Source organism: Cygnus olor, chromosome 2, assembly GCF_009769625.2.
Source record: "Cygnus olor isolate bCygOlo1 chromosome 2, bCygOlo1.pri.v2, whole genome shotgun sequence".
Taxonomy (NCBI): domain Eukaryota; kingdom Metazoa; phylum Chordata; class Aves; order Anseriformes; family Anatidae; genus Cygnus; species Cygnus olor.
Genome location: NC_049170.1, coordinates 48,100,019 through 48,244,197, shown reverse-complemented (window position 1 = coordinate 48,244,197; position 144,179 = coordinate 48,100,019). Strand labels below are relative to the sequence as shown.

The window sequence follows — 144,179 nt, the reverse complement described above, 5'->3', positions numbered from 1 at the left end:
GGTAATTTCAAAAACTCCACTTAATGTTAAATCAACAATGAACCACAGAGTTTGGCTCTGATTATTCCCTCATAAATTACTCTGCAGTTTTGATTAATATCAGCCATTCTATGTTTTGTTTGATCTTATCTCCCACGAAATGCCCAGCACACCATGCTAAGCTGAGATGGGGTACACATCCTGAAATGCTGCTTTTCCTTAAAGAGTATACCCTATCCCGATCCAGTCACTATTGTGTCTATATAAATACATGCAAACACAATCTGTTCTAAGAATTTACTAAATATTATTTCTGAACAAAGAAAAATACTTGAAATCTTTGCATAGGGTATGTGTACACACTTTAAATAGAAGCTTGTATATACTGGCTTATAGCTGTCTCTCTAATAACTGTTTGATGGAAACACTGTCTTTAGTGGAACATAGCAGAAAAGCTGAGTAGGTTAGCAAGAATCTGCATATATAAACACTTATTTATCACACAAATTACATGTGCATGTGGGATAATATTAAGCACTATAGAAAACTTACTTGCTGATAAAACTTAAACAAGGAGAAAACAATACTGGTTCATTCTTTATATTATATTCTCCAGTTTAGTTAGTTCAAAGGAGAGTAGAAATGTTAAAATTCTAATAGGCTTTATTAGCCTTATTAGTATCACACATTATGAACTGAATATGTTCTCCTAAAGAAAGTGGTATTTAGTGTTGATCCCTTTGATGTTGGTAGAAACAATTCCATGTACTTTCAGGATTACATTGCAAAATTTGGACCAAACTTGAAGGAAACGGGATGGCTGGTTAAAAAGGCAGTGACTGGAAAGATATAATACATTGCTATAACTGTTTTTTTTTTTTTTAATTCTATTTCCTCTTTGAATAATAGTGAATATGTGAAGAATAAAATATCAGAATTGTGTGTGCTAACACACAATTTAAAATTACTAAGAGTAATTTTAAATGTATATCTGTAGATAAAACCACATTGATAATTATTGTTTACTTTAATAAATAAGATGATTTTACTTCAGCTGATAATTAATATTGCAATATATAAATATTTTTTTCTTCTGGAAACCTTTACAGTATGCTCATATAGAAAAATATTTGTATAGAAACTGAGGAGAGGTAATTTCATTAAGTATCCAAACTAATACAATTCTTTTACGGATAAATATCAAGCACAAGTTAACCTTACCTAGATATTGTACTTTGACATATGCCTATGATGTTTTGTTAAAATTACCTAATGAGGACTGAGGTTAGAGATTGGCACATGCCTCTTCTTTTGTTACTAATGTATCTAACTTCAGCACAGAAATGAAAATCCATTGTGCAATTTCCAAATTAGAGTTTGAGTTTTAAAGAATTCTCAGAAAAGTCACATGCCCTCTAGCTATGACAGCTGCTTGCAGCAAAGAGTGGAAACTCAAAGAGTTGGGATTTGTTACAGTAAATGACACAACAGCTTCCTGAGAAGGAGCTTCTCTACCATTGCTGTTGTTGTTGTTGTTTGTTTATACAATGGTAGTCAATTTTTTCAACTCTGTCATCCTTTTCACTTCTCCAGCACTCACTTGGCAGTGTGAATTAAGCTGTGAAAGCAACCAGATTTTTTGAATATGGTTACTTTTTGCATAACTTGTTTGTGTTCCATTTTGCTTTACCGTTTCTTTGTGTTTTGCTTCTTGGCTTCATTTTCTTTTCCCAGAGCTATCGCTCTTTCATTCTTAATAAGAACTTGCTTCTTTGTCTACTGCATTCAGTAATAGTCTTTCTAGACTTCAGTGGAATCTTGGGTCATTTTAAGGAAATAGGCTCTATCAGCATCACCCAACCGTGAGCACAGTAGATATTCTGCTATTTTCACTGGATTTAAGTGAAAAACTGCACTTCAGCCCTTAATACGTAGTTGTGTTTGAATTGAAGAATCCAGGAGTTGTGACTGTAGGGTATTGTTGCTTAGGAAGTACAGACTAGAGAATGAAGGGAGCAATGCGGGGATGACAGTGGGAGAACGGTGCTTGGACCCTTTGGAAGCTCTTCCCGAACCATCTAGGTCAGTTCCAGTTTGGGATCATACTCCAGGACCTAGAAGGCAGCTATAGAACTTAATTCTTCTGTCTTTACTATAGATAGTGATGATTCCCTTCTGCCAACACAGCTGTTGGCTGTACTCCTTCAGGTAGGTGCTCTTTGCTCCCGTTATTCTGTTTGAGTAGAACTAATGTGAAAGAGCTGAAGTTGTGGATCTTGCCTTCAAGAAGAAGACAGGACTAAAGTGCTCAGAAGTCACTGCAAACTGCCAAAGCACTTGCTTGCTGTTGTCCCTTCCTCCAGACCTGAACTGTCACATAGGATAAGCAAAAATGTTACTTGATATGTTACTGTTAAATGTTAATTAAAATGCTACTAAAAGGGTGCAATTAGCTGAACAAATACTTAAGTCTGGTATGAGAGCAAAGTTACTTGTAAATAAAATACAATCCACCAATTTCTTATGTCCATAGAAAATGCCTTGGAGAACTATTTGTCTTGAAATACATTTCAATGTCTAATCCCATTGTATTTAGTTGCTCAAAGCTATTACTTTTATCTAAGAGGAAATAACTCATCTTTTTACTTTTTCCTCTTCTCTACATTGTGTGTTTTTGACTTCTCTTTTAACTCTACTGTTGTCCTCAGAACCACTTATTTTTATTTTTTTATATAAATATTTTTTATATTTTGACATTGTTGTTGATTTGTGGGAAAAATACATGGCTCCTCCGTTTTATCCCTATCCATTTTTATTCTTCTATGTCATCCTCGTATTTTAATTCTGCATGTTGCTATCCCGTTTGTCTTCTGTAACTGGAGGAATTTGAAGTCTACCCACAAGTTTCACTTTAGAAAGTCTTAAGCACATGCTGGAAGCTATTAGACCTGTTTTCAATGTGTATAATTAAGTGCTGGTCCTGCAATGTGAAAATGTAACCTCCCGTTCCAAGTAAATGAGCAATAACTCAAATTAATTCAAATAGGAGCTGAATTTATTGAGCACACTGCAGGATTTGACAGCTGGAGATAAGTACATAACAGATTTACAACTTAAATTACCATGTAGGTAGATTAATTTATGCATTTTATAAAGTACCTCCCATTTTTACTACAGTGCTAGAAAACGGGCTGATTTCCAAAGTTGTCTGCAGATGGTACTCGGCAACCAAATCTAGACAGCGCTTCTTGAGCAGTGGAGTTGGACCAGATAACCTCCAGAGGTCCCTTCCAACCTCAACCATTCAGTGATTCTGCAAAAGTTAAGAGGTTCCCGTTTTGCAGTTTGGCGGTGGAAGGCTCCTTTCACAACCTTTTTCTCTATTTAAGTTAATCTTTTTAACACATCCGCTGTTTAAAACACTCCGTAATTATTTGGTGATGCTTTGTTGCAACAGAAATTTAATGTTGTTGATTATATGGGAGCCACTGGGTATTTCCATTTTGGCAGTGCCATATTTCATTATTTATGAATTATTAGATAGCAACATATTAAAAAGAAGCTAACAACTTTATTAAAAAATGTTATGTTTTAATTTACTGTGTCAAATTGTAACTCCTGGCACTAGTAACTTTTTATAATATTGTGACTGTGTATCTACTATGAATAATTTATCCTTCTTAAATGGCTGCCATTTTTTTTGGCATTAAATTTTCTGAGTCTTGACTTGCCTACACCATTATTGACTATACAATTGTGCCGAAAATACTTCACTAATGAATTTGTATTTTATCATTTTTTAATATAGCAAAGGTATTGTACAAAACATTCTACAAGTAACATTTCAATATAATTATTGGAACGTTGAATACAAAGATGAATGTTTTTTGTGGTCATTACTGTAAAAAAAACCAAACCCAACAAGCAGGATAATTGCCTGTCAAGGTGAAAATTTTATTAGTATTGTTTTTTGGGATGATTCCAGTCAGTCTACTGCTGTGGCCTTCACAGCCTTTGATGGGAAGTGGCCAACACATTGACCTGCATTTAATCTATATTTACACATACGGTGAAATTTATGGCTAGGCAAATGGCAAAATTTTCTTTCACTTCCATGGAATGAGCGTTTCATTCACAGTGAAGTCTTCAGTTTGAGAACACTTTGGAGATGCGCCCAAGAGAGGCTGAGCGAAGCCAGAACAACCTTGCAGAGAGAAGTGACACTGGAAGCCACCCCATGAAGGCGGTAGAGATGGTGGGACGCGTGTTGTGGCGTGCCCAGAATGGGATCCAGCATGGCGCCACGCACTCCTACTGCAACGCAGCTCTTGCCATGACCTGCATCCCACCTCTACCAGCCGCAAAGCCACACCAGGTGCCTCTGCCGTGGAGAGGCACCCACGCCAGCGGTGTGTCTGGCGGGTTTGGTTGCGGTAGGGTTGGTTGATGTGGTCATGTCACAGAGGACATCCCATGGACACAACCCAAAGGACCAGCCCATGGAGGTGAACCCTTGGATGCTCACCCATGGAGGTGAGCTCCATCAATGCTGCTTGGCCCCGCCCCTCCCAGGATGACGTCACGGCCCCAGATCTCGCGAGACCTGCCAGTGGAGCTCCTCGGGGGGGCACGGCCAGGAGGGGCAGGTGCAAAGGCTCAGGTGCGCCCTGGGGGCGCGGCGCCCACCCTCCCACCTGAGGCCCCGCCCACCTCCTCGGGGGAGCCAATGGGAGCCTTGTCCAAGCCCTCTCCCCATTGGCCGCCTGCCTGGCATGCAAATGACCCGCGACGTCACTTCCTGCGGTAAATCGAGCGCCATTTTCTCTTTCTGGCCGCGGATGAGGAGCGGGCGGAGGCCGGGGGCCAGCCGCGGGGACCGGGCTGTGCGCGGGGCCGGGCTCGGGCCGTGCTAGTGCGGCCGCCGGCCTCGTGGGGCGCGGGGCGAGCGCGGCGGGCAGCAGGCGGCGGAGGACCAGGAGGAGGAGGAGGAGGAGCCGCGGGGCGGGGCGGGGCGGCGGGCGCAGCGCGGCGGGGGCGCGGAGGCGGCGGTGGCGGCGGGGCCGGCGCTGCGCCGAGCGGGAGGCGGAGGCTGCGGAGCGGGCCCTCGACCCGGCAGGCGGCGGAGGCGGCGGGAGTAGCAGCAGCGGCGGCGGCGGCGGCGGCGAGGCGGCGTAGCGGTGGCGGGCGCCCCCTGCAGCCCGGCCGGGTAGGTGCAGCGCGGCTCAGCCCGAGCAGCCCGGGGGCGGCCCGCCCCGAGGGGGGCGCGGGGAGCTGGGGGCGGCGCTGGCGGCGGGGGCGTGCCGGCATCCCGGCCCGCTGGCGGCTGGATGGGGATGCCGGGTGTAACGGGGCTGCCTGGCTCGCTTCTCGGCTCGCTTCCCAAGGGGTATGGGGATGGGGGAGCACGGCAGGGGACCGGCTGCGCAGAGGTTGTGCCGGGCAGCGAGAAGGTCGGCGCTGATGTCGGTGAGCCGGGGCGCTGCTGTGAGGTTCCCAAGTCGTACATCCCGGCGAAGCACCTCGAGGTGCAGGAGGGTGTTGTGCCAAAGCCTCTCCAGCCATCCCATGGGGCACGGGCAGGAGCTGTCAGAGGGGCTGTGGCCCTTCGGCAGCCACACTTTCCATCAGGCCCAAGGTTGGCTCCTGTTGGCTACCAGCACCCCAAAGCCCACCCAGTCCTCCAGGCAGATGCTTTCAAAACAATGCCAGCATGCTGGCGTGGTGTAAATCATTAATTGACATGCTTCTAGGGATGTAGCTAGCTGCAGAAGACTAAAGCAGGAGGTAGGCAAGGCACGACTCCAGGGTCCTTGGCTTCCTGGTATGGCTGCTGGATGCCTCTGTCCCTTGGGGAGACTGCTGCCATAGTTCACTAAATTAGTGATGTCCACCTGTTTCTTCTTGCAGACAGCCTTCTGTCTCAGAAGATTGTATCCGAATAATCTCCCTTTCCTGCGTTTGCATTGCACATGGCTGAAGGAGGGAATTCTGGGTTTGCTTGTGATTGAGAACTAGAAATCAGTGGAATGAGGTTTTTTAGCATAGAGTTTTAATGCCTTATGATTAGTGTTTCCTGAACATCTTCTTACAACCACATTTTGTTCCAGTTTCTGTCTACGCTGAGTGATGGAATACCTAAGGAACTGATTTTAAGTGTCTCAAAGTCTGTGGATGGTAACTCTTAATTACTTCTAGACAAAATGGATATTTGAAATAGTTTTCTTTTTGGAAAGCTGTAGTGTCCACATGACTAGTATGCGTGCAAAATTACGAATGAAAGGCTAAGGAGTGTTAATGGGATAAAAATTATAGCAAATATTCAGAAACAACGAAAAAGGATATAAAAACAGTTCTAATGTCTTATGTTTTAGCACTGGAAATCCCTTGACTGGGGTTAGTCTTGCTGAACACTGGTAGAACTGGTTTGTGTTTGAATGATTTAATCCTTCAATGGAAACCTGTAGCACAGTCTTAAATAATTTTCAGTTCTGTCTGCTTGCTGAATTACTCAGGTTGTGGGTTATCGATGCTATGGAATCTGTATATGCATCTGCGTGAGATGTCTTTGAGTCATGCCATACCAATGATTGAAGTACGAACACAGTTGAGCTTCTTCCTGGAGTAGCTGGGCTTTGTGTGTGACTCTTCTCCTCACATGCATAGGGCTAATGAGCCCTGCTGGATTTGAGTAATCTAGAAATAGATGCTCCAGGCCTCCAGAAGAAGTTTGTGTCCTGCTGGTTTTGATCTTTGGCTAATGCTGAATTGCTGACTTTGGAAAGGAGTCAAGTTCTGTGTGATACTACAGCGCTCTAGGAAGGCTTCTTGCTCTTGAGGGATGTAGTCCCTTTCTCATAGTAATTGCAGTATTTATTTAAGCCAAAGTAGCTAAAGTTAGTGATCCAAATTTGTTTTGGTTTGACTTTGGATATTGTTATCTGTATAATCACGTATCTCAGTGCTTTTTACTTTGTTAGCAAATACTGAATTGATGGCCATCTTTTTGTTGGATTAGATGACTATTTCAAGTGGTATGTGACTTATAGCTAAGAAAAGAGCAATGTTACTGTCACTAGAAGAGATGTATACTTCCAGACCCCTAAAAATTTCTGATTTAGTTGCAGAAAAAAAAAAAAGTTTTACCTGAGATTTTTATCAAGTTGTGCTTGGATAAAAATTGAAATTTGAGAAGATACAGTGCATTACCTTGTTTGAGAATTACTCTTAGTAAGTTTTATTAATCTGTGTTTTTTCCCTGTAGTCAATTTAATATTAATTTACAACAAACGAAATAGTAAAGAAAAAAAATACCCATTCTAATCAGTTGACTGTTTTTCTATTTTCAGGAGTCAAATCTTTCAAAGCTCTTAAGACACCTACAGATGTTGATAGAAAGCTATATATATTTCTTCTCTCCCTCCAAAGGCTTTGGTACCAATGTACTATTAAATTTGGTTAGGGGTATGTCAGAAGCACAGATAAGAGTCCGGGGAATGGAGCCATCCGTGTAACACACGGTTGAGAAGATATCCAGGTATGCCTTTCAGAATGGTCCTTGACTGAAACAAAATTGATGAAAGTACAATTTGGCATGACCAAGCTGACCTTGGATTCCATGAGGCAGTTTCGTAGTGTGCGTACCCTCCTATCTGTTGTTTTTGTCATTCAGAATTTTTGTTTAGATTTTGAGAATTAGTAGATTGCTTGCTCTCGTTTCATTTTCAGGAATGGAATTGGTTTTATTGTTTTCTCAACTAAAATTGACTTAGCAACTTCAAATGAGTTTATTAAAATGAGAATAAAGAATTCTTTAGTATTTGTCAACTCTGGGTATCACGGAAATATAACCTAACAAAGAAACCTTTTAAAATGCTTCTGACTGAAATACCTCAAAGCTGTCTTCCTAAAACCAATCTTTACAACTCTCCTTCCAGAGTTACTCATTAAGCAGTTTCCTAGTTGAGAAGGTGTAAAAACTAAAAATGATTAAATTTCCAAAGCAGATAATATGAAAGGATGAAATTCTGTAAACATTTCATAATTTTGCTATTGTAAACAGTTCTATGAGCAATGGGCTAGTGAATGTTGGCTTCCTAAGAACATGTCTGCAGATTTAGCTTCTGTGTAGATTATCTGATGTCTAAAAAGGGCCACACTGCGGCCTTTTCTTCTAATAGGGTTTTTCTAATAGGATTTCTATCTATCTAGCTGCCCATTTGCATGAATTTTCTGGAAACATCTTGCATGCGCGAGGACAGCCTGCTTGTATGTCTTTGGTCCAGCTCCTTATCAGCCTCATATCTAATTGGATTGCAGATACCTAGTTTCCTTAGGGACACAAATTAAAATGGTGCTGATTGATACAAGGAAAAAAAATATTTCATTGTGAGGACAGTCCATCAGTGGAACAGGTTTCACAGAGCGTCTGTGAAATTCCTCTGTGGAGGTTTTCAAGACCTGAATGGACAAGACGCTGAGTACTATGGTTGCGATTTGTTGTTGTGCCTGCTTTGTGTAGCAGGCCGGGCTGGGTCACCTCCTGGGTGAATGAGAATTGTTCTAAAAAATACGTCTAAAAGGAAGGCAAGCAGGAACTTTCATGTTGTGACTTCTCACTTTCAAGAGGTGAAATGTTAATATTTTTACTTTTTTTTTTTTAATGCAGAGAAGTTATACTCAAACAGAGTTACTTGGTGAACAAGTAGTATTTACCTTTGGCTAGGATGACACTGTCCTGTATGTTACCTTGTTGTTTTGTGTTGAAATACTTGTTATTACTGAAAGGGGTAGAGCTGCAGTAGTGGTCTTTGTTGAAAAGCTGAATGTGATTGTACATTGTAGCATGTGATCACAGAATCACCTAGGTTGGAAGAGACCTCCAAGATCACCTAGGCCAACCTCTGACCTAACACTAACAAGTCCTCCACTAAACCATATCACTAAGCTCTACATCTAGATGTCTTTTAAAGACCTCCAGGGATGGTGACTCAACCTCTTCCCTGGGCAGCCCATTCCAATGCCTAACAACCCTTTCAGTAAAGAAGTTTTTCCTAATATCCAACCTAAACCTCCCCTGGCACAACTTTAGCCCATTCCCCCTTGTCCTGTCACCAGGCACGTGGGAGAATAGACCAACCCCCACCTCTCTACAGCCTCCTTTAAGGTACCTATAGAGAGCGATAAGGTTGCCCCTGAGCCTCCTCTTCTCCAGGCTGAACAACCCCAGCTCCCTCAGCCCCTCCTCATAAGACTTGTTCTCCAGACCCCTCACCAGCTTTGTTGCCCTTCTCTGGACTTGCTTGAGCACTTCCATGTCCTTCTTGTAGTGAGGGGCCCAAAATGTTGTAGATGTTGTAGAAAGGGAAGGGAACCTTCAGTGTTATGTAAAACTTCCAGTGAAGTGTATCGTTACAGTTGTATTATCTACTTGAACACTAGATGCAGGAATAGATCAATAGATAAAATGCCCAGGAAATGGTTGAATGACCTGTTCAGAACTGTTGACGTTAACTGAGTTTGGTTTGGGACATAAGCTGCTGTAATGATTATTTTATCATGCCCTTATCTTGTTTCCTTTATAAAATGTGCTGTCTCTGAAAACTTAGTGGACTAGTAGTTTTTCGTAACAATGGTTGGGTACAATTTAAAATAAATTTACCTTCAACAACAGAGGAAACGGATCAAGACTCCTTCGCTAGAGTAGCTCAGGTTTAATTTTACTGTAGTGCTTTTATGTTCAATTTGCTGGTTAAGAATGGGATGCATACTGACAAAAGGTTGACGACGTTACAGATGGAAACAGTGTAGAAGCTAAGGCTTGAAGAATGTCCAAAATAAGAGAAATAAATCCACAGAAAATGAGTATGGGTAATAAACTGTATAGTAATCCAGGTATTAACTGAGAGCTTGAAGGGATAACTTAAAGTTGAAATTTCATGACCTTTATGGTAGGACATCACTGTATCTAATGGATACGAGTACACTAGGTGAATAACTTAAAATCTTACTCACAAGCAGCTTGTTTAAAGACCAACTGAATAACCTTGTACATGGTACAGAAACACATCTGTTTGGATTGAAGACCAACTACTTGAAAACTGGAAAATAATTCACCTGTATTCAAGATTCTCTTTTGCTATTGTTTTTACTTGTCTTTCTCCTGGATTAATGGCTGGAAGTCACTTTTCAGAAAGTTTGCTGGTTAAGAAAATTAAGATGTGTGGATGTGATGTACTATATAACCTTTATATACTAATATTTCTGTTTTGTGATATAGACTTGGCTCAAGAGATGTCTACTTCTTCAGTAGTGTCGGTGTATAAAATAAAGGACTGAGATGAAGGAACTGTTTCCAGTGGAATCTAATGTATTGAACCCCATCTCCCTCTTGCTGATCTGAGCATGGTGCTCAGATCATCTGAGCATCCTGTCAGCTGTCATTATCTGCAGTGGACCATGGGGTTTGTGCACATACTCTGCTATCATAGAGTGACTGATAATAAAGCTTTAACCAGAGAATACAAGTACCCAGTTGACTTTAGTTTAAAAAGAGGATTTCAAATCTTTATTTTACTGCTTGGATTTTGATAGTAGAATGTCAGACTAGTCACTGTGATTTATTCCATTCTGTATAGGTTCACCCCCACCCATGGTGGTATCAAAATGTCTTCCAGACTTCTTGCCAATGAAGATTAGAAAACAAGACTAGCATCTGTCAAATGGGGCTCCCTCTCCATTTCTCTCTACATACCTTTCCTTTGGGGGGAGAAGAAGAGGAGAATAGCATGTGAGTTCTTTGACTTTTTTTTTTTCAGATTAAACCATTTCAATTGTATATTGTCCACAAATTAAGATTTTCATACAAATGATGCCCCCCCTAGCCCAGATGTTGGGGAAGTACTAGACCATTGCTGGTGGTATGTTTTAGACAGATGGACAAACACATTTGGCAACAACCCTTCAAATAGGTGACCACCAGCAGATTAAATTATCTTTCTGCAATCTGACTGCAGTCATCTTCCTCCTCTATATATTGACCTCCAGCTATCCCACCTGTCTGGAGGGATTTGGATAGGGTGTAAATCCAAATTCTGGAGAAGGGCAAGGCAATAAAGCTGTGTACACTTCAGAGGAGGGCACTGAAAGCATATATGCGTTTCAAAAATTTGCCCTGCTTTAGCATATTTAGCCATCAATGCCATACAGTTGTAGTTTTTAATGACATTTTTTTTTTGCTACTACGTTAATCTTGGAGTAGCCTGTTCTATGTCAGAGCCCATACAGCAGCAGATTTCTTTAAGGAGAGGAGAAAAAAGGAAATTCGAGGTTCTGCTAGCAGTCGTATTTAAGACATGTATACATGTGTCAACATACCAGATTATTAGAGTATCTCATCTAGGCACTGTAACATTCAAGGTGAAAAAGTGTTGATATTCTTCTTTCCTAAAAGAACTGATGGCAATTTTTTTTGAAGACGGCTTAGTAAAATCCTTATGTTCACGTTCTCCAGCAAAAAAAAAAAAAAAAGCATTATAGCTTGCATGTAGACATGAAGAGATTTGAAAGAAGGAACTTGAAATTTTGTTTAGATAGCAGAGAAGAAACCAAGGCATTCCATCCTACTACACCTTCACTTCCTACCCTGAAGAAGGAATTGATCTACTGGCTACTATTAATGAGACCACTTCTTTGTTTTAAAGCTTTTGCTCTTACATTTTGAGGAATATATTTTTGAGATTTTAATGTTTTAATACTTTTACTGTTAAATGTTAATACTTTTATTGTTAAAACATAATATTGTTAAATGCAAGTGCCTGTGTTCAAATATGACTTCAAATATCACTTTTTAAATATTTCTTTTTCAGGAAAAGTGCAAAATGTTTCAAATTCCTGTTCAAAATCTTGATAATATCAGGAAGGCTCGAAAAAAGGTGAAGGGCATTCTTGTGGATCTTGGGCTTGACAGCTGCAGGGAGTTGTTGAAGGTAAAGCATTTGAAATAATGTAAAACAATCTTGGAAAAAAAAAAACTTAAAATGTTTCAGTGTTTAGTGTATATATCATGTTCTCTGCCGTAGATCTTTATGATGGGGTAAAGAAAAGAAAATTGTGTATTGACTTGAAGGATCACTTAAGTATGAATACTTACTTGCTAGGTGTGGAACTTAGTTTTTTAGTACATCGGGTTGAAAGAAGCTTGATTTCTCAACAAGATATGTTATACGTGGTACTGCGTATTCTCTACTAGTAATAGTTCAACAAAAGGAAACAGTACAACTTGAAGAAAAACACGACAGACTAATGAAATGTCACTTGTGTATTAAACAAACTTTTTTATGGTTGTTTTAAAATCACAAGCACATGAAGACTTGAATCAAATCTCTGAAGAATATACAAATTACTGGAGTTTTTAAAACCAACAAGCATTTGGATCCAAGTAATCTTGCTGCAGGCCTCTAAAACTTGTTTTCAGGGAGAAATACCAAACTTGGCTTATTGAGTTGTAGTTCAGTTCTGTATCTCCAAAAGCGTATGTAAGTGTACTGAGGTGATCAAAATGAATTTAGTGCCATTGTCACCACTTACTTCTTGCACAGTACCTTCCCCTGTATGAAGAATTTATGCCATCAGATTGGCAAGCCTAGTACCAGAAAAAGTGCAAGTATTAGTAATGCAACTCAGTGACTAAACAGTAGTGTATTTCAAACAGCTGATCAGTGGGCTTTTTTGGCTGTTTGATATGTTCATAACTTCACATTGACTGTAGGCAAGCGTTTGGGTTAATTCTCTGTGATGGGACTAAAATAATTTAACTCTGTGTAGGGGTGCTGTTGTGTCTTTTGTGGTATGTTTTTTTTAAATGAAAATGCATAAGCGTTTTTTCAAATCATTTACCTAAGATCTACATGCATATCTAATTCTGGAACATTCTTGGTTATTGTGGTTGACAACGTTAGCTCTAAATAAATGTAAGAGCTCAGAAAGTGTATTTGTCTAGTAATTGTTGTGCACTGTTTTCATTGTTATATATTGTTTTGAAATTAACATTCGGAAGCTGTTCTATTTTGATCCTTTGAAGTAAACATGTTTTGATTATGTTAGTTTTTGTTATGGAATTGGTTACAGTCTTAAGTTTTTGAAGGCTCTTTGAGGTTTAATGGTGAATAAGGAATACATTTTTCTGTTTTATCTTAAAAAAATGGTGGCAGGGAACCCAGTGACCATTTTGATTCTGGAAATGATGTGAAATGCAGGCCCCCAAAATAGCATTTTAGTATATTTTGCAAATAATTCTCAACCAAGCTTATAACTTAACTTTGTTTTTCCAGACAATCTGGGGCTGTTCATGACTTAACCAGCAACAAGGATTGTTTTTAGGATTGATTTGTACTTGGCTTGTATGATGACAGGCTGTCTTTTTAGTAGAAGAGGGTGTCTGATATTTTAGTAGGAGAGAAGTAGCTTAAGGTTTTTTGGTTTTTTTCTTCAAATATTAAGGTGGATTTCTGGACATCGTGCTTTTGAGGAGGCAGGACAATTGAGGAAACGGTATGAAGTGATATGATGCAGGCTTCTTATCTGGGCTTAAGATTGGTTTTAAACCATTCTAATAAGGCATGACAATGCACAGTAGCTTGAGGAAAGTGAAGGAACTTCATGTACAGCTCACTATCTCTTTGTAGCTCAGACCAGCAGGATTAGGTGTTAGGCTCAAAGTTCTTAATTGCTCTCTGCTAGGAAGATAACCTTTTGTGCTAAAGTACATTTGTTTCTCAAAGTAACACTAGTAAGTATGATTACTCTGTAATGTCAGAGTTTTTCAGCTTCTCGGAGGGTTTTATTCTCCCGTTGTTACCTTTCACTTCTTCGGTTTTCCTCCCCTTCTGGTTCCTTCCCTTTCTGGTTGTTTCTGGGACATCAAGCAAGAATTCAGAATAAGCCATTTGCATCACTTACCAGTTGTAGTGATAAGAATGGTTCTTTATCAGTGAATATTTCTCTGTACAAAATAGACATTTCAGCAAAATGATCTAGACCTATTAGCACACGCCTGGGTTGTAGGAATCTGGTGTTCAAGTCTAGGAGCCTCTCTTGGTGGAGGGTACTCAAACAAGAAGCAAAACATTTCAGGTAGGCCATAAACTTCAGGAAGCTCACTCTGGTGTGTTCAACTAAACAATTGTTAGTAAATCTTGAGTCTTTTTCTCTATCAAGACTTAAAATAAAATCACTGTATGCTATAAGGGTGTGGAACTTAACTTCTCTTGCTCAGGGTAAGGGTTCTCTGTAAGTTCATGAGCTTTCAGGAGTGTTTGGCTTAAGTAAACTTAGGTAGTACCAATACCTTAATTAGAATGGAAAAAGTTGGTTCATTGTTGTTTTGAGCTTTTCAGGATTCTCTTTGGGGCAACTGACAGGTTGAAAAACCTAGAAGGCTTATTGCAGACTTGATTACACTTCTCTAAATCCTGGAAAAAGATCGTTTAAATCAAATTATCACTAGCATGCCTTTCTGTTGTACAGATAGTGATGCTTACATTAGCACCATGCAGGCAGGAACCTAGTGCAAACAAAGCCTGCATTAAGTAGTATTGACTGCTACAGGATTTTTTTTTTGTTGCTACTTATATTCTGCGTTGCTTGTAAGTATTGCATCATGCTTTTGACCACAAACTATGAGGATGCATAAATTCCACTTCTCTTGTAGGTGAGCTAATCTTAGCTAGTCTTAATTACCTGCTTCTGCTGTTCCAGGGGGTTTTGGTGCATAAATGAAAACTTTGTACCCTCTTCAAGCATCTTGCAGAAATTTCAAGTGAAAAATGGTTTGTGGAAGGGAAGGGGAATGTGAGGGGAGAAACTGTGTGAGGTTCTGTGGGTTAAGCCTGGTTTTATAGCCTGTGTTTCACCTAAGACACTCTAGTGTATTGTTGGAGTTGGCCAAGGATGTTTAGAAATGCATAGTAAACAGGAATCTTTTTTATTTCTATTTTTTTCATGAAGTTTGTACTTGGAGGTATGTGGGCCTCAGAAAATTGGAGAGGAACTTTATAGTAGTAGTTGACTTAAGATTGGGGAACTTATTGTTCTAAAATAATTGCATAAAAGAATGCTTTAAGTAAAGTTGTTTACTCTGATATGGTTGTTCCAGATATAATAATAATAATGCCACCCTTACAGATTTAGGAAAAATACTGCTACTCTATGGGAAAAGGTTCTGGGAATGCCTTTGTCTTTGCAAGTTAAAAGTATAGTAATGCTATGGAAGCTTAATACTAAAACCTGTTGCAAAGTAAACCATAGTGATAAGTTAATAAATGGAAGTAAATGCTGAAATACTACAGTTTTAGAAGGAGAAGGTAGGGGGAGAAAAGGTCTTTCATTGTTCACTGTGAACTTGGCTAGGAGCAAGGGAATTAAAGTATAAATATTTTTGCTCCCATATTATTTTCAGTAACCATGAAGTTCTCAGAATTCCCACTATCACAGGAGGCAGTCATTTGAGCTAGTAATTGAGGTAAAATAAATCAAAGTTGAGTTAGAGAAGTAACTCTGAACTGAGTTTTGAAACCTGTATCTGAATACTGTATGAACTTTGCATTCATCCTGTTTACTTGCTTTGTATTGAGACTGTTTTTGTGTTGAGAACAGACCTACAAAAGCAGATTATTTTTCATTTTTTTTCTTTAGAATCTTAAAAGTTTTGACCCAGGTGAAAAGTACTTTTGCAACACTTCATGGAGTGATGTCTCTCCTTGGGAGTCTGTGGGCAAAAGGAAGGTATGTTTTTGTATTAGAAATTCCGAATAGATGTACATGTGGAATTGCTGTATCTTACTAATTTCAGAAGTCCTACTAAAGCTAAAATACATTTTTATGGGTAAAAATAAATAGCTTTGTTTCCTAAATACTGTTGGGTAATAATCTGTCATTGCCTATGTTCTTTTCGGTAATTCATCAGGTTATAAAGACTATTCTGTTTGCTGTTTGGCATCTTGAAGTATACAACCATGAACATCAATATGTCATGTATCATGCCTTTTTAGCCTCATCTGATACGTAGTCTTAACATGGTTTTGTACACAACGTGCTTCTTTTTTCATCAGAAGGATGAAAATGGGATTACGTAGGTAGAAGTGGATTAAGCTGAAATTCTCGTTAGCAGCTTGGGATAGGGTTGCAGTGGAAAACACATTCCAGTTAGATTTGTGTATGTGAAACAGCTTTTACTTTTTATATAGAATCTTGTGTGAAGCTAGAATCTCCAAGAAAGGCAGGGTTGAGATGGACGAAACGAAGTATCTTAACCCATTGGAGTATAAAATTATCAAAATCCTGTATAAAGCATAGGAGCATATCCAGAGAAAAGGTAGTCTTTTCTGAGTCTTGCTGAAGAGTCTTGAGACTCTTTTCCATGAGGAAGGCCTTTACAACTTGTAAACAGTAGTAGGTCTCCTCTTTTCATCCTAGTAAAAAGGTAATGGTTTAGAATTGTATGGCGGTGGTTTGCCAGGTTTTTTTTGTCTGCATTTACTGCATTTAAAATGAGAACTAAGGCTATCAAGTACAGTAGTTGCCTTTAATAACAAAGCCTTCAACATCCAGGCTTACCAAATCAATCAGACTTTGCCAAGCTCATTTAGTAGGAAGTGATTTCCCCCTCTCCCATGACCTTTGTCTTCTAGTTCTTCTTAGTTCTCCTTTTCTGAACTTGGATTCACAGGTTTGGGACCAGATGTTGATCCGATTTGCCAAGCTATGTCTTTTGAATGCTAAGCTTGTCTTTCTTTTCAGACAACCTTGGTTCTTTGACCTATGTCATTCACTTGTTTGGTTTCATGCTGCCTAGATTTGGGAGAAAAGAAGATGGTCCTTCAAGGTGTCGTATTCCAAGTTGCTGCAATAAGGGAGAAAAAGTTGTCAAATCTGTGTTCTTAAAAATGGCTTCATAATTAGTTTGTATGACTTGGAGTAGAAATGAGTCCACTTAAGGCGTAATAAATTACAAGGGAAGAAGGTGGGCACAAATGTTTCTCCCTTTAAGTATGCAATTTTTAAGTCTGCTTTCCAACAAAAACAGATCTCCATGAAACTGAGAAGATACATGCTATACATACAGTGAAGGCATTTTTGACAGGTGATAGAGCAGACTTACTTTAAAACAGATAACAGGGATTTAGGAAATGACGGATTCTAAGTGGATTTTGTTTGTTTTTTGTTTGTTTGCAGAGATACAGAACAAAGCCGTACTGCTGTAGTTTATGCAAGTTCTCGTCAAAATTGCTTACTTCATTCAAGAATCACTTGCACCGTTGCCATGAGGATGAAATGGACCAAGAGCTTGTGGTTCCTTGCCCAAAATGTGCATTTGCTTCTGAGCCAAAAATAGTGGGAAAACATATCCGGATGTTTCATTCATCTAATAAGAGAATACAGAACTATACAGTCAGCATTTTGGATGGCATGAAACAATTCAGGAGTGATATCATAAACTTCACGTGTCTAAAATGTAATTTTACAGACACATTGTATTATAATATGAAGAAACATGTTCTGATGAACCACTTTCAAAACTTAATAAGTATATATTTTGGCCAGAGATCTGATGAAAGTGAAGAGAATTTGGTTGAGCACTACTGTAAAAAATGTAATGCTTCTGCAAACAGCCAAGATTCTTTAATGTATCATGTCTTGACAGCTGAAACACACAGGGACCTGGAGAACAAACTTCGGTCTGTGATTTCAGAACATATTAAGAAACCTGGACTTGTGAAACAAATGCATATTGCTCCAAAGCCTCCCCAAAGTGTGGCTGCGCCTGCTCCATCTTCAGGGCCTCCTGCAGCCCCAGCAGGTTCCATTACAGCTCCAGCTTGCATCCAACTTGCATTTCCACAGAATAATCAAAACCAGACTGTGGTGCAGTCAAAACCAATTCAGAACACAGTCAGATCTCTGACTGTTCCAAGTGCCTCTGGTAGTATTCCACATACAACTTCTGCTCCGATTGTTACCCCATCACATGTTACTCTTGTATCCAGTCATCTTCCTGTAGGTCAGAATAGTGTTAATATTCAGCCATCACCTTCTCAGCCTATAATTGTTTCTCATAGGCTTCCTCTTAATCAGCCTGTCAGGACTGCGGCTGTTCCTCTTCATCATTCTGTTGGGACCCTAAGCAGAACCGTGGCCCCTGCAGTTCTTCCTCTTAATCAACCTGTCGGGCCTGGACTCTTTCCTATTAGTCAGTCTCTTGGTACTATAAATAGTCCAGTTGCAGCTGCGACATTACCTGTTACTCAGCCTGTCAGCCCTGTGAATCATCTGGTTGCGCCGGGAGTGCTCCCTGTGAATCAGCCAGTTGCACCAGGAGTTCTCTCTGTCAACCATGCGGTTGGGAATGTGAATAGACCCACTGGTCCTGGAGTCCTTCCTATGGCTCAGACGGTTGCATCAGGGGTTCTCCAGCTTAATCAGCCTGTCGCACCTGGAGTTGTTCCTGTCAGACAGCCTGTTGGACCTGGGTTTCTTCAGCTTAATCAACCTGTTGCCCCAGCAGTTATCCCTGTAAATCAGCCAGTTAGACCCGCAGTTTCCCAAAATGCAGCTTTTTTGACTGCAGGTTCTATACTTCGGCAGTTGATTCCAACTGGGAAGCAGGTTAATGGGATACCTACATACACGCTTGCCCCAGTTTCAGTGACTTTGCCTGTACCTCCTGGTGGTGGAGTAGCAACAGTTACTCCACCACAAATGCCTATCCAACTAATGCAGTCTGGAGCAGTAACTCAATTGTCTCAGTCACCAGCTAGTGCACCCTCTCCACCTGTGCTTTTAACATCTCAGAATATATCATTACAAGCTCCCCCACCTGGTCCTGAAACAAGTCAGGCTGTCAGACAGGCTAAGCAATGGAAGACTTGCCCTGTTTGCAATGAGCTCTTCCCATCAAATGTGTATGAGGTACACATGGAAGTGGCCCACAAACATGGTGAAGTAAAAATGGAGGATATGCAGCAACCTGACAAACTTGCAGCTTGTGCACCCTTTTTAAGGTGGATGACGGAGAAGACTGTTCGGTGTTTTTCTTGTAAGTGTTTTCTCTGTGAGGAAGAGCTCATGAAACATCTCTTGATGCATGGCTTAGCTTGCTTGTTTTGCACAGTTACTTTCCATGACTTAAAAAGCCTTGTGGAGCACAATAAAACTACTCATAACGGGAAAAAGCAGTTACATGCAGATTATAGCAACAGAGGATTTCAGTTAGGTAATGAGGCTCAGGGTGACCTTGTATTTCCTCACTTTGATTTCAGTACAGTGTTACCAAAAGAAGACATCGGTGAAAGAGAAGTACATTTGGCAGTGCTTGCTGGAGTAAATTCGAGGACGCTAGTCCCCGTTTACATCAAAGTGAAACCTCAGGCAGCAGAAGTGAACAACAGGTGCAGCAAAAAAGTGTTAACCTGTCCCTTTTGTTTTGGAACATTTGTTAGTCAAAGAACCTATGAAATGCATTTGAAAGAAAGGCATCATATTATGCCAACTGTGCATACAATTTTAAAGTCTCCTGCTTTCAAGTGCATCCACTGTTGTGGCGTGTACACTGGAAATATGACTCTAACAGCTATTGCTGTGCATTTGCTCCGTTGTAGAAGTGCTCCCAAAGACAGCAACTCAAGCGTGAAAATGCAGCTTGAACGTACTGAGAAGAAAGAGTTACTGTTTGTGAATGGTGAAAAGCATGATTCCGTGATACTTAAAAGAAAGCTATCTGATTCCTGTTTCATTGCAGAAGACCAAAGGAATAAGGAACAGCAGCCTCTAAGCTTGTGTACTGGCATAGCTCTATCTCCTGAAGAAGAACTGTATTCAGGGCTAGTGCCTTTCAAACGACAGAAGATTAATAGGACTGAGATAAAGAAAATTCCTTCCAGTGAGGATCTGCATATTCTAGCAGTAGATCCTAAACAATATGATCACAATTCATATGATGCTCAGAAACAGTTTTTGACAGACTACTTTCATGAGAGGCCCTATCCTTCAAAAAAAGAGTTGGAATTGCTATCCTCGCTGCTGTATGCTTGGAAAATTGATGTTGCGTCATTTTTTGGGAAAAGGAGGAATACGTGCTTAAAGGCAATAAATAATCACAAACCATCTGTGCTGCTGGGTTTCAGTATGTCTGAACTAAAAAACATTAAGCACCGTTTGAATATAAAAGATGAAGCGTTAGATATGTAAACAAGCTTTTTATAACAACTAAAAGCAATCCATAATTGCGTACTTAACAATTTTGCAATTTATTATAATGAAATATTTGTTTTAACTTGCAGACTGGCCTGTTGAAGGGTTGCAGTAGTACAGAAAGTCTCATTCAGTTGTGACTGTTATTGTGAAAGGCACACATAGTTGTGTATTTGAAACAGCTAAAACCTTCAGATTTACACTTCTGGAATTTGTTTTAGCTTTTTACTTTTTTTTGGAGTGTTTTTTTTTGTTTCCCTTTTTCCTCCTCCAGGCTCCCATTAGACTTTTTATACCACCATGTAAAACTTTTTGTGCTGTTAAATACAAATTTTATTTTATTTTTCTGCAATGTCATCATCTTTTCTAAACAATAAAATGTATAATGTTTAAAATACTGAGGTAAACTAGATGAAATACATCTATTTGATTATTTGTATTTTTTAGTCCTTGTAATTTTTAAACTTTTTTTTTTAATCTGCTGAAGAACTGCTTATAGCCTTTACATCCATTGGTCCCTTCAAATTCTGAATGTGCTGGTAGCAATAAAGTCCCTGGCATTCTCTTTTCTCAATCGTAATAACACCTGTGCCAGTGAAGTCTAGTGACTCATAATACCTAACTAGTATTAATGTGGTGGGGATTTGAGGGGCTGGAGGTGCTTACTGAAGTGTTACAGTTAACTGACTTGAAATGGTTGTGTTTATTATCTGTTAAATAGATCTTGCTAACCAGAACTGTTTACTCTTTTTTTGTTGGTGTTGAAACCTGGTTGTTTAAATGCTGTTCAAAGCTTGGTACCAGCATTTAGTTTTTCCTTTTTCAAAAAGCAAAACTGCTTTGGATTGTGTCACGTTGCTCTGATAGTGTGGAATATGACTTCCATGCACATAACTGATCTCTAGAAGCCCTATCCAAGTATCACTGAAGTTTGGTGAAAAATCTGATTTTTACTTCCATTTTAAATGGGTGTTGCATGAGGTAGTAACTGAGCAGTGCTTCTTCCCCAGCAAATTAAGTATATCTTTAAGTGCTTGAGGTGAGGAATAATACAATCACAAACTGGTTGAATAGGCGGCATTAAGACTCTGAATTGCCTGTTTTCTGAAACAGAGCTATATATATATAGTGATTATTTTTATTACAGAGAGCATAAGAATGGTATAAAACGCCAATAGATTATCTTGTTCAGTATGATTTAATATCCCTACTACAGGAAAGTTGGTTATAACAAATTGTATGTTGAATTATTGGTGGTTACATTGAGGTCTTTAGTTTTGTTCCTTTTATCTGGATATGCTTGGTTTCAGCTGGCTTGTAAGACAGTGCTTCCAAAATTCATTAATAGCCAGTCATGTAATAACCTATAATTTTTATTATTTTCCTTCCTCCCCCTCGTCTTTCCTAGAAGACAAAAAAAAAAAAAAAAAGGAAACTGTTCTACCGGTTAATTTGTGCCAGTGTTATAAGGAAAAGGTAATGTCCCCAAGCTATTTTCTATTTTTTTTAAATTAATAAGCATATGTTTATCGTATGCAATATTTTTTAAAGCAGATGCAGGATTGTTTTTGTGCTGTTTCTAAAAGGATGTGACATTTTAACATAATTTTGTAGCAGCCTACCTGAGGTTCTATAAGCAATTAAAAATTCTATTTTTGATACAATCTTGATATTTTCATATTGACCCCTTCCAAGAATTTTAATGTATATGTAACATGCAGTTACCTAAACAGTCTATTTACAAAAATCTATTCGTTTAATACCAAAAAAACTTAGTTGAACAAATTTAATCACCTTCGACGGGTTTCCCCACACCTGCCACCCTGCTACAACAAGTAGTAGTGCATTCTTAGAGTTTAATATTAGCTCGTTAAAAAGTCAGTGAATAAACGGTCAAAACTGAGATTTAGGCATAGCGCAGTTTATAAAGCAGTTTGAAAGACTCTTAAGTGAGAAAGAGGGATGCTGTAAAAGTCCTGAAATCTTAAGCACTCATTTTCAGTCTCAAATGTTGATACTTTGTGCTGTGTCATCTTTGGGGTAGTTCTGCTGATATCGGCGAGACTCCGGCAGGAAGGAATTTGCCAGTGTGCATCTGGGGAAGGCATATGATAAATGGTCGAGGGTTCACCTTTGAGATGAGAGTGCTGCTTGGAGTGGGTAGCTGGGAAGTCATATCAGAGTTCATCTATGCTTGGGGCATCAAGGAAACAGTCCAGTCTTACCAGTTTTCCTACATAGCATCTAGTGGTGATGTTAAGCATTTTATATATTGGATTTCAGAGTTTTAAATAAACCAGCTTTCTAACCTTCTCTTAGGTGTGTGCGCAAATAATTGTGTGGCGCCCCCCTCTGCCCCCCCCATTTATTTATTTATGAAATAAAATATTCAGGGAACTTGGTGTTGAAAGAGACACAAAAGTAAAGTAGGACCTAGATCCAGATGCTTTAGGTAGATATTAAAATGAAATAGTGCCTTGTAGTAATACTGTGCATTAAATACTGACTGTTTTCCAGGAAACTGAAGTCTTGGTACTAATTTGCTATTGCTAAATACTCCTTTCTTCATTAAATTAGGACTCCAAAAATGAGCAACAAACATACATTTTGAAATGTGAAACAAGTAACTGAAATATCAAAGTGCAGGTTACAGTATGGTTGTGGTGATCAGAAAAGCTGAAGACCCTGTTTTTTTAAAAAAAAAAAAAAAAAAAAAAAAGGAGAGACATTAAACTTGTCTTTTTACCTAAATTAAGCTTAAGCTTTGTTATAGGCTTCTCAAGTGTGAAGTCACTTGGTGAGAAATTGTTATTCTGGGAAGATGCTGCACCTGTCTAGGAGTACATGGTGTGGGTAGTCTGGTAAGTGCGCGTCTCTCTCTCTTCGTAAGGAAAGAGCTTAACGCTCCTGGTATCTGCTGTTGGGCAAGATGGATCTAACCAAATGCTCTGTCTGCATAGGCTTTCCAAATTCCTTAAAGCATGCAGGTAAATCTCTGATCCACTGTAAAAGAAATACATTTGAAAGGAACGCCTGGTTCGTTCACAGGAAGATTGTGGCAAGTATTTGTTCTTCATGGAAATAAAGCAAACAAAACTGTATTTATTCTTCTGTAATCTATTGGTTTCATAGAAGCATTTGTGTTTGAGAAATACTTTGTTGTGGTCTCAAGTTTTTGAGCAGGAAAATCATGTTTGTGAAATACTGTGATGGCTTATTATTTGGATGTGTAATAGGAAGGATTGTTACTCTAATGGGATTTGGTTGCACCTATTCTGCATGCGTTCTAGAGGTTAAGTTCTTAGTGTTTGGTAAACTGACTTTTTCTTGAGGGACAAAAAAACACCAGTGTGATTAGTTTTCAAATCACAATAGTTCACCGCAGAATCAAATGCTTTTTGTTCTTCACTGCTTTAAATTGTTCAGCAAAAATGAGGGGCTTATTGAAGTAGCTGCTATATACAATTTCGGGTCTGCAATTCCTAACAGATACCTCTATAAATCTAGTTCTGCTGCACCTGGCTATGCAGTTTTCAAACATACAATTGTCAAACTTAACTGTGGGCACTTTGCGGGGGGAAAGATGCTTGAAGTCAAGTAGCAAAGTACAGATACATGGAAAGAAAAAAGCAGCAGTCTAATAAATAGCAACGGGAAAATACAAAAAAAAAATTCCAAAAATATGCATGGCTTATCCTAAAGTTCATATGAATTTTCACTCCTTCCTTTGCACAATGTATTTGAAAATGGCAAATCGAGGGTATTAATGAATGAAGCAGAACTTGGTGGTGCTGCATTTAGTCTGACCTAACGGCATGCTTTAGTGCCATCACTGTTTCTGCTGCTCTGACTTGAGGGGCAAGTTGCAACTGTGACCATAAGTATTTCTTTTTTTACTTAAGTACAGCATCCCCAAACATTTATGACGTAGTCTTTATCTCTTTCCTTTGAATTTTAGTTTAACGTTCTGAGTTATACAGGGCATATGCAGCATGTGCTTACAGTACTGCCCTATGTGTTCGAGAAGAATGTGGTTCTGCAGATACCTGGAACATTAACATGGACTGGACGCCTATCTTCTCATTCTGCATAAAGTGTTATTCATTAGTGGTATGTTAAAATGCACTTCATAATGAAATCAATTTAGGCTTTGGGTGTCTTTGAAAGTACTGTTCTTTATTTTGGCTGTCTGTCAAAGAAATAGCGGTTCTTGCCATCAGTAGCATAAAGTCGTAAAGACTGAAACTGGTAGGTATTTTATGCACTGACCTTCACCAAGAAAGCAAAGTGTTGAACAACTGACAGTACAAGCGTATAACTGAAAGCCATCAGGCATGGACGTTTTTGGAGAAGGATCTGATGAATTGCATTATCTGAGTCAGTGCGACATTTTAGCTTACAACCCATTTGGAAGTGAAAAAAAATACTCAATTTTGAATGAAGTGAAAAGTCTTTAAGGAAGTGTTGCTCTTCATTTGCTGGATGGGTATGTGACAGGCTTGCTAAGGAAGACATTGATGACTTTTAGATAGCTGTCCTCAGTATGCTGTATTGCATAGATCTATGGTGAATGAAAGGACAACAGTAAGATTTGGGTTTTGGCAGTCTTCCTGGTATAATTGCTGTAGTTTTTGCTGCTCCGTGTTTCTTGACTGGCCCACATTGGGAGTGGGACACGTGGTTTTAGAGCAGCTGTTGTATAATCGAAGAACACACAGTTTAGGATTGATGAACTGCTTCAGAAAAATACCGAGGCAGCAACTCGAGCACAGTCAGTATTAATAAGTGAGTAGCAGAAGAGAGATTACAGAGTAAACACTGCAGATTTTATTTATTTTCAGAAGAACAGTGAAAGGGGTGAGAAGTTCATCTGGCACATTCCAGTCTCCACTGAGAGATGCGGAAGATTGTCACTTGTGGATTGGCCTTGTTAGCCGTGCTGTCATGCACATGGTATACCAGAAGGTCACTTTTTAGAAAAGGTAGTGAAGGAAGGATGCTATTGGAGACTCTGTAAGATACTATCTTTGGCATATCACATAGAAACCTAGTTCCAGAACATGGGATGTGAGGTATAGTTTCTACATCATGAAGGACAAGTCTCCTTAACAAACTCCCCTTCATTCATCTTGTGTGGCAAAACCATACACCATCATCCATCTACCTGAGAACTGGCATCACATGCTAAGATAGAGGTTGAGGACTGATTTACGTGCTTGGAGCTTTCAGGATGATTTCCTCTCCTGATCTGGGTAGAGGATTAGGGTTGCCAGGGTATTACTTATGCCAAAAGAGGTAGTTACCTTTGCAAGTTCTGCCAGTCAGCTGTATGTGTGACCATGCATGTGATAAACTTCTGTCTGATTAATGCCACAGTGACTGCACTTCATCTTCCAGTGATCAGTAGAGCTAAAGGTAAAGTGTGCTGGTCAACAACGACCCTACATGTGGCAGGGCTGTACGTTAGCAGAGATGGAAGGTAGAGCATGGATGCCATGGACAGTGCAGCTGAATCTACTGTATCTTGGCTTGCTTATTCTAGAATAGAACGCTTAAGGTACTTTTTAGGACAGATCTTACTAATGTTAATAATGTGAAAAATGCAGTTGTGTTAACCAAACTTGTTAATGGAAGAAAAGCTGTGAGCATCTATATAGAGCAGAGCCAGTATCATATTTGAAGAACAGGAGTGCTGAGATCTAATACAGCATCATGTTCAGGGACTTCTCTAATGAGTATGTTAGCTGTTTCAGTTATCCTGCTGTCATTGTGACACAGCTGTGACAATGGTATGATGTACTTCCAGGGATGAGAAAAATGGCTGCTGGAAGTGAAGGAGCTGCTGTAATGTGAAACCTGATCTGAAACACGGTCTAGTGATCATTCTACCACCATTATAGTCATCTATGCTAGAAAAGATTAATTCAACCTAGTAGAGATTCAGTGAGGGCTACAACCTCAGTGCAGTTAGGGCAAAAAGCCCGTTTTCTGATTAGGGCACAAGACTTTTCAGCTCTGAAGAGCGAGGTGTGTGTGATAGTTCCGCGCAGTAGGAAGGGGTTGGCTGTACAGGTTTAGGACCTTGCTTCTGGCACTTCTGTGAGGGTTTCTAGCAGCAGAACCTGTAGGGATGAGTTTAGTTCTTTGTGGGAGAACACAAGGGCCTCTCCTGAAGATGGAGCTGCTAGAGAAACTAGCTGTGTGGTCACCTCAGTGGAGCAGTGGTGCCACCTAACAACAGGCCTTTAAAGGCCTTACTTTGTGCACTTCAGGTGCTGGTATGCAACTTGGGAAATCTAAGGAGAATACGAGCCCTAGCACCAAAAAGTAATGAAAGAAATGAGCTGATAGTAAACACTGCTTGGCAATCTCAGTAGAAATAATTATCCACCATCTCCTGTAAAATGATGGTCAATTTATGTACTTTTGGACAGCAGATTATACACATCTCCAGGTGGTTGCATATCAAACAATTCAACGTTGTCAGAATTAGAAGATGGGCACTCTGCCCTGATGACCATCAGCAGGGGTGGGATGTTAGCTTTGTGAAATGGAACTGGATCGCAAGCACCAAACTGTGTCCTTGACTCTACAGCAGTCTTCCCAGTACTGCCCTTACAGAGGTCCCTAATATCAGAGAAGAAAATGGTGCTGGTGCCTAGAGTTTATTATTCAGATTTTAAAATACTAGTTAGGAACACATGATGTCCTTTTTGAATGATAGATAAATGGTCCAGCAACTTGAGATGTTGCCAAATACATTGTAGACGGTTTAACGTCTCTTGTTCTTGTCTTCTCCACTGGCATCTCCAGCTATAACTTGGTTTCCTCCTTTGCTATTTTTTTTTTCGTGTTACAGCATGAATGAAGAGCAGGGCTATGAAATGACACTGTGGCTCTAAGAGCAGATTTCATGCCCTCCAGCTCCACAGAAAACTGCTTCTTACAGAACTGAACTACTACCATGCTGAAAATTCAGAGATCCTGGCTCCTGCTGGGCTCAAAGCTCAATAGAAACTGTAAGCCAGAAATCGCTTACTCTGATATTTGTTCCCTTGGCTGGTCCACTCCTGGGGGGGGGGGGTGAGGTGCGTATGAACATGCACTGCTGGCATCTCAGCCTTACTACCACTCTGTTGAGAAGAGTCAAACTAAACAAGCAGAAACAGGACTGAAGCATCTCTCTAGAGCCAATTGATGTTAACTCTGGTTTTCAGGAGACAAGAAAATAATGTTTCATATGTTTCAGCCATATCCTGTAGAGAAACAACAACCAGCCTTATGCTGCTTTGAATTGCTCTCTGTCCCTTCTTAAGAAAACCCCGATTTCCATTCAGATATTGACAGAACTTCATTAATGTTAAATGGAACATCATCTGAAAACTCTATCAAATGTCTCCGCAGTAAGCTCAAATTTCACAACTTGCAAGTAAAATTGTGCTTGGTTTGCTCTGTCTCTTCGGGTTCTTTTGAATTCAAAACCCGTAAGTACATAAGTTTCTTCATGCCTTTGAGGGAGCCAGAGATCCTGAGAATACCTAGAAAATATTCAAGTAATTTTGTTAATTTAGCAAAAAGAACCTAAGCCCTGTATGCTTTGGATGCTGGATTTATATTCAGGATTATGCTAAACTTCATTGGTTCTGCCTGTATTTAACATAACCATTCAAGATTGTCACTGTTTTCCATGAAGTACTAGACGTTCACATATGACTGCAAAAATCCCTGGATTTAAATTCTGCTTTTTCCAGATTGTTAATTCATTGTACAAACTGAGAACTATTTTTATATTATCTTTCATCAAATAAAATCTTTACAGGTGTACAAAAAAAAAGTCACAATATATGCTTATGCGGTTCCACTAGAGAGATGCTTTTAAGAGCTTTCTTACTTTTTCCGGTGTGGCGTAGATTTAATTTCAGTAGCTCAGTGCTTAGCTGAAGCAATCTGATGGCAAGGCAATAGGATAGTTGTTAAAGAGGTACTTACTAATGATTTGGAAAATAGAAGGAATTCAATAAATCTGAGTTGCTTGCAGTTTCTGGTGCGATCATCTCAGCCACTCCAGTTAGGAAAAAAAAAATCTGTTCAAATGTATTCATTACACTTGTGTCCATTTTTTTTCATACACAAAAGAATCTTAGAAGCACGTGAAGATACCAGACAAGTTCTTTCTGTCAGGACTGATGATTATGTGCATCAGTCTTCCTGGAGATACCTGGTGAGAACAGTTCCCAAGAATAGCTGCATTTGTACTAACCTATTGTAAGAATTCAAAAACTATAGAGAGAGCCCAGCAGCACTTAAAGTATAAAACTACTGTCCACTTATTCACAGACCACAACAATAACAGATAATATATAGAAAAGCAGCTGATGGAGGTTTCAAATAAATTCTCTCTGTGGACTTGCAAGAATTCGCATCTAGTTACCAGACTAGTTTGCTTTGGAGGAGGTTGAGCCTTAAAGTTTAGGTACAAATAAGGTATTAATTATGTCCTTAATATTTGTGCAGATTTCCAGCTGCACAGGGTGAGGAAAGTGTCTTCCAAATCAAAACTGGATGACAATAACTGTACAAAGAGGGTCCCATAAACATATTTATATGTCTTCTGTCATCAGTCAAGTCTGACACTCATTGCATTGATTTGCATGCATGTGACATTACAAAGAAATTTGGTAAAAAAAAAAAACAAACACAAGAAACAAAGACTTGAAATTTACTTCCTTTGGAAAGATTAAGCTATATAAGACAAATGTATGTAATTGCAGTTAGTTCTAAGCATTGATTTGAGAAAGAAAGAAGAAAAGAAAGCAGCACTGTAATGCAGACTTCTATAAAATTACATACTTTCACATATAAGGACACACGACAGTTTTATTAAAATAAAAAAGCTTTAATACTTTTGTGTTTAAAAGATTTAGCAGAAAATAATTGCTACAGACATGCTACAGTAACATACATGTTTGAAAAGTTTTCAGTGCTTTCTTTCGACGTTCAGCATTTTGGCAAAAATAAGTTTTTCTGTATATACTTCAAAAGTTGGTTATCATAATACTGATATAAAATACTTCATGTAGACTAAGGTCATGTGCATAAAATAAAATAAGTAATAAAACATACTGTTTGTATAATCATTTAAACATATTTAAAGTATAAATTTCATTAGATAACATGCAAATACTGCAATATTTTAAATGGCACTTAAATATAGATACTGAGATTCTTTATAATTTTGCATCCAATATGAGATTCTGAAATGTACAAAATTATAAAAAGAACATATTTCTTCATTGAAGTCAGGTACTAGTATAGAGCTTGATTGTCATTTCACAAGCATTGAGCCCAATGTCCTGCAAATCTTCACTAGTCCAAGTAAAGATGTCTGTTGAAATAGGCCCAGGGCTAGTTTTCTTCATAATAAAATATGAAAGTGTATTTACATGAGAATAAACTCTCATATTTTTGGTAAGGTAATTAAGTAGCAGCATTTTTTTTTCTTCCAAAAATGATGTTTAGAATAGGTGCATACTTTTTGTTGTCACTGGTATTCATCTGAATAATATAAAATTAAAATTTTTCAATAAACTCAAAACACTATTTGTTCATTTCTGAAAAAAACACCTGTAAGATCCCTTCTTTCAAAAATCATAAATCTATAATGTCAGAACCTTCCAGAGTACTTTTATGATTGCAAGATCAGTGGAAAATGATCTAATTGTGCTGAAACAAACATCTGACTAGTAACGAATAAAAGAATCATGTTTCACATTATTCCAAATATTCTTCATTCTTCAGTGAAAAATATTAGTACACCAAGTGTTCTGGAATTTTTGTTTTCTGGTTCAGTGATCAACAATTCTCAACGTCCTTCACAATACAAAACACCCTCAATACTCATGCATATTTTCTAAGCAGCTATATATAACACGTTAATGTTAACAAAGTAAATAAAAGGCTTACGAACAGGGAGTGCAGAACAGACAACACTTTAACAGAAGTAGAAGAAATGCTAAACGAAACTTGTACTTGGGATGCAATTAGAGCTGACAGCGGCACATGTGATGCTAATGTTGGACTGTCTGAATTTATCAGTGATTCTATCTTTTCTGCTTCTTTATTGCAGGCTTCAATCTAGGAAGAAAAGTGTTATTATTTCTCTTCTTGTCACGTAAAATGCCAATGCAAAACTATTTCTAGATAGCAAAATTTAGAGAGAAAAATCTGAATTATTCCAATCGACATGTAAAATTTACATTGATGATTTGGAGTAGTCATTAAACAACATATTGGAGCTCATAGACTTTGGTACTAGGAAAACTTCTGCAGAAGCCCTGAGTAGCAGCAACGGAGAAATAAGGAAGCTCGATACAATGGATGATGTTTCTGAATGTTGACTCCAAAAAGCTCACAGTAAATTATTAGTTAATACCTCTAAATTGAGGAGTTCCTTTCTGATCGACCAAGATATAGTGCCTTGAAGTCTGCAACAGTGGAAAATTGGGATTTTCTAGTTACTGGGCTTTTTCTTCCCGATCAGGGAAATCTGATTTCTTTTATGGCAAAGGAATAGAAGAATGGAAATAATAGGAAAACCTGAGAAAATCAAGATAACGTCATTCACTTTTCATTCTCCCACTGACATAATGATAATCATAAATTTATTTATAAAATCCATTTTTTCCACCTTAGCTTCTAATGTATCCCAGGAATAAATTTAGTATTAAGCCTCTTTAGCAGCTTCGGAAGCTGTTGCTGATAAAGTTCTAACTTGACAAACTTAACATCTGAGGTCCCAAAGCTTTGAAAGTTGAGGAACTTCTAGCTCAGTAACAGGTGTCAGCAGTGAGCAGAGCAGCTATTCCCTGGTTTCAGACTGCCCTCCTCTCCCTGAGGGTCTGACAGCATCTGCTGCAGACTGGGTGAGAGCTGATCAGATTGGTTAAGGCTCAAGACCTTGTTTTCTAAGTTCTGGTAAAATTCTGAGCTATTTCTGTTCAAGGAATAATATTTCTGTTAAAAGTTGAGTGGACTTGGACATAACAGGTTTGCTCCAGTAGCAAAGTAACAACTGCCCTATTTGATACTGCAGCTTGCAAAATTTTTGCCAGCAAATCTACCCACTCACACTATACCTGAACTTTAGCCCATCCCAGAAGCAATACCGAAAATGGAAAATTAGACCATAGAAATAAAAGGGAAATGGAAGCAGACATGGATATAAAACAAACAGCAAAGAAGCGAACCCGCCTAAACTGTAAAAGATGAGATTGTTTTCTCCTCTCTTTTTTGTTCTCAAAGCTAAATCTTCCATTTTAAAGTAGTGCACATCAATGTATAAGGTGACAGAATGAACCAGTCAGAGCACCCCAAAGGGACTTCATTATAACGTGCTGTCAGCAGGGCCAAGCAAGACTATTAGAAACAACTATAAAAAGGCATTAAAAATGGCATTAAAATGTTGCTTTTAATAGGAAGAAGATATCCTCACTGGTCTTGCACAGGTTAATGATCAGAAAGTAAAAATGAAGCGAGAGCTCCAAGATAATAAAAATGCAATACATAGCCAAAGCCCTACTTCTACTGTTCTAAAGCATTCCTAAGAAAATATCGTAAGAATGTCGACCTGCATTTGTTGGTTTACATTTAGAGTTTAGTACTGTGAGCTTTTGGTGCTTATTTGCTAGCATGAATTAGCTATGACACGGCATGCTGGACAACTTATTGGACTCGCATTTCCCTTTTAAGATCGTAACAGGATTTTGGGATCTCCCTGAACTTTTTACCTTGAGTTGGAAAGGATCATCAAAACCGGGCTGGCCTCAGAATATAGTATCAGCAGATTCCCTTTGGAATGAACTGCTGCTTAACATCAAGACAAGCACAATGTAGCAATATGTATGATGTGCTTCAGTCTAATATCCCATGTACTTCAACCTACTTGTAAGCCTAATACTAGAGACAGAAGAGCACCATTTCATACACAAGTATCCATTTATTTTACAATTAATATAATTTAAGATATTCAGTAATAAATATATTTTCATCAGTTTATATTTTCTGCTATTTTAGCTGTAAAATGTTGGAGGTTCTGCATGTATTCATTTTAAAACAAAAAATATGTAACTCCATCATTCACCTTGCCCCTTTAATTACCTGTACTCAAAAGCCTCTTAGCAAGACAGCAGGATTCTCAAGACACATTTTACCATTAATAATACTTACTATTTAGATTCAAGTAATTAGAAAAATCTCCATGTATTCAGCACACAAGAAAATGAACAACTTTAAAACTGCTATATTGAAAGTAATAAAGTGTATACATTAAAAAAAAAAAAAAAGTAAATCCATACTGGGTAAACAAAATAAGAATATAGCCTACCTGCAATGGTTTGGGGTTCTGATCCACAGGAATGATGAGAATCACAATTTCAGATTCTATGCTTAAGTATCCAAACACATCACACTGTGGCACAGAGACATGCAGGCGGATTTTTTCAAGTATGTCAAGTACAGTTATAGGCTTTTTATTTGTTACCTGGAAGAAAACAAAGAACTTCCTGGATGATGTGATATTATGCAAAATTACATTTCTACTTTTCAGTTTTAAAAAACTTGATATCATGCTAGAAAATCTTTTAGCCATTAAACTACTCAGCGCTAATCTATAGCAAAAAGAAAAGGGTAAGAAAGGTGGTTGGGAATAAATGACTTCTTAAATTAACCATGGTTTTGATATATGTTGTCCTCCACCTTCATAGTTGGTATGTCTGTGTATCACATCCCTCAAAACAACATAAACAGTCACCTGTCACAGTTGCTTGTACGCAAAACAACAGGCAGAGAAGACCTATCAACTGGCACTCCTTTACCCATCACAGAATCTAGGTGTTCCAAGAGCCACCAGAAATGAGGAGAATGATGATGGGAATTTCTCTGCAAGATGGAATAGATTGCTTTGGGAGATCTAAACAGACTAATACCAAGGTGTCACAAGAGGGATGTGATCTGTTTGTCCAAGCTGCATTTGCAATCATCTGGAAATAAAAACTGACTTTGCTTCTGAAAGGCTGAGTGGGACTGGCAAGGATGAATAGAATCATAGAATATCCCGAGTTGGAAGGGACCCATAAGGATCATCGAGTCCAACTCCTGGCACCACACAGGTCTACCCAAAAATTCAGACCATGTGACTAAGAGCACAGTCCAAACACTTCTTAAACTCCGACAGGCTTGGTGCAGTGACTACTTACTTCCCTGGGGAGCCTGTTCCAGTGTGCGACAACCCTCTTGGTGAAGAACCTCTTCCTGATATCTAGCCTGAACCTCCCCTGCTGCAGCTTGACTCCATTCCCGCAGGTCCTATTGCTGGTCACTAAAAAGAATAGATTAGTGCCTGCCCCTCTGCTCCCCCTCATGAGGAAGCTGTAGGTTGCGATGAGGTCTCCCCTCAGCCTTCTCTCTTCCAGGCTGAACAGGCCAAGTGACCTCAGCCGCTCCTCGTATGTCTTCCCCTCTAGGCCCTTCACCATCTTAGTAGCCCTTCTCTGGACACTCTCCAATAGTTTCATGTCCTTTTTGTACTGTGGTGCCCAGAACTGCACACAGTACTCGAGGTGAGGCCACACCAGCGCAGAGTAGAGCGGGACAATCACTTCCCTCGACCGACTAGCAATGCCGTGCTTGATGCACCCCAGGATATGGTTGGCCTTCCTGGCTGCCAGGGCACACTGCTGGCTCATATTCAGCTTGCTGTCAGCCACAACCCCCAGATCCCTCTCTGTGGGGCTGCTCTCCAGCGTCTCATCCCCTGGTCTGTACATATAGCCATGGTTGTCCTGTCCCAGGTGCAGGACCTGGCACTTGCTCTTGTTAAACTTCATGTGGTTGGTGATCGCCCAGCTCTCCAGTCTGTCCGGATCTCTTTGCAAGGCCTTTCCACCCTCAACAGAGTCAACAACTCCTCCAAGTTTAGTGTCATCAGCAAATTTGCTCAAAACACCTTCTAGTCCTACATCCAAATTGTTTATGAAAACATTAAAGAGCACTGGCCCTAAAATGGATCCTTGGGGGACCCCACTGGTGACTGGCCGCCAGCCAGATGTGGCCCCATTTACCACAAAGCTTTGAACCCTGCCTCTCAGCCAATTGCTCACCCATCGTATGATGTTTTTGTCCATCTGTACACTGGACATTTTGTCCAGTAGGATCCTATGGGAAACTGTGTCAAAAGCTTTACTGAAATCCAGAAAGATCACATCAGCTGGTTTCCCTTGATCAACTAGATGGGTGATCTTATCATAAAAGGAAATCAAATTTGTTAGGCAGGACCTACCCCTCATGAACCCATGTTGGCTGGGACCAATGACTGCATTGTCCCCCAGGTGCGCTTCAATAACTTCAAGGATCATCCTCTCCATAATTTTACCAGGCACTGACGTGAGATTGACAGGCCTGTAGTTATCAGAGTTTTCTTTCCTGCCCTTCTTGAAAATTGGTACAACATTTGCCAGCTGCCAGTCTACTAGGACCTCTCCAGATTCCCAGGACCATTGAAAAATAATTGAGAGAGGTCCTGCGATGATGACAGCCAGCTCTCTGAGCACCCGGGGATAAACCCCCATCCGGTTCCATCAAATTGTATGGATCCAGGTGGAGCAGCAAATCCCGCACATGTTCAGGGTCGGTTGGGAGTTTATCATTCCCACCATCACAGTCCCCCAGCTCAGGGCACCCAGGATCCCGAAGCCCATCAGCAGCGTTGAAGACAGGCAAAGTAGGCATTAAACGTCTCTGCTTTACCTATGTCCCTGTTTGTGAGGTGACCATCCCCATCAAGTAGTGGACCTATGTTTTCTCTGGTTCTCCATTTTCTATTCACATATATAAAAAAGCCCTTTTTATTGTCTGCCACAGACCTGGCCAGCTTCAACTCTAATTGGGCTTTGGCCACACGAATTTTCTCCCTACAAAAGCGAACAGCACCCTTGTAGTCCTTCCACATTGCCTGACCCTGCTTCCAGCAGCCATACACTTTCTTTTTATGCTTAAACTCCAGAAGAAGATCCCTGGTCAGCCCTGCCCTGCCTGCTTGAGTTCCAATATTTTGGAATTGCCTGATCCTGTGCTTTTAGGAGGCAGTGCTTAAAGACTGACAAGCACTGATGGACGCCAATGCCTTCAAAAGCAGTTTCCCAGAGGACCTTGCTAACTAGTTCCCTGAGCAGCCTGAAGTCTGCTCTCCCCATACTCAGGGCTGAAGTTTTGGTGGCAGTTTTCCTCCTGTCACCAAAAATTTTAAACTCAACTGCTTCATGGTCACTATGACCAAGACAGCTGCCAATTGCCACGTCCCCCACAAGACCCTCTCTGTTTTCCAGTAACAGATCTAGGAGGGCACCTTTCCTTGTTGGCTACCTTAGCACCTGCACCAAGAGGTTATCATTAAGGTACTTTAGGAACCTTCTAAGAAAGAAAAAAGCAACTAATATATACCTTAAATCCAGGTATTCTTTAAATGAGAGGAGATTAGTTATCACCAGCTACTTGAATAACTACTTAGTAAGTCCAATAACTTTCTCTAACTAAAAAGACAGTAATTCTTTTTCATATCCACATCATAAGGTAGGAACAAAGAAGCTGCAGTGGTCACCATGTTCCCACTAGTGTTAAGACAACTACAAGGCATTCCAGAATGCAGTCATGACCTAACGGACACTGTTAACAAAAACACCCAACATGCAAGCACACAAACATAACCTTAGAGAAAATCATTAGTACAACATGAATTGGCAGCGCACCCTTGAGATGAAGGCCAACCACATAACTGGGCTGCAAACGCAAGAACAGAGCCAGCGGGAAAGGATCACCTCCCCATACTTAAATCCTCCAAGGCCATTCTGATGAACTGGAGAGAGTCCAGTGGAGTTCAGCTTGTGGAATCTCCATTCCTGTACGTTTTCAAAACTCAACTGGCCAAACTAATCTAGCTGGAGTTAACTTTCCATTGAGAAGGAGGTTGGACTAGACAATCTCCAGAGGTCCTGTTCAATCTAAATTTTTTCCCGTGTTTTTATAATAGCTAACTATCTCTACATCTAAGTGTTTAAATAGTCTAATGAACTTTTGTAATGTTTGAGGAAATTCTTTCTTCGTGATTTTTTAAATGAAAGTCACATGTAGATGCAAACATTAATTATTTTGCTTCAATATGCATGATTGTCATAAACTCTATTTTGTTGCAACGTAGTGCTGAAAATCAAGTGTTGTGCTCTGTTCCATTTACCAAAGCATGAAAGCAAGGACCAACAGAGAAGTGTAATCCTTTTATACACCCCACAGTGGGGTTGGGCGTAGAATGTTTTGTTCAGTAATGAACAATCAACATCATAAGATTCAGACTAAACTGGAGGTTTTCAAATAGCAGCAATGAAGAACGTGAGTATCTACCTTGCAGAGATGTTAAATTAAAAACCAACATTGTAGCTGAAGAGCAGCAAAATCAGTGATAACTATCTAGATGATCCTGAAGAATGTAAAAACAATCCAATATAAACATCAGACAATGTCAGAACTAAGTTACTTATATTAGTAAATAGTGAGCCAGCAGAATAATCTTAACGAAAAGGCCATAAATAACAAATATACACTGTATTGCTACCATGAAATAGATGCAGTTCCCTTAGCATGTCTTTACTGTAACAAATCACTTATACGGCAAGGTTAAAAGGCTTGTTTGTGTCTACACTGATTTTATTTTGCTTTGCATTGTCATTCAATTTCTGTATCTGAATGTTAAGAAATAAAGGGAAGTATAAACAGTGTAAAGAAAACAACAAATCATATACTATCTACTGAAAGGTAATTGATTGTATAATGCATTATACAGAAAAGTATAAAGTAACTTGACTTTTCCGTGTACCATTTAACATAAGGAATGATTGAACTTTACCCTTGCAAAATTGTCCAGCTTGTCTTTGTCATATAATATTCTCAGCATTCCAGCACACAGTGGACAGCAGGCTCCTGTGTGATAAAAAACAAATGAACTACAAAACAAAACAAAACCCCCACACCATAAAATCCCAGAAATAAAAGCAAACTGTCTTTTCACTTTACAGTGGGTAGAGCTCAAAAATTGAATACTGACAATAAAAATATCAAAACTACCAAAGCAAAGCAAGTCTTTCAACTTGATAGCAAAATTGCACACATTTTTTTTTAATGTTGAAAACATTTGCAATGCAAAACCAGTCACTTTTCAACACAGACACTTACTACTACTAAAGTGAAGCAGCAAGATTAACTTTTATTTGTTTAAATACGATATTGTATGCTAAAAACACAGGTACATTAAGTATTGCAAGCCAAGGTTCTGTATGGATACATGCATGCATATGCAACTATAGTAGTGATGAATTTCAAAAGCTGAAATAGCTAGGATATAACAGAAGCGAAACTGCACATTGCAAACATCAATTTATGTGGTTGTACCATATTAGTACTTAGAATCTTCATATAGCAAGGGGGAAAGAAAACCCAGCTTTTCTATCAGATCTGTGTTGAACATGCATGTCATATTTCCCTTACTACTTTCCCTCACTATCTTAGAAACAAAAGGGCTAATACTTCAGCTTTCCACCTACCCATAGTTTTATGTTTAATTCATACCCTCGACTACATAATTCACATTCCTAGAATGACTTTCACAATATTAGAATAATACTAAAAGCACATAGGCCCTTTTTCAAGCAACTGATTGAGAAAAAAACACATGAAACTTTTTGAAAACTGACCTTTCCTTGCTGTGTGATTAGTTACTGACTGTTTTGTTGAGAAGTATTTGTAAAGACAATGAAAAAAACATTTCAAAATAGCAAAACTGCGAAAACTATTCCTACTGTCTTCCTTTTTCACAGTACTGTAAATACAACTATATCTTACTCTGTCTTCTCATTAAATAAAAGTTTTGTTATTCTGGGAACTTTACTTTGAAGACAATTTGGCTTTCCAATGTGGTATCTGCACTGCCAATTCTGAAAAATTACTCATCCAATTCCCACTGACATTCTACCCTAGACACCACAGACCTCATTCATTTCACCAAAACAGGTCCTATGAGGACAGCTGCACACATTTCTAAAGACTGAAGGAGAGTGATTCCTAAAACCAAAAGCCTTTCCACTTTGGAATTACTCTGCTGAGTCCTGACACTGTCTTGTTCTAGCCTTAACTAAAGACCTCCACTTCATCCTTTCTCTTAGATGTCTCAAGGACGTAATGGAATACAGTATTTTACAGCATAAGTTTAGTTCCAAATATACACCTATTAATACATGAAGCCTGGAGACTCTCTCCTATCTGCAGTAAACTTCAACAATGAATTAACATACCTGGTGCAATGACTGGTTTGCAGGCAGTAGCAGAAAGCTGGGGACACTTCACGAAGGCACACTCTGTATGAAAACTATAGTCTGAGAGCACACCTACAGCCTGACAATGTCCATGGTAGTCAACAGCCACACGGTCAGAATAGGCAGCACAGACACTACTGTAGGTTTCCCCATTATGTCCACATACAGGTTCTACCAATTTGCAAAATGGCTGAAACACACAGAAATGTTTTAAAGATCAGTTTGTTCATGCTACAAGCTACAAGTAAAAATAAGGAGCATTTTATAACATTAGGAAGAACAACGTTCATGGCAAAGTTCATTTGCTGATAATACTGTTAGTAAATCTGGAGTAAATTAACTGCCAGTTTATGTACAAGTAATAAATACAGAGAATAAATACTTAAAGAATAATCTAAGCTGGAATCTGAGAAATGTACAGTAAGACATGTTTTGGGGAAGACAAATTGTAGGTCTGTTCTAATGCTTAAATAATACAACTAATTTCATTTAACTTATTAAACTATTTATTCATCTCAATGTGTTCTTGGAATTTAGTGTGTGCGCATGCATTTCTTACACATTATTTGAGAAGCTACGTCTACATTTATTTCAAAAGAATATAATCTATTACTAGATACCTCTAGCAAAAGTATTTATTATTGAGACCTTTACAACTATAAAAATACATTTATTTATTGTATCCATTTTCTTTCCCAAAAGCATATCTAGTATGTCATTTCATTTGATTCAAATACACATAAAAATCATAGAAAAATGTAATTTTCTTCCTATCTTGCCTATGCAGATATATTTGTCCAACACATTCAACAAGTCAAATGCCAACAAACTTATGCTTCTGAACACAGACAGAAATAAATGAAACTGATGATTCTTCACAGACAAGGTATGAATATGCTTTTGTCCAATTCTTGTGAAATTACACAGTTCATTCCATAATTTCTTGCTAATATCTAAATATTTTATTAAACTAACGTTTCAAGCAAATCACCATACCTCTATCATCACTGTGCATGCTCTAAAGTAGCAAGACAATTACAGTTTCTATGTTACACACTGAAGTTAATAACAGAAATAATAGAAGACAAGTAAATGTGAGCACTACAAGCAGTTTCATGTCTTGCAGTCTACTTCCCCATTAATTAAAGGAAAATTGTAAGAGTAAAAACTTAAAGCTACCAGTGTTAAAGACTTTCTGAGCACAGATGCAACTAGACATGTAAGTGCTGTAGAAAAAAAACAGCTGTGCAATATCCTTCAGTTCTTACTGTTCAAGAGCAGTATCTCGTGAGGTATCTGATATGCTATGAGAAGAATTATATGTACGTAATGAGGTTGCTGAAAAAGGGCAAAAAAAAAAAAAGATGACAGACAGAAAGGCAGAAACCTGAAGTGGATAAAAAGTGCATTTATTACACAGAAAAACCCTCAACAAGGGTTCTGTATTTCTATGAACATTCATCAGTTGAGACCAAGAGAATGTCTCAAATTCATCTTCATCACTTGAGAACAATCTGGAAATGACCAGCCTATCAATGGTAAAGCCAGTGACTTCGAAAACAGTAGCTCCTAGTTTGTCTGTAGAGTGACAGAAACAGCCTGTCTACCAATACTGTAGGGAATGGTGGGATGGAAGAACTAACCTAATCCTAATACTTCTGAGGGATTAATATGAAGACCAATTCAATCCAGACTATCTAAAGAAAATACTACAGTCTGCTTAGTCTCAAAAAAGCTTTGGAGTATTGTGAACAATGAAATTGCTAAAGGAAGAACGAAAACAAAATGCTAAAGACTTGCTAGAGGAAGCCTGTTGCTGCCAAGACAGCAGTGACTCTGAGCCTCTAACTCCACTATTTAAGCAGATAAAAGGGGAATTGAACATGCAAGTCAAATTGTCCTGACATTTTCTGAATAAATTAGATTTACTGTAATGGAGAAATAAACAAGCATTAATTTTCATTTACAGAAAGTTCAAATTGGTGAAAATTGGTGTTACTAGCCAAGGAACTGCTTTAATTAAAGCTTGCATTGAGGTATGCTTGCAGTAGTAGTGAAAAATATAGGAAGACTTAATACAAATATCAGAGTATTTCCCCCAAGAAAGCAGAAGCAAAGGTTTTGTTTGGTTTTGAGACATTTGTTAACTAAAGGAAAGAAACAGTTGACAAAATCCTGAATATCATTTTGTGCAGAGTATTTTTTATTCTAGTTGAAATTACAGTTCTAAAGGACTACAATCTATGAACATTTTTGATAAACTATAAAAACAGAATATTGCAAAGTGGAACACTGAAGAACAAAGAAGATTTAATATTGCTAGAACCACTTCCTACCTGGCACGGTCCTCGATATGCTAAATTTTTTCCTTTTTGGTACAAAGTACACAAGTTACTGTATTCCACGTTGTCTGTGTCGCAAACAGGATCCCGTGTCTGGTCACAATTTAATTGCCTTGGCACACATTCATGCTGGCTACATTTGAACTTTCCAAAACTAGTCAAGCAAACTTGTTTCTTTGGTATGCACCTGCATAAAGTCATAATAATTTCATGTCATTGTAAAAAAAACACAACAACCAACCAACCAACCAACAAACCCTCTCAAAATAGTCAGAAAAAAAAACAACAGTGAAATATTTTCAAGTGCTTTATAGAGCACTGGTTCAGCAGAACTGAAGGAAATGCATGTGACAAAACATTCTGATTAGACAATTTAGACAATTACAAGTTCATTACAAACCTAGAACTTGTTCACACCACATTTAGTCAATGTATGTGCACACAGCTATAGGTTCCATAAAAATTAATCTTTTACCAAGTATTTTACTGAGTATGGATTTCTCAGAAAGTCTTGAATAAACTTCTTACCTACTCCCAAGCTTCGCTTTTAAAATGTGTATTTAAGGAAAACTAGATAAAACACCAAAACCTGCAATGAATTGCAAGTGAAAATGATTACATTATAGAGGTATAGCCCAACCCCCTCTTGAGAGAGTAATGAAAACAAGACTTAAAAGATTATGAGGATTCAATTACAAATATCTAATTGTATTTTAGCTTTGTAGGTTCAGTACATTATATCACATCTGATCTTGGGGATGACTTAAAAGAAACAGAAAAATCCACTACTAATATAGTTTCCTTTTTGGCCTGTCACCCCTCTCAAGCATTCATAGAAGTGAAGATCAAAAACCACCAGAAGTACTTTCCCCTTTATATCAAATGCGTACTTCCCACGGTCTTATCTCCAAAATGTTTGCCGTATGTCCTGCAAGACATCCCTCTACTAAAGAGATGACAGCCAACAGAATTTGAAAAATAGACTGATGAAAGGTCAAATGACTTTCTAACAATCTCCTTTTTCCTACAAATTACAATAATCATGTAAAATATGTCCTTAATCTGAGTGTTGCTGTTTTATGCATTACACATTTTCATTTTATGTGAGGAAAGACTCAGAAATTCTGAGATTTAAATGCTTTAAAAATAGAAGTGGAATGTAAGATTTTAAACATATTCTAAGCACTTCAATTTTAAAATGAGCTTTTACACATTTAGTTTATGCTACAATATCAAACTGACCCAGAATACATGTACGGTCTTTAATGAAACAACAAGTTGAAGTTCTAAGCATAACAATTATTCCGTAAATCTGGAAAACCTTTCAATACTTTCAAAATTAAAAATAGAGAAGTCAAAGAATGTATACCAACAACGCAGCTTTAAAATTGATAGTTTTCAATGCCTCAGCTACAATTACAGCTGCAGAACTATTTTGTTTTCTCTGCAGTTTTCTGTATGAAGGCATTTAAATGGGCAGGAAAAAAAATAAAAAAATACTGTAATTAGTTTTCATGAAAGCACAGTATTACACAACTTCTTATGGTGGCTTTCTTTCCAAACAGAACATGTACAAATTCAAAGAGACTGAAGGATTACACAACACTAAGAAAACTGAAAACAGAGACCAATATTAAAAGCCGCAGACATTGATTTCTGTAAGAAAGGTCTGACTTTCTTGTGTCAGTAGTATAAACCAAAGTTTTGTTTTAATGTTTCACTGTACAGACATGGCTTTAACAAGATATCAATATAATTACGTAAGAGAAACTTAAGTCTTCCAGAGTGCTAAAAATTTTCCCATTTCAGAAATAAAAAGCACAGATTACTGACGGAATAAGCAAGACTGAATCTAAATATTCAATTCAAGTGATTTTGGTTTTTTGGTAAATACTGGAAGAAAAATATGAAACAAAGTAGTAAAATGTCCAATTATTTATTGCTTTTTCAACAAAATTTGATTCTCCCATTTTTGAAATTATACATCAGTTCTGTTTTCTTGCTAGAACTGAGATCTGCATAATGAACTTAAATGATATAGTGCTACATAAACAGAATCAAAAATTGGCAGTTATTACAGTCCATTACTATGATAAATAAAAAGTAGCTACTTCAAACAGATGTTCTTATTGGAGTATTCAAAAGTACAATGGACTATACAATACATTCACCAAGGAAAAAGGTATATTTGCTTTATGAGTAGATGTCAAAGAAAAGCTTAAAAACATTCTGCTTTTACCTTTGATTTTTATTACAAGGATTAGGGTTACAAGGATCCTTGGAAATACATGATCCAAATTCAAATTGATTGTCTTGGAGACCAACGCATCGAGCTATACATGCACTTGGATATGTGCGCCCATTTTGACCACATACTGGTACAAACTGATCTACACAGTTACACGGTAAACCTGCAAAAGTAACACATAAAACAGGAATTTGGTGCACGCGTATTTTCTCTGACAGAAGATAAAAGGTCACTAAGCCATTTTAGTCATCCAGCAAATGTGAAGATATACCATATCTTGAACCTGATACCTCCCTCCTGTAAACAAGCAATACTGTAGCACGTATACATTTATAGGTAGTAGGAAAGGAAGTCTGTGCCCTGCCTCCTTGCTGATTCTACTCAGCTTTCTGTTTTTTTTTTTTTTCCCCCAAACTCCTTGTCTCTCATTCCCAGTGGCATTACCTTTTCTGTACTTATTTCCATGGATTACCTGAGGTTTAATTTTCCAGTACTGATTTTTTTCAAAGTCATGCATTTTTTCTTAAGTGCAGGATGAACATTAGAAAAGAACATCTTCACAACAAATTATTTCCATGAATACTGTAGAAAGAATTTAGAAGCTAAACTTCACTCTAAGAATAATAACCTTACAGTTTCTGTAGTTTGGAAAGTTACCTGTAAACTTCCGACGTTCATCTTCTGAACTATGCTCAGTTAGGCACTGACGAGTAGAACATATCAGGTTTCCAGCAAAACATGAACAGACATTACAATCTATATTAAAGGATGTTCCATGACCTTAAAATAAATAAGTAAACATGTACAATTACTACAAATATACCAGAAGACTACATAGTCTTCTGTATAATACATACTCAGATGTATTATACAAATACTACCATTTTCATTATTGTTCCCTTAATTTCCCTTATTCAGTTTCTTTTACAACTGCAAATTCTATCTTTTGTGTGTACTTCTATCCTTGGTGTGTACTTTCTGTCAAGAAGTAGAAAGTGTTAATGCTTCATTATTTTTGTCATTCATTATGTCTTTGTTGTTTTGCAAACGTCCATTACAGCCTTAATTTCAGTCTCAGCAAACAGTTTAAGTTTTAGTTTAGTTCAAGTTTAAGCTTTGTCCAAATCATGGAACAAGAAAGGTTCTAGCAAAGCCAAACAGAAACCCAGCAGAAGCATTCGGTACAAGAATACAAAAATACAGAGGTGTATGCTGACCCACTGGCTTTCAGAAAGGAGCCTTTAACAATGCAACTAACACCATCACAGCTGCTTTTCAAGGATAGAGCACTCTGCCTGATTTCTGCATCTTTAAAAAAAATAAGTGCATCTTTTAAGTCACTAACTTTCTAACATCTGAATCTGAGAATCAAACACTAAATGTAGGGATTTTTTCTTCAGTTTAGAAATTCCAGTTTGGTTTTGTGAACTGTTCATATGACTGCCCTTCACTGTGTCGTGTGTCTTATACAAAATCAACTCATATTAATGACTGCCAGTTTATCCATAACTAGGTCAGTTATTAAAGACTACTAGCAAACACACGGCTCTTCAGGAAAGCACAAAAGTAACTGTGCCCTACAAAATAAGACATTTTGCTCTAATCTCTACACTGAAGGTACAGTTGAAGGATTATATATGGCAATCTGTATATATGTATCTGGTGGATGATATGCGGTTAATTATGAAATCACTTGCTGTGACCTCTTTGTGAAGCTGGGAAACTCCAAACATTTGTTTCAATAAATAATCTTTTCAGAAGTTCCAAAGAAGCAATTCAGTTGACTTACTAGCAAAATTTACCTGCTACTTTGGTTTAGTAGGGTGATGGTTGGACCAGATGATCTTGAAGGTCTTTTCCAACCTTAATGTTTCTATGATTCTATGATTAGAATTTTTGTAAAATACTAAAGAGGCACAAGTAAAATCCTCAGCATTGAGCAATGTGGAAGAGGTACTCCCAGACAAATGGCAGCTGACCAAATGAGGATGGAAGAGGAAAGCCTCTGTAGCACAAAAAGCTGTTTAAACCACAGAACTACCCAAGAAATAAGGAATTTGTCAGCAGTTTGCAAAAAAAGTTTCCAAGATATTTTTCAGTTGATTTACACACAAAATATCACTGATTTTGCAACTGATGAGTGACTTACACTGTGCTTAAATCTCAGAAATACAGCACATTTAGAACAAATACTGTTGTTTCACTGTTCTTGCTTCATCCCTGATGCCTACTGGCTCCCCTCAAACCTTTGTCTTCCTCAGTCCCCAGAGCTCTCAAAAGTTAACTTCTGCTCTCAAAAAAGAAGCTAGGTATTATCAAATACCATAAAACACAGGGCATGTGAGGCAAGTCAGTGACCTTTTTGTTGAAAAATGGCATACTAAGAACAAGCTTTGCACAGGACTTTCATTGGTTTAGACAGTTGTTGTTAGGTATTGATTTAAATAATGCAACCCTCCAGCATATAAAAGAATTAAGCCAGTATTATAGGGATGCAGACATTAACTTTTGTATTTTCTGATAAACTCTGCATTCAGATTCTCTGGATCATCATATGCACCCCAGATTTCACTGCTTAAAGAACAAGACCTGTATAGATATAATAATTGTTCTGAAACTTACTTTTTCTTTGTCCTCCAACAATGCATGATTTTTGGAGGTCAACACAATGCATTTCCATGCAGTTTTCTAGCAATCCACTGTGTCCACAGGTGCAAATCTTGTAACAACCAGCATCACCAGCTGATGATGGAACCTGAATAAGTGTACCTTGGCGGACAATAAAATCCGAGGCTTCTCCGAGTTTGCAGCCTACGTACAAAGAGAAATTTAAGTTCATATTTAGTAAATATTTCGTCAACTGCCACTTGAAAAAAGGAGAGGCAGATATAAATTATATGCCATGTCACTTGCTTCTCAAACCCTGAGCCTGGGCATTCCGAATCCAGTGAAGTAAGAGGTTGTAGTAACAGTGAAGAGCTGGTAATAGAAAGTTTGGGTGTTAATTTACTTAGTTACTGAACTGGTTACTTGTGAACTACCAGACAGAGTTTGAGAAGTTGTTCTGGCCTATGAAGAGGGATTTGGAACAACTGCACCTAAGAAACTGTATCTTGAACTTTTAATACAATACCAGAATTGCTGCCAATGCAAACACATATCCTTGATCTCCCTGCGTTTCATCAGACTCTCAGAGCTCTCAGAATGTCCTCCCAAGACTGATATCCTAATTTTCATTAATTTCAAGGCAGGCAATTCAGGGAGATTGTGTCCATTCATTTCACCAATAAGGAAAATTATGCAGATATGGCTAATAAGATGTGGAAATACAGGGCAATACACGCCACTGTGCCCTGAGATGCAGCAAGCTGCACTGTGTTTTCAGTACTTCATGCTTGTAATTTTAAATAGCAGGCAGGATACTTAGAGACCATGTCTGGACATTTATTTCTTCTGAAGTAAAATAAGTAATATATCTTCCAATGAGACATTATGTTTCAGTCAACAATAAAAATAAGAACATATGAATAAATGAAAGGAGCTACAAGGCAGGCTACAGGTTTTGAAAAGACAAGATAATGTTGATAATAGTTTTTTGGGAATATCGGCAATTTATTCTACAGCTTTCATCAAAATTTCAGTAACATTTTTATTACCAAAATTCAGGCAAACAGAAATTCAAATCCCTTACCTGGTACACACAGATATGGAAGACACAATTCTCCAGACTGACATCCTTTCCTATTTACTTCACATAACTGATTAGCTGCACATGGATTTGGATTACATGGATGTGTAACATCTTCTACAACGTTTCCTAAGGAACTTGGGCCTGAAAACAGAATATATAATATATATGATTTAAATGATGTTTATTTCTCCTCAGGAAAGCAAGGCATTTCTTATGTTCAGTAAAATCCTATTTTTGAAAACTCTGTGAAATCTTTTTTATTTTTAATTATACTTTTAAAAACTTGACATGACAAGTTAGTTTGTAGACTTACTTTAAAAGCTTAGTACTCAATCCTGGAAACACTGATCCAAAGTGTTTCTTCGTAAGAAAAAATTATTTCCCTATCTTGTTTTCCCAAGAATTTTTTATACATGACAAAAATACAAACTGACAATGACCAGTAATCTAATCAAGAAAAGTGTTACAGTCAATAATCAAGAAATTGTAGGTCTGAAGTAGACTTGATGTTTAACCAACTTTGGTATCATTGACAGAATTTGGTTCTGTTTTCCCTTGAGTAACTCAGTAGCAATATTGTCCTGTTACAAGATTAAAGAAAGGAAAGACAACATGGAAATGAAGCAGCTAAATGGAAAGAACCACCCAAAGCTTTAATACGTTGTCTCTCTGGGAACAATATGCACATGTTGAGACACATTTTCAGTTGAAGCTTTAAACAAAATTTTATTATTTTCAAAGTTTGTGGGATTCTAAGACGGAAATAACAAAATTTAATTTGGAAGGTCTAAAACTGATAGATCCTGTAACAATAAAAAAGTTTAAGTCCTACAGATATAAGTATGTAATATGAATCAGTAAAAGGGAAGAGCAGATTTGGAAAAGAATGTAAAAAAGATGCATTTAATAAAATCTAGAACTAAGATAAAATTTTACTAATACATTTGTATTCCACATTGAGGGCTAACATGCCTACTAAGCTCATGTTCTATTACCCCAGTAGCTAATGTATTTTTTGGTTATTCTAATTGCACAGTTAAAGAACATTAACACAGTTTATATATCAGAAAAAAAGGCATAATTTTGTACATCAACAATTTATGTTCAAAATTATGCTATTGTTTAAGTGATATTTATTTGATATCAGCCCTCCCAAGCATTGTCCACCTTTTCTTCTGTAAATAAATTGTGCTGGTGGTTTTATTATTGCTCAGTACCTTTTTGTCGGGTGAGATCATAGAATGGCTTGGATTGGACAGGACCTTAAATATCATCCAGTTCCAACTCCCTCGCCATAGGCAGAGATGCCACCCACTAGATCAGGTTGCCCTGGGCCCCATCCAACCTGGTCTTGAACACCTCCAGGGGTGGAGCATCCACAGCTTCTCTGGGCAGCCTGTGCCAGTGCCTCACCACCCTCTGAGTGAAGAATTTCCTCTTAGCATCTAACCTAAATCTCCCCTCTTTTAGTTTAAGCTTTGTTTTGCGCCAGCTGTGGACAGAGCAGTCCCTGACTTCCTCCCATGCAGCCCTTGCAGCCTCCACTGCTACTAAAAACCTCGCCGCATATATCCAGTACAAGAAGGAATAAATGTAATGAGCTATAGCAATTTGAACAACACAATTTTCTCTAATATACTAAATAAACAATGTTTCACATTTAATACAGTTTCATTTGAAATATAACAAAAATTATTAAAACTAACAATAAGTGTTCAACGTATCTTGGTTTCTAGTTTTGTTGCCTACGTATGTTGATACTTACTCAGGTATGTATCCAAAGGGATACAGTTCTCCAAGTCATCTGTTGGAGATAAGAGCTCACAAATACTTTCAGCTGAGTGGCCTTCAGGGAATTTATTATGATCTCCACATTTCTTCAGTATTTCCACGCAATCTGATCTTCAGATAAATAAACAAACAGAACTTCATGAACATCACTTGAAAAAAAAAAAGGTCTTATATTAATATTCTTCCCTTTCTCAAATCCATATCTTTCCTCTACTGCCTCAAAAGAGATGGATATATATATATATATGCACGTATATGTATATATATAAAAATCACACACATATCCCTGCATATAAAGAGTAGCAGAGGTAGGAACAAAATTGCAGTACAAAGACAGGAACTATTTATTACACTAAACTTTACTTACTTTGGGTTTGGTGATTTTTGTTTCTATGGCTTCTTATGCATGTATCTTTCAAGCATTTCCCTGATTTAACATTTAATACAGATTAAACGCGTATCTCTCTACCCGTACCTATTAACTGGTCTCTTTTCTACCCAATCATCTATTTCAAAATTTATTTTTTCTTTAAAGCAAACTTTGTGATTTTCAGAGCCTTCTGTCAGTTAAAATCACCAATGGGTCCAAAAGCCAAAAAAGAAGAGAGAGTTTTATAGACAACACAGAGTCAAAAAAAATAAAAATAAACTTCACAATGGAAGCGCATACATCCATGTCATTAGCAGGCAAGCATCTTCCCTTTACAGTGATGGAAATTCAAGCAACAGCAACTATGCAAGCTCACGTTCTTCCCACGTTTGCTGTGCCATGTCTTCCTAATATAAGTCATACACAGTCCTACAGCAGCTTTTCAGTTCTCATTAAAATCCTTAGCAGAACCTCTCATCTGCTTTCTTCCATGGTACTTACTTGCATATAATACTTCCTCTAGATTTGCTGTGGCAAGGTTTAATCTGAAGTGAGCAGGCAATTGCCTTCCACATTTCTGGTTGGCATTTTTTAATATCAAGAACAGGAATATTTATAAATGGCATCTTAATACTCCCTTTTTCCCAAAGCTTCATGTCATTCATGGCTCCCTGGTCTGACTGTGTATTGCAGCTCCTAAAAAGTTCTGTTGGTCTTAAAACAAGAAGTTAAAATATAGCATGTATATAAGAGGAAGAAAAAAACAAACACCACATATTTTAGCTTTCACCATATGAATTCTACAACCTTGATATGGCTTCCCTTTTGTGTCAAAAAAGACATGAATCCCTTCCACAGTTAAGCATGACCAAAATCAGTTTCAATTTTATCTTTAAGGAAAGTAAGCTCTTTAAGGCTCAAGGCTGAAATACCATTTTCAACTCTCTCTTAGATCAAATATCATTTAAGCTTTTCATACCTGAAAGAAGTTGACTTAAAAGCAAGTATTTTGAACATTCTGAAAATCTGTATGAATGTTTCTTGGTGAATCACTAATGCAAGTTGATTTATCATTTATTTTTGCCCAGGCTGCATCTATCACATATATACTTTACTACTGAGAATACAGTGGCATGTCTGTTAGGTATTTCAAAGAAATCCAGAGATCCCTAAAAGCTAACTGATAAAATATTAAATGTACTTTTGAAACTCAAACACTATTTAGCTCGTAACCTTGCAATTACAAATTCAGACAACACTTTTAAATTACGCATTTTCCCCCACAGAGTATAAGGAAACAAAAGGAAGACATATGAACCCTCTTAGGAAAATGTTAGCAAGTAACAAGTAAATTCAACAAGCATTTTTACCTTATTTATAATATATAATATTGCAGCAATTATGACCTATTAATATGTTAAGACAGAGGAATATACTAGTAATATGAGACATTTTACAATTTCATGAGTTAGCTTTTATTCTAATAAGTTCTGTAATGTTGGTTAACTATAATTCCAAAAGTTTATTCTAAAGAAAAATGATTTTTTAAATTATCTGAAAAAATATCAGAAAGACAGCTATATACAATCTCAAAACAAGACTGAATTTTTTTTTTTAATCAAAGCACAGAAATTCCTTTTATAAAATATTCAGTCTCTCTCTCTTACCTGTTATTAAAATTGGTGCAGTAAGTAAGATTTCTACATCCCAGCTGGCAAGGTTCACGTACATCTGCTAAACAGGTCAGCATGGAAACTTCAACTGCATTATACTCGCAAAAGCGATCAAATTCTTGCCAACTCTGTGAATTGCCCCAACTTGTGCTATAAAGTTTTGTGCAGAGCTCTCTGAAAAAAATATATAAGAAAAAAGATCAAATGAAAAAAGCAGTTGTTGTTCAGCTATAGCAGAGACTATAGTCTCTGTCAGATCCCAACAGTCTACACTCACTGTAGAAACATGTTAGCGCCCACACAGTCTGCAGGAGTATACAAATGTTGTGCTCAAAGTAAGGAACTACTCTCCACTGTTTTCTAAATTTTCCAGTTTTGCTTAAGAATGCTAGCAAATCTTTAAACTAGTAAGACTGAAAGACTTCTGAATATAAAACTGTAATACCCAACATAAATATGCTGCTGGAGTTTTCAGAAAACCTGAACTAATGCCATATAATAAATCACGTTGACACAACAATGAACGGCTAATCCCATCCTTCAACTTCAGATTACACCTACTCCTGCTACAGAAAAGACTGACAAACAAAACACTTCTTCCTTTGCCCTGATATTTGAAAAAGGCGTACTGTTTGTTTGAGATGTTTTCTGGTGTCAACAATACCCAGGTCCACTTTGTTCACAGCAATATCCCACAAACTACAATTGTCCCCAACCCAACTGAAGTTGTGGAACCTCATTGTATTATTAAAATTAATTGTATATTGAAAACGTGAGGGAAGGAACAATTAAAAAAAGATGATCAATATAAGCAAAAGATACTGTATCAACTGTCTGATGCTACAGTGTTCTATGTAATATAATTCTAGAGCTCTAAAATGAAGCTGACTGTAAGATCCTGTTGCAGTCAGGTCTGCTGCTTTGTTAATGAAAACTTCAATATAAACAGTAGTAACTGCTCAAAAAAATCAATGTTAAATTGATGAATTTAAAATGTGATAATCATCTTTTTAAAGCAGACAGATGACCACTAAACTAAAAAGGCCCCAATAACACTTATTTTTACTGTTTTGTTTTTTTTTATGTAGGAATAGTTACCTTCATTATTTAATTAACGGATACCCTCAGTTATTTTTTATTGATAAAAATCTAAACAGTATATAGTACAGAATACTGCTAGGGTTATAACATGCTGCAAACAGAAGACAGTTTGTACTGTTCATTGTACCCTTGGCTCTCATTAGCATCTGGTTAAGGCTTCTTCAGCTTGTTGCAATATTGGATATTACCAGGAGTAAGATAAGGTACAGGTTTTATTAAACTTAGTGTGTCTGCTAAATTAAACCAGTTCTAAAAACGAGAAAAGTGCGATTCCTCTGATAGAACAGTATTTTTTTTTAGATAAGTAGTAAGTATTGGACATAATGTTACACCCATTGGATTACCTAAACCTGCTTCCTTTCTAAGAATTCACATAACTCATTTCACACATACTCACACAGTAGGATCTGGGTAAAGGACTGACATGAAACAACTTCAGAAGCATTTTCACAATTGGAAAGACAGGTAGAGAGATACTGACCTACATGTGGAAGAGTTTGCTTTAGAACAGCAATGGAGCTTAGCTCCATCAAGACCTGTTGAAGGTGGAGGGTGCACAGTGACTCCTGGGTGAACAGATCTTGAACTCTCAAGAAAACATTGCCAAAGTGGATCCTGAGGAAGAGGCATTGTTTTGCAGCCTTCTATAAGTCCATCAACAATTTCAAGCTCTGTTTTCATTGACATTAGAATTCTTTTACAAGCAGTCTGACAAGCATAGTCTTCTGCTCTATCACAGCAATACAAACCTGTTGAAGAATTAAAAACTGTTATTTCTCGAGCATATAACAACCACCAGGATACGCTACATAATAGCCTTCAAAGAAAAATGTTATAGGAGTTTTTTTCCTTTCTTTTTAAATAATTAAGTTTTTGGTGAAATAAGAAAAATGGTCAGCAGAGGTCTTAGCCCAGATTTTAAGAGAGCAAACTTCAAACCACTCAGAAAGTTAGGTAGCAGGGTCCCCTGGGAACCTGCTTCTGAGGGCTTAGGGGAGAGAGCATGAGAGCTGGTCACTTTCTAAGAACCACCTTCTAAAAACGCAGGAGCAGGCAATTTCAGTGCATTGCAAGTGAAGCAAGTGGGGCATTTGACAAGCTGAACAGGGAACTCATAGAACTTGAGCAGAAAAAGAATATGATCTTTCTAAGCAAGGTCAGGCCACACAGGAAGGTTACAAAGCTGCAGTTCACACTTGCAGGAAGAAAACACAAACAACCAAAGCTCAACTAGAGTTAAAATTGGCCAGTGGTATTTCAGATAACAAAAAAGGCTGTTTAAGTATGCAAGAGGTTGTCTATGGAAAACATTGGACCATTACTCGATGAAGATACTCACTTGACAAATAGGGATGATGAAAAAGCAGGGACATTTAATGCCTTCTTTGCTTCAGTCTAATATTAATGATAGGCCCTTGGGTTGACCAGTCCTCTGAGTTGGAAGACTGTAACTGAGGGAGTATAAACTTTCCATTTGTGGACACCAAAATTGTAAGGAACCAGTTGTACCAGCTGAATATTTTTAAGTCCACTGGGCCTAATGGGATTCATCCTGTAGTACTGAGGAAGTTAGTGGATGTTATAGCTGGACCCCTCTCAACAATTTACCAAAGGTCTTGGGATTCTGAGGAAGTCCTCACTGACTGGAAAATAGCCAACCTTATCCCAGTTTACAAGAAGGGCTTGAGAAAAGATCTTGGAAATTATAGACCTGTTAGTTTAACTTCAGTACCTGGAAAAGTTATGGAGAAGATTATCCTGGGTGTCACTGAAAAGTACTTAAAGAATAGATAATGGAATCAGCAGGCCCAGTCAACATGAACAGAAAGTTCTGCCTCACTAATTTGTTATTCTTCAATGATAAGATCATCCACACAGTAGACAAAGGTAAGATGGTAGATAATAATTTTAGTAGGGCTTTTGATATTGTCCCTCACCGTATCCTTCTGGAAGAATTGTCCAATTGTGAGATCAACAGGCTCATGCTACACTGGGTGATGAACTGGCTGAATGGTAGAGCTCAGATTGAATGGGGCTATATCTGGTTGGCAGCCAGTCACTAGTGGTGTTCCCCAAGGGTCAGTCTTGGGGCCAGTTCTGTTCAGTGCTTTCTATCAATCATATAGATGCAGGAGTTGAATCTTTGCTGGTGATGCTAAACTGGGAGGTGCTGTTGAAACTCTTGAGGGAGGAGAGGCTTTGCAAAGGCACCTAGATAGATTGGAGCAATGTCATGAAATTTATAAGAACAAATGTCAGATTCCACTGCTGGGACAGAGTAATGCCAGACACGGGTACAGACTGGGAGATGAGTGGCTGGATAGCAGCCACGTACAAATGGATCATGGAGTGCTGGTTGACAGTAAGCTCGAAATGAGTCAGCAGTGTGTTCTGGCAGCCAAGAGGGCAAACTGCATTTTGGGGTGCATTAAACACAGCACAGCCAGCTGGTCAAAACAGGTGATCTGTATTTAGCATTGGTGTGGCTTCACCCTGTATACTGTGTGCAGTTCTGAGCTCCACAATATAAAAGGATATCAAGATATTTTAAAGTGGCCAGAGAAGGGCAAAAAGCTGGTAAAAGAGCTGGAAGGCACGTCCTATGAAGAGCGTCTGAGGACACTGGGTTTAAGCTTGGAGAAAAGTATGTTGGGGGTGACCTCATTGCTCTCTACACCTTCCTGAAGAGGGGAAATAGAAAGGGAGGTGCTTATCTCTTCTCCCTGGTATCGAGTGACAAAATCTGTGGTAATGGCTCAACTCTGCAGCTTGAGAGGTTCAGACTACACATCAGGAAAAACTTATTTACTGAGAGGGTAGTCAGACACTGACACTGGAACAGGCTTCCTACAGAAATGTTTGATGACCTGTGCCTGTCCGTGTTGAAGAGGCATTTAGAGAATACTCATAATGATAGTCTTCAATTTTGGGTCAGCCCCACAGTAGTCTAATGATCTTTGTAGGTGCCTTTGAACTGAAACTATTTTATATTCTATTCTATTTCAAATAACATCACTTCTTTGAAATGCAAACAGAATCAACTCTGAATGGAACTGACATGTAGAATTAAAAAAAAAACAAAAATGAAATAGAAAAATTAGTAATGTACCTACAAACAAAAGTTATTGCATACATTAATATATTTACGTTACATAGAAATGTATCAATACAGTTTATATAATAAACTTATACAATAACAATTTATATAAAAATTATACAGTCCTCAAACTTTTAAAGAAAATTTTCAGAAAAGAAAAAAATTTTATACTTACTATCTGTAGGATTTCTCATTGGATATGACTGGGTATAGTTGTTCACACAGTGTATTAGCTGAGGGCTAATAGTTGCACAATAATTTTCAACAGCTTTTATTTGTGAAGGACCAGGAGATGAGTCTGTCCGAAAAATTGCTTGACAATATTCCCGGCAGTTTGTATGATGACCTGCATAACTGCAACAGACTGACCCCACTGGGGAAACAAACAAACAAACAAAAATCTATGGTTTCCTACACAGAGGAATAAATTAGTGGGCATGTCTGTAACCCACACAATGATGCTCAAGATATTACTGGAGGAGAAAACAAACAAAAAAAAAAACAAAACACAAAAGACCAAATTCTCCTAAACTCCATTAAAATAATCTGCCTACAGAATGAGTGGAAATATCTGTAACTAGCCAAAGCATCTTCTTCTGGTTTAGCTGGAGAAAAAAGTCCCTAAATACATCTCGAATTCAAGTTCAAGTCACAAACAAGCCAGCTGAATTTTATCTTCAGATGTTTTGTTCTTATTTAAAGTAACTAGTTTTGTCTTATAATTGAATTAGTAGACAAATACCAATGGTAAGCAAATAAGTATGAAAGCAGTATCCCAAAATTTGTTTCAAGAAAAAAAAAAAAGAGATTAAATCATTGTGATTCATATATTTTTTCCCTGTTATTAAACACACTGTTCTTGAGAAATACTATTACTGAAATTAATTCTGAGACACTGAGTTCTTTATGTCCTGCTATTTCATTTTCTGTAGACAGACATCAGGCAACAGGACACTTGTATGGTGCAAGATTTCACCTATATCTAACTCAATTTTGTTACTTAACAGTCATCAAGTGAATAAAGCAGAAGGAGAAATGATCTTCTAAGCAATCTTCAAAATACGGCAGAAAAAACAAATACAGATACATAAATTAAAAATTTACAGCAATTATATAAACAGTCCAATCCTCTTATCACTTGAACAAAAATAATTATGCATGTGGCTAGCCGTTCTATGGAACTGAATCCATGTGATTTGTTATACGTACACCTCCAGAAGTTCTTACATTTTAAAGAAAAAAAGAAACTATTCATTACATACTTACTTTCATTTCTGTTAATACAACTAAAGAGAGCATTCTGAAATCAAAACAAAAATAGCATTACAAGCCTGAAAACTTCAAATAAACATTTAGGTGCCCAGTCATTTCTTATCATGAACTAACATTTATTTTTTGTTCATCTAATACAATTTAATTGGAACAAATAACACTATACAGAAACACTAAATGAAAGAAAAGATCAGGTGTCACCTAAGTTCTGTGTACACTCTTACTGAAATATATTCAAGTAATAGGAAGATTCTGCTAGATCACCATAGAAAAAACAGAACTGGATGTAACAAAATGTTTTTGTATGATAATTTTAAGGGATCTATGTGGAGAAAAAAGAACTCTGCACATGCACACATGCAAACAGAAAATTTCAAAAAACTAAACAGCAATTAATATCTAATGCATGCTATCAACACCCAAACTACACCCAAACGCAAACTATAGCACCCAAATGGTACAGTTGGGAGTTATACAAAATGTTAAAATACTGAAGGGGGAAGACATATACCCAATTGCTTGGTTTCAGAGGACTATAATTGACAGGACAGTAAACTGAAAAACTATATATCGAACTCCTGCCCAGAACAACCATCATCTTCCCCACATTAAAAACAGATCTCTTCTTGAGAAAACAGGTAGCACTTATACACTTTCTGGAACTCAGTGGAAAGATGAAGCCATGAGGCTGAAATTCTAAAATTTCAACTACCAGTTATGAAATATTTTAAAATTACATGATTGTGAAAAAGAGAAATTTGAAACACTCTCCACACTTGTTCGAACATGATTATCAAGTGATCAAACCCATTAACATAGTGACAAAACACAATCCACATCTTCATAAAGTTCCTGATCACCTTTGTTTCCCCTATCACCAATATTATATAAATTTGTATTTTACACAACATCTAGACAATAAAACAAACACTGTAATATTGATCCTTACACAGTATGGGATTAAAATCTGATGTTTTGCTGTACTAAACCAAGATGTGCTACAACCTTTAAAGAAAAGACCTCAAAATGCAGACCTAACATCAGCTTGGTAGCTCACCAGCTAGCAAAAACACCCAACCTCACTCAAGTCTGAAAACAAAATGGTTGTCTCAAGCTGAACAGCTTGTAGAACTTGATCTTAGCAAAGTAGCAGATATTTTGCTTCACTTTGAAACAAGTTAGACACTGCTACTTAAGTATAACAAAATATTCAAAGAGTTCATCAGATTAATATTGAAAAAAGTCTAGGTCTAAAATAAGAAAGGAAAAGTGAACAGTATTTTTATTATGAGAAACTGTCATGAAAATTCTTGAGAATTTTCATCTGTGCTAGTTACTTATATTTACTACATTGCTGAGAAGTGGGTTATCCCCAATAATCTTTGTGATATTTTTGTGAAAATTTGTATTGCTACTAACAGATGGAAATGTTAATTTTTTTTAAGTGAAGATGTATTAAGAATCATATTTTCTATTTTTCTTTTTGTCTTTGAGATAATTTAGAGTGCAGGACTTTTTTTTTTTTACTTTTTTTTTTTTCTTTCCCTCCCCCCCAATTCAAATTCTTTATTTGCATTGTTTTTGGAGATCATTTGGGTCAATCTGATTTGGCAGCATCTTTATTTTCTCCCCTGAAGTCTAATCTAGGTAGGATTACTAGGTAGGATTACAGAGCAAAGCAAAGTCAGTATCAAAGTAACTAAATCTCCCCATGGCTAACTCATTTTTATGAGTTAACCATAACCAGTAATTGCAACATCTGAAAGCTGAGGACTTCCTTTGAAGCAGCTTGCTCGTATTTGGTTACACTGAGCTGGGAACTCACGTAAACACAACATGTTTCCTTTCACGGAGGGTTAGAACTAGGTGATCTTTATGGTTCCTTCCAACTCAAACCATTTTATGACTGTGTGTACACAAAATCATCATCCTACATCTGTAAAGAACTGATGTGTACTATCGCCTACAGGGTCATGTCATTTTCATAGCACTGTACTTTCTTCTTTGGGACCTTTGGTGTATTAAAGAAGAAAAAAACGGTCAAGATAGGAACTGCTGCCACACCCAACATCAGTCTGATCCAAGACTGACTGTCCTCAGAAGCTTCTGAAATTAGATTCCGCACCCATCCTGTACCAAGCACTGGAACATGGTGAACAAAACAGCCTGGCAGAAAGCAACACTAACTGTGTATGAATTAATGCACAAAGACAGTAGAGGCTGCTGAAAAGGTATAACCATGACAGACAGACTTCAGCCTAAGTACTGAACATACAACCATTTAGCACTAACAATGTGTAGAATGACAATGTAAAGTTGCTATAAACTCAGGTAAGATTTGTCACATTATTAAAAGTAGAATATTATAAAATAAGTTATTAAAAAGCTGTTTGGAATAACCGGATCACTGACCCTTTTTTGCTCAGTTTATAACCACAGACAAAAATAGAGAAGAATGTTGAGAAGATTATGGAGTACCAGTATTTCTCTTATGAAAAAGGGCTCAAGTTGAGACAAAATAATCCTCTTCTACCTATTTTAAAAACCTTTCTGTTTTTCTAAGACAGACACAATCCCCATACCAGGTAATCAATCCTCCTTCTGTACTTGGAAACTGCCATTCCACAGACTGCTGAATCACTGTAATAATGCTAATACTGCAATTAAAAGGAGGTTGTCTTACTTCCCTTTTCCATTTTGTTTTCAACTCTTCTCTCCATGCTTATGGTTGTATAATTTGTGTATGCCTTCACACCAGCTCTGACTCTACTCTTCTTTTCATGACCTGATTTTTCCCAGTAACCCTGCAGCAAGCATTTTTCTCTTGTGCTAGCAATTTAAATAATCTTTTAGAAGGACCTGCAAGATGCCAGATCCAGAATAAGGTACGCAAAAGTGTATTTGTAAGACTAGAAGAACTTCAGCTGCACTGAATTGTTGAAGCAACTCACCATATTGTGAAACTGTAACCTGTAGCCACCACAGGTTACAGTGATAATTAAGATGCTGAATTTGCTCTTCATGTAGCTCTGGACAACTGTTCAGTTTCCCAGAAAATACAGGTACATGTGCGAGAAGCATAGCTATACAGACATGAGAAAATCTTAGAAAAATTAATGTAAGTCCTCTGTTTGTAAATAAAGCTAATAACAGCTTTAGACCATCATAGTCTGTCTTGAGTTACTAACTGTAACTTCATTATAGAATACAGGGTTAACCCCTATCTCTTTTATAAAACAGCAATCATATTTAAGATATCAGCAACTTTTCTGCCCATTCAAGCTTCCTTCTGAATTGCCTACCAAAATCTCTTGAAACAGTGAACTGTGAGAAAAGACAGACAGAGAAAAAACAAGAGCAAAAGATAAAACAAAGACATATGTAAAGTCAAACAAACAAACAAACAAAAAGAGCAGAAAAGGATATTTGCCTTAAAGGAAAAACTACGTCACCAAGATCTGTGAAAATGAGGATAAAAAGCCAATAGTATAATCTCCCTACCCCCAAAACTCCATTTTCAACTCATGAATAAAATATTAAGTGAACAAAGATGGTAATATTGAAATTTAAAGAACAAATGCAGAATTATTTATTCTACTTGTAAAATGATCTCATCTGAGAAGTCTTAAAGATACTTCAGTTGGTTGTTCAAAAAAAAACAAACACCACACAACTGCTGAAATTGGCCATCAAAACAAATGAGACTACAAACAGAAGGAATGGAAAGTAACAGGCAGACTCAGCCAACACCTCAGCCACCAACAAGTCTATGCCTTGAGAAAACAGATGCATTATGGAAATTGAAAAAGGCAATTTAAGTTTATCTAGCAGAGAACACTTTCCAGTCTTCCTCACCATAGCCAGTACTGCAGGACCTAACTGGTTTCGCTCTTTTTGGAGCTCATCAGCTGCAGGTAACGGCTCAAAAACCAAAACACACAAATACAAACAGAGCTAAAAAGAAAGAAGTCTTTTGCATCATAAGGCATGCTTTCATATCACATGTCCATTTTTTCCAAATGGCTGCCTCTTGAATGAAAAATAACAGTGAAGCTGTTCTTTTGTACAAGACAATATAGAGAATTCCCCCGACAGCGCCCCCCCCCTCAACAATTATTGTTTTTCTTCCTGAAAATCATAATGGTATCTGTATTCTATTAACTCTGGTGGACATATACATTTAGTACTGTTGTTTTGGGAAAACTAACCACATTAAGTATCTGAATACAGATCGTATTCAAATAAGGACATCTTAATTTAGAAATATTACTTTCAGTTAAAAATATAGCAGGAAACTCATTGCTACTCTCACAGAGCAAAGCACTTTAAATTCTGTTAATCTTTTCTCAACTTCATTTAAACTTAGAATTTATCAGTACAAGTTAAAAGTCAGAAGCTAACATACTAAGGTTTAGTGGACGCAGCTGAAGTTTCAGATGATGGTGGACATCTGTTTAGATTTTTTTTAAAACCTGCAAAAATTAACAATTAAGGCTAAGATTTTCCTCAATTACGTTAAACAGTAAAAAAATGAAAACACTAGCACAGTAAGTTAGAACTTAATCACTGGAACTTCATTTTTGGCAAGATCATTGTTTTTTTTTATCAACTTTCTTTGAACTGTACGGAACGGAAACAAAACGCAATAGAAGATCACAATATTATTAGCTATAATGTGTGGTATACAGAGTCAAAGTCTGCCCAGAATTCCTAAGCAGTACTTCCAGAAGCCACAAACAAGCTGTGTGCTTTAGGGGTTCATTAAAACCATTTTGGAACCTTTCACTGAACTATGTTCTAAACAGAACCTTGAGTTATAATCTATTGTCTGTGAATAATCCCTACGATTATATAAGGGTTAAAAACTTCTCGCAGCATATTTTCAGAAGGGCTAATCAGTAGCCAAAATTCACTAAAACCTCAGCATAAAGCAGGATCATATGATCCTGGAGGATTAAACCTGCCAGTAGTGTAGCACAATTAATACATTTCTGAATACTTACTGCAGCAACTGAAGCTGCAGGCTTTGCATTTGAAGTTTCTGTATTTAAAAATTGTTGGAAAACCACAAGCCAAATTAAACTAAACACTGCTCAAACCTGTGAGAGCAAAAATACCTTTTTACAGTCCAGGGACATCAAAAGTGTTCACCACTGTGTCCAAAAAAAAAAAAAAAAAAAAAGGCTTGAAGAACAGAAGTGAAATAACATAGAACATTTGAATAATGCCTTATTTAAGACAAAAAAAGAAAAGTAAGAACTGAAGTCCTTAATGTGCAGAGAGGAGAACTCAGGGGAACTCAGTAAACTCAGTATGCAGTGTAAAGACTCAAGAGTTGCAATCTAATAAAAATTTTAGCTCTCCTGTTTCCATGCACAACAGAAATAAATGTGATTTTAAACTCAGTAATAAACTTATCACAGTTTATTTCAAGCATTATGAATTATTTTCAGTTACTCCTCCAAGTGCATACTCTGTTTGTTATATTCAAAAAAGAACCTTAACTTCACACAAAACTTTTAAAAGTGAAAAATCAGAAAATCCTACATACAATCCGTACAGCTTCCACTTCTTTCTTCTTCTTTGACTATTACCTACCTTCTTTTTAGAGCAAGAGAGTAGAAAGCTGGAAGAAGTAGTGAAAGATAAAGGTGATGAGATGCACAGAACTAGAGAGAAAAGGAACATGACAAAAATGAGTATCTGAGAAGCAGAAGATGGGAAAAAGAATAACAGGATAACATCTTTCAAAGGAAGCTAAATAATGTCTAATAACATCCAAAAACTACTCAAGGATGTTGTGCTATTTTTTAAAAATTTCTGTATGCAGTGCTACTTGAAATTAAAAGACACTTAATAGGGCTTGCTTAAAATCCTCAATGTACTGATCAAAAATGAACAGATAATTACACCATGATCCATTTCTAAAATGCGTAAAATCTCCAAATGACAAGAATCACAAGCTACATTAACATTTACAGTAAAAGTAATCCAGAAAAATATGATCAGCAGAAAAAGCATATTTAATTAATCTTGTGAAAAGCTGGCACATCAGTGTTCAAGTGATTCTGTTATTGCACAGTCTGAGACACTGCTTAGCAACTTCTAACTTTGTGACAACAACTATCTGGAGGTTTGTGGTTTTTTTCCTTCACTGCTCTGAACCCTGTGCCTTACCCTTGAAGACTTACCGTATTCTTTGTTCTCACTGACTTAGTGGGAAGCTGAAGTGTATGTCATGAAGTTGCTTCCCTGATCTCTAAAGACCACAGAAAAGTACTATGGACAGTTCAGTCAACTACTGCAAGAAGATTTTGTAAATTCTCTGTGAAATCCTTAAGTGAATGTATAAGATTAAAGAGTTAGTATGCTATCACAGTGTTTGCAAAAAGGGATTTACACCTTTGTTTGTCTTAATTCAGCTAGCTTTTACTTACAAGTTATATCTTTATTATATTTAATACCTCAATAATTTATTAATAAACTAATTCTCAAATTGGATCCTCATGTTAAGTGACTCAAATATGGATTCTTAAGCAAAAGGCAACGCAGCATGTATAACGTTGCATTTATGTGATTCACAAGCAGTTTCTGATCTTATTTGTCATTTAGTGTTTTAACTTGGCACTCTCTTCCCAGTTCTTCATTTTTTCCCTAACCAACCCAACTGAAAACAAAGTATGGTACTAGTCACAGATATAGAAGCTACTCAGAAGACTACATAAGGAGCAGGCCACATTTACCAAGACATCAACTAAAAAAAAAAAAAAAGGAGGAAAAATGAAAAATGGCTAGGATGCAAAAAAAAAAAGTGCAGGTTCCTTCCAGAAGCAGCTTTTCAAATCTCATACCTTCGGCAAAACTTCCCTGAATTTTATACTTGCAATAGGTATCTTCAGAGCATAGCAAGTACTATTTTTTATGTGTACCTATAAGCCTAGATACATAGGAAGTTCTATTTTTGTACAAAAATATGTAATAACTGAAGATCTACCACTGCACATACTTCATTTCTCTCCTTAACACAGTATCAGTATCTACTGCTCCTAGTGCTCATTTAAAAAGTTCTCTTTGTTTCTTCACCAGTCGGAAAACTGATATCTACTTCCATAATTTTTCTGCCTTTTCTTCTTCTGGCGTTGCACAGGTAGAAAGAGCTAAGGTCTTCTGTGCAATAACAGCAAGATCCCACTTTCCAAAATTCCAGATAAAAAACTGGAAAAAGGCCTAGGAAAGTAAATAAGATGACTATCACCATTTTGTAGGTGTTCTTTAATCTCTTACCTTTCCTTTCCCGTTCTCCTTCAACACATATTGGCCAACCTCCTACAGCAATGCAGAAATCCAGAAAAAAAAGAAGGAAACAGACCAGCATAATAGAGGAGAAGTTTACAGATGTTGACAGTATAGCATATCACAGCATGAGAGAAGACAGAACTACTTAAAATTCATTTTTAAGAGAACAAACTATGCTAATTTCAACAGTGAAGAATCTAGGAAAATACTCTGTAGATTTAGATAGAAATATGAAAGGGAAAAAAAAAACGGAATTTATTGTTTCTTGGAAAACAGGAAAACTGCTGTATTTCTGCCCAAATCAAGAAAACAGAGAATTGTCTGATAACCTGGACTGTTTATTAAGAGCTGAATTTACATAGGACTAACTAATTAAGGGCGGTAGGCAGGAGGAAAGGGGATGGATGAGTGTGCAGGAGGAGGAGGAATCTGGCTTTTAATTAAGAAATATTGAAAGTGAAAAAGTCCTAGCAAAATAACTTTTCTACAAAATGTGTTAAAAAGAATACAGATGAAGGCAGAATTCTGAAAATATCCTAACAATTAATTTTAAGAGTAAAACAATAGAAATAACTGCTACCATTCGCAGTTTCACTGATGTTAACGAAAATTATTCATTTTGAATTATATATATTAGGATAGACTACTTAAAGGATTATTCTTTCCTGCGTTTATTTCTTTAAGGTCGTTTTTAAGCCGAATCTCCCATTACAGAACTCAAAATGTTCCTGATAATGAATGCCTACTTTCATCAGAACTCCTATTAAACAAAGTATTTAGAATCCATGTCTCCCTTTTGAAAGCTGCATCTTTATCAATCAAATTAAGATATATGCAAGTCTAAAAAAAAGGCAAGCCCCTTTTCACAGAAAGTGATTGTACTTCACAAAAAATGCAGAGAGGCAATTTACATCCGGATGAAAGTGAGTATATACAGACATACTACTACACGAGAAGACTAGACTTTCCCTCTTCTACATGACACTTGTCACAGAATTTATAAAACAGATGACTTTTAATAAGATATATGCACACACACACATACATACCTCATATTCCTTTCTGCAGACTTTTAAAACATCATTCTTTGAAGAAGCCTGAAAAACAGAAAATTTCCCCATTTCAGGCAGAAAATAATAAAAACATGGTGCAAAATAAAAATTGTTCTACCCTTATGTTAACTATGGCAATCACGGATCCATGATCTATTTAAATGTTCCTTCCTAAAAACCTAAAGAATCCGTTTAAAGTTTCAAGAAAAAAAGCAGAAACCACAACTTTGTCAATACTACATATAATTAAAGACCCAATTTTCTTATTTTTGCACCAAGTTTGTTGGTATTGGATGCACACACAAAGCAAGTTAGTTTTCATCAAATGTTTACCGGATAAGGTGGAATACTGGAAACATTTAGGAAATGGAAGACCTTGAGCACTGAGTTTCACCATTTTCCATGCTCAATGGCATTTGTGTCTTGTTCCCTTCTAAAACATGCAGTCCTACAGTTCCTATTGTAAAAACAATTTGCCAAAATTCTCCTTTCAAAGTGCACACCAGTTTCTTCTGTAGAGTAACTCCTGTTCCTTTTTCACATCAGATATTAAAAATTACTATTATTACTTACATTAGACATCTCCCCCTACAGTAATTTAAAATACCATGGTAAAATCTGACCTTGGACCTATAATAGCACCTTCTTCAAAATGCCTGTAAAACTCCCTCAAGTTTCAAGAATCAAAATTAGTATCCAAGCATTTCCCTATTATCCTTAATGTTTTGCCAAAGTATGTATTTTTTTTTTTTAGTCTAAATCAAAACCATGTGAAATGCATCAACCAGAGTCCACTCAAGAACAAAATACAGCCAAGATTCCGAGACAGCATAGTCTACAATCAACAATACAGCATTCGATTTTGAGAATAAAGAGAAATGATAAAGCAATCATAAGATTAAATTAACAGAATTTCATAGGACATGATAAATGGAAGTTGTTTTTTTTTTTTTTTTTAAAATCAGATCTGGAAAAGACGTAAATGTTAGGATAAATTTGAAAATTTTACTAACAAATACATTTGGAGTGATATATGCATATTATTTCCAGAAGAACAAAAATATTTTTTGAACTACTTTTATATTTCTGTCCCCATTTTTCCATTTATTTACTCCTCACCTTTTTTTCACACTACTGTTTGTGTACTCACTGCTCATCTGTTATCAAATAGGTTAAACTAACTATATGCTCTTTGGTAGAGGTAGCCTTTTTTTTTTTGTATTTTGACAACAATTTGCAGTAGGCTGCTGGTTCAAGACTAAGATTACACAGGTAATGTGCAAGATACTATAGTGAATGCATCTTAATACATCTGTGCTCCAGAACTGAGTTATAAGAATGACAACAAATAGCTGCATACTTTTTGTTTCTGAAAATATATTTATAGTCACATATAGTCATAAGCATATGCTGAAAAATATAAAATCAGAAAATGCTTCCCAGATTTTTGTTTAAAAGGTAATTGCTAACTTGTGTGTTATGCTTAAAAGTGTCACCTGACCAAAACAGTGATATGGTAACACCAAAGACTGAGTAAACATACTTTATTCCATCTGATAAATTAAAATCTCTTTGAAGAAGCACAAAAATCTATTTGGGGCTGTGACTCCAATGTTGCATCACTAAATATAGCACTGCAAAAAAGAAGAGAACTTAGAAAAAGTCACATGTTGCCTTCCACTAGCATTGTTTTAGAATAAGAACTTTCATGCAGACTGTAAATATATATATATATATATATATCAAGAAATTATGTTTATCATTGTAGTGGATTTACGTGGCAAGGTTTTGGTAGCAGGGGGCCATAGGGGTGGCTTCTGTGAGAAGAATCTAGAAGCTGCCCCATGTTAGGTAAGGGCCCCACTGCTGACCAGAGCCGAGCCAATAAGTGATGTTTGCGCCTCTGTGAGAGCATATTTAAGACGGAAAAAAATGCTGCGCCACACAGCAGCTGGGAGAGTGAGAGGAGTGAGAAACAGCCTTGCAGGCGCCAAGGTCAGTGAAGAAAGAGGGGAAGAGGTGCTCCAGGTGCCAGAGCAGAAGTCCCCTGCGGCCTGTGGTGAGGACCATGGTGAAGCAGGCTGTCCCCCTGCAGCCCATGGAGTACCACGGTGGAGCAGGGTTCAACGCTGCAGCCCGGGGAGACCATGGTGGAGCAGGTGGACCTGCACCAACGGAGGCTGCGGCCTGTGGAGGACCCCTGCCGGAGCAGATTCTGGGCCGGACCTGCAGCCCATGGAGAGGAGACCATGCAGGAGCAGGTGACCTCGCAGGAGCTGCTGCATGTGGGGGACCCAGGTTGGAGCAGTTTGCTCCTGGGGGATGGACCCCATGGTACGGACCCATATCTGGAGCAGTTCTCGAAGAGCTGCTGCCTGTGGGCAGCCCATGCCAGATCAGTTCACCAAGGACTGCATCCCGTGGGAGGGACCCCACAGCACAGGGGACGAGATGACCGAGAAGGAGTGGCAGAGAAGCGCTATAGACTGACCATAACCCCCATTCCCCCGTTCCCCTGCGCCGCTCTTGGGGAGGAGGTGGAAGAGGGTGGATGGGGGGGAAGGTGCTTTTAGTTTCTTTCCTTTGTTTCTCGCTTCTCTAGCTTGTCAGTAATAGGTAATAAATCTTACTATCTCCCTGTGCTGAGTCTGTTTTGCCTGTCACCATAATTACTGCGTGATCTCCCTGTCCTTATCTCAACCCTTGAGCCCTTTTCATCGTATATTCTCCCCATTCCTCTTTGAGGAGGGGGAGTGAGAGAGCAGTTGTGGTGGAGCTCGGCCGCCCACCCGAGTAAAACCACCACAATCATAACCAAAGCAAAGACAGCTTTGCAACCTCTACAGATGTAGTTAATAAATTACTACTACAAAGCAACAAAATAGAGCATAGCAGCAGCAATCACACACCAAATGTTTGCAAACCAAAACTAGAGTGGATTAGCTCCATTTCCCAAGTGACATGTTAGGACATGGCTGGAATAGTGTTGCACCCAAAGTTCAGGACACATTTGAAGAAATGGCAGCCACCAGGGCTGCCAGGAGGGCCATGGCAGCCAGGAGGGCCAACCATTTTCTGGGCTGCACCAAGCGCGGCCTTGCTAGTCAGTCAAAGGAAGTGATTGTCCCGCTCTACGCTGCGCTGGTGTGGCCTCACCTCAAGTACTGTGTGCAGTTCTGGGCACCACAGTACAAAAAGGATGTAAAGCTGTTGGAGAGCATCCAGAGGAGGGCTACGAAGAAGGTGAAGGGCCTAGAGGGGAAGACATACGAGGAGCGGCTGAGGTCACTTGGCCTGTTCAGCCTGGAAAAGAGAAGGCTGAGGGGAGACCTCATCGCAACCTACAGCTTCCTCATGAGGGGGAGCAGAGGGGCAGGCACTAATCTATTCTTTTTAGTGACCAGCAATAGGACCTGCGGGAATGGAGTCAAGCTGCAGCAGGGGAGGTTCAGGCTAGATATCAGGAAGAGGTTCTTCACCAAGAGGGTTGTCGCACACTGGAACAGGCTCCCCAGGGATGTAGTCACTGCACCAAGCCTGTCGGAGTTTAAGAAGCATTTGGACTGTGCTCTTAGTCACATGGTCTAAAATTCGGGGTAGACCTGTGTGGTGCCAGGGGTTGGACTCGATGATCCTTATGGGTCCCTTCCAACTTGGGATATTCTATAATTCTATGACTCAAGTACATAATTAGCACCAAGTCAGAAGGACATATGGTTCTCTCCCTGGCAGAATAATAGAACAAAATCTGAAATGTTTCATGAACAGATAGGCCAAACCTTTATTGTGTTTAGTTAAATAGATGGAAGTTTAGAAACTTTGTATCTCTGGTGCTACCTTACTCACTAATTAGTTAGCCTTATCTGTAAGACCATACATAATTGTATCCCAGGACAGGGAAGAGGGGCAAGATAAGCCAGGCTTGGTTTCTGAAAAGAACAGGTGAGGAACTCATGGTATGCCCATGTCCTTGGACATGTAAATGACTTTTCTTAGTATGCATGTCTAAGTTGAAATAATAAGAGAGAAGCAGATGACCTGAGCATGTGCAAGAATTGAGTTCAACCAGCAAACATGGCAGGGAAGGCTACCAACAACCACCAGAAACCCCTGAAAGACCAGTGGAAACAAATGCACACACATCAGGGACATTTACATACTTTTATGAGTTCCAGGAAATAGTATGAATATACTGATTATTTATTGGATACCTAATAAATACGTATAATAAATATGTATGTTTTGATTGTATGTAACTCCTGTAGCTCGAATAATTCAGCGCACACACTAGGTGAAGTGATCCCCTGTGCGTCCGGTGCCGCAATTAAAGAATGCCTGCTTTCTAAAACTCCAAATTGAGTCTTAGAGAGTTTCTTTGACTGACTTTTACAGTAACATACTAACACAGGACAGGTCAGACAGAAGCTTCATTAAGTATTCTAATAGTGAGAGAGTGTTCGGGCAGCATCTTCCCCTCTACTCCCTTGCTCTCTGCCAAGCAATTGCAGAGCACTGACTAAGAGGTGAGGAAAAAACATTCTAATGTTAACAAAGCCAGGTGTCTACCCAAACAATCATTTATGTTTTCACAGAATATCCAAGCTGGAAGGGTCCCACAAGGATCATCAAGTCCAACCCCTGGGTCCACCAAAAAAAATAATCTGCCAGATCAGATGTCTGAGAGCATCATCCAAACGCGTCTTGAACTCCGCCAGGCTCAGTGCTGAGACCACCGCCCTGGGGAGCCTGTCCCTGTGCCTGACCACACTCTCAGTGAAGAACCTTTTCCTGATACCCAGCCTGAACCTTATGTTTATAAGGTCAAGTACCCTTGGATGGTTGGACTCCAGACAACCATTTGAATGTCAACAAAGTCAAGTACCCATGCTCGCAAGAGAGACTGACTCCTTCATTAGCTTGTTAACTGCCATGCTTGGCACTATGGAGAGATGGCTCTTGGTTGAGTCTAGGAACAGCACATACAGCATTATCTAAGCTCAGAAGCGGGGGGTCGAAACAATCACAGACTGTGCTTTTAGTCAAAAGGAACATTCTTTTAGTTAGGATAAACTTCCTAGCCATACCTCCCAAATCTTAAATGTTAATTTTACCACCACACGGCAGCATCACAGTTGGTAACGTTTACAAGGTTCTAATCTTTAGTATTTTACACTAATAGAGAGCCAGTCAGATCTGCTAACCCTGATGAAATCCCACTGGAGTAGAAAGACACTCAAGAATCTCATGTGCTTCTTACATATCTGAAGTAAAAACCAGGCAGACTCTATTTGACTTCAGTACTCTTACAGAACAGGAATCACATTTAATTACATTAAGCTTTTCCCCCTACTTTTATTGCTTTGTTCGGGCTTTTCTTTGTACCCTGGTTTGCCCATCTTGTAAAAGTTTTTCAGGATTTTCAGGATGGCCAAAGCCTCCTTTGTGGAGCTACAGTACACTTCAGCTTTTACTTTGTCCTGGTTTCAGTTAGGACAGAGTTAATTTTCCTCCTAGTAGCTGGTAGGGTGCTATGTTTTGGATTAGGATGAGAAGAGCGCTGATAACATGCTGATGTTTTAATTGTTGTAGAGCAGTGCTTACACCAAGCCAAGGACTTTTCAGCTTCTCGCTCTGTCCTGCTAGTGAGCAGGCTAGGGATGCAGCAGGAGCTGGGAGGGGACAGACCCTGGACAGCTGACCCAAACTGGCCAAAGGGGTATTCCATACCATCTGACCTCATGCTGAACAATATGTAGGGGTGGCTAGCCGGGGGGAGGGGGGGGCCGGCTGCTCGGGGATAGGCTGGGCATCGGTCAACGGGTGGTGAGCAATTGCATTGTGCATCACTTATTTCGTACACAGTATTATTATTAATACTACTATTATTATTATTATTATTGTTATTATTATTTTCCTGTCTTAATAAATTGTCTTTATCTCAACTCACAGACTTCACTTTCCCGTTTCTCTCCCCCATCCCAGAGAGGGAGGGGGGAGGGCGAGCGAACGGCTGTGTGGTGTTTAGCTGCCAGCCGGGCTAAACCACAACATACTTTTTTATTGAAAACTGACTCTAACCATGTAAATTCTCTTTTGGTTCTTGAAACTTTGTGGCTGACATTTATCATCAGTAGTACTTCCTGGGAAGTTTCTTGTATTTTGCAATTTAAAAAAAAAGAGCTTGTGTGATAATCTAATTTTAATATTAAAAATGCCTGAAGATCACATACAGGGTGAATTCAGAGTTATTTGACATTAACCATGGAAAAAACAATTAGAAAGCCTTACCTGTTTACATACTTGCCGACATTCCACAGCAATAGCTAGCTCACAGCAACCTAAACCAACCCAACCATCAGACTTCTTCAGAACTCCTTTAAAAATAAAATTACAGTACATATTACAGTAGTAAAAGATCCTGTGCCATCATTTTTCCTTCCCTACCCACGAGTATGTTACTTTTCAAATATGATACTCATGTTCTTGTTTAAAAAGCCAAGTTACATATTACATTTTATTAGAATTTATTAAGTCATTACAAACCAACTTTAAGCAAGAAAAGAAAAATAAGTCCGTGCCTTAATAAATGTAGAACTTGACAATTAAGTACCTTCTATACACCAAATTTAAAGGTGTTTTATCCAAACCATTTTATATGCTCACTGAAAACATCACAGTTTGATAATTTTACTTATGTAATGTGAAGTGTAAGCTAACAGAAACCAATAGGAAAAAAAAAAGTTAAAAACAACATTGTCTCAGACACATCCTTTTACTGGCTTCAATAGCACTATAGTTTCCTATCAAGCTCCCTAACAGAATATCTTTCTTGATTTTTCTTCCAGCTTCCTCTGTAGTTTCTTTACCCCAATAACACGCTTTCATATACAGAATTGTCTTAAATAAATGTTTCTCATCTTCCTTTCTCTCTTTCTATTTTATTTTGCTACTCCCATTTTCCACATTTCTTATCTTAAAGTTACACAGGAAAAGTGATCTTCTGCAGTAAGTTGTTTCATCCCCCTAATCTATATTCACAAATGTGTTAAAGACATCACAAATAATAATAATAAAAAAAATGTATTCCTGTACCTATTTCCTCACATAACATTTATGACAGAAATAATTACACTGAAGGTTTAACCTATGCAGCAAACTGGGACCTGTGGCAAATGGCACACTTTTTTTTTAAACAACAACAAAAAAAAATCATTTAGCTCAAATGAACCACTCATTATTTTATTAATAAACGTAACGTGACACACATACATTGTATCCTTTATGTAGAAATAAGAAGGAGGAGGTAAAAGAATCAGTTGCTTAATTAAAAAAAATAAGAGTTCTTAAGCCCTGTAGAAATGCCTTCTTAGAAGAGTCAAATGGGATGCCCAGCTTTGAAAAGAAGAGACAGAGCTGGGTGTAATAAACCACTGAGCTTAAATTTAAATGCTAAGAAAATATTGGGAAAAAGAGTCATCAAAAATCATTGCAAGCAATGGAAAACAATCACCGGTAGGTATGTATTGTGAACAAAATTGCTTTGAACAAAAAACACTTGGCTGGCTCTGCAAACACAGCTGGCATAGAAATGGATTTGTCTTTTGCTTTACCAGTATCAGTCTCATGACATTCTGATAAATTAAGAAAATACATTAATATTAAATTTATAAAGAAGCAGCAAAATCCTCAGCTAAATGAACATATTTTCCAGCAAATTGAAATATTAACTGTTTTAAAATGAAAATTAACACATTAATGCTTGACATAGTAGGTGGAAGGTACAGAGAGGCAAAGGTGAAGAACAACTTTTGGATGAAGCCTGCTTGAAGTGCAACTTGACTACAGTCAGCCTGAAGTAGCACTGTATCATCTGAATAGGCCAGACCTTCTGGAAGCACTGTAGACCAGTGACACAATGATCTTTTTGAAGATTGTCCAAATCCTCTTTACCTCTGCTCAGAGTCTTGGCTCACCTTTCCAATTCAACCTAGTTGAAAGCAGCAGGGAAGGCCATTAACAACCGCAAATTCAGCTCACCTTCCACTTCCACAAGCAGGGTAAGGAATTTGTTTTTCAGAGATTGAGCATCTTTCTGAAAGTGTTTAAAAACTGTTGTTGTAGATACATCAACAGCTTGTAAACAAAGCTAAAAAATTCTGAGTTGATGAACCGTTTTAAACTAATTCCAAGTCACACACATATATTTAACTACACATCTACAGGTAATTGCCAAAACAGGTACTCACTACTTTCTATTTTAGGCCTAAAAATTGCACTTGTTTCTGCACAACTTTTGTAAGTGGAGCTACACATAAACTCCGTTCGGTGAAAACTGTAATAGTCAGTAGCATATTTATTAGTAATATTGACATTTTAAGTTTATTTCTAAAGATTCTTTTAAGGTAAAAGAAAACTAAGAAACGTTAAATATAATGTGCAATCAATATGAGAACAAGATTTCCAGAAACCTGTTCCAATAACCAGCTATATCCAGGTGAAACACGATAAAACCATCTGTACAGCTTTATTGAAGCCTTCACAAGGGTATTGAAGTCAGAAACAGTGGAAGAAAGCTGCACAAAAGTGACAAATTGGAATGCAATCTCTGATACACATTTTGTGATGAGATAATCAAGCCACACTCCGAAAATATGAGAAACAGGATCACAGTGGTCCCCAAGAAACAGAAAAGGAGAACAAAAGAGCTGGAAAAAGAAGAAACCGAGGAACAAGTATGCTTATTTGCATGTGTCAAGAAGTGTACAAGAAAGCCCAAGTCAGAATTTTGATTTCTCTGATGAAGTCTTCTACAGTCTGCTTACAGAAAGTGATAAAACTTAAAAGCAGAACACAGTTACCATCTAGAATTATAGGTTGCTAGTCTCCCCCCACCCTCTCAACTGGAGCCTCTCAATCACCCTTTGTAAGTAGCTTCTTCAATAACATAATGTGTGCATGGTGGCAAAGAACCTTTCATTTCCTAGACAAGTTCCCCAAAATAATTCACATAGTGTAGGCCTACTAGTTTTAATAAACAAACATCGACAGACTCGTGGTTTTTAAAAAGAAATTCTCCATTAAATCACTGATTAGTATTCACCTTCTTTTTGTATCACAGAATACTTAAATTCCTTAACATCTAATCTTAAGTATTTTGAGGCTTATAGCACAGCATTGACGAGGACAATAAAACATGACTTAACAGTACTGTTTTGTGAGGATGAGCCATACAAGAAAGTTTATAAACCACTATCACAATCAGTTTAAGGATGCAGGAAAAAAAAATGTGAAAGGGAATGATAGCTCAAGCGGTAGCTGTGAGAATATTAACATTTTAAGGTAACTATCACGATGAAGTTTCTGGTAAATCAAACAATTTCAAAACGTTAACAGAAATCAGTAATATCAAGCAGAGAAGAAAGGGAAGAGGAGAAAAGACAATCTATGAGAATACACTAAGGGTATCTCAAGCAGCAAATTATAAGGCAGAGTCCCAAATTATCTATATACCGTGGTATGACAGGATGCCGTTTAAACCCATATGTAAACCAGGTTTTCATCTACATTGTTAGCTAAACAGCTAAGCACTTCATACAGAAAGAAAATAACTATTGAAGTCATCTGTTTATCTGGTCAATTTTCCACAACTGTGTGATAACAGCAACATTGAGATAGCTGTATCATCATTGTGCGTGTGCATGCATCTGTGCGTAAAAACATATTGTGGATGCTGTATTATGAAATAATCAGAGATGATGATCCAGTCAAAACTCAGTTTGTGGCTGTGCTGTAAACTCTATCATGAAATATTTTCTGTATTGAAAGTAGTCAAACAGGAGAAAAATCAGAGAGAAAACCACAGAACTATTGAGGTTGGAAGGGATCTCTGACGATTGCTTAGTCTAACTATCCTGCTAATAGCAACCTCAGTACGAGCAGACTGCCCATGACCACGTCCAATAAGGTTTTGAATACCTCCACAGCTGGAGACTCTACAACCTCTCTGGGCATCCTCTTCCACTGTTCAATCTTCCTTACAGCAAAGTTTTTTCTTATATTTATTTGGAAGTTACCATTGTTCAATCTGTCCTCACTGACTCTTGTCCTGTCACTGAGATACCTGGTAACAGTAAGTTGAGTAGATTTCCACCTTCTTTACACCCTATGATCCGGTAATTGTACATACTGATAAGATCTGCCCTCAACTTACTCTTCTCGAGAAGGATAAACAATCCCAGCCCTCAGCCTGTCCTCGTATCATGTTCCAATCCCAGTAATGTTCCAGTCCTTTAATCATCTTACATGGACACCTTGAAGGAGCTTTTTGCTGGACTTGTTCCAGTCTATTCCTGTCTTTCTTGTATGAAGATGCCCAGAACTGGACACAGAATTCCCAGTGTGGTCTCATCAATACTGAAAAGGGGACAAGACATGACCTTCTTTGATCTGCTGGCAACGTTCTTCCTAATGCAGCCCAGGTGCTGTTGGTCTTCTTTGCTACAAGAGCAGATCACTGGTACATGTTCTACCTGTTGTCCACTATGATCCCGAGGCACTTTTCTACAAAGCTGCTTTCTAGCTGGTCAGCTCCCAGTGTGCTGTGGAGCATGGGGGTCTTCCCCAGCTGCAGGACTTCACACTTTTTCCCCATGATGTTCCTGTTTGCCAGCTTTCTCTGGTTTGTCAACATCTCTCTGAATGGCAGCACAAGTAACTGGCTTATCAACCACTCCTCCCAGTTTTGTATCATCTGCAAACATGTGCAGGTTGCATTCTGTCCCACCATTAGTGAAAACATTAATAACAGGACTAGAACCAGCACTGACCCCTAGCGTACTGGCCTCCAACTGGACTTTGTGCCACTGATCACAAACCTTTGAGCCCAGCAGTTCAGCCAGTTTTCAATCTACCTCCACTGTCCACTTACCTAGTACATGCCTCAACAGTTTGCCTATGAAAACATTATAAAAAAAAAAGATTTACATCACCGTTGAAGTAGTTTTCTTTCATAAATGAGAAGATAATAAAATCCTACCACAAAGACACTGAGAGGCCTCACACCAATTCAGAAAGCTCAGAAGACAATTTGGGAGTGGTTCATTAACAAAGACTCCCAATGCTTTTTTGCTTGCTTACACAAACCTAAATTTCAAACCAAAACGTGCATTGCTCAGTTACAGTAAATCCATTACCACTCATTTGTGTGTGGCTATTAAGCTTCAGTGAAGAATGGGTTTTATAGAAGCACAGAATCACAGAATATCCTGAGTTGGAAGGGACCCACGAGGATCACTGAGCCCAACTCCTGGCTCCACTCAGGACCACCCAAAAATCAGACCATACGTCTGAAAGCATTGGCCGAACACTTGAACTCTGTCAGGCTCGGTGCTGTGACCACTACCCTTGGGAGCCTGTCCCAGTGCCTGACCACCCTCTCTGTGAAGAACATTTTCTCAATATCCAGTCTGAGATTCCCCTGTCACAACTTCATGCTGTTCTCTTAGGTCCTATTGCTGGTCACCAGAAAGAAGAGATGAGTGCCTGCCCCTCTACACCCCTCAGGAGGAAGATGTAGGCCATAATGAGGTCTTCCCTCATCCTTCTCTAAGCTGAACAAACCAAGTGACTTCAGCCACTCCTCATACATCTTTCCCTCTAGATCCTTCACCGTCTTTGTTGCCCTTCTTTGGGCACTCTGTAATAGTTGTATATCCTTCTTGTATCGTGGTGCCCAAAACTCCAAGTACTCAAGGTGAGGCCACAGCAGCAGCAGCTCAAAATTTATCTGATTTTAGGTGAGATAAAATTACCACAACTCCAAAAGATATTACAGATTTTACTAGTTTTACTTACACCTAAGAAAGCAAATGTCTCTGCATGCAGTAGAATCAAGTTTGCCTCTGAAACAGTGGCAGAAATCTGAGTAGATGTAAAATTACTACATTCTCCTCTTTACTCACTGCCACTTCAACCCATAGCATGCTAATTTCACTCAGTCTTCTAGAAATGACACATGATACAAGAATACTAGTTAAGACCAAGTTCATCTGGTTTTGGTCTCGCCTTTTAACATAACAGTCCTGTCTCAAAACTTATGCTTTAATCTTATAAATCTGCCTGAACCAAGCATTCTGGTTCTTGTTCTTAGCCTCCACATTTCTTAAATTATGTTTGTCTGGTTTTCACTTTTTCTCCCCATTACTCAGTTTTTTTCTACATGATACCGCAGCTAGAACAAAGTTGCAACAATCCATGATTTTATAAATCAGGTTAAGGTATACTGAAACTAAAAATAATAAAAAGCCTTTAAAGGAAAGAAACTGTGATATTTCTTGGATACATCACAGAAACACACACATTTAATCATACAAAACATGTTCAATGTTTTCTAACCAGGAAAAGAAAAGAAGCATTAGAAGAAAAAGATGCAGAGGTAACCCAGTGTAGATTAAAAGAAACTAGAATCAAAATACAGTTTATAATGGAAACAATGAAAGTTAAATTACCATAACATCTATGGGTGCAGGTGGTAGACACTGAAACACACATTTGGTGAAAAACCAACGCAATCCAGTGGTAAACTGGTATTTCTTACCTGGCAATGAAGAATTTATACAACCCCACACTTCTCCCTGGAAAGTGAAATGCAAATAAGCAAAAGTAAGTCTACAAAATAAAAAAGTTTCTAACAGACAAAAAACCCCAGTATTTTCAGTTTTAACAGTTCTTCCAACCTACGTAACATTTGCTTTGACAAGAAGATTGCCATGTCCAGAACATATAATCAATAGCAGCATTTTTGTAGGTGTAGACCATACTGTGCTTACCTCACCTATGCTAGGTAGTCAACTTTTTCCACCAGTATTCCAGTATTTACAGTATCAAGTAGCAACTGTTTAGACAAAGAGAAAGATTTATCTTGAACCAAGACCTGTTGAGAAGCTTGCTACCCTATCACTCCTTTCCACCATTTATTTTAAATAACAAGATCAAGCCATACGCAAAATAAAACAAAGAGGTTTTAAGGTTCCCCAGAGATAGACAGCTTCAGGGAAAGTAGGATCTGCTGGGTTTCCCCTCACCCCGAAGCATTTCTGGTCCTGCTAAATGACCTAAGTGGCTGAGGGTATCAAGCATAAGAATTATGTAAATACATATTTTTTTTTGGTGGGGTGGGGAGAGGGCAGGAAAAAATCAGATGGTGAAGAGCTTACCAAAGAGTTCTCGCCCCATCTCCCTCATTACTGGTATTACCAAGACTACTCAGCTAAAATAATGACTATGGGGGATTATTTTTATTTTATTCATTTATTTTTTTTTTTTACAGTGGGGTTAGTATAAAGAACTCTCAGGTCAGATGCTGGTCTGCCACAGGTTGTTCTGTTATCTACCCAATAAAAGTTACAAATGTCCTGGAAGATGGAGGTTTAGGCAGCAGAGGAAGGATTCAATCTAAGTTAAGAATTTTAGTTCCCATGTCAAAAACAACTACGTGTTACAATGGGTGTGCTGTGTTAGAAGGCTTACAGAACTAAAAGCTATGTTAGATGGTCAATGTCCTATAACTGGAGTCTTACAACATGATTGTTAATATCGTAGTTAAAAAAGACATGAGTACAAACAACTCTTCAAGGATCACATGTATTTCAGTATAGTCTAACTGAATTCAACTTTTTTGAGCAAGCACTTGGAGAACTTTAATTAGACGAAATTAGAGGAAAATTATTCAGTCAAAGACAACAAGTGACAGGTCTTAAGGGGCTTTAAATGAACTAATGTTAAACATGTTCTTCAAGAGAAAAGGAAAAATTCAATTCAACCATACGAACAGCAAGCTCTGTTGTCATGCAATGACTCTGTCACCACAGGAATCACTGACTTTCCAAAGTTAAAATTGATCTGTATCTAATCATCTAAAACTGTCCTCCTCTGTATTTGTGGGAGCTTCCCACCTAAGAGTAGAGTCAAAGTCAGCTCAAAAGAAGAAGGTAAAGATCTGCCACTTCTACTAGTTACACTCTATTGGTTCAATTGACTTCCTTTATTTCATGAGAAGATGGTCTTCTCTTGTTTTGGCAATCAGTGCACTACTTAATACCTGGCAAAACCCCTTCTATCATATTAACTGAAAGAACAATGTCAGTGCTCTATAAAACAGACCAACTGATTAAATTCATAGCCTATCCACTCTTTGGTGGATTGTCACTACAACGCCCTTCCAAAAAAGTGGGGTGGTATCTGAAAAGAGCAAACTGTTAACTTAATGTAATATTTAACTATTTTATATCTAGATGTTTTTAAAAATGTTAAAAAAATATTATCAGTGCAGCAATATTAAGATACACACTAAACAGCAAACTTGCCATTTATAAAGACGGTATTGTTAGTTGAAAAAAATTGTATCAATCATTTTCCCCCTTTCAGATACTCTCCAGTGCTGTCTCCTAAAAATCTATTAAACAGATAAATCCTACTCTTCCTATCGGGATAAACAATGAAGAAAAACAGTACCAAAACAAATTCTATACACTACTTTAATATGCTTTCCTGCCACAAGTTTTACTCATACCATCAGCTGTCTATAACTTACCAAGACCTTACAGCTGATGATCCACAGAAAGCAAACCTTTAAAAAAATACTTTTGACACACAGGAGGAAAGGATCTATAAGCAAACATTCTTGCAAAGTAGCCTGCAAAATGCTACGCACAGATTTACTACTACACGTTGCCCATTTGGGCTGGGTATATGCTTCTAACTAGATGGATTTTTCTCACAGTCAACAATCTATCCATCTGATCTTTTTTAGAAAGGTCTGATTTCTTTCTTGCAATTTTTGTTACTTCCAAACAAAAACAAACATGTTGACATGTTTAAGTTACTAAGACAGAAGAATTAAGAATTAACTATTCCAGGATTAAGAATATAAATGCTAGTGTTTGTCTAATCCTCAATTAGATCATCACCAATATAGGGAACAAATTACTTTCTTTTTCATTCCTTTTTTGAGAATATATTAGGATATGTATCACTTCTAGAAAACTGTAATCTTCCTTATTCAACAAAAGCATTACTTCAGCTTGTCAGAAATGCCCATAAACCATTCAGAGCAGCTATAAAGGTATTCCATGCGTTAGTCCACCTGCCAGCTTTGTCTCATACACAAGCTGGAACACACGATCCAATTTAAGTCACTGCTATTAACTTCCAAGTGACAGTCACTCAGCACAAATTTTCACACTATAAATCAGATTTTCACTGGATTTCACAGCTTACATGACCACCAAGTAGCGTAATATTTAAGAGCTTTATAAAGAAATCCTACTTTGAGGATCTAACTGCAGTATTATAATTTCTAGCCCTTAAAACAAGGAAGAAAACATTTGAAGACACACATACAGGCTATATCAGCTCAAAACTCAGAAAGTAATGAAAATAACTCTACAAGTTAAATTTGAAATTTAGCTTTTGTAATCAAAACTTTGTTAATATAAGATTAATGTTTTGTTTGTTGTTTCAAATTAAAAACTAGCAAGCCTTACCATTGATTCTGGACAATACTCAGGTGCTCGCTGCAGTAAATGCTTCAAACGGGAATCACTCTTAGAAGATAATATCTGTTAGAAACAACACATGGAAAGATATAATCACATATTGAACAGTTATTTCAATTGACTTCTTCCTTTTTAGTTTCATTACTGTCTACTTGTTGACAACTTCTGCTAACAGTTAACACGTAAACAATGTAAAGTTAAGATTTTTTTTTTTTTAATATATATTTATAGTCTTCCAAATATGTTGCACTTTTTGCAAAGGAAGGACTTTATTTTTCGGAAGTGATTGAGAATTTTGTCCTCAAACTCTTCTCTCCAGAAGTTTCTATTGAATAGGCAGTGTGAAAAACAACTTCTGTTCCACGTATCAAAATATTACACAGCTCTATTTACTTAACTAATCTTCTGCTAAATACTATATGACCTCAGGCAATTAAACTCCTTCCAGGAAAAAATAAATTGTTATGGAATACAAAAAGTAAAATTAACAGGAGGAATGAATAGTTGAGCAAGATCAAGTTAAGCAGCACTTAAGCAAATGGATCATTTAGAAGTTCATGGAACTGGACGAGATGCCAATGAAGATGCTGAAAAGCTGGCCACTATAATTGCAAAGCAGCCTGCTATCGTTTTTGAACAATCGTGGTGGTTGGACAAGGCTCACAATTACTGAAAAAAGGCAAACGATGTATCCATTAGAAAAGTAAGGGCAATCCAGGGAATTACAGACTGCTCAGCCTATCCCCACCTCTCAAGACGACTATGGAACAAATTCTCCTGAAAGCCATGTCAGAGCACCTGAAGAACAAGAAGGTGACTGAGAATAGTCAGCAAAGGCACACCAAGTGCAAATTTAGCCTGAGAGCTTCCTCTAACAAAAAGATTGAATCAGTAGGAAAAAAAAAAAGTGGAGAACAATGTATGTTGTTTACCCTGACATTAACAAGGCTTTTGCGTGGTCTCCCATAGTATTTTTAGAGCCAAATTAGCGAAACATGGATGAGATAGGTGAACTATAAGGTGGGCGGTAAACTGTCTGCACAATAGGTCTTAAAGATTGGCGGTCTGCTGTTCAACACCTAAGTGAACTCTTTATACCACTTTCAAGTGGTAATAAAACAGAATTCACACCAACACTGTTTAATAGCTTTACCAGTGTCAGAAAGAATCCTCAGCAAGTACACAAATAGTCCTGAACTGGGAACTGTCAACTGTAGGGTGGAGCTGCTACTGAGATGGGCTGATAAGAAACACAAGCATCTTTCCTTGCTGAGTTTCATAGAGTTCCTCCTGGTCAATTCCTTCCATCAGTCCAGGTCACACTGGATATTAGGTAGTACTGCCTTTGAGATTATCAGTTCTTCTTCCCAGTTTGGTATCACCTGAAAACTCAACAAGAGTCAATCTGTTGCTTCCTCCAGGTCATTAACAAAGATGTTAAACAGGACAAGTCCTAGCATAGACCCCCCTTTGGTCTTATTGGCCTTCTTATTGGCCTGCAAGTAAAATATGACCCATTTTAACTTCTATCATCTCAGCCCAATCATCTAAACAATTTTTTACTCAACTACCTTTTCATCATCAAAGCCATCATATCCTAAAATGGATGGAAATATATTGAGGGAGAAAGTGTTGAAAGCCTGAAAGTCATTGTAAATGACATCCACTTCTTTCCTCTCATCCAGAAATCCAGCTATTTTATTATCAATAGCAAGCAAGTTTGACATGCATGACCTACCCTTCACATACCCAAAAATGTGTTTCAGGAGGACTCTGTCCGTGATCTTCCCAGAGATTTAAGAGAAGATTACTAGTTTCCTGGACTGCAAACAGTCCTTTGGCTTTTTCTTTTTCCTTCCATAGTTTTTTTTTCCTTCTGGAGTGAGGGCAGTGGAGAAGATGGGAACATTGTTTGCCTTTCTCCAGTCACCAGAGTCATCTCCTATTCCACAACCTTTCAAATATGATAGAGTGTACATAACCTTGCTGTGACACCAGCCAGCTCTCATGACACTCTCAGATGTAATCCATCTTGTCCCACGGACTTGTATGGGTCAAATTTTTCCTCAAGCAATTCCTGATTCAACCCTTACTCAATCCTGGCAGTACTCCACCTTGAATCCCCTCTCTATGCACAGGGGACTCTGAGATCTTATTGACAAACTCAGGAAAGATGACATTCAGTACTTCTGCCCTACCTGTGTTTGCTGACACTAAATTGCCCTAAATAAGCTGTATTCAATAAGTCACATTTTACTTTGTTCAGCCTTTAACTACTGCCATAGCAGGTAGGACCTTTTCTTGTACTTGGTTTCTTTTGCAAATCTCAATTCCAACTGAGCTATCCTAATATCGCCCTGACGTGCCCGGGCAAAGTTTCTCAGTTCTTCCTTTATAACCTTTCCCTGCTTCCACATTACTTCTACATCTTGTATACTAGCTTTCTGTATTGCAGCTCTGTCTTGACTTTACTGTTTAGCCAAGCCAGCCTCATGAAACATTTATTTGTTTTCCTGAGGACTGAGATGGACTGCTCATATGCCTGAAGGAGGATAAAACCTCTGGACTGGTACACAGATGAATGCTGCCAGGAACTGTATCATCATGAAACTTCCCAGAAATAAGCTTAGGAAAAAAAAGTTAATTAAATAAAGACAGGCCCACTTATTCCTTGATACAACATCCAAAAGACTTAATCAAATAATCAACAAATGAAGGGATACTAAAGCTAAGTTTTTAATAATATTTTTAAAGAATTTAATAATTTTTTTTTAAGAATTAAAAAAAATAGATGTTTGAATCATGTTAGTTTTAGAAAAATCAAGCAAATCTGTAACCACCATAATGAGAAAAATGCTTACAGAAAATGTCTGCTAAAACACTCACAGAAGAAAATGCCTGCCAGTCTGGGAACTGCTAGCTTGGGAACAAGGCATGTGAATCAAGAACATTCTTAAGAAACACAGGGGGCCTCTTTGAAGTACAGCTGGGTACCTAAGAACTTGAAACATCCTGAGGACATATACAATCAATAAGGGCAAAGACAAAGAACTGTAACGACAACTTATTTGGAAAGGAGAAAAACAGTCCAGAAAACTAGGAAAACATAAGTAGGAATCAGCAACAGTTATTGACTTTGTTATCTGAAGGAACCGAAAAATTGCCTGGGAAAAGTTAAATTTTGTCTGAGAGGAAAGGAAACATCATCTCAGGTGAAAACCTGAAATTAGCAGCATCTCTTGGCTGCTCTAAGTGGCATCATCCTACTCCCTCATAAGTCTCTGAGATATAGAAGTGACTTGCTTCCAACTGAAAACAAAGCTTGTCTTTGACAACTTCCTGCACATGAACTTTTACTACAGGACTTCTTAGACAGATTTCTCCTTTGCTGGAGACACTTGGCTGACTCCAAACTCAGTGACACTGATCATTTCTGAAGCAAAACTTGTCCATTTTCAATTGGCTCCACTTTTGGGAATGGTCTGACAAATGCTTGGTTCAGGTAACATAATACAAAATAGTATACATAATTGCATATACCATATATATATATATATATACACATACTTATATACATATTTGCTACTTTACTAGTGATAAGTTTGTAGTAGCTTGTAATATTAAAATGTATTTGCTGCTACTAACAATTAGTGCTACTACTGAATATAAAACACACGCTTTCTGGTGACAATTTTGTAATAACTTGATATATACTTGCTTTATTAATCATAAGGATACTTGCTATTGATGATTTGTAGCAATGATGTAGAATGAAGTAATGAAATTTAGGAAATAGTCTCCATGTCCTTGTGTATTATGGAATCCTGTGAACCCACTATTACCTCTTACACGCCCACAGGCAAGGTAACCTTTTAGGCTGTGACACTCAAAGCAATTGAACTAGTAGTAGTTAGCAGGATTCCTTAGTCTTACCCAAGTCTTTTTTCTTAGCAGGCAGGAAAGTGTCTGTAGTTGCCCTTTATCCACATGAGGCCCCTCTCAATAGTACCACTGGCATCCATGCAAACAAACATCCAACGGATAACAGTCCAAGGACCAAACAAACCTGGAAGTTTTTTCCCTTAAAAACAAACCTCCTGCGACAGCATGTCTAGTCAGGAGATGATTGCCTCTATCCCCTGCAGAAGGGAGTCTCTCTCTTAATGGCACTGTTATCAACCAGTGGGTTAGGCACAGATGGCTCCCTGATGGAGCCTGTTCCTCCTCACCCATACCAAGGCCCCATATCTATTCTCTAAGCACAAATCCAAAGCCAGGCAAAGAAACTTCTTCCTGTCAGTAGTCACAAACTTTCAGTATCCAATAAGCATACCCTCTGGCCATCTTTCTTTCCATGCAATGCACGATTCAGGCTGTTGCTCTTGCAGGGTCTCTATAAAGAGCTTGTTTCACTCACATTTATCCACTTTGAGGCAATGCTTTTATCCTCAGCTCCTTCACCTGACAGTTCAGGAAGCGGACCAGAGCATGACTTTGACAGCTTAAGCGCTGTAGACTCAAAGCAAGCCACCGGACTTTCCCTGTAGTCCAAGGCTTTCGCAGCCACATTCCGCCTCAAGAGTTCCATCCGTGTCAAGGCCTCTAACATGTCCTGAGTGTTTGGTCCACACAGTACCAGAGATTGTACTGCTGGACATAACCAATACACAGTCTCAAGCATTACAACCGAACCTCCAGCTGGACCTCTCCACAAGAAATGTATTAACTCCCAGACTCCTGTCACTGCACCTATAGTTGTTGGCATTTCCTAAGCATTAGTTAAAAATAAAAGTACTGAATACAGGCCTGCCCTGCCCTCCCCGGCAAGCAACTTCAGTATTTTATGACTCAAACTAGCATGTCCAAGAGGAAAGCTTTTTTTTTTTTTTTAATACTTTATCATGTAATGGTGGTACAGTGCAGCGGCACACAAAGTGCAACAACTCCACAAAAATACTTTAGAAAAGGGATTTGGATGGATGAAAGTAAGGCAAATCACTCAGTCAACTCTGTACCTTTAGCGTCACCACCCCATGTACATAAGCCTTCACCCCACAAATTTTATGTTTAAGACAAGCAAGTAAGTATCAAACTGTAGAATGGTTTGGGTTGAAAGGGACCTTAAAGATCATCTAGTTCCAACGCCCCAGCCATGGGCCGGGACACTTCCCACTAGAACAGGTTGCTCAAAGCCCCATCCAAACTGGCCTTAAACACTTCCAGGGATGGGGCATCCACAACTTCTCTGGGCAACCTGTTCCAAATAACACATTCCAAGATTGATTCAACAAAGACAAAATAGTTAAAAGTTACAGAACATGAAAAACATTGGAAAAATAGTAGTCAGCCCCTTCAGCTAGTTTGTTAGCTTACATCAAAGGGTCGTTCAGAGTAAGTATACCACCAACCTGATCTAAGACAGCTCTTTATGGAATGAGGGGATGACCCTGCCTTAGACTTGTTATAGACCTCTCATCACAAAGACTCTGAACATGGTGATCATCTGTGTAGACAGATATTGTCCAGATAAGCCAAGATCAGAATAACTTAGAAACAATAAAACAAAACAAACAAACAACCACAAAGAAAACCCTACATACTAATTAGAACTGTTATAGCAGAATTGGGATGAAATTTGACAGCGAAAAGCTGAAGGCCTTTCATGAAGAGCTAACAGGAATTCACGTGATAAACTGGGAACTTAAGTCAGCGGAACAAAAAAAAGAATTCGACAGATTATTCCAAATGCTTTCTCAATGCAGCTGCTAAATCTGCCAACTGGAAACAGCTGTAAGAAGAGTGTTAAACATGTGATAGGCTTTTGCTTATGATACCATCTACAGTTTTGTTTACCTGTATTCAAAGAAAGAAATTTATTCCGGAAGGGCTGCAAGAATAACTACAGGACTTGAGAGTATATTTTATGCAGAGACTCAAGACCCCCTTGTTTGGCCTAGATGGTTTTACTCTATAAATATATCAGGAAGGAAGAAGAGCAATGTAACCTAAAAGTTTTGTTAATATCATCACAAATAAATAGCATCTTAACCATAATCAGGTTCAGTGCTTGAATAGCCTCAAAACATGTAATTAAGAAAGGGGGGGCAGGTACAATGCAAGGGCACAATTTTGATATAAAACCTGTGTATATGTATGCTTTATTTATAGAAAATGTCTATGTACACAAAAATATACGCATATGCACACAAAGTTGTACAACATATATTTATACCTTTGGATAATAAGTCATGGAAAAATACTTCCCAAGCTTGGATTTAACATAAATGGCTCTTTGTTATTACCACACAAACAGAGTATGAATAGATTTTTGTGGATTCACAAAGCCTTATACCATAATGAATATCCCAGATGGTTAGCTAAAAAACAACAAGGAAGAAGAACGAACAGTACCAACATTTTGTTCTTCATTTTCAGTTCTCCAAAACTTGGAAACACACATGATCCAGAAATTTAGTACCTACACCCCTCTCATTTCATAACGTGCTTATCCATTCTTGACAAAATCCTGACCTCAAATTTGTATCTGTCTCCTCAACTTCAACAGAACCTGCTGAATACATGACAAAAAGGAAGAGGACTACAGTATTAAACACTTATGCTCTCATTTAAATAACAATAATATTATATTTCATGATTCACACATAGGTAATCATTTACTTAAAATGCTAATCTTGCTACATAATTGACTAAAGGCATGATTTTAAATCTGAGATAAAACAAATTTTAAAACAAGCTTACCTGTTCACAAACATCACGGCACATTAGGTTGTCCTTTGCATGGTAACAACAAGACAAGCCTGTGGAAAAGTAGGGAAGGGAATACGGTGTTTAAAAGATTTGAAGCACTTAACTATCACTTCTGAACAGAATTACCCAGTTGATGGCCTATCGGGTCAATGTATCTGATCCACAGATAATATGAGGAATTTTCCTTCAAAAAAACAAACAAACCAACAAAAAACAAACCAAGCAAACAAACAAACAAACAGCCATGAGAAATTTTTGTTCCCAAGTTGACATTCATTAGCAGGTTCCACCATGTTTAAACTTTGCTTACTGTTTTACTGAAGTGAAAAGCTTTGGTTTACACTTTCATATTCCTGTTACAAAGCATGGTGTTAGAAACATACGACTAGCATACAACAACTGCATTGCAAGCACATTAACAAAGTGATGGAGAAAACATCTTAGACTCATAATGAAAAAATATCCAGCAAATGAATTGTCAAAAAAAAAAATCCAGAACACCTAACCAGATGTACTTAAATGAAAGCTGTACTTAAAAACAGAAATAATGGTTACTCAATCAAGTTTGTGTTGCTTTGTTTCACTATACGTCTCAGAAAATTTTCATCATGTAAATTCACCTTGAGAGTAAATGCTACATCAAAGGACTAAGAATTCAGTTTCCAATCTGAAGAGAATTCACGTTGGCTTAGGTGCCAACGAATATATTCAACTGTATGTGCCACTATGATTTGAGTTCATGAATATCCTGGACAACATTCAATTATTTAGTATTTTCTGACCTTTTATCCATTAGTTTGTAGTGGCTGGTAACCCTCCCATTATGAATTAACACACATTAAGGCTAGTCCTTCTGAATCACTTCCACTGCTGAGTTTCATGTCCTATCAATTATACCAAAGAGCATCACAATGAAATATCAGTATACTAAACCTTATGATCATTTAATTCCTTTATACAAACCCTAATCATGTATACATAGAACCATAGAATGGCTTGGGTTAGAAGGGACCTTAAAGATCACCCAGTTCCAACCCCCCTGCCATGGGCAGGGACACCTCCCACCAGACCAGGCTGCCCAGGGCCTCGTCCAACCTGGTCTTGAACACTTCCAGGGATGGGGCATCCACAATTTCTCTGGGCAACCTGTTCCAGTGCCTCACCACCCTCTGAGTGAAGAATTTCCTCCTAACTTCTAATCTAAACCTCTCCTCTTTTAGATTAAAACCATTCCCCCTTGTCCTGTCATTATCTGACTGAGCAAATTGTTCTCAATCTTTTTATAAGCCCCCTTTAAGTACTGAAAAGCCACAGGGAGGTCACCCCGGAGCCGCCTCTTCTCCAGGCTGAACATCCCCAGCTCTCTCTGCCCATCTTCATAGCAGAGGTGCTCTAGCCCTCTGAGCATCTTTGCGGCCTTCCTCTGGACCCGCTCTAACAGATCCACATCCTTCTTGTGCTGGAAGCCCCAGACCTGGCCACAGTACTCAAAGTGGGAGGGCAGAGTAGAGGGGAACAATCACCTCCCTCAGCCTGCTGGCCACCCCTCTGTTGATGCAGCCCAGGACGCAGTTGGCCTTCTGGACTGCAAGTGCGTACTGCTGGCTCGTGTCGAGCTTTTGTCCACCAGAACTCCCAAGTCCTTCTCTGCAGGGCTGCTCTCAGTGAGCTCTTCTCCCAGTCTGTACTCCTGTTTGGCACTGCCCCAACCCAGGTGCAGCACCTTGCACTTGGACTCATTGAACCTCATTAGGTTCACATGGACCCACTTCTCAAGCTTGTCCAGGTCCCTTTGGATGGCACCCCTTCCTTCTGGTGTATCAGCTGCATCACTCAGCTTGGTGTCATCTGCAAATCTGAAGGGGGTGCCCTCCATCTCACTGTCTATGTTGTTGATAAAGATATTAAGCAGTTACGGTCCCAGGACAGACCCCTGAGGTCATTCATCATGGGCCTCCACCTGGATATAGAGCCATTGACCACTATTCTCTGAGTGCAACCTTCAAGCCAATTCCTTATCCATTGAATGGCCCACCCATCAAATCCATCTCTCTCCAATTTGGAGAGCAGGATGTCTCGTGGGACTGTGTCAAAGGCCTTACAGAAATCCAGATAGATGACATTGGTTGGTCTTCCCTTGTCAACTAATGCAGTCACTCCATCATACAAGGACACTAGATTGGCCAGGCACAATTTGCCCTCAGTGAAGCCATGCTGGCTGTCTTGGGTCATCTAATCAAGCAACGGTATCTTAAATAAGTAGTAAATTTAACTGGCTAAAAGTGATGTGCTTAAGTCAGAAATTTAAGTTATGAGCAATAGTCATTCCAAACACAATTCCTGAGCTCTGCCTTTCTGCCTCTAGTTAATCTCTTCTGAAATATCTTACAACTTCTCTCTCTCAGTCAGCCTTTTTCTGTCTCATTCCAACTTTCCCCAATTTTACTAAAAAATCCCCAAAGTTTAAATTCAAGATTTTATTCACATCCAACTACCGTAAACATGAATACACCTCTTTCTTTGATAAGCTCTGCTACCTCAGCCATATGAGCAGGTCCATCGAGGAAAAGTTGACTTTTTTCCTAAAAGCGGAAATCAAACCTATAGAGCAACGATACGATACACCCACAAATGCCTTGACAATTGTGGTTTTCTGCATTCGGCTATTACATTTTTCATATTTTCCACTAGTGTGACAGCACTGCCAATGTGATCTATTTATTAAAATAGATCTATATATGAGTATATATGCTTGTGCTGCCTTATTAATTCCTCTTTTTTTTTTTTTTTTTGCGATACTACAGTTTTAGTACAAGGAACTATTTTTTACCGCTATCCTTCGCCATATCCGATGCCTTTTAAAAACATTTAGTACTTTGCTCAATACCACGCTTTCACTCGGCGAGGAGAGAGAGGGCCGACACCGGGGAGGCGGCGCTGCCCCTTCCTGCCGACCCTCGACCCTCGCCCACCTGCTGCTGCTCCACGCCCGCCGGCGACAGCGGGCACCGGCGATGCCGCCCCCCACCCTCGCCCGGGGCTCCCGGCAGCCCAACCCCGGCGGCGACCCCGCCGCGCCTGCCCCGCCGACAGCCTCGCCCCTGCGCCATGTTGTCGAACGGGGTCCCGCGGAGCCGCCTCCCTCCCCGCCCTCCGCGCCTCGGTACTCACCGGCCGCCCCGGGGGCGAGCAGCGGTGCCGCCGCCAGGCAGAGCAAGGCCCAGGGCCACGGGGCAGCTGCCGCCGCCTCCATGGCCCGGCCGCGAACGCGCCCCGCAGCGACGCGCCGAGCCCTCGCCCGCCCGCCGCGCTCGCTCCCGCCCGCTCGGCTCTGACGCCGGCAGCTCCCCCTTCCCCCCGCGCCCGCTGCCGGCCTCCATTGGCTGCGGCTCCCCCGGCCGACCCCGCCCCGCTCCGCCCGGCCGCCGCGGACATTCCAGCGGGCGAGGGCCGCCGCCGCCGCCGCCGCTGCTGCGGGGAGATTCGTCCTGCCCCGCCCCGCCCCGCCCGGCCCCGTGAGGCGACCGGCTGCTGAGGTCGCGTCAGGGAGCGGCTCCTTGGTGCCCCTGTCGTCCGTCGCCGTGCAGCTATTCGAATTATTAATACGTTTCTACACATTATTTTAAAATTACTGATTGTAAGCCTACCGCATAACGTTACACACCTATACCACATAGCCGTATGTACTTGAAATCATCACAGGTATCCAGTTACCTGGTGGGAGAAGTGAAACGAACAGCACAAAATGTAGGTCACCCAACATGAGAAGAAACAAACTGAGAGGACATCCTGCTCACAGCCCACCGCAAGTTTCCCATTCACAGCCCACCACGAACTGACAGGTTAGGGCATTGTTGCTCGGATTGGTTGACCCATAATCAATCTGCTTCTGACCGCTTGCTCTATGCCAGGTGTCTGCTCCGAGTCAAGCCAAAAGCACTCAGGCTGGTGTTTGCACAGCTCAAATCCGCTGCTGGCTGAGGGTGGCTCATGCCCAGGTGAACAGTCACAGACAGGCGAGTTCCCTCAGCCAGCCCAGTGGGCAGCCCGCCTTCCCGCTACCCACGCGGCAGCCACACACCTCTCTTCAGATTGTCGCATACTATAGATTTCACTTTTGGAAAAGAACCTGAAGCGCTCTGTTGGACTGCATTTTTTTTTCCTCTTCTTTTTATCCTTTCATTCAGACTGTGTTGCTCATCAGCATATGCTGCAGCCTGAAGTCCAGTATACCTCAGTTGTGAGAAGCTCCTGTACCTGGCAGCAGGAAGGCAGGATAAACCCGTTGAGATTCAGTCCTCAGTGGAGACAAGTTGGAAGCAAGGCTTTGCAACTGTATTTTCTTTTCTACAGAGATCACATCACCCCATTTTTTTTTAGAATTCAAGAGAAAGTAAATCTCTTATGCAATGAATTGAAAACAGATTTAAATTACTGCTCATTTCATAGCTGGAAACTATTTTTGCCTCAAAGAAAACTGACCATTTCAAAGCAAATGGGCCAACTTCTGACAGTTCAGACTTTTTGGCTAAGTACCTTATCCATCCCATTATCAGATTCTCTGCCGATAGTAATACAGGAAAAATTAACTCCTTCCTCTGAAGACAGTCTGAACAGTCACCAACCTACTAATGTCTCCATGTTTTTTTACAGCCTGGAGAATCTGTAGTAACTGAGTGCCCTTTAGTCCCAGTATCAAATTCATAAAAGGTTCAGAAAACAAAACAAAACAAAATAACAAAATAAAACAAAACAAAACAAACAAAAACAACGAGAAGATAAGAGTGGAGAACACTACAAAGAAATGAAAAAGTTTTGTATCTTATCCATCTTCTTATACACCAGTATAGAATAATTAAATCGTACTACATTATGGAACAAAGCCATAAGAAATAAAACCACACTTAACTGTATTTTAATTTGAAGTTAAATTAAAGTTGTTGCTGTAGATGTCAATTCAAGAAACTGAAAAGCGGCCAATATAATCTGATTATAAAAAATAATGGTCTTTTTCTAACGTTTATGTATAAGTGGGCCTACGTGTATGTTAAACAGGTAGGTTTTTCCCCGTAAACCCATATGCCAAACCTAAGGCATATTCTGCTAGTTTTCAGCTGCGTTATTTGAGCTCTTATAATTCACCATAGGGCCACTAGATGGCAGCAGATCCAATACCAGAAAAAACAACAACAACAACAACAAACAAACAGACCAAAAAAACCGGCCATTGCACGCTGGTTTAGTTTCACTGAATTACAAGGGGGGTCTGAACGAGTTAGATGATTTTTCCCCAGTTATGCTAAATGGTTTTATTGGGCTCAGCTTCAGATGTGGGGGATTGCTGTGCATTCTGTTTCCTCTGAATGCTTTTTAAGTGCAAAATTATCATCAGTAATAATGATTAACTATTCCACAATCAAACAGGCAGAGGAAAGACATGCTGCTATGTCTGGTAATTTAAAGGCTCTGGATTTTCACACCAAGACACATCTGCAGGTCCAGAAGAAGTAACTGAGACCACTGAAAGTATTACTTCTCTTTAAAGAAGCATACTGAACTTTGAAATAATACAAGATTTTATAATTTGGATTTCAGTTACGGCAGCGCAAGTTCTTCTTAAAATGGGCTATTGTTTAACCCAATTGTTCCAGAAAGCAAGAACTTTTGTTCCTTGGAGCTTGGATATTAATCTGCAGACTACTGTTTTCCAGTTAAACTATGCATATGGACCTTATTAAAACAGAACACATTTCAAAATAATTCCTACCCAATGTCTAACAGTGAAAAGTGGAATCTTGGGGCTTGAAATAAATGCCTTGGTGTAAACCAGCTCGTTAGAATTATATTGACAGCATACTTGCATACTTTCTAAGTCTAGTGATAAGACAAACCCTGCTCATTTAGCTACTTTTTTCTGTAGTATCTTGGTTAGATCATTATATTTTGTTCTATGTAGTGTTTAATTATGCTTTGTTATCCTAAAAAAATTACTGAAAAATTTAAAACTTTGAATGTCAAATTTTATATTGAAGCCTTCATCAGCACTAAGTGAAGATTCTGATGTGGTCATGATCTGAATTACTAGTCAAAACATACATTTTTATTGTAAAATATTTGACCTGATCAGGATCATCTCAAAAAGTAAAGTGATGCCACATTTTTCTTATATCCCGAGAGAGATCATATTGTCAATAAGGCATATCAAATATCAATACATTTCAGCAGAGCACTCTCTGTACTGGAAATATACTGTTCTATATTTTAATTTAACATATCTACTTTGGGAAGATATACAAACTGGCTTCCAAACCTTTTAAGAACTTCAGAGCCACCCCTCTCAAGACAGTACTTTACCAGATAAAAGTTTATTTTCACCTTGGATTCCTTCTGTTTCTCTTTTTAATCTCATTACTAGAAGACAGTAGCATTTTTACTCTTGATAATTTTTAAAACCATTGTATTTTAGCTATAAATATTTTAAAAAATTGCTTTGCTGTAACTCTTAGGATAGCTGCACCTTAAAATTGGAAAGGTGCTCACAACATTTGTAGACTTATCCTAGTTAGCATTAATTTGCCTAATCTATGTATCAACAACTAGATACCTGCACAATAACGCAGAGCCAGAGTTTTATCACTTGTTAAATGCCTTTCCTATACTAAAGCTTGTTCTGTACCACCTGTCTGTTGGAACTAGGTAGTACTATAGAGCTACATCAGATGTATCCATGCACAAACTGCCATTGTTACCAGTTGTGGGACCAGCATAACCAAAACAATCTGTAACAATGCTCTCTAGCTGGTAAAGGAGGATGTCGTCTGTTTTTTTTTTTTTTTTCTTTTTTTTTTTTTTGGACAAATTGCAGTAACGAAGACTCTTTCAGAGAGATTTTGTTCTCAAACAGGTAAACCTTTTTGTTCAGGCAAACCTTAGCTACTTTATTTTTTTTTCTCTTTTAATTCTCAGTCAGCATTTAATAGTTGGGTTTCCAAATAATGGATAAGAATGTTCAATTTATTTTCAAATTGCCATTTTTTTTTCCTTTCATAGTAATTATATTAAAATAAAAAACACAAAAATTGCAAAATACAAAAGCAAAGTTTGGTGACTGGTATCACACACATCACATGAATTGCTGTTACACTGATAAAGATGCGTATTTGAAATTAAACCCAACAAAGATGTACATTAATGCTAAATAAAATGTCTGCAATTAATCTTAAGCAAGTTAAGCATGTGGTGCATGTCGGAGTTCACAAAGTCTTGCTATAGACAAATAATGTTGCATACATCAAGTATATCCCTGGAAGGACAGACAATTTAAAGTTATAAAATAAGTGTGGAGTATATAGTTAATTACAATTTACTCTGATGGTAATAAGGAAGTAAATAAGATTATCTCAATCAGTGCGTATAAGGAAATAAACTACTCTAAAGTTTTGAAAAGGAATTTGAAATAAATCTCATGTTTATTAAAGAAGGCAGTTTTGATGTTCATAGAAGGTACCATCAAAAATCTGTCTGCTTTATATTGTGAAGTTTTCTCAACAGAGAAAGTGATCTGAAACTAAAGTCATCTGACGGTTTAAATTTTAAAACCTCAAAATCAGTAATGGAGTTAGAGACGTATCTGCTTTTCTACAAATAAGAATGCTGAGGGAAGAAAAATGCGCTTCTTGATAAGAGAGTTTATGAAATGGATAATTTAAAAAACAGATTGTGGACTGATGAAGGCATCAACAGTATTCATTCTCTTTGATGTAGAAAAACTGCATCAATAAAGCCTGATTACCATGTTAAAGAAGGTGATACGAAAAATAATGCCTAAAAAATGTCACCAAGATACATTTACATTCATGTTATGTGGTCAGATGCTTTTTATTCTCTGTACCACTTTGTACACTGTATAGAGTGTAAAGAGTATAATGGAGTTATGTATTAATGTAACTATATCAATTTGGTACCTTCAGGACTACTACACGTAGGTCAGGGTTGCTAGCAATGGTTTATATGTAGGTACCTACACATAAATGGCTTCTCTAATGGGATGGAATTTTAATTTGATTTCTCGAATAACATTAAGGCACTGATTTAAAAAAAAAAGTCAGTTTGAGAGACTGGAAATTAGGGAAACTATACTTGACGACTAAAGTTTAGGGAGCAGAAAATTGACCCCTTCGAAATATCAAAAAAATATTTTAAATGGAATTCTGTTCAGTCCAACCTAATCCTTCAACCACTCTAATTGTCTAAATCTGAATCTAAACTCAAGTCTCTAAACATAAAGTCTGGTAAAGTAGTGAGGCCAATACTCATGTCAACAGAAATCTACTTTATGGCCCTGACTTACTATGCAAGAGGACAAATGACAGATGTGTTACCACTTGCAAAATGCTATGTCCTTGAATATAAATAAAATGAATATTCATTTTTCTTTTGGACTCAGTCTTCAGGATCAGCAGTGCATATGCCAGCATATTATAATTGTGGTTTGGAGACAGAAAAGGATGTTGAAGAACATTTTGGATGCCATATGGAAATTCTTCTGTGGATTATACCACTAAGTCATCTAGTCATATACAGGATTAGTTACTTCTCCATATGGTGTTTAAGGACCAAATTGTTGCTGGAATATTTTCCAAGAGTTATTTTTATGTCTTGTTGTACTATGCAACTGTGGTATAATCACATAATAACCTGCATCTACAGCGTGATATTTTAATGCACCCGTAGAGCATTATACAATTTCCTCCATATTTTAGCAACTGCAATACTCTCATTTAGTCATCTCTGAAGAACCATATGTAATCCATTCACTGCTATACATACATTTCTGTATTAACACAGTCTGTAAGACTGCAAAAATGGGTGTGGGTGGTATGAAATCACTTATGCTGCTAATTGACAATTATCCAGTTGCTTCCAGTTGCAAGCAGAAAAATTCAATGTGGAGTGGCAGATTAAAATAAAGGGGAAGGCATACAATTATATTTTTTCAGCCTGTTTGTGTAATGCTATTTTAAATCAGTTTTAGTTGAAAAAGTTAAAATATTTAGCTACAATAAGATTATTTTATTCTTTCTGTTCCATACATTAGCTAGCAAACTCTGTCAAGATGGCATAATTGTAAGAATTACAGACCAATGCCTATTCCCATTTGTACCAACACTTGAGTAAGCTAGGGTAGAAATTTTCTAGTATGCATTAATCTCCAATATTTCTCAAAATACCTTTATAAAATAACAATACAAAACAAAACTTTATTCTAATTCTGTAACTTTTTGTAATAAAATTACATATGCGTAGTTTACATATTAAGCTTAGTAGTGAATGAGATTACTAGAGAACTCTGATTTCTATACTAGGAAAGGAAAAGATACATCTGAGAAATGGAGAGGGAGTCTCAGATCACATCTGCCATGAGAATGAGTTCAGATATGACAACACCAACACGTATTAAGTTATCAATACGTAAGTTATCAATATTCCCATTTCACAGCTGTACTCTTAGTGGAGAGATCTTATCTTTTTCCACAGTAGCATAATAATTATAAAGCAGTGATGCAGAAAATACCTATCTTGGTTCAAGTACTTTCTCAGCCCTGCAGCTTTAAAGCTTTCAGGGTAAAAGTGAATTAACCAATATGTTGTAGGCTACTGAAGAGGTGTGAAGCCATGGGGTAGTTTTCCACCCATGCTGTGAAACTGAGTTAATGCATTCTGTGGATGACAAGAATGGACAGAGGGAAGATGGAAAACCAGTGCTGAAGTGTAGGAGTTTAGGCCCTTTCCAAGGGGAAAGGGAGTCCTATTTTGAGGCATTCTTCTCAAAGTTGCTTATATCTTTCACTGTCCTAGGCGTAGAGGGCTTGTTCATTTGTCTGGAATTTTCCCTCTTTCTGAGACAGGACATGCCCACAAGGGTGCAATGCTAGTCTCTGATCCACTTGGGAATCTGGGCTTGCATGTAAGCTTTGGCAAAATTTTAATATTAAAAGAGAAAAGTTTCTGTAGTTTTGCACTGGCTACCTCCTGGCAATGCTCATTTGGCTGTTACCGACCATCTCAGGCTCCACTGTCCTTCCCTTTTCCAGTGGAAGAAGCGACAGACAACTTGGGGAGAGTACAAGGAAGTTGCCAGCATATGCAGAGAAAAAATCAGGAAGGCTAAAGCCCAACACGAGCTCAGCCTGGCCGCTATAGTTAAGGATGACAAAAAATGTTAATATTAACGGCAAGAGGAGGGCCAAGGAGAATCTCCATCTTTTATTGGATGCAGGGGGGAACATGACTACTGAGAATAAAGAAAAGGGTGAGGTCCTTTATGCCTTTACATCTGTCTTTACTAGTCAGACCATTTATCCTTGGGGTACTCAGTCTCATGACATGGAAGTCTGGGATGGAGAGAAGATGAAATCCCCCACAGTTCAGGTGGAAACAGTTAGAGACCTGCTGCTCCAGCTGTCACAAGTCCATGGAGCCAGATGGGATCCACCCAAGGGTGCTGAGGGAGTTAGTGGATGTGATTGATGGGCCGCTTTCCATCATCTATTAGTGGTCACGGTCATCCGGAGAGGTGCCAGATGACTGGAGACTTGCTAAAGTGATGCCCATCTATAAGAAAGGTCATAAGGAGGATGTGGGGAACTACACTCCTGTCAGCCTGATCTTGGTGTCAGGAAAGGTGATGGAACAGGTCAAAACTGAAAAAAAAACACAAAAAATGGAAAAAGTACCAGCTGGAAAGAGATCATGTTTAGAGCTACTACAGTACTGCAGAAATTTTACATTCCTTGCCCTTCCTCTTAAATTCCCTGAATTTTTCCTGGAGGATCATATTATCATCATTCATGTATCCATGTAAATCATGCTGCAGCTTCTGAATACCTTACATATTGGCAAAACATGTCATTTTAAACAACAACTTGCAATTCTAAAAGTACCTTTTCTACAAAATACCTAATGGCTCCATCTTGCTCCTAAAAAGATGGTATGCAACTAAGAGAAAACTTTTTTTTTCCCTCTAGAAAACATTGAGGGCATGTTTCCAAATGTAATGCAGGCAACTGAAAAGAGCATTCTGGCATATTGATTTTCTAGCTGGCTCAGTTAATTTGTGCGTGTGCATGTTTATTGTTGCTACAGAACAGATTTTATGCTAGTAATACAATTCTAATATTATCTAGCCCCTATAAAAACTAATTAATTGACACAAGATCCCTAATTCTACTTAAAGGACTAGAAAAACTCCATTTAAAAGTTTTCTTTTTCTTTTGTTTCTTTTGTTTCTTTTAGGATTTAACATTTTGAATGTTCTTTTTGTTATCGTCCATAAAACGAGATCAAATGCCCACATGCCAATATTCTTATAGACAAAGTCAACAACAAAAATTGAGTCATCAAGAAGTTCTAGTGGCAGGTACTGTTTTGTGCCAACTCCAGGACTGTTTCCAACATCTGATGAGTTGTTTGTCAGGGAATGTGTTACTGCAAGGCCTAAATTTAACATAAAAAGTACTTCAAAATGGAAGTTTAATTCATACAGATTTGAAGTTAACATTATCATATTTAATTAATATTATCTTTTTAATATCAAATCAACTATGTAGAAAGGCTGAAGTGCTACAGCAAATCAGAAATGCTCTAACAGGAAGCATCACATTATTTCATCTATGCTAATTAAACACTGAAATTATCGAAAGTTGCTAGCTAGCTGATTCTATCCTTTAATGATAGAAAGTGAGAACAGGTCAGATTAGTGTTAGATTGCCTTCAAATTTGTTCAAGGTGATTTGCTCATTACAGGATTTTAAGGAAATAGCTAAAGCAATGTTGGGACTTGCTATTATTTTGACAGGTTGTGAAGGTTTGGGAATGTACCAAAAGGTTGGGGTAGGAAAAATGCAATGATTCATTTTTAAGGACAAAGGAAAAAGACAAGAAATTATGTATTGGTCAACTTTGTTTCGATTCTTTAAAAAAGAACTAGAATGAGTCATTCGACATATTATTTTTGAGTACCACCAAGGCACCAGGCAAGAGTCAACATGCATTTTGTCACAAGCTTTGGCAACATATCTTTTTCCCTTCACAACAGCTGAAGCAAGGAAAATTCAGCTTGGACATCAAAAAGTCTTTCTAAAGATAAGGGTGGTGAAATAATGAAATGTATTGCGTAGGAAAGTTGTAGCATATCCACCAATGGAGACTTTCAGAAGTAGTCTAGGCAAATATTTGCCAAGAACATGGTTGATCTTACTTTGGATGAGTGTGAGAGGTTTGATGATTTCTGGAATCTTGCAGATCAGATCAAATTCTTAATAAGCAGCACACAATACAATAGTCAAACCTAGACTCAGACTTAAAAGAACATGGAATCACTCAATCCTCATAGGAAGCTGTCATGGTTTTGGCTGTAATAGAGTTAATTTTCTTTGTAGAGCTCATATGAAGCTGTGTTTTGGATTTTTAATGCAAATAGTGGTGATAACACACCAATGTTTTTAGCTGTTGCAGAGCAATGCTTACACAGAGCCAAAGACTTTTCTACTTCTTGTGCTGCCCTGCCAGTGGAGGTGCACAAGAAGCTGGAAGGGGACACAACCAGGACAGAGGACAGCAGTCACAAACTGACCAATTATATAAGACCCATACTTACTAGAATTTTGTGGTAAAAATGGCAGTGCTGAGTCACTTCCTGAGGTGCAAGAATAATCAAGAAAATCACGAATATGCAAGAGATTGTTTTGTTTTGTTTTAAACAAAGAATCATTGAAATAAACATTATCAAGCAAGTATATTCCAGGATTTCCCTGAAATTCAGGAATTAGAAGCAGTGGAAAATTGAAAGAATCCAGATACTCTCCTGTCATAGTGAAACACCATAATTAGGTATTGAAGATAGCTTCAGTAGCAAACTTGAATACATTAAGAAGGCAAGAACAAAAATGTGCAAGAAGTATGAGGCATGTCTGCAGCTGAACCTAGGTGACTGAGTAAAACAAAACAGTTTCTGAAAAATAAACAAACTTCCATTTCTCAATGTGTCATCATTCCTGGACTCTGAAAAATATGAGAGTACTGTGCTGTACACCTAGTGCAAATAGTAGCCGTGGAACTTTTGGTGGTAAAAGGTCCTGTTCCCAAGAGATCCAAGGGTAGCTTTGTGGATGGCTGCAGCATGACATGAACGCACATGCACAGAGACACGCACGACTGGAAAACCTACATTTTCCAATGAGAAATGTACAACCACTGGAGGTTAGAAGCTCCTCACCCCAGACAGCATCTATGAAAAGCAAACTGCTTTGGGGTAAGATGGTCAACAGTGGGCTCTAGCATGGTAAAGATGGCATTAAGAAATGTTATTACACGTTATAAGGCTGTTGATCAGATACCTACACCTTCTCAGTCAATAAAGACTATAACTGCATTGCTCTGCAAATGTGGGATTAGTTTAGACTATTATGAAACTGAGATTCCTTTTTTTGTACCTTCTAAGCCAAACTTGCAAGCTGATAGACCACAGAAAGACTTGGTGATAAACTTGTCTCTGACATTTGTGACAAGCATGCCACTGTTACTGTGGTGCAGTCTGGAAACATTATCAGTGCTGGAATTTTCCTGACTGTAATCACTGTCCTACCTTCAGATATGGTTTTCACATTTCCTGATATGCTACTTGTCAATGGCTTTGCAACACATGTATTAATAACGGTCCTTTTCTGAGTAACTGCACGGTGAATCAGAGCATGCAGTGGGAAACTAAAACATGGACTGCATCTGTTAACAGAAAGCTTAGAACTGTCATGTAGTACTTGCTACAGGATAAAGCTATCAGTTACTTTTCTGTGAAAGCAAGGAAGCATCGTCATCACAGCCTTGGAAGCCAAAGCTCACCACTTCTTCTGGCTTCCTTAAGCCATCAGCAACATGTCCTTTGCAGAATGTAATAATCAAGGAAAACTTGTCCCCTACATTGACAATAGAAACATAATTTATTACATCAGTATTTTCCAGTTTGTTTTATGTTCTTTTACTATACTGGAGATGGCCGATATATAAAAGGACTCATGGTTTTCCTCCTACCTAGAAAGCGTGTTTTCCTTAGGTGGTTATAATTTCATGCCTCTTTTCTGTTCTGAGGAGCTGTGTTTTCTTACTGTCTTGGTGTTCTAGCTGCCTAGATTACACAGTCCATGTCTTGGGGTCACTTTTTTTTTTTTTTTTTTTTCCAAAGTGCATTAGAAAACAAACTAATCGTTTGTTGAACTTCTGTATAAAAGAACAAAAATAACAATGCAGACAACGCTTGCATTATCTTCACCACCACCTTCAAAACAGGATGCATCAGCAAAATTCTGTCTAGCGCCTCATCATATGCACAGATGGCATGAAAACTGCTAGTAAAACAGCTTGGTTTCTTTCTTTCTCACTTTCTTATCCTTGATTTTTCATCCTTGATTTAATTTATCGTTTTCAAATCTTTTGAATTTTTATTGCATAAGATCATTTTTGTAGTCTTGCACAGACATTTCTTTACTGAGAGCTTAAAAGATAGCTGCATTATGTTCCTTGCAATAATGCTTTTCTTTTTATAATTATTTCTAGCTTGACAGATGACTCTGAAGCCTTCCTCAAGGAAGATGACTTCATTTCTCAGTGTGTGTGTCACTGTTGCAGTGCTGTTTTGAATACAGTACTGGAGATATTTGTCTGGGTAAAAAGCCATCAATCTATACTAAGTTGTGCCTAAGCAACACCCAGCGCCCTCCCTTCTCCCAGTTGAGCGAAACACTTTTTCTAAGAAAGCTTCACTCAGCTGTTTTCAAGCCCATTCGTACAGATGAGCACACCCTTAGACCCCGCGTTGGTCCCTCCCAGCCCCAGCGGGCTCCCAGTGAGCTCCGCCAGGACCCTGCAAAGGGACTCTGCAGAGTGTACTCCTGCAAAATCTGCTTACACTTGTGAGATTTCAGACCATTAATACCAATTAAAACATCACAGCTCAATAGGTAAAGAAAACTAGTAAGAACATTGAATAAAACCTTTGATTTTTTCATTTCCTGGTATCCATTTGTATTTTCTACCGGGACCACAGTTACTTTATAATTTCCTCTTACGTTACTGTATATCAGTTACCTATTTAATAAAACTTGATAAAAAGAAAATCACAATATGTATTTGGAACTACATGCTTCATCTATAAACTCTTTATTCACGCTGCACCTACATAAAATATTCATTACTTCAGTGCAGTGGTTATTAGAAAGAAGCTATTTCAACTGCCCCACACTGTTAAAAAACAAACAAACAAACAAACAACAAAAAAAGGCAGGAATTTATGTAAAGCACAAAACCAAAACCCAACTTGAAAATTTCCCACTTTTTAGGCTGACATGTAACTTTTATAGTATTTATCCATCTGGAATCTCATATGAAATCACTCATAAATAGATAAAAAGGCATTCCTAGTGTGTTTTTATCTTCCAAATTTCTAATTTTAACATTTGCTAGACAAAATGCATAAATGAATGCAGGCCTTTAAAGATGCATGAGGTAGCACATGCTCCCCCTTCCTGGTGTTCCTCAGTATCACACAGGGAGAGAATTTATACAAGCAGATCATCAAGCCTGTAGTTGGATGAGACTGTTGAATAAAAGTTCCTTTACCTGTAAAAAGAGCCACAAAATAGTGCCCGTTGGGTGCCTCTACTGTGTTTTTATACCTGGTTGAATTACAGACATTCAGTAGCATTATTTTCTTACTCATGAGTGGGGCACTGGCTCCCAAAGAACACAGAGGCCTAAGTTACAGCCATATGTAATGTAGGGTGTGTGAAAGCAGCTCCGCCCTGTTTTCCTCTTCTTCCAAGCCTTTTCATTATGATTTAACCCAGTGACCACTCTTCATTGCTAACATATGAACAAGAATACTGTGCAAGCGGTTTGTGTTGGCCAACATCGTACTTTCACTCCCTGCCTCAATATTAACTTTTTAATTGCTCTAGCAACAATTAAAACCAACAGCATCAACAATCAATACCATACGAGCTTGGAGCCTTTACAAAAGGTGCTTTGTCCCTACTAATACCAGAGTGGAGCAGAATGATGGTCAAGATCTCATCTTTGCCTTTGTGGGTGGGAAAGGAAGCTCGTATTTATTTAGACTACTGCATTTATTTAGATTAGAATACTGAACCATAACTGTAAGGATAAAACCTATATGTTAACCTAAGTGTAAGGTTCCTCTGCTTTCAGAAGGGAGGGTTTTTTTTTTTTTTTTTTCCCAAGAGAAGGTCTTAACTGGCAACAAACACAAGGGAGACAAATATTCAATTTCCTGGGAAATTGCTTGCTAAAATAAGTACTTGCTAAATAGTACCTTGCTAAAATAAGTACTTACTGATATGTAACAAAAGCTCTTCTACGACAAATCAGTGTGCAAGGAGTAGAGCAGTCCTTGGCTTGTGTTTGGACAGGTTAGTCACAAAAGCTACATCTAGCAGTGAGCTCGCATCTAGTTTCCATTATGGTCCATTTAAACTCATGCTAAACCCTATGTAAACGTGGGTTTACGTGGCAAGGTTTTGGTAGTAGGGGGCTGCAGGGGTGGCCTCTGTGAGTAGAGTCCAGAAGCTGCCCCATGGCAGATCAAAGCCAGTTTGTCAGCTCTAAAGGGACCCACCACTGGCCAGAGCTGAGGCAATGAGCAGTGCTGTTTGTGCCTCTGCGAGGGCAAATTTAAGAAGGGGAAACAAACTGCTATGCTGCAGCAGCTAGGAGAGCAAGGAGTGAGAAGCAGCCCTGCAGTCCCCCAGGTCAGTGCACCAGGAGGGCAGGAGGTGCTCCAGGCACGCAGCAGCAGTTCCCCTGCGGCCTGTGGAGAGGCCCCTGGTGGAGCAGGCTGTCCCCCTGCAGCCCATAGGTCCCACGTGGAGCAGATCTCCATGCTGCAGCCCGTGGGTGGAGGAGCCCCCGGTGGAGCAGGTGGATGTGGCCTGGAGGAGGCTGCGGCCCATGGAGAGCCCCCGCAGGAGCAGGCCCCGGGCCGGAGCTGCAGCCCGTGGAGAGGAGCCCACGCAGGAGCAGGGGGTCTGGGGGGAGCTGCTGCCCACCCGTGGGGGACCCCTGCTGGAGCAGTTTGCTCCTGGGGGATGGACCCCGTGGTACGGAGCCATGTGGGAGCAGTTCTTGGAGAGCTGCTGCCTGTGGGCAGCCCCCGCAGGCTCAGTTTGGGAAGGACGGCATCCCGTGGGAGGGACCCCACGGGGAGCAGGGGCAGAGAGTGACCGTGAAGGAGCAGCGAAGTGTTACGGACTGACCACAGCCCCCATTCCCCATTCCCCTGTGCCACTTGGGGGAGGTAGAAGAGGGTGGATGGGGGGAAGGTGGTTTTAGTTTCTCACTGCTATAACTTATTAGTAATAGGTAATAAATTACATTAATCTCCCTGTGCTGAGTCTGTTTTACCCATGGTGATAATTATTGAGTGATCTCTCTGTCCTCATCTCAACCCTTGCACCATTTTCATTATTTTCTCCTTTTTCTTTGAGGAGGCGAGGTGAGAGAGCAGTTGTAGTGGAACCCGGCTGCCCTGCTGAGTAAAACCACAACCCTGTGCAGGCGTTACTATGTTATACGTATCATGGTGTGTATAGCCTGCTGTGGACAGATATGTTATGCTAGCTGCCTTCTGTTCCTAGCCGATGTCTGGTAACACACACAACCATCTCTTTCATGAAGTCATGTATCAAGCAGATGTTCCTGATGAGCATCTAATATGATAAAAAACTAATTTTTATATGACCATATTACATAGTTCTTGCAGCTAGCAATTTAGCAATCCAAGAATGAAATTGTGGACTGAGATCGAGAAAGGAACATGCTTAGAAAAACTCAAAGATTCTGTGATGCCTGTACCATTTTCATGTTTTTTATACATAAGAGGGCTGGTAGACATCAAAGCTCTTCCCTTTCCTAAAATAACATTGTTTATTATGAGATTCACAACACTAGTTTGGTTTTTAAGTTACATCTCCATTGCCTTCAGCTCTTGCACTTTTTCATGAACGTAGATTTTCCATGTAGCATGACAGCATTTTGAGAGATTTATGGTATTTGCCTTCTTTAGGCAAGTATCTTATGGATTTCTCCTAAAGGAATTCAAATCCATGACATTCCTTTCTGATTTCATCATTTTTTTGGTTTTCAAAATAGCTGTTCAAGCTCTGCAGCTAGTGCCCAGGTAATGTGAATAGAAACACAGAATAACAAGCAGCTTTCACCACATCTGTGCCTTGAAATCTTTCACTATCCTAAATTGAACAAATTTATGGAAGAATTGACAACTTTATTACTGTTTTTGACTAAGCTAGTCCTTTGAGGGGGAACTGCCTGCACATCTTAAACAGCCACAAACAACCAAAGGCATTAAAAGCTAACGGTATCCTGAGAAACACATTAATACTTCAACTAAAGAAGCTCAGGTCTGCTGGGCAAGCTAGAATAAAAATGAAAAGGTTTGAAATCTCTGCCCTCATCCAGCATAGTTTTTGAAGCTTTCCGAGCGGTGCTGGGTCTGGCTGGGATGGAGTTAACTTTCCCTGCAGCCCATACAGTGCTGTGCTCTGCACGTGTAGTTAGAACAGCACTGGTATCACACCAGTGTTGTGTCTATAGCTGAGCAGTGCTGGCACCCCATCAGGACTCCCTCCAGACCCACCAAGAGCCAGCAGGCTGGGAGTGGGCAAGAGGTGAGGAAGGAACATCGCCAGGGCAGCTGACCTAAACCAACCAAAGGGATATTCCATGCCATGGGGTGTCACACTCAGCATAAAAGGTGGAAAAAGGAAAGAGAGGAGAGGGGTGGGCTCTTGTTATGAAAATGCCTGTCCTCCTAAACAACGGGTCTAAGCATATTGAGGCTCTGCTTCAAGGATGTGGTCAAGCATCGTTAGTTGGTGGCAAGTAATTTCTTTCCCCTCTCTCTCTGTGCTTTAACACAGCCTTTGCTTTTTATTCTCCCCTTCTTCCCCCCTTTCCTCTTCCCCTTTAAATTATTTAATTTTCCCTTAATATTTTTCCCTTAATAATTATTTTTTGTTTAATTAAATTATCCTTATTTCAACCTGTGAGTTTTTTTTTTCCTTTTCTTCTCCTTTTCTGACGAAGGGGAGCGAGAGAGCACTTGTGGTGTTCAGCTGCCTAGCAAGGTAAACCCCTTTTTTTTTTTTTTCCTATCACACCTCTGCCTACCTCCTGCTCCCCCATTTTGCAGGCCCTGACTATGTCTGTCCTTTTCTGCCTACTCCCCTTTGCACTCCAGAACCTTCACAGATGAGCGTGCTCCCCAGTAAAGTGTCAGTTCCAGCTTACTTCTTTTTCAGTGGTTTGGACCCGGCAGGACTGGACTGACAGCCACAACTCCTTTAAACAAAATGTAACATACACTAACAAGCAATGATCCACAATTACCACTTGTCAACATTTTATCTGGCCACATAATGCATTCTAAAGCATAGAAAATAATAATAAAAAAAATATATTTTTTTCAGTTAAGAAAAAGTTGTGTGTAACATGGCTTGCTCTTTACAGATTTTCTAAGCCTTCACTTTTCTTAGCTAGTGGTAGGCATTTATCTTGGGTTCTACACGTTTTATTTTGCTATAGAAGTTTGTTTGCAGTAAGTATTCTTAGACCATACATAAGATTTTTGAGGGAGGTAAGTTTATTGACTCTTCCAAAGGAGTGTGAAAAATTACAGTAAAAATACTAGCTTTAAAACAAAGGATGAGGCTTTTTTTTTTTTTTTTTTTTTAAACTTTTGGGATCTTTACCACAGTGATTAAAATGACACCCTGCACCTAGCCTGTATTAATCAAGTGAGTAACTCTCTCTGCTGGGCTCATCAGTTTGATTCATTTTGAAATGCTGGGAACTTTGTTTAGGATAAGATGACCATAAAGAGGTAGAAATGTCTGATTTGCAGCATTTCTAATAGTGTAATTTCACATTTTTTGGGCCTCTCAGTGAATAAATCTGTAACAAAACACTAAAGGAACTAAAGTTCACAATTTCATTATACTACCTTGCCGTAGAAGGGTGGTGGAAGGTTTTGATTTTTAAAGCAGAAAATACACCTCGGTTTTCCTGAGACACTTTCTCCTTGAACACCTCAAATTTTGATAGCAAACACAAACTACGCTGAACAAACAGTGTAAGGTAGCATGCAAACCTTGAATTCAGCAGCTCCTCTAAAGTGATCTATGATTCTAAAACTGCAAAACAGCCTCACTTACAAGTAACTTGGTTAAGTGTTTGATATTTTCAAACCGCAGATTTTCAGCTTTTAGTTTTTTTTTTAATTAGGCACACCTCAGAGCAAGTCACATGAAAGATGACCACATACACTTTGTCAGCTCCTTGTAGCAATGTAAAAATATCATGCAAGACTGTATTGCACCCAGATCAAAAACCACCTGACCTGATGTTCTATCTGATTGCTATCAGATGTATTTTAGTAAGCTAACTTCAACCTGAATCTTATCCTGAAAGCATGAAACATAGAAATCCACATTCAATAGAAATTAAGCTTGATAGATGTCAACACTACTACGCTATTTTGAGGCCATACATTTTCTCTGACAGATTTACAAAAGGAACATAGGATTTGATTTTACTGAATTTTTTGTGGTTTGTAGTGTTGGGGGAGGCCTTTCTCTAGTCACTCATGGGAGAAGCATGAGCATGTTTTCAGCCAAATAATCATACCTTCTGTGAAAGATGAACACATTTTGATACAGCTTTTGGCTTTCTCTGAATACCTTAAGGATTCCCAGTTTGGAGAGAGTTTACTAGAAGCTATGCTGGTGATTTCTGAATGCCCTGACAGCTAAGAGGACAAACCATATTTTGGGGTGCATTAAACACAGAACAGCCACCTGGTCAAAAGAGGTGATTAAAGGTGCCATTGTAATTAGTGCATGGGAATAGTACAAAGCTGAAGCAGGGGAGGTTTACATTAGATATCTGGAAAGATTTCTCCATTGCAACAGGCATCCTAGCAAGGTAGTTGATGCCCCATGCCTGTCAGTGTTCTAGGGGCATCCTGGACAACGCCCTTAATAATATGCTCTAACTTTTGTTTAGCCCTGAAGTGGTCAGGCAGTTGGACTTGATGATCTTTTGTAGGTCTATCCCAACTGAACTATTCTAATTTGAATTAAAATGGGTGCACATAAGGCCAAGACATCTTATTTTTGTTGCTGTGCCTGCATCTCAATTCTTTCAGAAATATAACATCAGTTTATAACTGAGTTTTGCACAGAAGCAATCCAGTTCAACACAAGCAGACTTTACTTGCTGTTCTGCAACACACTGAGGTCAGCTGCTGAAGTCTTTTGAAATTCTCACGAGTTCTTATACGTAAATGTAAGTGGTACCTCTTCTAAACGTATATAAATGTAAAACAGAAAGAAGCAAGACTTTCTAGGCTGTCGTTAATTATCATAGACACCAGCAATGTACCTATCCTATTCAAACATTATAGGACACAAGGAAGATCAGGCACATTATCATTATTTGCATTGCGTACATGAGATGGATTGCCTCAGTATTAGCAAACCCCTTTATCATTTTTATGGCAGCAGAAATTCCTTCAGTAGAAAGAAATTCACAGGTACCTCACTGTAAACCCGCATTTTGCCAGTTAAGAACATCACGTCCAGAACGTACCTGTAACTTCTTCCTCTGAAGGACAACTCATGTATTTTGGAGAGGAAAAAAAAAAAAGTAATTTATTTTCACTGCTTTAATCTCTCTACTGTAGTGTTACCACTTACGCATAAGCATCCACTCTTCTACTGTCCTGTTTACAATCCACTGAAGTGTATACTCTACAAATACAATACATATTTTCAGAAATTTAAGGGGAAATGCACAATTTTGTGAGGTTTAAAAGAGTGACACTCATCTGTACAGGATCTTCAAATTTATCATCTAAAAAGTAAAATTTACAAGGCAGTATACACACAGCTACATAAAGGGCAGGTGTTACATTGACAAAGCAGCAAACTTGCTAACACAATACAGAAAATGAAAGTGTTTGGGGGCATGAGATAATACATTTAGTACCGCAGAATTTACTGTTGTAAATTTAGTAACACCCATATTTCTACAAATATGTAACTGCAAATCTGGAGAATATTCTGAAAAATATTAAACATTATATACACATGAGGTAAATGTACCTTGATCTTTTAAGAGGTATTTTGAGTTTAAAGCAACTGATATAGTGATATATATATATTTTTAATGTAAAATGATTAACACCTTGCAATCATTTCAATGGAATGATACAAACAAGGAACCAACTAAACAGTGAATTTCATGGCAGTCACACTCAGAACCATTACTGAAAACTATAATATAGCCTCTTAATCATTTGACACCTTCATGTCCCGATACAGTCAAACCCAATGTCTTTACCCTATATACAAAAGTCTTTCTCAGGATTACAAGTGAAACCATTGGAGGGTGACAGGGTGACATGCTTGGAAAATCAGCTTGAGAAACAACCCAGAAATCCAGCTTTTAAAGTTGGAAGGTCCCTGAAGAATTCCAGCATTCCAAAAGCAACTTTTCAGGCTTTTCAGCATCAGACCATTTCCAATGCTCCTTATTCTCCATGTCCTTATGTGTCCACTTAGTCACTGAGGCTTCAATGCTACTAAAATATCAAATTGACTGAAGTGATTAAACTTAAATGAATGTTTAATGTACAATAAACATTTGTATCAATATTCATCAAAATGTTTTGGCATATACTTGAAATTATACAAAATTAGTATTTTGAATGCTAAAATATTTTGGTCCCCCTGGATTTCCAAGAGCAGATCTAGTGATATTACAATCTTAATTTAAAAAATACTTATGTGTACCTGTGTCCATATATATAAGATATGATCTTACACAGGTAACATTTAAAGTTACATAATATATACAGACACAGCCTTTGTAAAAGGTGTTCAGTTTATATAACGTAAAAAAAACAACAAAACAAAAACACAGCTTGAAGTTGTGGTATCAGAACTGAGGATACATACAACTCCATTCAGAATTTTCCTGTTCTGCATTCCAATGTGAATAATATGGTTGGTTGTTCAAAATAATGTTCATAAGGTCACACACTGCATCAAGTGTCCTTCCTGTGCTTTGTTTTTGCAAGCTTCTATTACAAAGTTAAAAATTAGAACACCACAGGAATTGCTAAGCAATTCAGGAGAATGAAGAATAGTAGGTGGTTATATGAGTACAACTGACTGAATAATCTGCATGCCATTATGCTCTTTAGGCGCCACATTTTAAGTGCTCTTTTAAGTGCTATAGAACTGCTCCTTACATTTTAGGAAACTAAATGTTACGGTGACAAGATTTTGTATGTGGTAATTCCCACCTCTCTCCTCCCCAAATTAAGCTATCTGATGAATTAGACTGGAAACTCTCACACAATACCATCAAGATTATTACAAAGATCAGAAGCATGCTGGTAGCTTGATGTTTCGGAAGTATGAACTATACCATTTGTATCTAAATGTATTTGGTAAAGAACCAGGTAAAGAAAGGTATGGCAAACTGAAATTAAAAAAAAAAGTGTTTAAATAGGAAGCCTTTGAAATTAGTACGGAGCTAATAGTAAGTCCTCCTTCAACGCTGACCTGTTTCTTTAAATATATGTTTAGATATATAGAACTTGTTAGGGAAGCATGCCAAGTAGGTAGAATGGGGAGTTTAGTTATTCATTTTTTTTTTTTAAACAGTCATAATTGGAAAAATCTGTGGTGCACAGCTGACCATTTGCATAGAAGCAGAATTTATTTAAAATCCTTACGTGAAGTCACTTTTTATTCAACTTTGCTTGATATAGGTCAGAAAGCACAACTGGGAGGTTAATGCCAAAAAAACTAAGTGTGGCAGTTGTATATACATTTAAACACTGTTGTTTTCTGCTAAGAACTTCCCTTTTATTTTTTTCCCTGTTCTCCCAGATGAGTGAACTCATCCATAACGGTGGCTGAAGAAAGTATTTCATTGTTTGCAGTTCAACCTCTGCATTTTTTGTAATTCCCGCATCAATTAAGCTAGCTCCTCTCCAAACATGGATTTGGAAATACATGAGTTAGTGAAGTGCTAATGCTAAGTCTTGGCAAAGTCTTTTGCTACCTACATAGCCTCTTTTTACTGCTTTAACTGCTACGTATCACAGACAAAGGAACACAATCTCAACTGTGCTCCTTTTTGCAACCACCTTGCCGAATAAAAAGGGAGCAGAATTAAGGTTTCCCTGTATGTGTTGCATACCAAGGATATCGATGCGCTCTGGAGGATAAGAAGTTAACTGTTAGGTTGCATACTAATTACCAGGCACATTTACATACAGAAATCCTGACAGACATTAATGATACCAAAGGTCAGCCAGATTCTTCCTAATATTGCAATTAAAATGATATCCTGGAGACAATAGTTTTAAAGGTTTCTACATGGATTCCCCCCCAGTTCCCCTCCAGAAGTTATAAATTTGGGCAGAGAAAATTCAATTTCTAAAGAAGTTTGTCAAAATCTTGTGATATCCTTACAATTTCAGGCAAAACTTGACTAAAGCCATGCATACCATTCTGTCTTCTTATGATGACACAAGCCATCATCAACGTTGTTCCTGTAACTATGAAGACAACTGATGGAGCCCCCTGGTATTTGTACCCAGAGACCTTCAGCTCATCACTTCCTGTGTACATGGCACACACAAAAAATATGTACATAGAATGTGTAAGGAGCTTTTAACTTGCTTGTTCAAAAGCCCAAATAAATTCTCCACAGTTGAAGGTGCACTTAATCCTCATTTAATTGAAAACGGTGTTGGTTTTTTTTAGCCTAAAGACTGTAGAACTGCACAGCAAGCAGGCTGTTCTTATTTAATTAAAAGGAGGAAAATCTCCCTTAAAAACATCTTAGTCCCCTTCCTACTTTTCTTAAGTACATGGGTACTTCAAGCATTTTAAAAGTACCACTTGATAGAAAAAAATCTTACATGTAATTATGACTTATGACTCGATAATTACAAAATACGACAGTGAATTATTAGCTTACACAGTGACTAGCTTACACGGTTTGAAACTCCTACAGTGGTTTAAAGAGTCAGGTTTTGGTAAAATTAAAGATATTCCACAAAACATATACTTGCTGAAATGGGTGTGAATTAAATCTTAGGGAAAGGAACAGTTGAGTTTTTAACTTGTATTTTTGAAACCAAAAGTACCATAGGCTTTGTACACTCCTACTGTTTTGCATTAAAAGACTCAAAAGTAGCACTTACTGGTATAATACAATCTATTTTGAAGGCAATGTAGTGTTCTGAAAAAATGGAAAATGTAACAGCAATCATGTATACAGTTGCATAAATTATGTTCCTCACAACCAAATGAGGTCAATTTGCAAATCTAGGTAAAAGTCCGAAAGACATACAACCTTAATAGCTAGCAAAGTATGCTCCAACGGTACATTCAAAATCTGAATCTAAGAACCGTCATGGTGGTTCAGAATAGTCAATGTACCAGCCAGGAATAATGTTGCTTAAAAAGCCATCAATGCGCTCTAGAACACTATAGTGAACTGGTTCCATTTTAAAAGTGATCTCATATTTTTAGCACAGTTAACTAGAAGTTAAGACCAGCTATGAACTTTCCAAATAAAAAAAATATAGGTTAATAAAAATAAAACTAGACTACATGATGTTTTGTAAGTAACCTTGAGAAGAGGTTCATAGTGCACAGACAGGACCCAAAACAACTGTTTAGAATGTCCACAAAAATCCTAGTAAGTGACGTTCCTATGAAGTATTAAAAGGCAGCAATATCCTTCTGTTCCCTCAATGAGGTAGAACAATTAATGTTCTTAACATGCCACTCTGGTGCAGATATGGATTTTTACAGTATTTTCGGTAGCAAATCCAGGATTACATCTTTATCCCCTCCTGTTGACTAAGCTGTGATAATGTTTTCTTAATGCGCAAAGCTGTTAGCCTAGCAGCTCCGTTGGCATACCAGCATTCCCGCATGATTTTCGCCATTACTCGCAATGCCTGCAAAGGAAAGACAAGTAATTACATGCAGTTCTGGTCCTATGTAACCTCTGTTCTGCCTTAGTCTCTTACAGTACGTATTTCTGAAGTCTATTATATTACTAATACTAAAGCTGCATATTGTAGAAGAAAACTCAAATTCTTAAAGTTTTTTTTCTGTAAATAAAATAAGGAGAACACTAGTATTCTTCAGTGCAATTTTGGCTCACACAAAAATATTTTAATGAAGAATAGCAGCTTTTCTGGGACAATTTTCTAATTTTTTGCATTAGACAAAATATACTCATTTTAAGTCCAGTTGAAAAGCAGTAGCAAAATAATAGAAGGCACTTGGTATTAGCACAGAAATGGCACGTAGCTGGGAATATACTCAATCACTTCCTTCAATGATAAAGTGTTTTTCAAAAAGTTAATTATATGTATAGCTATTCAGCACTTTTTAATAACATCTTCCTCAAACTGAAGCTCTAAAATACTCTGAAAACTTCTGTAGCCTTTTTATCCTTCAAAGAGCCATTCTTTGAAATCCTTGAATGCTAATATCACGTAATAATGCAAATAAAAGCTAATGATGAAATAAAGTAATAGGTATACACTCCAGATTTTATACTGTACGACAAGGAACTGCTAAGTGAATTTATAGGCTTGGAATAGCAGCATTTAAAAAAGTGATTCGATAGTCTGTGGGTATATATTGGTTTTCTCTCCCAGGTGAATTCTCTTGCCCTATCTTTTCTCTTGCCCAGTCTTTTCTCTCAGGCCTTCATGTATGTATTGATTTCATGCATTCCATAACCCAGTTCCTTCTCCCATCTGAAGTATATCACATCTCATCTGTCTCTTACTCCTGCTTTAGCTCCCTGCAGATTTTTTGCTATGCTCTGAACCAGAAAGTATCAATTCTAGTCCTAACTGGTTTCCTAGAGCAAGCACTATGACCAGAATTAGCTAGAAAGGCAAGAGCTCACAATTGTGCATACTACTGCCTGCGTCCTGGTAAGCAGTGACTACCAGTGCAATAAACTCACTCCAGAATCAGGCACAAGCACATCTACAGAGAGGCATGATCAGGAGCAGTTGCTACATGCATACCTCAATTCTATGTCTCTAGCTTACGTTAGACTCAGCTTCCTAATAATTGTGCTTGTATTTCAGTATGTGCATAAGTACAAATTCTGAGACAGATAAATTATTAAGGCCACTACAGTCTTGGATGAAAATTCTTAAGGGCACTTACTATTTTGGTCAGTCTAAATTCTGCAGGATATGTGTCTACCACAACATGATAGGGAAAAGGTCCCTGAGATAATTCCAAGGGGACTTGAGCATTCACATGAGGACGGACAACACTGTTGAAGATACCATTTGTATTCCAACAAGCAGTACTACTACTGGGCTGGCAGAGTGCCAAGCTGAAACTAGCAAGTCCTGCTTTTGAAAAAGGTAACTAGCCAGCCTAGTCATAAACGAACTGGCACAGACCTAATAAGAAGCTATACATTTTTTCTGATTCGTGTCTTTATTACCCTGGCTGCGGGTTGACCCTTATAGGCAGCTAACTCCCATACAGCTGCTTGTTCACTCCCCCCACAGTGGGATGAGGAAAGAAAATGAGAAGGGCAAAAGCAAGAAAACTTGTCGGTTGAGATAAAGACAGTTCAATAAAGGAAAAAAAAGCAATACAAAAGCAACTGCTCACCACCAGCTGGCCAATCCCTAACTAGTCCCTGAGCAATAGCAGCCCCTGGAAAACTGTCCCCCTGCTCAGAGTTTCATTGCTGAGCATGACATTAAATGTCATGGATGTGTTCCCTCCTGATCTGTTGTCCACCTCCAACCTACATGCTGTGGGGACAGAGCGAAAAATGGAGAAAGCTTTGATGCTGTGTAAGCACTGTTCAGCAACAGCTGAAGCATCAGTGTGCTATCAACAGTTTTGGTCAAAAAAAAAAAACCACAGCACTATACAGGCTGTTATGAATAAAATTAACTCTGTACCAGCCAGATATAGTATGACCCACTGTTACACAATTAATTTACAATGACACTTCCTGGATAATATAACTCATACTAGCTTTAATTTATATTAGCTTCATAAGAAGGGATCCTAGAACATAAGCTATTCACTTTTGTGGGACTTTGTTAAATATTTATATATAACCAAAGTTCATCAGCATTCGATAAAGCCACAATGGTTAGAAAGAAATTATGTTTACAGAGGTAAACCTTCTCCCTTCAACACCAAGCACAATTTTTAAGCCACTGAAATCAATAAAAGCTCCAGCGTCCATTAAAACAGCTTTAGAAAGGTTAGCCAATACCTCGCAGCTCTGCCATCTGTTTGGAATATTGGGCCTTAACTTCTGCTCACAAACAACTTTCCTCATTTCTTCAACAGAAGGATCTGAAGGAACTAGGTCATAGTATGGCAACTGGTAATCTTCATGGATTCCTGTGAAAGGTTGAAAATAAAGTTATTTTAGTTAACACTAAATTATGTATTCTTTACTTCTAACTTATGCTCCTTATCAGTACCCACCATTTTCTTTTTCTGCTTTTATTTTTAAAAGTTAATTACAATGACTGACAAAATAAAAAAAAGATTCCATAAACATATCTTTATGCTTATCATTATCCTTGAAAAGTCTTTAATTTATAAGTTTATATATTTAGAAAAGATGAAAGCTATGTCAAGTCTTTCATATGATATGCTTTCAAGAAGTATGTCTTTAGTATATGATTAATAACAGCATTTTATTTTAAATAAGCTATGCACATTATCTGAACACATTACATCTAGCCTTTACTTATGTGTTTATCCCTTGCTCTCAAGGGCATTTAACTTAACCCTTTTCTCCTCCTTATGTGAAAGGTTTTAGGGAAAAAAATAATACAGACAGGAATATTTCCTATTTTCTTTGACTGGTATTTTTTGTTATTTTAAGCAATGGTGGAATCAAGCAGTCATCATTTACAAGATTAATGACTATGAAATCTGAGAGGTACTGCACTGTTTTTAGAGAAAATTTTCTCAAACTCATGCAGGTTCTGTAAATTACTTATAATTCTGTCCAATTTTGTAGATTGCCACATACCACCAATTGAACATCGCCGAGCTATTTCCCAAAACACTAATCCCATTGCATAGATGTCTGCTCGTTTGAACGACTCAAAATGTTTCATATTTATGGAATCATCTAAAACTTCAGGTGCCATGTACCTATTTGCAATAAAAGAACAGAAAACATTTAATTTCATGAATACTTACTACAGAAGGTCAGTATTACTGTTCAACTCAAAAACAGTTATGTGGAAAAGGAGACAGACTCAGAGAAATAATGCACTTTACAAAGATTAGGATATTCAAAGCTTTTCTGCTCTTGGCCTACACATTTCCAAAAATCAATGAGTGTTCAAATAAACAACTGTATGATGTAACGTAGTCCTTAAACAGAATGTATGGAGGATAGTTATGTCTGATTGTTAACAATAAACACTTCACTATTTAGAACACAGTAAGAAAAGAAAAATGAGTGCCAATTTAAGAGCAAGGGAATGGAGCATAGAGGACTTGGAAAACCCTAAGCTTTCAAAAAAGACAGGGACAAAAAAAGGAAAGTAGTAATAGAATTCCCACATAAAAATACATGGGTTGCAGTTTACAGGAAAGCTAGATGTTCTTTGTATAGAATAGAGCAGATCAGCATGAAAATGGATTTTTGGATATGAACACTTCTGAGGCACAAAGGAAAAGACCTGCAGGAGATAATACTAAATTGCAGTTGTAAGGGTATATGGAAGATGAGAGCATCTTCCTCATTAAGGTTATCCAACCAAAGACCTTTCAGAACAAAGAACATAAATAAACAGAAGGCAATATGCAAAGAAATAATGGAGAAAAAGTAAAAGGTGAAATGATAAAAAGAGACAAACTTGGTAGACACAGGGTAACAGACAACAGCAAGATCAAAAGTCTCCAGTCACTAATTGATGGGCTATTAAGAAACTCAAGGCATAGCTCTGGAAAAGGCCAGTCTGGACTCTGTAGCTGGGAAACTTTAAGTGGGAAATAAGAGGAACGTGAGGATTGTGGATATTCAAGGTGTACCGTGGGACTATGCAAAACTTATCAAGGAATGTTTAAGAGAAGGGAATCCAGGAGGAGCAAAACTGGGTGAATAGACAGAAAGGCCTATCAAAGGGGACAGGCGCATGTGAACAACTGCTAGTCAGCCTGCTTTTCTGACCAAGCCCTGTATCTGCTCATTGCAGCATATCCCATCTTCTTATTAAATCCTTTTTTTTAAACTATTATTCTATGTAATCTCACTCACCATGCCACCTGCATGTGTGCTTTAAGGACTACGTGTCAGCAATTACAGATAGGTGTGATTCAGGGCCAGCAACTGGAACCAGCCCAGGAATGAATTTTCCACTGGGCTTAGGGAACCACCAACTAGAGAGTAGTGTCTCAGCAGCAGCAGGAGGGGGAACTAAAGATCCTAAAAGCACATATCCAAAGGTCTTAGGAGCAGATCTAGAGTGTCAGCTACTATGGGAGGACCACTGTGAATGAATTATGAAGCAGCAACTCAACTGCATTTAGACAGTGGGTGAAGGAATCTTTGGGACTGTGTTGCCAGCAACACAGCAAGTGGTAGTAGTCTCACTGCCAGTGCTAGTTACTGGAACAAATGAAGGTCTCTGCTTCAGCCACTGGAGTAGGACCATAGGTCACAGGGCCCACAGTCACATGCTCACAGGTACCAGCTACTGGGGGACTGGAATGAGAGAAGCAGAGTAAGGAGTGTTCTCAGTGCCAAAGACTGGAGCTAGAATCACAGGTCATGAAGCCTCTGTGCCTGGATGCCAGCTGCAGGGGAGGGTTGGAGGATTTGTATTTTCCCTAAACCCGATGTGCATGGCAAGGGTACATGTGTGTAATTTGCTAGCAAACTTCAAGCTGGACTATCCAGCAAGTAGGAGGCCCAGCATCCAGGCAGGGCTGTTAAGATATATGGCCCGTGGTGGTATTCAAGGAAAACCACAAGTACAGGGGTGCTTGTGAGATGACTGGACAAATACATGCAACTGTTTGCTGGCATGCTGTAATCCAGTCTAGCTGGTTAGTAGGAGACCACTGGAGCCCATCAGAAGGCTTTAGAGAAAAGCAGTTGTACTAATATTTTAGAGACCCATAAGTGCATGCTTATGAGGCTATAGAAGGATGTGGGTACATGTTTTCACTAGTGAAGTTCAATCCTGATTAGTTAAAGAGAAGGCCGGAGAGGTGACTGCTGCAAGATCTGACAGTTTTATACAGGTGTTGTGAACAGCACATAGCAATCTGCATAGCCAGCTGAGTCATGACTGTATGAGTCTGTTAAGAGTCTGTTCAGTTTCATTATGGCTTGAGCCTCAACTGAGAAAGCAGCACCCACATCCACAGGCCAGAGACGGACAGGGTCCCAGGCCTTTGGGCACACTAAGTGGACCCAGGCAGGAAGAATCCCCAGTTCTTGGAGTCTACTGGAGGTAACAGTCACTTGTAACATCCCCCTAACAAGTCGAAGCCCTGAACACATAGGGCATCTAGTTAAAAAAAGGCAGCACTGTTAAGCGTTCCTTGAAAACAAAGGCTTCCTACCTTGTAATTGATTCTTCATAATACAATCAGTACATCCTGTCATCAACCAACACACATTTCTTGAACATGCCAGGCTTTTTTTTTTTTGAATAGTAAATCCAATTCAGGTTACTTGCTCTAACAACTGTGCTGAGTTGACCTTCAACATTCCCTACAACAGAAAATCTATTGTAGCCTTCTGATTGAGAGAGATTGAAAACTAGTCATGATATCCAAATGAATTAAGTACTACGTCAGCACAGAACTCACTGAGTTAGTGACAGCAGCATGCCCACAGGCTGCTAGAAAGAATGTGAATGGTATTTATAAGTCAGAAGTTGCAGTATTGCTTTCTCAATCTTGTATGTACAGCTCTTGCAGCTAAATACAATATGCAACATCTAGCAGACTAGTGTGTTTTTCCACATCATTGCCTTGTCAATCTCAAGCTGGTGTATTACTGAAGTAGGTAAACAAATGACACCACAGTTAATTGGCAAAGAAGCAACACGCATAGATTACTGTAGTGGAATACAACATCAGCCAATAGATCAACCTCTGAAACAATCACAGAAGCCTGTGCACAATTTTATCCAATCAATGTAGCACAGCAAAGTCCTAAATACTACTAAAAAAGTCTTACTAGGGCTGTTTTTTCCTCATTCTAGGACCAGGCAGAATACAAGACTGACTGCTTAGAATAAACATCATGATTTCGTTAGGAATAACGAGCTTATTGTCTCAGCATTACTGCATCCTATGGAAGTGACATACAAGAAACCATGGGCTATCAACAAGAGCGCAAAAATACTCCTTAGAGTAGTCCAGAATTTCAGTAAGGGTTGCTGCCGAGAGTTCTCCTAAGCACTGTGTAGGCATGTGAATTGCCCACATGTGATAACAGCACAAGCTGAGGAGGACAATTGCCTGAAGAAGTACATATGGTTTACCTTGACAGTATTTACTGAAAGAAAGGCAGTCTTAATATGTGGCAGTCTTTGACACGGACAAGAGTCAAACTATTCTAGGCCACCCATATCAAAAACTTTTTAATCAAGAAGTATGCAAGACTGTTGTGGGTGTTTTCCTTATCTCAGCAAGAATTTTCCACACATGTATTGTGATTTGTTCTTATATTACTTCACGTACTTGACAGTATGGTGATCAGCTTTGGGTCTAGAAGAAAGAATATCTCATCCATCTCAAGATCACATGAGGACAAGAAGAGTGACTGAGCCAGAAGTAGAAGGGAAAAAGCGTAAGCCAAAAACCCAAATCATGCTGCAAGTCTGTCAGCCATAATTGCTTATGTAAACAGTAAAGGAGACTGTCTCCATTTCTATAAGTCATCCTAAGCACAAAGGTCTTAACAGAAAAAAATAAGAGGCCTGACTGTAGTAATGAAGCTGAATTCAAACCCTCAAAGGAGGGGAAAAAAAAAACGAACAAACAAAACAACAGCAACCAACCATCCAAAAAAACGCCAACCACCTCCCTCCCAAAAATGTGCCTTCCACTGAATTTATAGGCAAACTGACTTTGTATGACCTTCCACCAATGCAATTAGATTGGTTTTGGCTTCACTTGCAACTCAAAATGGTGACTGGCTACTCAAAGTCTGAGAGATCATTGCTGGAGGCAAAAGGCAAGTAGATCACCTAGCTAGCGTTTCATGGCTATTAGACAAAACTGAGAGAAAAATGCATCTTCTGTGTACTCATATGTAAGCTGACAAACTTACATATTGTAAATGCACTTTTCACTGAAACAGTATTTCAGGTTCTGAAGGGAACTACTCTACACGGACTAATTTTGACCTTCTGAACAAGGTCTGCAGGTCAATATCCTCCAAGAATGGAATGATTGGTCTACAAAGGAGTTTACAAACAATGCTAAGCATAGCCTTGCCAAGCTTTGGGAGCCTGCTGGCTTTCCTCTTATCACACTCAGTCCGAAAGCTCTGTGTTCATTTCCTCAAATTCTATTAAAGCTCACAGGGAGTGGAATAGGACCCAAAAACATATTGAACATGACATTTCTCTTCACCACACCTGTTCTCAAGCACAGCTAGAATTCCACTCATGTTGGGGTTAGGTAAACTGCAGAAGATTGCCCATGCTAAGGTGTAATTTACAACTGAACTGCTTCTCCAGATTAAACACAGACGGTTTTGACTACCAGAAGTAACAGCTGGGTTACACTTCTTTAAAAGGGAGAGAGGGATTTTATTTCCTCCTCAGTTTAAAGCTCACATTCCCTGCTTTATGCTAAACTGCAAAAGCACACATTTCACATCCCCTGATGAAGCTAAGCCTCTAAGCAGAAATAAAGATTTGTTCAGCCAGAGAGAAGAATCAGCCCAATCAGTAGCTACAGCACTCACCTGAAAATGAGTCTTGCTTGCTCCCTAGACCATGTTTTACTGTAGACAATCACTGGAAAAACACGAGCTTAGTCAAGCCTCTCTGAACTTGCATACAGAACTTCCATGCGCAGAAGAGATACCAGCAGTGGTACCCATCAATGGGAACAAAATTGTCATTGAACAGATAAGAGCTGAGCTTCATTATGGAAAAATAAGCAAAGATGCAGAGTTACTTACCTAAGAATAAACAAGAGGAAGGAAGAAGGGACCAGCCTTTTATGAGAATGAACAATTTTCAGAGAAGTAAAAGTGACTAATGTCTAAATTGGGCAGTGGACTTAGTCCTGCTGCTGCCCACTGCAGTAAGAGAGTTGGTACACCTTCACCCTTGTGAAGAAGCATGAGGCAATGATTAGTGGAGACTTGAGAAGGAATAATGCCTAGTATTTTGTAATCTAGTAAAAATTCAGAAAGTAAGTCTCATCTAACTATTTGTGTAGTTTTAAAAAAATTGGTAACAGAAGAAGAATAACAGAACTTTAGAACAAAGTAATCTCAGCAATATAATTGTCAGTAAAAAAAAAGTTTCATTACAAATCCAAAAAGCCTTGTTCACTAAACCCCATTTTTCTCCCCCAAAAGCCACAACTAAAAGGTATATCCTAGTTCATTGTAACATCCCATTCACACATACACACGTGCAATATCACTCACTAAAGAGATATCAAAAGAAAAAACAAACATTTTTTAATGTAAGGATTGGGGAACAGGCAACAACATTAACACAGGATTTTCTCCAACACAGTTAGGGCATATGCATAAGTTACTCTTGCACAACCCTGGACCACAGGACTTCCACACATTCCTCAGCAACAGCAATTTTAGTACAAGTACTACTTGTACTAAACTGTACTACGCTGACTTAACACAGAAGCTATAACGAAGTGCAGTTAAACAGCTCTCAGGAGTTCTTTTGAGAATGAGAAAAATTCTTATTTCCAAATTCAGAGGTAGGCCTTTAAAAATAAAAGGGAGCACACTCACTCATCCATTGATAACTATTTAGGCAGTAAATGACAAAGACAACTACTTTTTTAAGCTCTTGTACTTCTCTAAAGAATATATTTTCACAAAAGTCCACATATGAAACTTTGCACTTTGTTCTATCACATAGGCTTCAAACTAAACAAACAAAAAACCCCAGCTTTTTACTTTTACTGTCAATATCCTGTCTTACATGTCACCAGACTGTGCTGCAAGCAATAATTCCATGCAACAAAGCAGAAAGAATAAGATACAGCAAGTGAAGTATCTACAATCGCTATTCATGAAGTCTCCTGATTGTTTTAACATATACTTGTGCCCTACTGCAATTTGCACATTTTCGACATTTTTCAAATTCTATTAATAAAACCCGATGTTCAGCATGCACTTTCAGTACAGTCTAACTAAACCACTAGCTGGAAGAAAGGGTCACAGAACTCTACCTGCCATTATTGACAGTTTTTGCTAATTATATTTGTAGCTAGAAAAATCTTCTAAATGAAAAAAAGAGAAAGCAAAGCATTTCATTCTAAAAATCACCTAATACATCACACTAATGATTTTTACCTTTTTGTTCCTACTCTGTGGTTGGGGGCAATATCAATTGTGTCTGTAGCGGAATCATGCCTAACTGCCAATCCTAGGTCTGCAATGCAGCATGTTCCATTCTTTTTTACCAATATGTTTTTTGATTTCAAATCTCTGTGGGCAATCGCTGGTTTGCCTGTAAATAAGAAAAAATAGTAGTAACACATCTGTAAAAGACAATTGCTGGTATTCCAAATCTGATGCAGACTGAGATTAAGGAATCCTTTCCAGTTCCACCACTTTGGGCTCATCAAGGTAACTCTCGAAATCATTCATTGTGGACTAGCTGGTTACCCAGAAAAGTGCACTACATGCTTACCATATCAAGTCTCTGCTGCTCCCCTCCCTCGTTCCATGCATGTACACAAGTACTACTTGCTGGCAAACAGACCCATAATGCTGTCATAAATCAAAGTTAGGGAGATATGACAGGCACTATAGGCACCACATAGATGTTTTGTATAAATGATAATTACATCATTTTGACCTGGATATACCACAGAAAGGAAGATAAAAAACCCAATCCCCCAGAACCCCTCAGCAGATCATCAGTTAGGCAGTTACAAAATATGTCAACACTACTAGAAACTTTATATACTTTTTAACTGTAGGGGAGTTTATGACTGTTTTGTTTTCAAGCTTTGGAAGAAAAGCAAAAAGTGTTCTGCTGTAATAACGTAAGAGCAACCATTTTAGCATGTAAAAGAATGGGGCTGGAGGTGAGGGTTGAGGGAAAGGGCATGGCAACTGAGGAGAAAGGGAGAAGCCTAACAGTATAAATCATATATTTTTGGAAGTTTACCATGCTTTTGTTTAGTAGTGGGAGAAAACTTATTTTCATATTGTCCTCAGTAGAAACTGATACTGAAACACAGTGTCTATATCAAATTAAGAACTCGTATGAGTTCAGAAATTATCACAGACTTTTATCAATTCACTCAGGTCCTCAAAAGATTAACCTTGCTATCAGTGTTGTGTTCAGATGCCTTCTCATCACAAAAACAAGCAACTGTGTGCAAAGCAGCTACACCCTAAAAGAGTTTGACATTCTAATTAAGAAGAGAATCACAGTAGGAAAAAAATATGTATGTGCTATTTAAAAAAAATCTACAATTATCCACTGGACAAACTGAACAATTGTAAGATTACCTTGTGTGCCCACAATTTCCATGTGAAGATGAGCAAGGCCACTGGCAGTGGATAAAGCTAATTTTATCATTCCTTCCACAGTTACTGTATACCTGTTCAGGTAATCAAAGAGTGATCCATGTTCATGATAGTCTGACACCAACCACAGCTGAGTCCATGTACCATTGTCTGCAAAACAACATTGGCATGAATACCACACACCCCATATATACCAGTTTTATACAATGCTTATAAGTTACAAACTGTTTTGCAACCTCAGCCAAATGGACTTTAAGTCTTTACTTCTGTCCCTATAACACTTAAATGCCACCATAAGGGCTGGGCCTACCAATGCGCAATCTGAACAGCTTAGGGAATATTCTTTTATTTAAACTAAAAGACAAACTGCAGAAAGCCAATGTCACTATTATTCATAGGTGACATTATTAGTGAACAGTTATTCAGGTTATTTAGTCAGGCCCTGCCTTCCCCTAACTCTTCTGCATGGGGAACAATGCTGAATACATTATGCAAAACTAACGGCACCAGTACCTGAACTGTGAGCCAGACAGGTTGTAATATATTTACAAATATCTCAAGACATACAAGTGACATGCAACAACTAAATTGTTTGAATTATTAAAACAATGGACACAGAATACCTTGAAGTTGAGGCCACTGAAAGATACAACATACAAACAAAAATACAAACAAAACAATCAGAAAGCCTAATAAAAGCAACTCCAATGGTAGATCTGACAAGTGTTTTTACAGCTACTCTGTAGAAAAGCCTTTCATCTCTTTCTATGGGATAACTATTCTTTTAAAATTTCTGTTGGACTTCTATCCGAGATTATACAGGCATTATTCTCTAATAGCAAGTGAAAAAACTTAGCATAAGCTAAATATATGAAGAACTAAATCTGAAGAATAGGAAGAAGTGAATTTAGAAATTAGTTCCTATCATAAACATACTGATGAGCAAACTGAAAAGCCAAGTTTCCACGTTGGAGGTTCTTATATTTCCTTTCCTTTTCCTCCAATCCCCTCAAAAGTACATTCAGCTCAGAAACGTCACGTAGGCACAAAACGATCTACAGATCAAGAAATACTATATTTACTTAAGCACCTGTGGTTGGCAGAGAAGACTTTAGAGCATCATTTCTACTTGGACATTTCTATGGAGGCCAGAGTTACCATTGAAGGAAAAAAAGCAATAAAAAAGTAATAATAAAAATCACCAGAACACTTCAAAGCAGGAAAATAAAAGTCTAATCTACATTCAACCAATTCTTACAATAGAAAGAATACTGACTCTGTACATTCACAGCTTAGCCTTAACTAGGTTTCATTTAAACAGGTGAAAGAAAGCAGACAAATGCCCTGATCATAAAAGACTGTTGGAAAGCTGCTACTGCAGTGGGAAGACTCTTACAACATATCCACAGAAGCAATTCCTGAACTTCATTTCTTAAAAAGCAAAAAAAAAAAGAAAACTTTTTTTTTCTTTTTAAAAGTCTTCACCTACTTTTAAGTTAGGACTGCTTCATCTTTTGCTATTTTGCATAGACAAGCAAATGAACTGGTAGAACTCAGTACACTATTAAGTGTCACTTTTTCCACCAGAGAAAATACGGTCTCTGAAAAGTCAGTTCAACAGTTGTAGCTTTGCTGAGCCAGTTTTACAGAACCATTAGAAAAGGGTATGTTTACAGGCACGTAAAAGGCTCTCTAAAATACATTATTCAAAGAGTTCCAAAAGCTGTAGGAGTTCAAAAGAAAATAATTCATTCAGAAGTCAGAACATTCTCTTCACTACCTTTATTCCAATGCTTCATCAGTTATATCCCCACATAGCTAGCTTCTCTATTTATTGTTGTCTAGTTTGAACACACAATGAGAAGCCCCATTCATAAGAAACATGAGAAGTCAAATACAGGACCAAACAACAGGTATGTGTATAGTGTTAATGCCCAGGCACTGTTTCAGGCAGAGATATCTAAATGCAATTTATTTTAAGCTGTGTACTGACCTACTGCATTTAAACAGATCTTTCAAAGACATCAGATAGTTTCTGAAGAATTGTCATTGCTTTGAAACAAGATTATATTGTCTATGCATAAAATTTTTACTTCTGAACCCTAAGTTTCTAAGAAGAGAATATGCTACTAATTATAGACACCTCTATTTTCTTATGTACAACTTTATTATTACCTGCAAGTCTTAATATTTAGTCTGTTTTTATCTTTTTTCCAAAGAAGAAAAAATAAAGCTTGGATCATTATCCTTTCCAAAAGATGACTTTTTTTTTATTATGTATTGTTTGTGGATGCCTAACAAGAATTTAAACAAGCCACGGTCTTACATCCAAGCTTACAAAAATGTTATCACAAATGTTATTATTTACAGACAAGCTGAAATGCAGCAATGACTAAATCACTGTTCAGCTATTAGATGGAACCTACTGCAATATCTCCACTAAATTTGTCCAGCTATACACGTATTTATTCAGTGATAAGCAGAACACAAGCTATAAACTTAAGTCTTCTTATACTGTTGATAGTGTGGTTAATTACTAGTCACCTGAATATTTTGGCTCCACAGTAAACAGCATCTGCCATGAAGTTTTCAACCCCTGCATTTGCATCATCAGGTATGAAAAAGTAATTATACCCAGTCATAGATACATGCAGTAGCACGGCTTTCCAAGACAAGGTAACCTAATTTAGGTAATACAGACAGTTTAATCAAAAGCCTCATGCAATTTCAAAACATTCAAAAATATTACAAGAGTCTAGGTATCTTCAAAAAAAACAATTTAAAAGTGCTTAATTATGGTTATTTCCATCGATCTGTAATAAACCTGAAAATATTTTCAGACCATCAAAATAACTCTAAAGAAGAAAGTTTATTTCTCTCTTCAGAATTTCTTATTTTGTTAGACTTGTGAAACTTTCAGGTTTATTGTTAGAGCACTGGTTACAGTATGTGAAAAAACATTAGTGAATTCCAAGCAACATTCATTTTAGACAAGCTCCCTCTGGAGAGCAGAATTCGTTACAATTACCTTAGCAAACCCATGTAATCAAGTTTCAACTAAAATTGAATTCACTTAGGTGAAAAAAGTATTTTTCACATCATTACTAAATTATTTTTCAAGTTGTTACTCTTAGAACAAAAATTTGGACATGTGCATGCTTGTCTTAAAGCTAAACACTAGGTTTTGAAGTCCAACAGTATTGTTTGGTAATTTTGAACCCAAGATTTATGCTCCAAGTTGAATATTTAAATGAAGCTTAAAGTTTCAAAACTGCCTAATTGTGTATGTTCTCTAGTATCACAGAGTAAAATGTATCCTACGCTGTACTTTGAAACTAACCTTTCTTGGCATGCAGATAATTTAAGAAAAAAATCGGAAGAAAATGAATAGCGATAAGATCAGTTACAATGGAATCCTTAACTGTAAGACTCCTAGAAATGAGAGATTCAGGCAGTTGCTGGGATAAGGCAGTTGGGGCTGGAAGGGGACTTCAACTTTTTTTTTTTTTTGAAAGTGAAACAGCTTGACTATCATATTAAGATAATCATCTGATTAATTTAATGTAAAACACTTGAGTTATGTAGATTAGCAAGACCTTCCTGTCGAATGCCTTCTTCTCAGGGTAATACCACAGCTCAAAAAGAATAAACACAAACATTATTTCTCTCAAGACGATGCAATGCTACTCATTCCTCTGTAGTATATTGCCTAACATTCTTAGGGATCTACTTAACATGTAAGTTAGTCTGACTGAACAAAGGGGAAGGAACAGAAAAGTCAAAGTATTTTAATGCATATGCATTAAATGCATTTTTAAATGCATTGTTAATGCATATTATGGTTATGGACAGTTGAACCCAGGGAAGTAATTAGTACTGTGAACAGAGGTTGCTGCCATTGCTTGTAAAATACTGTAGGTACTTAACACACTTCAGCATTGGGTATCAAGCAAAACAAACAGAGAACACCCAAGCCCCAAACTACCTGCTTAGGTAGTTCAAAATACGGCAACACATAGCCCAGAAAGCAATTTCTCTGATCTAGCAGTATTTGAAAGTCAGCACATAACTCCTGGCTAAGTAAAGAGCTAACCAGAACACAAACGTTCTAGCCAGACAGAACGAGACTGCAGATAAAAACATTTATTGCTTTTAAGCCTTCAAGTTGGCTTAACAGCAGCACGTAATTCCCAGTAAATCTTCAGATGGAAAAGTAGATAAATAGGACCAGGTCCTGCAGCTTTCTGAACACATGTAGGAAGACAGGAGGAGGAACATTATGGCATGTGGAATACCTATACAGTGTAAAATGAGGAGTGATGGTTGATGAGTTGATGGTCAAACTGACTCAGCCATCTGAGCTGAATTCCACTGACTTAACTGATCTATCCGTGCTTGTATAGATTACAATTTTACAGATACAATGGTCAGCCAAAGATTTCCCCAAAGTTGTGAAAGATATGTTTGGTGTTAAGATGAGAGACCTTATTAATGCTTTTACTAACAGAGAAAATTGCAGCATCAAACTGGCCAACATTTACACCACAACATACAATGAAGGAGAAATGAATCTTCAGCACTCACAATGGACACAGGAAAACCTACTCCTGAGAATTCATCTCCATGCATTACTGAAACTTTCAGCAAGCAATGAACTGCTATTGCACAAGGAATTCCCTGTACTGCTGTATCTTTTTGGTTACCTTTGCAAGGTCTGAGACATATCGTCAGGTTCCTGCAGTATGACTTCATGCATTCCAGCTGGGCTGTACTAACTCCTGAACGCATTCAGCATTTCTCCTGCCCTATGGGGAAATGGATGCAAATCCTTCACAGCTATTAGCACTGCAAAGTAGTATTTCATCTTGCTTCTGGCACCTAATAAGCACTTAGTAGGAAGCACTAGCATCTATAACGAAAGACCGTTAATAGGCATTTTTAAGCCTACTGTATCTCTTGTTCCTTTAAAAGTACGATGATAGCACACCTGGAAACTGAAAGAACTACCTCCTTAATGGTCCCTGTGTGCTACCCCATTTAATGGTACACAGGGGGCTCCCACTATTCTGAAGTACAGTTGACATATTAGCCTCCTTTTGATACTCAGGACTTCTGAATCCTTAACCTAGGGAGATAATAGCGTGTACAGATTTCCTTGCTATGAGGATGCAGAAGGCTATCCTGAGAATTCTGCATTGATAGGCGAAATAAACCAGCAGTATGGTCCTATGAAAACAGCTTTTCCCACTTGATTAGATAGTAATACTATTAGAAAAATAGAGTAAAGAGTAATAGCATTTTCAAAACGTCTTCATCCTTCTCTTGTAAACTGATTACAAACTAGTTCTCAAGAGAACAAGAGAGCCTTGTCCTAAAGCCACAAAGCCTCAAATAACAGCATGAACTATTAACAAAGGATTTCTTCCCCCATTTTAAGTCCAGCATATTAACAACAGAAACAAACAAACCCACCCCCTGGTTTTTACATCATATTATAGTGTATTACAGGGAACTAAAAGATGTTCAAGTTAAATGGAAATCCACTGTCTCGAACCTGAGCCAGCAATTACAGAATTATTTTAGGAGCCCACTAGTTTAGGGTAACTTCCTCATAACCCCTGTGCACAGTAGTCAAGTGTAGTTTTGGGACAAACTGTCTATGGGTTTGAGGCAAAATGGGAGACTGCTATGCTTAACCACAGACTGATTTTCTTGAAAGTTACAACTAAGATATTGTGATACATTCATGGCACTTCTAACTGAAATAGTGCCTGTAACTTCTGCGGAGGGGCATTTTCATTAGCATCTTTAATACAACGAATGTATTCATTTAAGGTGCAGATTCTAGATATTCCAGTAGGTCCATCACAACAAACTCATGCTTTCACAGGTGTTGTTACAGTCACGTCTAAAGTTGTATTGGATATTAAGACAAAGTTTCTAATGGTAAGCATGCTACACGTCTGGAACAAGTTGCTTAGTATGCTGTGGAAATTCAAGCTCTTGCAGACGAACATGTTAAACAAACATGTTAGGAACAATTTAACTGTAGCTAAACCTTCCTTGGAGAAGGGGAGTGTTTCGCACAAACTTTTGGGTTCTGTTCCAATTCGACGTGTTCATAGAGATATAGACACTTGAAATCAGTCTACTGATAATTAAAGAGAATTCTACTTACTTGTATACTCCAACAACAGGAGATAGGTACAGGTTTTTAATACTAGGAACAAACTATTAATTGCTTTTTTACAGCTTCTTTTCTAATTGAACTACTAAATGTAAAACTTCTCATATCTCAGACTGAAAAATGAATTCTCTACCTCCTTCATTATATTAGGATTACCAGATTAGACATTATTTCTCTTGGTTCCACACATCTGTCTTATTAGGCTATTAGGAAGGTAAAGGTATTCAGCAAACTTGCAGGCTGATTGGACAATGCAGCTACTTTTTGATATCAAGTTTAGCTAATATTTTAACTTGCTTGTACAAATTACACCTCATTAAATACACAGTCTTTTTTTTTTTATTATTTAAAAGATTTAAACATGTTTTCCAGAAAAAAGTACTTTTTAATTAAACTTGTCGGAATACCATATGTTCAAATAACATTTTTTTTTCCTGTTCTTAACTGGATGTTTGCAAAATAGATTTTAAAATTACCATCTATACGAACAACGAGATTAATTCATAGTATTACTAACCTTTATTGTCTGCAGCTATAAATCCGAGAATGTTTTCATGTCGTAGCATAACTGTTTGATAAATTTCTGCCTCCCGAAACCACGAGCGTTCTTCTCTTGAAGAGAAGATCTTCACAGCAACTTCTTCTCCTCTCCATTTCCCTCGCCATACTTCTCCAAAGCGACCCTTACCAATGCTTTCTTGAAGTACTATAGTTCTTGCAATTGTTCTTTGCACAAGTAAAGGTAAACCTGAAAAGAAGATTTAATATTAACCTTAAAACAAAGTATGCACTTAGCATCTATTTTCCATTAAGATGTTTCTCTTAGAATTTTGACAGCTTATTGGAGACTGCTAATAAGTACATCAGTAAGATGCTGCCTACAATCTTAAATGCCAACAATACAAGTATTGAAATATATTACGCTGCAAACTGCTTCTACAGTTTTTAAAAGGAATGTACAAACTTCCTTTCTGTTTAAACCTGGGGGGAGGGGGGTAGATGGAGGGGACAACACCTCAAGAACTAACCAAACATAAGAAACACAAACAATGGAGCCATCAGGATTAAGGTTTTTTTGTTGTTGTTAAAAGATCGTAACTCTCTTGACAAAGCAGATCAAGAGCACCTTTTCTACTAGTCCATTTACTTGACTTCTCGCTAGGTGAGACTTGGTCCATTTCTAAGTTAAAGTTAAATCATGCTTATCAGCAACACTATCAAACATTCATGCTGATACCCAAGTACATGAGCAGCCTGTTAGTACTCTCAAGCCCCTGTAACACAGGGAAACATCCTTTTAACACTATCTTCCTGTTTCACAGGCAACACTTGTGCACTTCACTAGCATTATACATGAGAAAAACGCTCACATTCATGCAGGTTTCACAGCTTCAGAACATCTACATGCATTCAAACCACATCACCTCGTAACATGCTTCCATAAACTTACACAACAAACAAGAAGCACTGGTATCCCCCAAGGGTAGGTTTTTGTTGTAACTAAAAGGCTTGTTGGATTCTGCAGTGATACTACATTACAGGATGAATGTATCAGCCAAGTTATCTGCTCACAATAAAGCCTTTTGATATTGGATTATTTCACTTAAATCAAACACTTGACAATCTATTGCTCTGTGATCGCTGTTCCAACAGCTGATAGAACATCTGCATTTCCTTAAGCTACAGAAAATGTATCACAACTAAAAGCTTAAGTAACTAGTTCCTGTCCATCTCTGGACATTCTTTGCAAATAAAAGCACTAGAAGGACATGTGATCTGCTCAACAGCATTGACAGTCTTTGAGAAATGTAAATTAAAACACTGCAGCGTTCAGAGCAGCTCATTGATAGTTTCAGATTTAGAGGAATTTTCTGCATGTTCTGTGCTGAAAATGTGTAATTCTACATGAAGAAATGAAGGGGAAAATGGATATACTAGAGATTTAAAACACAAAACTTCTGTTGTAATAGCTGTCCTCAGGTCAACTGTGTTGTCTGCTCAAACTGTATATGCTTATATGTGAAGCCTGATTTGTATTCTTTATGGACAGATTTTTGAAATGCAGAAAAAGCCAACCTAGAATAACCACAGGACCAAACTAATTTCTAAAAATGTGAAATTTGACTCTGTTGACCAGAAGACGTTTCTTTCTTAGTGCTTAAGTGCTACTGCAAAATCCTTACACAAACTTCAAATAGAAATTGATTTTCTATACTTGAAAGTTGTGATGTACCTACTATTTTTTCTATAGCTGCTTCCAAAAATCGTTTATCTACAGTTTGAGGCGCACTGCTTTCAACATGGTGAGCCATTTATGGATGACACTTCTTGTATAAAAAAAGATGTCCAAGGATATTGGCTAACCTCAAAACAGATACAAAACTTAATCCACCTTGCTCCTATACTTGTTTTTACAATATTTACACAATTCATTTGCTTCTATTTTTTTTTTTTTGCAACTGTGCTTTCTTTTACTACTGCTGCTGTCAGAAACAGTATTGGAAGGCTGGAATCCATAATCATCTTAAGTCAGTAGGAATTCTTTATCTCACAGACACTGTTTCAACTGAGCACTGGCCACTCTTTGCTACAGATGAAATGCAGCTGTGTATCACCAGGAGTTTGGGCAACTGTATTACTGTAAACCAGAATGCCTGAAAAGTAACTTGCTGCACATGGCTACAATGTTAGCCTTTGTAACATACACACTGGACACAAGTGTACTTCAAGCTCTTTTTTTTTTTTTCAAGCTCAAGTACAGCTCTTTTTCAACTGTGCATGAAGATCAGAGTCAGTTAGCTAATCATGAGAATGAGAGAAAAATCAAGCTCACGTTAAATTCAACAACAGGTCATTTATATTCAAGCATGGTCATCCAATTTATCCATGAAGCATCCATCATCTTCATACTTTATATCCAAGTATCCTCAAGCCTTCTTAGAGTTTAAGAGAAGAGTTTTTTTTCCTTTCCACATCTTAACTATGCTCTGATTAATTAGGACCAATGATTTTCCAATGTATAGCAAGTTTTAACCTGATTTGGATTAGTAAATTCTGCATTCAGGAATTAAGTTTTAAGGCACTGAAGGCAGCCAACAAAATCAGCTGCTATAACTTGGTTTCTGAATCACAGAATGGTTTGAGTCGAAAGGAATCTTAAAGATCACGCAGTCCCAACGCCCCAGCCATCAGCAGGGACACCTCCCACCAGACCAGGTTGCCCAAAGCCCCATCCAACTTGGCCGTGAACACTTCCAGGGATGGGACATCCACAGCTTCTCTAGGCAACCTCTTCTAGTACCTGACCACATGCACAGCAAAGAACTTCTTCCTTATATCTAGTCTAAATCCACCCTCTTTGAGTTTAAAAAAATTATCTATTGCTACGCTCTCTGATAAAGTCTCTCCCCATATTTCCTGCAGGCTCACATTAAGTACTTGCTCTATCAGGTTTTTGTTCATATTCTCAAACATTTGATCTACAGTGCAGAGTTTACCTGGATAAGTCTCTCCCCAAAAGACCTTCCCTGAAAGGCAACCAAAAAACCTACGAACTGGGAAAATTTAATTCTCTTCAAACCTCTATGAATCGCAGGTCACTTTTAGTAGTTTTACATCTAGTTGAACTGACTCAGCTCAACATTGATTTTATGATTCTCTGGTTTTCAAATGCTTTAAGTACCTGCTTGAACTCACCTATCAATGACAGAAATTTCTCTCCCATTTCATATGACTCTTCCTGTTTCCTTGCAACAAAGTTGCTTTGTCACTTGCAAGTTGTAGAGTTACAGTGGGGCATCCCAATCCATCTATACAATATGTAGTTATTTCCGAGATTTGCATCATGATCTGAAAATCATTCTCAGCTCCAAGAGACTCTGAAATCCTTCTCTTAGAGCCCTCTGCTTAAGTCTCAGCTTCTACTTTAAAATGTTTTACGAATTCCTTTCATCAAGCCTGTAATTGTTTCAGGTCTTGCTTTATTTTCTTTTGCTTCTCATGGAACAACAAGGAAATACTAACAGAAGTCAAATAATTAACAGCAGTTTAATATTTATCACCACAGAAAATGAATCCTAATTCCCTTCTGATCTCAGCAGTAAGCTCATTTTTAGAATTCCATACACATCGTTTGGTATGCTTCTCTTCAAAGAATACCGTAATACAAAACCAGGTGAATATCTTTTTTACTTGACAAGCTCAGGTTATTTGGACCCTCTGCATGAATGTTTACCCTAGGCCAGCAGCCCAAACACTTTCTTAGCTGCAACTCTTACATAAGTGCTTTGTGCTGAATAACTCTGGCTCTTATGACTAAATTTGGACTGTTGTCTATTCTGTACGTTTCCTGTTTCTTGCATCCTCTTTCCCTAGCAGCATACCGTTCATACAGTTCAGTGCTTAACCATGTCAGAAACCTTTCTCACTAGGAACAGAGCTGCTATCACTGTTCCTACCCTCAGTTTATTCCATAACTGAGGATTCCTCTCATTTTTAAATGTGCTGTACCAAAATCAGGATGCTGGAATTATCATTCAAGTGCTAAGGCACAAAAGAATGAGAATTTATTATTTATTTTGCGATTGACTAATTTTGAGACAAAATGATGCAAGTCATAGCAAATATAAACACTACCAACAGCACTGAAAATAAGTACTTGAAACACTTCCTATTCCACTCCCATGATAACCACATCACCCCCACAACAACAAAGAAGCAACAAAACTACCCGTCCAACTTCCAAACACCTCACTCCACCCCCCAACCCTAAAATACCCCATCCAACAACAAGCACCACCACCACCAAAAGAACAACCAACCAAAACCACCCAACATTTGCAAATAGAGAAGGATGCAAATGGTTCAGTAACTTTGAACCACTGTGGAGTAAGTTTCTTCTGTGATTCCCAGCTTATCAAGAACTTATTTTGAAGGCATACTTCCAGAGAATATCTTCAAACATGAAAATTCTCAGAAGTACCAGAGGGAGGAAAGCCAGAATGCAAATGAGGGGATATTCCGAGTAACAACTGGAAAGGTCAATCGATAACTAAGCCTGAATTAACATGATCATAGGCCTGACTTCTGATCTAAAGTAGTGAGGGAAAGCAGCCACATAGAAAGTGGTAGAAGTGCTGTGATTATCTATAGAAGTTAGAAGGGAACTACTACTGTACACAATCTGGTGCCTCACTCCTGTAGAATATATGCAACTTAACATGAACCATAGATGAATTAATTTCTGCAGTGTTTTGTGTGATGCATCATCCCCTATCAATGCCTATTAAACCATATTTCTATGACAGACCACCACAATCCTATGTTAGCATTACAACAGCAAAGACTATAAGCAGTAAACAGACTATAACCTCTTCATCCCAACTTCAACCTGTTGAAGTCAGAATTAATAAATACAAATTATGAAATCAAGGGATAGAAATTCTTCAGACATGGTCTGCAGCAATTTACAATTGACACACCATCTTCTCTAAGGAGAGAACTGGCTAAAGTATTAACTTGTACTTAGAATATTCTTTATACACCAATTGCTACAGGTGTATATGAATTTAGAGCTAAAAATCACTTATTTTCATATACTGCAATCTTCACCGATATCAAATAAAGCTACATGAAAGCAGCATCTTTTCTACTTCCTTTTCCAATTATTTACAAGTTTAAGTAGATCTGACAATATTTTAAAAAAAAATCAATGCTTTACATTGCTCTTTAACAGAGTAATTACTACTACAAGTATGACATTACCTGACCCAGAGCCTGAAGTTGTCATATCATAAATTAAATCCTTTAAAGTAGTTCCTTCTGATATAAAGGGACGATCTAATGAGGGATCTTCTTCACTTGGCACACGATGATGAATCACAGTACGGTTATGACAAAGGTATAGAATCAACATTAGTGAAATGCAGACAAAGCAGACAGGTCCGGCAATAACAGCTGCCAGTTCCACAGGTCCTAGATTAGAAGCTGGTTTTCCTGGAGTAGGACCTGATGGTCAAAACAAAAAAAAATGGTAAAACCTCCTCTCTTTTTGTAACACTATGAAATACATTAAGTTTAGTTATTTTGTGATGTTCAATTTACTTCAACGCATCCATTAATAACTTTTGCACAGTAAATTTTTGAAGACTAAGTATTACAGTGAACAAAAGCAACTATATGCTTACTCAGAGTTTTTATTTGACTTGCATAGAAGTCCTCAAAACTGGCTCTACTGTTCCTACACAGGATATTAATGTCTTATGTCAAAGCTCTTGAAATTTTATTTGCAAAATCTAAGGTGTACTTTAGGCCTTCAAGTTCGTCTGCAACTTCAAAATTTGAATGCTTGCAGAATTTGTGAAGTTTAAAAAAAAATCCAACATGCCAAAAACTCTTACCTGGTGTTGGAATCGGAAGTTCTATTTTATTGCAGTGGTCTTTGTCACAGCAATGAGGCAAAGTAATAACTCCATCTCTGGACGATGGTGCACAAACAAATGGCCTGTCTCGGGGAATCAGATCAATTTCTGCTATACACATGCTATTGTGTATGACTTTGTCTGCAGTCCGTGTTACTGAGGTAAAACAAAGCCCATCTGTCACGCATGTAAAGTTGTCTTTTGTACATAGATGGCAATAACATTGTAATGCTGTATGGAGAAAAAAACATTAATGTTACTCTTGGCACACATTCTGGATTGTAAAACGACTTGAATTACTGAAAAAATAAAAGTTTAAGAAACTGAGCCCTATATAATCTTTCTGGCTACATAAACACAGGACTGTAACACTAAAGAACAACACTACAATGCTTTTTATTGTGACAACAGAATTAGGAGATCTGCATATTTAAGAAAGTAAAACAAAGTTGAAGTCATCTTCCTTACGCAGTTATGTATTAAACGAGAAAGGCTGCTATCTTAGATATTTCTCCAGGTAGAGAAGTTCTGTTACTGTCTTCCATCGTAAAAAATTATATACTTTATAACACTACCCTCTAGAGCACTTACCATGCAGTTATCTTATTTTCAAAACCAATTCAAGTAATGTCATTTTAAAACCATTTTAAACCCATTACTTGATGGTTTTACAATTACAATTTTTGCTGAGGAAGGGGCATATAAAAGGCTTAATCCTCATTTAAAACAAACAAACAAAAAAAATCCGAACCCTAAGTAGAGCCCAAACAACCTGAGAACATACCTCCTTCCACACAAGCAGAATAGGGTTTAGACTTATTTTGAAGATACAGGAAAACGTTTCCTTACAGCACTCAGGTTCCTGATTTACTAAAGCTATCAATTGAACTAGTAATCTGAGGGCAGGGGGAATATAACAGACTAATCACACGTAAGATCGGGTTTCATTCTTTAAATTGCTGAATTTCCTGGAGAAGGAAATCTGTTATTACAAACATTTATTCTTCAAGTTAACTCTTGCAGGCCTTTATCTGACTTGCTTCATCCGAGACTTTTTTTCTATTTAAGTCATCTCCTTGGCTCATCATAACTGCACATGCATCTGTATGCCTACAGTAAGAGACATAATATTTTTTTAATGTACATTAAGTCATGGTACAGAGAATAAGTTACCTGAACTGAAAAAATGACATTTAAGTAGACCTTGTTAAGCTTATTCATCTCCCTGATCATACAGAATTGCAAAGATACACAAATGTCACTCATACTAAATAAGGCATTTGTTAAGTGTCTTCCTTATTCTGTTCCCACTGTTCTTTTGCTACAGAGTTCTCAATGAGTGCAATTTTATAGAACAATTTATATTTTTGTCCCAGTTTGATGCAATTATCTTCTAGCCTCATATCAAGACAGTACACTGTTCACACTCGACTGAATGGTTTTCTCCACAAATACATCCCTACTTCCTTCTGAAGCTACACTCCCCCTCCCTTTATTTTAAAGTGGAAAATAATGCCTAATCAGCCAAACAGGCAAGCTTCTAGGAATGCAGTTTTTTGCTGCTCTCTAGTGGACACACACTTACAAAAAAAGACATCAAAAAATGTCAGCCACCTTTCTACTTTTGCCATTTACAATTCTTAATGCCTTACAACTACAGTGTGTAGTGGTAGAATGCCTGTAATTTTACTAACAGGAAAACTGGATCAGGCATCATTAACAACCGCTAGCAGGAGGACAAGAGAGAGACTTGCAATATTCTTGCCTATATCTCACTTCCCAGTTACCTATTCATAAAAGAACAAAGACTATGAATATATGAATATGTTATAGATGAGATTTAACGCTAGTGGGATGAGAAGGAGAAGCCAATTACTAACATGCAATTAAATCATTTTGATAAGCAAGTGTTTTCACTTACAACTTCAACCTCAAGGAAAAAAATAATCACACTGCTATTGTCTCGGAGAGAAGTTTTTGCTTCATCTCCATTTTTTTTTCAGGGAAGCATTATAATTAAGAACAGACACAGAACCCAGTCAGTTCTCCAAGCCCACTTAAATATTCCTGTATTTTCAACTACAGTTGGTTGATAAGATCATGCTGTAAGATACAGCAGTCATCCTCTAATCTTCCAGAGCTAGTACTACCTTTCAGGTATAATGCATTCCAATAAATTTTGAACCCTCATCTCCGTGCTCCCTCTCTCCCCCCAGTAAAGTTTATAACACAAAAAGCTCCTTCAAAACTACTAAACCTGAAGAGGAGGAAGAAGAAAAAAAAGTTTTAATTCAAGTTTTAGTCCATGTTTTAATTAGCACAGAACACTTACTTCTTCTTTTAAAAAAGTTACAAGAGTGTGTGGATGCAACCACTGGCATTAAGCGAGGGTATAACAAGCTGGCAACGTAAGTGAGATGCAGCTTGGCAAGAAGCTGGTTCTCCAGAGCTCAGTTATAAATACTACATACAAAAAGTGAACAGAACAGGATTAAGTACAGCCTATTCACTTAACTTTTAAGAATCTATGCTCTATCTACAGAAACGATATTTTAAATATATTTCTTGCATTCCCAAATTAACAAAAGTACAGAAAGACTTTTTTTTTTTAAATAACACAAAAACCTATGAATTACTATATACTATTTGTTCACATCCTGCAACACTATTTCATCCAGACAGTTTAGTATAGAACACCACCTTTGATGAAAGAATTTTTGGCTGTAAATCATATGTTGAAAAGCATCTTTCAAGGGATGCTAACAAAGGGTATTGAAGCAGTTAAAACACCCTGGGGGGCGTTTCTCAAAAGCAAAACCACATCTCAATATAAATATAATTTTATATTTTTAATTCTTCTATCAAAATCTTTGTTTTAAACATTTTAAAATAAGTCAAATCAAAAGTCAAGTGATTTCAGGCCCCAAAAGCAGTATTATGCTGAACAAGAAGCTCCAGGTCCTTCTCTTGTGATATACATTAAAACTCTTCTTCCATGGGAAATACATGTGACAGCTGGGGGGAAGGTACCACCAGAGGAACAGTCAGGACTTTGGTTCCACAAGACATAATGCTTGAGGTGAGAAAGGAACAAGGCTGTGATATATAGGAGAGACAGTGAGAGATCCTGGGGAGATGACCAACAGGGCTGTAGTGTTTACTGTCAGTTTCTTCCTTGTCCAATAATTTTTTTTTCCACAAACAAAAAGGTAATACATAGAGGTGCTGCCAGCTTCCTACGTTATTTGTACAAATAACTCAAACAACACACCTGACTCACCTCTGAACTCTTCTAGCTCAAGATGCAGAAGTGTTTAGGTACGGTATTCCAGATACACTATGACATTTTTAACCGTGATATTTCAGGACATTCACTAAGTCATTCTTTGCACAAAGGCACTAATTCAGTTTAAGTACTGTAAGGTAACAGTTTCCAGGACAGCATTCACATACATTTCATCCTTTTTTGTTAAGCACAACTTTAAAGGAAAACAGCAATTTTGGCAACCAAAACAATGCACTCAAGACAGCAGACGAAGTACTTTGAGGCCCTATCTATATCTTGCAGGTAATGATAAAGCCTTGTGAAAAAGCTCAGCTTCCAAGAAGCCATGTTATGTCCTCTGTAGTGCAGGTGGCAAATGGTGCTACGTATTTTTTGCAACTCATCCACAAAGCTACTCATAGGTGTGTTCTTGTCTCTTACAGCAAAATACATAAAGATTGGTTTGGGTAACTTTCATAGAAAAGTATGCTTAAAAAAAAGAAAATTAGAATTAAAAACCTTGGTCTTTATCTTTGTTTTAGCTTTGCTACCTTTATGAAAAAAAAGAACTCCTTAATTTATATGTTTAAATATACTTCAGCATACAAAACAGACTTCTACCCTTATTTGTGATAAGGACTAGTTGTGTGAACGCAATTGTTTCCAAGAGGTAATGCCCCTGAATTCCTGAAAGGTTAAAGACTATTCATGGCTTACACAGTTACAAAATAAAAAATAAATAAACCATGACTGCTTTCAAATTAAGGCTAGTAGTAGGGCTTAAAAAGCAGAGCTTGACAGGAAGTCAACTAGCCACTGTGATTCACGACATTTCTGATTTTCATATAAACCCTATCATAAGAGGATTCATTCACACATTAAACTAGCATACTGCTTCTGATGCTGTTGTTTTGCAATCAGAAAATGCCTAACTTTTGCAAAGAACGCTAAGTAACTGTAGACAAATCATATGTCATGCTTCTTTGTCAACTTACACCACGGTATTGAGACAATTTAATCCCTTTACCAGTAAGGGAGTACTTGTCTATGAGCTACGGATCAATAGCCCTAGATCCCCACATATTACTCTGGACAAGGTGGACTTCTTTCCCCTCCTACCCCACTTAAAACAAACAAAACAAACAAAAAGAAACACATACAAAAAAACCACTTCTATTTCCAACCTTAAGCTTTTGCATAGAAATCTATTACCTTGTTTTCACATAAAGCTTTCAGACCTTTCTTTCCGGAAAGATATTGAATGAGAATTCTTGACTGACTAGAAGCATTAAAAGGGAAAAGAAAGTTTCAAAGCTGAAATCAGGTTAAAGTTTCCCTCAACATCTAGATTGGATATGGTACATAAGAAAGCTTCAAATTATTAAAGCCTGCTACACCTTTTCAAGAACACAAGAAAAAACAATGGTTAACTTAGGCTTACTTCACTGTTTCCACAACAAAAGATTCTCCATCTTCAGTAAGAATACTGACAAGTAATAGAGCATTTTAGTTTAGCTACTTGTTTTGCTTTAAGCAGCTCTTTCTTTGCAGCAGTACCACCTTAAAGTGAATTGTGAACAGCATGGTGAAACCCCAGATGTCTTATAGCTGAAATAAGTTGTGGTGCTTCTCCGTTTCCTCTTTAAAACCCAAAGCAATATACGACCCACCTGCAGAATAATTTAGGAACTGGAATTCATTATAAGACACATTTTGTATATGTTATTAACCTCTCACTACAGATGAAGCTGGAACCTAAAGCAATTAGAACCAGGCATCTATAACATTTGTATAACAAACACATCAGGACATGTACAGAACTGCTATCCAAAGAACAAAACATTTTTCCCACTTCCTTTTTCTTTAAAGAAAGTTTACTTCTTTCATTTCTGAATGCCATTAAGAACTCCCATTTCACGCATTAGCTCTGCCACAGCACAGCTCTGCTACCATCTCTTACAAAACACCGTAAGTACAGAGAGACCAAAAGAACAAAGCCATTTCACTGTAAAACATTCACTGAAGACTTCACTTCCTCATGGTTTGGTCCTCGCAAAGCAAACATAGCCGTCCGACTGTAACTGAAAGATCGCCTACCTAAATCGTCACAACTTTTCCAAAGACACTGTAAACACGTTACAACGTGGCACGTAACTGACTTAAATCGCCCGACATGGCAGTCAGGGGATCTTTTACCTTCACTCCGTGGAGCATTCAACACATAACTACACAACCTCATGCCTCCTCTCTCTCCCTCCCCCGTCGTACCGTTTGTACACGCCCTTTAACACGCTGAGAGGAGACTGCAAGACATAGCGGGATTTCCCTAGCCCGATGACGAATCCAGCACGTCTAGGCAGCAGACACAAGTTTTCCAAAGAAAAAGGGAGGCTCATTCCTACAGGCTGCTTCGCTTCAACCACCCAGGCGCCAGACAACAGCGACCCGGACGAGAAGCAGCGCTCTGCCACCCACAGCCACGTTACCTTCGTGTACCTACCTGACGGGGGTAGGCGTACAATCAAGTCACCCTTCGCAGACACCGCTGGAGAGGGTTAACGCGCGCACCGGCGGGGTGGCGGGGGGCTACCGAGGGAGACCCGCTGCGGGTACCTCGTCCACCTCTCACCACACCCTCAGCGCGAGCCGCCGCCGCCCCTCGTCGCCTGGCAGCATCACGTCTGCCCTGCAGCCGCGGCCCCTCCCTCGGGGCAGCCGTTGCGCTCGGCCAACAAAGGGACGAGCCGTCCCCAGGCTCTGCCAGGCTCGGACACCAGGGGGGTGAGGGGGTGGCGACTCCGCCCCAACCAGCCCCTCCGCCATGTTGTTGAAAGGAACCGCCGCGGACCTGCAGCCCGCCGCCGCTCTCCTACCCCCCCCCCCCCCGGCACCACGCACTACCCCGCTCGCTCCCGCTCCCCCCCCTTCCCCTCAGACACTCACCGGCCGCCCCGGGGAAGAGCAGCACAGCCGCCGCCAGGCACAGCGGGGCCCAGCTCCGCCGAGTGGCCGTTACCGCCATGGTCCGGTCTCGAACCCGCAAAGCCAGCGCGCGCGCGCACCCGCACGCCGGAGTTCCGCCTCGCGACCCTCTCCCCGCCCCTCCCCTCGGCTCGCTCCTGCCGCTGCTGCGACGGGCGCGGAGGCGCCGCCTGATTGGCCGCTCCCTTCCCGTCCCGTCCCACCCCCGCGGCAGCTGCCGGGAGCCCCAGCGACGGGGCTCCGGACAGCGCGGCCGAGGGGCGGGGTGGGCCCGGCGGGGTGATGGCGGTGCGCGCTGACTGGCTGCGGCTCGCCGCTGGGGCGGTGGGGCCGAGCATCCGCTTTCGTCCGTCCGCCGGAGAGGGCTTCCGGCAGGAACCGAGCTGCACCCCCCCCCCCCCCCCCCCGCAGCGCGGCTCCGTGAGGCGCTGGGCAGCGGCGGGGAGCGCTCTCCGTGCGCGCAGAGCCCCGGGAAGCCTCCCGACTCAGGCACCGTGGTATATCTGTGAAAAGGAGCACCCAGGAATGTGGCTGAGGCGCTGTCACGGCTCTCGCTAGGAGCAGGGATTGTCCTGGCGAGTGCTCCACGCCTTGACCGGCTAACTGAAGGGTGAAGAGCGGCTCCATCGAAGAGAGATACGGGCAGGAGCTGGACACCTCTCAGGCTGTCTTGAGAGAGGAGAAGAAGCCCCAGTAGCTGAGGAATTCCTCTTTGGAAACTGTGTGGGTGGGACATGAAGTAGGAGAAGCAAGCAGAGCCCTTCCGTGTTCTCACTGTGATGCTTTTCTCTCACGCGTTGTTTGGCTGGGTGTAGATGTAACGCATGAACACTGACAGCTTACTCACTACTCAAAGACCGGTTGGCATACATATGAGAAAGCTCAGCCTTCGTGATGCTAGTCCTGCAGCCTGCCTGCAATTCAGGAGCAAAGGATTTGTCTTCCTGTAGCCTGAAAGGTCATAGGATAGAGCCTACATGCATTAGTACTGTATGAGAACACAACATTGCTAGACCCTGTTTGCTGCTCCTGTGTTATTTCACAGATTCATTAAAGCAGGTTATTATACAAGGATTATCTGCAGTTTAAACATGGGTTTGTTTCATACCTCTGCTAGAACATGGTGGCATTTAGACACATTGCGTAAAATATGCAGGACCCAGAGGGACAGAGAATGGAATATTTGATCTCTACTTAGTGGTAGTCTTATTTCTTGCAAGAATTATAGACAATTTTTGAATGGTCTTTTACTTCCACCTTCCAGAAGGAAATCAAATACTTGAGAATGTATGGAAGGCTCAAACAGAACTCTGTAATGCAAGAAAAACACATGCTAAGGAGCTACATAAAGTATTAAAATATAACCAGTTTTGAAAAGGGACAAGTGATGACAGGAAATTATACAAAACAAATTGTTCTATGGATTAGCTTTTAACTAAGATCAAATATACGAATATCCTTATAAGTAGATTTACTTAAGCAAATGGGCACTAATAAAAATCTTTCAG

General features: G+C 38.4%; 3 protein-coding genes across 15 annotated transcripts; 1 reads left to right on the top strand and 2 right to left on the bottom strand.

The window, feature by feature from the left end:
* The first annotated feature begins 5,038 nt into the window (after positions 1-5,038).
* On the top strand, positions 5,039-23,321 carry ADNP2 (ADNP homeobox 2). Of its 7 annotated transcripts, none has more exons than XM_040549839.1 (6): positions 5,053-5,185; positions 7,326-7,513; positions 10,614-10,765; positions 11,844-11,963; positions 15,670-15,759; positions 17,209-23,321. In XM_040549839.1, exons 4-6 carry the CDS (start codon positions 11,856-11,858, stop codon positions 20,218-20,220), a joined length of 3,210 nt encoding a protein of 1,069 aa, XP_040405773.1. In that variant the 5' UTR covers positions 5,053-5,185; positions 7,326-7,513; positions 10,614-10,765; positions 11,844-11,855; the 3' UTR covers positions 20,221-23,321. The 7 variants fall into 7 exon arrangements, with proteins under 7 accessions (XP_040405771.1, XP_040405774.1, XP_040405773.1 ...); XM_040549838.1 differs by having other exon boundaries at positions 10,256-10,765; XM_040549837.1 differs by lacking the exon at positions 7,326-7,513 and having other exon boundaries at positions 5,039-5,185.
* A 5,786-nt stretch (positions 23,322-29,107) lies between these two features.
* On the bottom strand, positions 29,108-90,231 carry RECK (reversion inducing cysteine rich protein with kazal motifs). Of its 3 annotated transcripts, XM_040549831.1 has the most exons (22): positions 90,063-90,221; positions 86,883-86,941; positions 80,112-80,186; positions 77,165-77,201; positions 70,858-70,943; positions 64,567-64,614; positions 63,506-63,547; positions 56,216-56,249; positions 55,125-55,322; positions 52,334-52,601; positions 50,746-50,925; positions 49,580-49,792; positions 48,683-48,819; positions 46,918-47,058; positions 45,849-46,037; positions 43,884-44,006; positions 43,218-43,389; positions 40,973-41,165; positions 38,616-38,826; positions 37,175-37,248; positions 32,606-32,761; positions 29,108-30,357 (listed from the first exon to the last, which is right to left on the bottom strand). In XM_040549831.1, the coding sequence occupies exons 1-22, from the start codon at positions 90,142-90,144 to the stop codon at positions 30,142-30,144; spliced, it is 2,934 nt and encodes a 977-aa protein (XP_040405765.1). In that variant the 5' UTR covers positions 90,145-90,221; the 3' UTR covers positions 29,108-30,141. The 3 variants fall into 3 exon arrangements, with proteins under 3 accessions (XP_040405765.1, XP_040405767.1, XP_040405768.1); XM_040549833.1 differs by lacking the exon at positions 63,506-63,547 and having other exon boundaries at positions 90,063-90,231; XM_040549834.1 differs by lacking the exons at positions 63,506-63,547; positions 90,063-90,221 and adding an exon at positions 77,397-77,461 and having other exon boundaries at positions 86,883-86,942.
* Positions 90,232-107,256: 17,025 nt separating this feature from the next.
* On the bottom strand, positions 107,257-142,963 carry TGFBR1 (transforming growth factor beta receptor 1). 5 transcript variants are annotated; one of them, XM_040549826.1, is made up of 9 exons: positions 142,633-142,963; positions 136,404-136,655; positions 135,769-136,011; positions 130,523-130,753; positions 123,801-123,968; positions 122,631-122,787; positions 116,124-116,248; positions 115,350-115,480; positions 107,257-113,028 (listed from the first exon to the last, which is right to left on the bottom strand). In XM_040549826.1, the coding sequence occupies exons 1-9, from the start codon at positions 142,709-142,711 to the stop codon at positions 112,903-112,905; spliced, it is 1,512 nt and encodes a 503-aa protein (XP_040405760.1). In that variant the 5' UTR covers positions 142,712-142,963; the 3' UTR covers positions 107,257-112,902. The 5 variants fall into 5 exon arrangements, with proteins under 5 accessions (XP_040405760.1, XP_040405761.1, XP_040405762.1 ...); XM_040549827.1 differs by lacking the exon at positions 142,633-142,963 and adding an exon at positions 142,186-142,374; XM_040549828.1 differs by lacking the exon at positions 142,633-142,963 and adding an exon at positions 142,190-142,374.
* Positions 142,964-144,179: the final 1,216 nt, after the last annotated feature.

Excerpts from the sequence above, each read along its gene's own strand:
- ADNP2 (XM_040549837.1), top strand. The coding sequence starts at position 11,856 with ATGTTTCAAATTCCTGTTCAAAATCTTGATAATATCAGGAAGGCTCGA. Across the intron at positions 11,964-15,669 it reads GCTGCAGGGAGTTGTTGAAG|AATCTTAAAAGTTTTGACCC; the intron begins GTAAAGCATTTG and ends TTTTTTCTTTAG. Across the intron at positions 15,760-17,208 it reads AGTCTGTGGGCAAAAGGAAG|AGATACAGAACAAAGCCGTA; the intron begins GTATGTTTTTGT and ends GTTTGTTTGCAG.
- RECK (XM_040549831.1), bottom strand. The coding sequence starts at position 90,144 with ATGGAGGCGGCGGCAGCTGCCCCGTGGCCCTGGGCCTTGCTCTGCCTG. Across the intron at positions 63,548-64,566 it reads TCTGCAGAAAGGAATATGAG|GAGGTTGGCCAATATGTGTT; the intron begins GTATGTATGTGT and ends GCATTGCTGTAG. Across the intron at positions 43,390-43,883 it reads TGAACGTCGGAAGTTTACAG|GTTTACCGTGTAACTGTGTA; the intron begins GTAACTTTCCAA and ends TTACTTTTGCAG.
- TGFBR1 (XM_040549826.1), bottom strand. The coding sequence starts at position 142,711 with ATGGCGGTAACGGCCACTCGGCGGAGCTGGGCCCCGCTGTGCCTGGCG. Across the intron at positions 123,969-130,522 it reads TATAGCTGCAGACAATAAAG|ACAATGGTACATGGACTCAG; the intron begins GTTAGTAATACT and ends GTTGTTTTGCAG. Across the intron at positions 122,788-123,800 it reads GGAAATTGTGGGCACACAAG|GCAAACCAGCGATTGCCCAC; the intron begins GTAATCTTACAA and ends TCTTATTTACAG.